Below are 144179 nucleotides of genomic sequence, written 5' to 3' on the forward strand. Positions count from 1 at the left end.
TCTCTGTCCAAGATGTTCCATATGGCAAAAATCACACAACATTGCACGGTTTTCACCAGCAGTCAGCAAAAGCCTCTCAGTTTCAAAGGCACAACTCACTTCCCTTAAGTTCAGCAGAATTATACAAGGAGTATATTGATTTCATATACTCTCTAAGTTATTTTCCCACTACTCAAATATGATAATGAAGGATAAGAATTAAAGCTGAGACAAAAATACACATTACTCCCTTCAGTGACTTCTTCCTCAATCATCTCACAATCACTGACAGTAACAAAGCAATTTGCTCCTTCCCTTTCCCTCATCCTCACATCCCTTCCTCCTCCCAGCCACTTCTGATTGCTTTCAGGAAGACAGTTTATGATCACCCCACTTCTAGAAAGCCTGACCACCACATCCATTATCTATATTATCTGGGAAGAGAGGGTGATTCAATAAGGCTTGTGTCTGGTGTCTAGTGAAGCCCTTGCACACTCTCTCCTGTGGCTATACAGATTAGCTCCTTAACTTAGCATAATATACAGTGGTATGAGTACTCTGCTAAGGTAATGCTCTTATCTCAGAACATCTACCATAATAATTGTTTTTAAAGATGCTCAGCAATACCGCAGGTACAAGTTACTTTACCCAGACACAGAAGGTGAAGGTAATTTCACTGGCTACAACATAATTGAAGAGTTTGGAAGCCACTCTTAAAAGCAATCTGTTAAGAAGTCTCCAGCAGGCAGCCCTGACTGATGAACCCTGCTGATCTCTGTATTATTCAAGCTGATTTATAAATTACTGTTAAATTACTGACCACATGCATCCAGAAGTACATGCCCCAGCAAGAAACTGGAAAACTATTTCATTAAACTCCTTCAGAATTATGGTAGCTGCAGTCCAAGTCTACCACAGTGTTGCATCATTGTGTTTATTGTATTAATTTCTTAAGCTAAGTACTGATAAGACACCAAGAATAATGGGAAAAAAATTAGATTAACATGTCAACCCAAAATTTCACTGATAGGTGTGCAAGTCTTTGATAGAAAAGTGATTTGCACTTGCTTACTTGTGCAAGATTTTCTCAGTGTAGCTTAAACTTCTAAATATATAGCACATATATTTGTGAGACCAGCTTAAAAAACCCCAGAGTCGGATTCTTTATCACTAAATTAAAAGAAGGCCTAACTTGTATTCTGGTGTTCCCTGCATGATGCTTGCCTTCACATAAATGCTTACATTCAAATTCACTTACCCAGTTGTTAGTCTTATCAATTTGCAACTTACGTGTAGCCAGTCCAGTCACTATGTACTTTTCAGCACTGAAACAACAAAGCAGACTCCTTGCTGCCACAGAAGGAGTTTGCTTTCATACAGACCAACTGAACAAATGTAAAAGTGAAATTTTTCTGGGGTTTATGTACTCAAAAGCCTTGCTGATGCCCACAATAGCTGCACACAAACATTTAAAATGTATTCTTTTTCACTGTGATAATTTAAAAGATACGCCTGTTTTTTTCTATATTAGTGTGTGATAAATGTATCTTTAGCATGGGATAAACACCTGTTTTTTGACTGACTGCCTAAACATAATGCTAGCCTAGAGAAAATGGTCAGTGAAGGAAAAAATAATTGTAGCAATAAAAGCCGCAGCAGCCCAGGTGACTAACGTGGGACAGCATCAGGTTTTTTGTGCAAACTGAAGATAGACATTTTGCATGCAACTCTGAATTACACAGATGCTATCTTCCAGAGAAGTCTTGTTGGAGAAGACTGGTACTGTTAATAACCTATGAGGGGTCCCATTCTTTGGTAAGGATGCAAAAAATCCTTCCTTATCAGGTAATCCAACATGCCTCTGAGCACACTCATGTTTCTACTGGGGAGAGTTCTTCCATACAGTGTTGTGCACAGAGCAATACACAACATTGTCTACACATCATGAAGGGTTTGGAGTGTCTGGGATATGGCCAAGGGTTAAACACAAACCTCTGTTTCTCACGCCCCAGTCCAGTGAGGTTTGGAGAGTCCCTAAATCTTACTGATGTGAACAGAAGGTAAGAACTCCCCCTAGGTCACAGGAAGGAGACCTCTGCTACAGAAAGTATAATCAAGCTACTTTAGCTCAAGAGCAGTTTAAAATGGGCCTCCATTAACTACTCTGTCAGAGCCCTTTGCCATAAACAGAGTTAAAAGTGAAGGGATTTTTCTACAATCCTAATATTTACAATTATTTGTACATATGTACATATTTATATATATTCATACCTGGACAATATGACTTTAAAGGGATAATTTATAATTTACAAATGAAACATTTAAAAATTTATAATTCTACCATGAAAAAAACCCTTTTTTTTATTGCTTGCCTTCCAGCCTTATGCTCATAATCACACTATTGCACTCATCTCCATGTTACATGGAAGATCTATATTTACATATAAATATATAGGAAAATAAGGATATTTTTATTTTAGTATTTTGAGTAAAGTGCTCATTTTTAACTACTGTTGATGAGAAAGGCTTAACCTGTCAGTTAATTGGGACTTCAAGGGAAACACACCTTGTCCATGCTTCTCCCTTTCATATATAACTTACGAAATGTCTTTATTTTACTGAAATCAACTCTGTCTTAACTATTAATTCTATTCATAATATGCATTTGTGACCTTGGCATCTATACTGTCACACAAAGTACAAAACAGAATCACATTAAGAGCAAAGAAAAAGCAAGAAAACAAAACAGCAAATGAAAGCAGTGTTTCTCTTGGTTGTTTTTAGCACATTTCCATGTCTTAAGATACTCTTTTATTTGATTTTAGAAATATTTGTACAACTTTGTTAAACTTTGAACATACCTATTTTATGCACTATACTCAAGTACTGTACAAAACTGCAATAAATGACACTATACGACTACATATGTCTCTACTAAAAGACATCATCATAAAGGTGTATCTTTTTTTTTAAAGGTCAACTAATAACTGCTAATGTATAGGTGAATCAAAGTATTTTTGATTGGCCAAGTATACTAAAATCTAAATACAGTACACAATTATTAATTATGTCATGATTTACCAGGCCTTTCGAGGGATAAAGAATCTTTGCAAAGGCTCAGATGAAAAACAGTTTTACGGATCAGTATTAAATGTTCATATAAAATTGCAAATGGCAGCTCCAATTTTGTTATATTAGTGGATATGAAATACAGTTGATACCTACTGATGATGCATGACCTTTTATTAAAAAAATAACATTCAAATCTTAGCAAAACCATTTCTAGTATACAAAGTTGTTGTAAAGGTATGTCGGCGAAATGTAAAGTTGCAATTTACAAAAGCAGCAGTCAGTTTATAATATGGACAATTTCCTGAACTTAAATCATAGTTCTTGTTTCCCTTGAAAACAATGCTTTCTGGGACAGATACAGGTAAATATCTCAATGGCAGTTTTTAGGATAACATTAAGCAAGGAAAAAGAGTGTATTATATCACTGGTATACTTAACCCTGAAAACTTTGAGTGCTTTTATGAACCTAAAAATAATGCAATTAAGAATAAAATCAAAAAGCAAAAAAGACAATCCAATTATGCTGAACCAGACAACCTGGCTTAGCAACACTGAATGGTGGAAAGAATCAGCTTCACCAGTGGAAGTTGGTTGATTCTGGAAATTTGATCAACAGTTGCTTTTCCCTGAAATCAATTAGAAGAGTTTAATAACAACTTCACACAGGACAGAAGTAAGAAACCTGTGGCTTTTGCCATATAGCAGTCTTTACTACCTCTTCAGCCTAACTAGTATCCAGAATGTTTGTGAACAGTAAAACTGTATGACCTCTGTACTCTGTTATGTACATGGGTACTGCTATTGTATGAAACAATTACACCTTTTTAAAAAAATCACTTTTTTAAATGACAGTTTCTTTCATTAAAGAAGAATTAGTAACTTTGTAGAAAAATATTTTAACTTTAAATTAAAAAAATACTGTTCCTAAATAATTATGTAGGATTATATCTTCACTTCATTGTATGGAGAGAATATAATTCTGTATATTTGAATCCTAGTTTAACAGAACTCCCCTGGGTTTAACTTTTAAAGAGCTGGCTGTATTTGCCATGGGTGCTATCTGTTTACAGATCCATGAATTAACACTGTGTCCCTCCTTCAGAGATACACAGATAAGACATTTATATACACTCTGTACATAATGGTTCACAGATTAGCAGTTATTAGTCGTACTGTACAACCTATCTGATTAGAATGATGCTTTAAGTAAGTCCTCAGTGCAATTCAGCTTTTAGGTTGATGGCGCAAAGCCAAGTAATACAGGCTCCCTGTTTAAATAGGTAGCCCAATACACTAAATTAAAAGTACCAAATAAGACTGGAAACACTATTCTAGACATTCTGTCAATTTTGCTAACACTGTTGAATGTCTTCTTTGCTTCCTGTGGCTTTGCTTCTGGTTTTGCCTTGTTGGGTTCTGCAGTTGTAGCACTCTTGGAGATGGTTGGTAGCACTGAGTCCTTGGTAATATTTGGAGCATAGTTGGCTACAGCCACTGCATAGGCATTGTTTTTCTTAATGACAGATGCTTTTTCTTTTTTCTATTGAAAGACATCACGAAGTTAAAAATTTAATGTGTATTTTACAGAAAAGACTTAATAAAACATCATTTTAAATGCAAAGGAAACAAATTAGTATCTGTGTATGTTAAAATAAATTCCAGGCCATAACGCTGAACTCAAATACAAAGACAGACATTTCTGGACTATCTAAAAAGAAGGTACAGGTAACAGAAGAATGCTCTAAAACTTGGATTTTTACACCATCAAATGGCCACAAGTTATGGGAGGAAAGGTCTGCTACAGCAATTGTAAGGATCAATGAAAAAGAGTTGGTCTTTCTCTAGCTGCTTTGTATCTGGCTCATTACAACAGAATTGCAAGCTCTTTAAAATGTTCTCTGTTAAAAAAACTAAGAGTGAATGGGTGCATTGGGTTAAAAAACCAAAATTACATGGCATTGTAATAAAATTAAAATTAAGCTATCTTTCCCAGATAAATAGAGCATCACTACTATTTGAACATCTCATGACACCAATAAGTAAAGGAATTCCAGTAACTGTCTACATTTTTAAGATATTCTGGAGAAATATATGTTTGCATGTATACATATGTAGACATACACATATAAAAGGTTGGAAAGAAATTTCAATTAAGAGAACTCCAGCCTGGTAGTTATAAAAGTGAGCTGAGAACTTGCCTAAGAAGTATTTCTGTTTTTAGAAAGTATTGTTTAAAAATGCATACGCATGATAAAAATGGGGATTGGAACATAAAAATAACAGAAGATAAGAAAAGTGGGATGGAAGGACAAGAATTTAATAAAGTTCAGCAAAAAGAAAATTAAGTCCTGCACCTGGGGAGGAATAACCCTATGCACCAGTATAGGCTGGGAAGAAGCTTTGCAGGAAAAGCCCAGGGGATCCTGGTGGACATCAGGTTGAGTATAGATGTGGTTTTTAGACACATTTATAGGTATACAGACCAGCTCTGTAGTAAGACTCTAATGCTATAAATTGATTCACTGTTTTGCAGTGATCTGAAACTAAGGAACTTCTAATAACATACAGGAAAGAACGGAAAGCTTTCAGTTTTTCAGGAAGCAAGGTTCTCCATAGAAGAGAAGCAAGCAAATAAATATTAGATTCAGTACAGAATTAAACAGGTGAAGAAATAGTAAACCTCTGATGATAAGAAATCATCTACTGCTGTATTGATTTTTTAATGGAAGGGGCACAAGTGAGAGAATTCTTGTGACATTTCACATACAGATGCATTCCAATTTTTACTTCCACTGGTATGCATCTACCCAGTTTCCAGTTCTGATCTTAAATTAGCTCTAATTTGATATTAATCAGGGCCATCTACAAATCTTGATAAGATCTCAATTGGTAGATGTTGTGTCCAAATACCTTGTTTTAGGAGATGGTGTCATATCAAAAGAAAATCTGGGATTATGAGGGAATTCAGCATTGTTTCTTAGTGATGGAAGTGTGAAAAAGGGTTGATCAAGTAGGCAGCTTATCCCTGCTCCTGCTTTCCTGTGAGACTAATTCCTTGTTTACAGCACTTACATAGAAATTTCAATATAACGTGAATACAAATAACTGTCACAGAGGAAACAACTTTATTTGGTGAAGACTAAGCTTGACTTAAGGTACACAGACACATTTGGCAAAAATAAGATCAAATTACTTAATCACCTTGCAAGAGGAATACTCTAATTGATCTATAATGCCCTCCCTTTCAGACACACTTAGTGTGTTTATTAATGGTGTAATGAGACCTGGATAATAAAGAATATATTTGTATGAAAAAAATTGTTTGAAGAAAATAACAAAGGGGACATGCAAGTGGTATATAAACCTCAAGAGGGAATTGGTGTAATGGTATAATGGTATAATTTTTCAGGAAGGAACACTAACTACCTAGATGTTAAACAGATGACACTCCTACGATTGTGATGTTTATATTAATTTCAAGGAACAGCCAACGGATGATTGGAGAGTTTTTTAAGGGCTCCTTACATTATTACAATGCCAGGGCAATGTGCAAGTCCTTAAAGCTTCACTCACAAGTTCACTGATGAACTTGTAGTGATGCTGCTTCTAGCATGAGGGAAAAGATCCTGGAGCTATGCCCTTCTGGAAGCCACACAGAATTATAAGCAATGTACTCATTTCCTCAAATATTTCTTTACCCTTAACCAAAGATTTTGCATCTTTATGCATTATGCTTTATGCATTTGAAGTGCTGAGAAATCATCAGTTAATTAAACTTTGCTTCCCATCTACTATTATAATTTAAGAAGCAAGTAATAGTCAATCCTTTTTTAAGGAGAATCACATAAGCCAGAGTATTCTTTGCTAGAATAAATCCCTTTGCATTGGTAGAATCAGAGACTGGGACAAAATTATGTAATATAGCAAACCAGTCAAAAAAACCCAAGTCAGCTTGTAAACATTTGTTCTTTGTTACTATAATTTTAAACTGTAAAGCTTGACACAAATTCATGTGTATGACCAGTTCATTTTGTTAATGAAATAAGAAATTCTAGCAGGTTACGTTTTCATGCTTTCACACCTACACTACTATTAATGCCACAAAATTAAGGCATGACTGTATTTCTGTACACTCAGAGCATCAATACACCCCAGGAGATGACATACTCAGAACTGAATAACTGCTATTTAAATTAAACATTAGTGTTTACATATCGTTAGGGATAAGTTTGCGAATACTGAAATGTTCAAAACTTCAACATACTGTGATTAAGTTTTTTTATATGTGACCATTCAGTTATTATTATGCGTTCTTTCTATAATACTTTTCTGATTTCCAACTCACCTGGATTGAACAACGAAAAAGTGTACTACTTAATTTATTGGGATTCAATTTTCTGAATAGATAAACAGTTTTATCTGAGGAGTCAAGAAACAAGCCAGGCAGTTCCCAAAATAGATACTAAACAAAACTAAATTTGGACTACTGAAACCCAGTGAGATTAGCTACATCAGGGCAGATATATTTTTGTTCAGGAGAGAAAATGCATCGACATTCTCCATGATTTAAAGCAGCATGTGTTATTTTTTTAATATAGCAAATTTCATCAAAGGTTTATATTACACCTGGCTTCCTGAAATTGACTGGAAATAGGACTTTTTCCTTATGACTTACCTTATCATTGACTACACTTTTTCCATCCCAGGCCCATCCTCGTTTTGTGAAATAATTTACAGTTGCAAATTCAATTAATGCAGAGAACACAAATGCATAACAAACTGCAATAAACCAATCCATAGCTGTTGCATATGCTACTTTGGGGAGCGAATTGCGAGCACTGATACTCAGTGTTGTCATTGTCAACACAGTTGTTACTCCTGCAAGGGGACAAAAAACAGATCAACAATTTTACTTGGATCTTGAATTTTAAGTAAAAAATACAAACCAAAAATTACTATGATTTGTTTGTGAAAAATCTGGTTATCTAAGTTAGTACACCTGGAGTTTCATTTGAAGTATTTTAGGTCAATTTTAGTGTCTGAAGATTTTACTCACAGGAGATAGATATGGTCTTAGTTTAATATTTAGCAGTCAGGACAGGTAAGGGACAAAGATGATTCCTTAATGGAATCATAATATTTTGCAGCACTACAGTAATGATGATTAATATGTTCATGCTTGGTGGCTGGCCTTACTTCAGTGGCTGCAGGTCTGACATATTTGCTGACAATATCACATACCTTGACCTTTCTTACTAGAAAAAGTGATTTTTTTTTCTTTTTTGGCAGTAGTTGTCTCACTAACTATCCAATGACAGAGTTCAAGACAGACAGGTTACATTTGCATTGAGGTAACATGGATTTTTTCAAGAATAACATATTGATTTGAAATCAAGAAAAGATTATTCTAACTTGTGTATTATGTGTCAGATTTGATAACCCATGAAGACTGTTCTTTCACTGTGGCTGTTACTGAAAGCACTTAAATATGCTTTGTACATCATGAAGTTCCAGTAGGGAGACAGCCATTATACTCCAAAAATCAGGAAAAAAAGATACATGTTAGGGGAGAAAGAAAAGCATGTTTATCTGAATCCGTTTTAGCAAGCAGAAACCTGCAGCCACAAAGAGAGTCTTCATTCATTAAGCAGACGAGTTCTCCCACCTCAGGCTGAACCACCCTTAGACAAACTAAGCTGTTCCCTTTGTGGCACACCATTAACTATGTCTCTAGAATGCAAAGCAACCCAAAGTGATAGACTGAGCACAGATCAGCAAACCTACACTCCATCGTCACAGGCAAAGGAGATGCCATGGCAGAAATATTAGAGACAGGACATCACAGCTTCAGTGACACACTCAAAACTGCTGTGAGAGGGCTCCCAAGAATAAGTCACCCTCCCTAAGCCAGACCTCCTCTGCCAGCAGCCTCTCACCAGGGTCCTGCAGCACTGACCTAGCTCAGATTTTCCTTCTGCTACAAGAGAAGCATTTTTAAGCACTGTGTGACAGGAAAAAGAGGCAGCAATTACACCTACTCAGACCTCTTCAGGCTTTGCAATTTCCACCCCTCCTGTAAAATATCTCCATCTCTGAGGGTGCTACAAAAGATTACAAAGCAAACCTAAGAGGACTCAGCCTCAGTGCTAATCTCCCTTGATGCTCTTCCAAAGGCCTTTCCCTGTGCAGCAGGGAAAACACGGCACAGAAACATCCTGCTGAGTCACACAGCAGCCAGACACCTTAGCAAACAGAATTCTCTAATAGCTATTTTCCAGCCTTTGTAAATTAAGGAAATGGATCTGGCCTGGAATGAGCCATGGCACTGTTGGGATCTACGAGCCTTTAGGATGAAGAGAAAGCAGCTACCATACTATGTTGTATGAATATGTGGAGACAATACATTTTGTAAAGAACTTGTTCTGTCCTATCACTTATACAACATATGACATAATTATTTTCAGCACCTCTGGGAAAAGGTAGTCTATCTTACACTTGAAATTATCACATGCAAATTTTTAAAGCGGTCCTGAGCTGCAGGTATATCATTTTAATTACACAGAAATATCAATAAAGTGATACTTTCTCAGAGATAAGGTGGCCTTATCCACAAGTAAATAGATATAGTTGCTAAGGTTCTCCTCTGTTTTAAGTCCTACCTTTCTGAACAGGCTAATCTTCTGGAAGCCCAACTGACTTCTTCAGGAATCTAACTCAAGATTAACTGCTGACTTTCTCTATTTTCAGTGAAAACATCATTAATTTACATCTTGTACCCTGCTACCAACTGACATTTTCTCTAAGAAGTTCAGCAAGCCACACCACTTTGTGACCCAAATGCTAATAAACAGGACATTGCCAGACAATTGCCAATGCACTTTTATTTATTCCCTCAGTCTATAAATTCAATGATGTTCAAGCTACTGAACATGTTTAACCTGAATTGAATAGCAAAACATAGGGTGGCAAATGCAATCTGTGATACCTGTCAATTTAGCAATCTCTTGTAGTTTGACACTTGCTATTCTTCTTCAGTCAAAAAGTAGATGACTTTGCACATACACTTAATGGGAGGAATCAATATCATCAAGTCTTCTTAATGAAAAAGGACTGAATGGAAAAAAAAAAACCAAACACCCTGCCTCCTTGTCACTGATAAATTACAAAAAGTTATAAACATGAAGGAATATGATCAACTTGTAAATAAAACCACATTTATTTCAAAAGACTTATTTAAACCCCCACAAAAACCTCTACAGTGACCAGATCAAAAACATTTCTCACTGAATTAACAGTAGATTGTTCCCCTGCAATGAGGTAGTCAACCTATTAGAGGAAAATAAGCTTCTCTAAGTCATCTACAACTCTGAACAGCCTAAATAATTTAACAGGCTATATAAAGACTTCATGACATCCCACTGTGATGTAGAAAGATCACAGTATATATGCAGGTCAAGAACTATCTTGTATAGCCTAGCACCCAGAAGATGTGGCACTGAACGAGTGCCAGGAAATGAATATGTGTCATCTTGAAAGAGACCACAAACAGGTCATTTGTTTGTCCTTAAAAAAAGATCAAGAATTAAACTGCTGACATTTTCCTTGTCTGAAAAGGTCCAAGAATTTCATACTTGACAGTAAATAGACCCCAACATCATTACAACTTTTATTCTCAGCAATGCATGCCTATGAATGCTAAATATCTCCTGGTATTACAGGTTTGTCCATCCAAGTCAAGACTGGAGCTATTTGATTGCCTGGACTTTTTTTTATGATGCTGCTTTTTGAAAGCCATACTGTTTCTTTTTCACTTGTACAATATATAGGTGTTACTTGAGAACACAATTCAAAAGGAGCATAAATTGGTTCTGCTTAGACACTGAGAGGTTAAGTCTGAGCAACCACAGATGGAGAGAATGCAGAAAGTAGCCCCAGTGGTCTGTCTACTCTTCTAACTACAAGAACAACACAAAAGGCCAGAAAACTTCAGAAGGGGAAGCCAAGGACCATGACATTACGTATTTTGAGAAAAGCTGCACTCAGTTAAGCTACATATACTTATCATGAAGTCAGTGCTCATGTTGCTTCACTCTACCAAAATCAAGTAATAGAGTTCCTCACTGATCAACAGCCAAAGAAACTCCCAGAGATGAACAGCAAGAGCTATTTGCTCCAACTCCAGTTAAACTGGCATCTTATTATGTCACTAGTAGAACACGAGCTGGGGTCTTGGCATCCCACTGAGCTGAGAGGACACAATTTGTTCACAGCCAGCTCAGTCTCTAACTGAGGGCTAGTTCTCCAACTATGTTTCCCATGTAAAAATATCCAAAGAAAATATCTGAATTTTAGTTAGGTTCCCCTTTCTGTAGTTGCGTAATTAAAAAGTCTGTCTATTTCAGGTCTAAATGGCTTTTTGGTTCATACATTAATTAATATTAAAAGATAAAAGATATAATAAGAAGAAGCAAAACAATAGGGTTAGGAATTCAGTGTAAGACTAAAATGACCACAGAGAACAAACAGAGTCCTCACAAAAAATTACAGCTATGTGAATTTACAGTTTTGCATCTTGGACAATGCACTAAAATAATGACTATTAGTTTTTGTTCTTGTCTGCTTTGTATATCCAAGAACATATATTTAGCTACATTCATTTTAACATCTTCACTCTTACTGAGTTAAAATGAGTTAAAGTTATCTATGAGTTAAAAAAACATAGCTAACTTTAACACTAAGAAACTATTTCTGATTTCTGTTGCCTGCTTCTAATGCTGCTCTTCAAACGTGGGATGTTTCTAAATGTTACGACCTATTAAAAATTTAACAGGAATTCAATAAGCTGCACTAGATTAGTTTTGTTAATATTGTTGACACTAAATGTGTAACAATAAACACATCACTAGATGAAACAGATTGTAATCTTTCTCTAAAGGAAGCCATTATGAACCAGGCTTATTCCCTTTTGTTAAAAATGCAGTAATATGTTTTTCAGATTTATCTGCTAGAGAAAACACATTCAAGATGTATTTAATTAACGATGATAAGATTTTCTTATTTCAATAATTTGAGGTAAAGTTGAAACATTATGCCATAATTCATTTGGGATAACTTAGGTCAATAATATTAAATAGATGCCATAAGAGAAAAGGATTAAAGAGCTCAAATATAAAGGCAGCTTTATTATATCAAGCCCTTAATGTCAATCTAGAACTTGAAACTATGTTGTGAGAGAACAGAAAGGGGAAAGAAGAGTAACTTCTTTCAAATATGAAATAATAAATGCTAAGTGGTGCTTTGAATAAGCGGGAGTTTCTTTGAAAGGAACAGTTCTCCTTCAGTCAGTCTTCTCCAGGATTTGGCAGTTCTCAAGAAAGTACTTGAAATAAATTTCTCATTGATTCTGAAAAACACTTTATCAAAACTAACGCTACTTAATCATGTTTCTGATATTTAAAGATTTATTATATATGTATGTAGCAAGTGACTACTCCATATAAGAACTAAAAATTAAGTGTGATTAATAAAAATGTAAAGTTTAATCTCCTATAGTGTTTATATTCCCTGCTGGAAGTTGCTTGCTTTATTATCTTAGCTGTAGTATGGGCTCTGTGTGTCACTGGATGGGGATTACCTGCAATTACCACCCCATTGAAACCCTGACTGTATCTGCCCAGCTCTTAATAGTCAATTCAGTAACAGATTAATTCAGGATGAGCCAAAAACCAGTAAGAAGCAATCAATGAACTTTGTATCAAACTGTGGCTAACTTCACATTTTTTGTGACACATTTAGGCCGGAGACCAGAGGGTATCAGAAATCCCAGTGACAACTGCTGCCAGCAGGTACAGAGCAAGACTGAGATTCACCTGGGGCTACATGCTTAGAGAGGCCACTGGCAGCTTAAGACGCAAATATCATCTAGAGTGTAAAAAAATAGTTAAAAAATGGTTCCTGAGGTGAAATCCAACTGGATGCAGAATACTAAGCCTGAGGTGCAAGTGCTGCACGAGGTGCATGAGGTGCACGTCTGTGGCAGAAATAAAATACTAGTATAAAAAGTGCTGTCTTCTTGAGATACACGTTGTGCTTTCTTTAGGAAAAAAAACAACCAAAACCCAAACCAAAATCATTAAAAAATTAACAAGAAACAACAAAAGGAATACAACATTCCAGAAGAATTATCCTAGTGCCTTGTTACTCATGATATAGTGACAGAAAATGCCTTTTAGGAAAAGGAGATGAGACTGGTTTTGGACAAATTAATTGCTGTATATGTGTATTGCCTAGATATATAGAGGGAGGCTACAGAAAAGGGCAGAGATACAGAAGCATTTGATGGTGTTCCTGTAAAGACGGGGAACAGGAAAGTGCATTTTCATAGGCAAAAATGGACAAATACACAGAAGATTTTGAAGAAAGGAAAAAAATCTGCCTGATAACTGCCTGGAAAAACATGGAAGAATTCTGGCCCCACTAAAACCACTGAATCATTTCACCTGGCTTCAGTAAGACTCATACTCAAACCTGCAATTTTCATGATGCTTTGTGTGGCATTTTCTCTACCAGGAGAGACAGTAAGTGTTTTGCTGTGCATCTAAGTTTGCCCTATTTTTTGAAGTGAGCATGGTGTTTACTGATGACTAATCACATGCCTTTATGATGGCTGATTCTATACAAACATTACTTTCCATTTTCTTGTGCTGGTTTCTTTTTCTTTAAAAGCAAACAAATTAAAAGAAATTTAAATTATGCAAATAAGACATTTGCTGCTTTGTTTTAATAAAGAGAGCAAAACCTTAATGTAAGAAAAACACCATTATTTTGTGCTGCTGAAGCTCTTCGTTGCCCTACAGTACATTCCAATTAGAATTAATGAGAAAGATTTGCCAAGATCCCCAAAATAGGGTTTCTTTTAAAGAACTGCAGCTTGCAAAGTTTAACACATTCAAATCATTCAACAAATTAAAATTGAATTTGCTTAATTTACAAGTATATGTAGAAGCTTATTAATCTAAAGTGTATCAGAACATTTGGATATAGGTAAGATATTTCGTAAAATAACCTAGATTTATTTTTTAATTAGAAACATTGTCATCTTTATCTATTCTGTAAAAACTTTTATTCTTGAAAGAACTGAGGATACATGGACTGTTCTCTTGTATGGGCTGATTTCCAAGAGCTTTGTGATTCATGGGAGATCTGCGAGCTGCAGTTGAAAGCTGTTTAGCATGGGACTAAAATCACATCCTACAAACACACTAAGAATGAAATGAATGAAAAAGGCATTTACCAAGTGGTAAATACCAGAAGTACCAGAAATGCTTCCTCACAGCTTCAGGTGTTGCAAACACAGCTGATGCTCCTCAGTGTACTCACCAAAGACTGTCCTAGCAGGTACAGATTCTCTGTTCAGCCAGAATGACACTTGAGAGAGAATGACAGTCATGATACAGGGGAGGTAAGTCTGAATGACAAAATAACCAATTTTTCTCTTCAAATGAAAATGAGCCGTCATTACTGTATATTCACCTAGGTGCCACAAACAAACAAAATACAATGAAAAAAAAGGTTATAACCTTAAAAAAAAAATCAGTTTCTTGGTAAAACAAAATTTGATACATTTATGAGAACCAAATCTGCTACGGTTAAATTGCACAGAATGCATTTTGTTGTAGAAAGCATCCTACATAGCATAAGAACATTTCTGAGTACAACTACATCTTATTCCCTCTGAGCTCCAGGAAAGGTTAGTGTTGAGGAACTTATAGGAGCTCTTGTTCACCCTGCCAGGAGCTTCAGTCCTGCAATCTTCTGCACACAAACATCTCTGCTTATGCAGAGACCTAAGGAACCCTAACAACTTAGTCTACACTCAGAATGCAATTGAGGGGGGTTCATCACATGTAGCAACACAGTCTAGAGTCAGGTAGAATAATCCAGTATTTATGGGGAGGTCAGTAACATAGTGGAAGGAAAAAATTTTTGAAACCAGCATACTTTATCATTTAGTAGGCAAAACCTGTCATTTATCATATGATTTTAACAATTATTGGGTTACAATCATTAGGATTCAAGACTAAGCTCCAGACAGCATTTAAAAAATGGGGACAAGTTCAAGTCTGCTACCACTGTTTACTTTTTACTATGAAGAAGCAGCAAAGTGCTGCGAAGTGTTATTTGTACAGTATATTAAGAAACTCTACCTAATATCTCACATTTTACAACAGTGTTTTTCTCTGTAGCCTTCAAACACCACCAGCAATACCTATGGTCTTTGTAGCTGTGTGAGTGGCTGTTTCTCCAGAACAACTTTTACTAACCTGTACTTGATTTAACTGTCTCTTTTCCAATAGTTTGGCCCAAGAGATCATACTGATTCAGTCTTGAACCATCTGGTGCCACCTGCACTGAATCTGAAGCATTGTAAGTCCAAATGTATGTCACTTCTGAAGTTGTGTATGCATCTGAGGGAAACAAGATAAAATATTTTGTCAGCAATTTCAATTCATCAAAACTCGTAGAATTAGAAGAACTAATTCTTATTTTTTCCAAAGAAAAACCACCCTGGAAACCTAAAATTATTTGTTAAAAATCATGATTGGTCATTTAAAAGAGCTTTACTGTAGGGCAAATGCATGTTGTAGTGTGGGAACAAGTACAAATTGTGATCTGATTAACCAAAATTTATTGCTACTGAACTGCAAACAGTATCTCTTCTGCACTGTAAAAAAACTTGTCAGAGATTACACATTATATGCATACTAGGATTCATGGTAAACCAGATGAAAAGAGCAACAATTTGCAAGATTTAGGGCATCCAACATTTTTGAAAGTTCATACCTATACTGTCTGACTTGCAATTGTCCTCACTCTACATTTTGGGAGTGTATCACAAGCATTTTATTATTAGCTGAAATTCATACCTAAATATGGGAAGCCAGGTTCAGTGACAATACCCTCATCAAACTGGAAGTGGCTCCGTGCCTTGCCCTGTGTATGCTCTTAAATTGCTTGCCTTACCATGGTGTCTTTTTGTGAAACACACTGACATTAAGAAGGCATTCATGGTTAAGCATACATTTAGCCTAGGGTCTGTCAAAATAAACTAGAATGGAGGCAAATCAACACTGCATTTTAGATAACATTAATAGCCTTACAGTAAGTAAGAAAAAAAAAAAATCAGTACTGCAATTTTTTCCAGTCTGATGCCCTACTAACCAAATGAAGTATGAACAGAAAAGGGTAAACCATGGAAGAAATTGTGTGTTCATTTTGATTGACTGGGTTGATTGACTGGTTACTTTTTAAATCTTACACGATAACTGTAGAGAAGTGAAAAAGAAAAGCAACATTTCTGTTAGGCTGCAAACATTTTCATTTGAGAAATCCCAGGAGATCCTAAATAAAGCTTCTTGATGTAACTAGCCATAAACTGAATAACTAAGAAAATCCAATGGTTGAGTAGAGTGTAGACATTTTTAACACTTCCCTTCTATATTTCCAGTTTCCCACAGGAAGACCTCTGCTGTAACACAAACCAGCAGTACTGCCAGTTGCTAATTTGTCCCTTCCCTCCCCACTGTTTGCTTGAATTTTTCATAATGATAAAAAGGCAATCTATTAATCTATAGCTTCTCCAATCCATTCAGTTTGGCTTTTCTATTGGGCATATCAAAAAACCTGAGACATTCCTACAGGCTGATGGTCCTCCTAGAAATGTAACATTAACAGACTATGAAGAGCTGTGACAGATCTATACTGCTTGCCTCAGGTAAACCAAAACTGTCAGGATTCCTCATTATTTTCAACACTATTCAAATTCCATCCCAGAATAAAAGCTGAGAAATGCAGTAGTCTAGAAATAAGCTCTAGGTAGAGAAATAAAATGAGTGTTTGGCTAACATCTCTGGTGTTAGTTAAACTGTATTATGTACTGTAAGCAGAATATAATATTTTGGGGGTAAAAAAGGCTCCCTGATAAAGATATTATTAAATCAAATGATCTTTCATCTTGATAGCTGATGCTTACAGTACTAGAAACACAGGTAATTAATTTACTCCAAACCCAAGGTAATGGGATGTGTCAGGGTTATGGACAGAGTGTGCACAATGCTCTGGCAATGTTCATCTGATTAATGATATCCTTGGTGGAAGTACATCACCTGCTTTGCAGCCTCTGGTGGCCCCAATTAATGTAAAATCAGCCACAGTTTAAAAGGTATTAAGCAGTTTCCTCAACAATACCCTTCCCTTTCCTGGGCCCAGCACAGAATGTAGGCTGCAGCCAAATCAAAAAATAAACCTTTTAGTGTACAAAATCCAGGAAATATTAATAATGTGATATTAATTGACAAAGAATAAGAGGAGAGGCTGTAATATAGACAAGAGGGCAGGGTCTCAAGTTGTGCTGGGGGAGGTTTAGGTTGGATATTAGAAAGAATTTCTTTACCGAGAGGGTGATCAGCCATTGGAATGGGCTGCCCAGGGAAGTAGTGGATTCTCCATCCCTGGAGACATTTAAAAAGAGACTGGGTGTGGCACTCAGTGCCATGGGCTGGTAACTGCAGCGGTAGTGGATCAAGGGTTGGACTTGATGATCTCTGAGGTCCCTTCCAACCCAGCCAATTCTATGATTCTATGACTCTATGATAGGTCAACAGAGTTATATTGCTGTTAAAATAATACTAGTGAAATAAAAGTCCACCTATTTAACATGCAGATGTGCTGGAGTTAAATTTTATATTACAGGAAGCTTTTGTTGTTGCCTTCATTGATGAAACATGTAAAACCAAATTATCACTAACAATAAAGAGAAAAAAAAGAGGAGAAAAATGTTTTAATAGATGAAAGCAAACATTATTTGAAGTCTTTAACCTGCTTTTCATTGATACAGCACATCCATTCTACACAGGCTATGTGGACCCCTGTCTGTATTTATTGGCACGGTTCGTATGCTGGCATAAAAGTAGATCAGTGCAGTGATGAATAAGGTGCACAGTGTTTATTGTTAAATGGAGGCAAGAAAGCTTTAGAACACATTAGAAGACACAAAACTGAACAGAGAAAAGAGATCTTCACATGTCAGGCTATGATGTTTTTAAAAGTACTGCCAGTACTGTAACATACCTCCCACCTAACAGCTCACTGAAACAAAGCAATGCTGAGCAGTGTTAGATGTTCACTAACCAAAGACTACTTGCTATTTACTTACAGCTGCCAAATTTCAGTGGGCATGAGTGAGCATCCATAGGGAAGTCCTCCAAGTGCATTGGACATTCAGCTTGCACTGTAAGCCTACAAGGAAAAGACCGCTTTGTTTTTCAGTCAGTTAGCAGGACAAGAAAATTAATTCCACAGAAATGAACAGGGTTCATGCTGATTTAGGAGATGAAATTGGAAAGTTATATTAAACTAATTAAAATTCAAATAAGCTCTTGCTTCCTCCCTTTTATGTGTTGCTTTGGAAAGCACTGGCTTATCAAGTCAAAAACCTGAAAGAGCTGACCTCAAAACTACAAGGAAAGACCATTTAAATGAAAATATAAATTATGTAACTGCAGGTTCTTAAGAACAGTCATTTTCTTCTCATACTATTCTGAGCTATATGTGTGATTACATGACTCTCAAAGGCTCATTACAAAAGCACACAATATACAGTTAATTTGTGAAAGGCCTGTGCTTCATAGGTTTTTGAATATTTTTTTAAGTTTGAGTGGAAGATTTAGAAAAAAAATTGGGTTCTTTCAAAAGATTGCTGCTAATTCTTCATGTTACTTGTGATTATTTTCTTTTCATATAAGCATGACTGTATGTTTACAATGATTCATTTTGCTTATTTTGTGAAATTCTCAGCATTACCTTGGTTTTAAATATGGGGATTAATACAATAAAAAATAATTTAAACCAGTCTGAACAAAGTTTTTGACACATTTTCCCATTATTTTTAACTGTGGGGGAAAAAACCAAAAAACAACCAAACAAAAAAACCACACACAAAACCCCCCTAACTCTACTTCTCCTTCACATCCTGGAAATCTCCTGTAGGTGGAAATTTTTTTTTGATGTCTTGGTCCCTCCTCATCCAGCCTCAAACATCAGCTGTGTCCCAGTGTACTCCCAGTGGCTCAATGTATTCCTCACTCTTCTCCTGCCCTTCCACCCCAAAATATTTAATTTTTTCCAATTTTTCTGCCCTCTAGGGAAGTTTTTCTGAAGTCAAGAGTCAGCAAACAGCTGGAGGAACAGGAAAGAACTGCTTCAGCCTCTGATATAAACCACAGTATCATTTTAAATAGACAGATGACTGTTTAAAATCCATACAATTATAACAGTTTAATCTTACACCCTCAGAAGCAACATTCTTAGAAGTCATGAACTTATGAAAAAGTCAAGAAATTTCTTAGTTAATTCTAGCTGACATAACCCTCCCTAAGGTTTCTTAAAGGATTCTTCGTAGTAGTAGTAGTTTCAAACAGCATTTCTTATTATTTTTTTAACACATAATACTTTTTGGAGGCAATTTATACAGATACAAATTCAGATATTAATTGGAGGGTCTCAATTTATTTCTACCAAACTTTCCTGAACCTTTCCAACAATCACATCATTAAACACCACTGGTAGTCTACCCATCAACACTCAGTACTATTAGACTTTGGGTGTTGTGTAGTAAATAAGGATTAAGAGATGCTGGTACAACTGCATGGAAAAGATGCACAGTCCATATTTGCTTTCCAGCTCAGACCTTGTATCTTAAGCTGGAGATTTTATGTCTGCTTTCACAGCAAACTCAGCTATTAAATATCCTCAAAGAAGAATAAAGAAACTAAGTCAGGCGTTTCTGGAAATTTGAATACAAAATTTTCCTACCTCATGTAGGCAACATTATTGCAAAAAGTAATTAAAGTAATCAAATAAGAAATCCGTGTTGTAAAAATGCTGCTTATGCTTTTGCAAATAAGATGTTTATATGTTTTCATAAATTATTTTCCAAGCAAATTTAATACATTTTATCAGCTAAATGTTTATCTTAGCTGCTAATGATGCACAGGATGCGAAAATTAAAACTCTAAGTAAAATACTGTAATTAGATATAAAGAAACAGTTATTAGGGAGAAAGACATTCTCCCTGTAGTTCTTCCTGGCAAGAATTTGAGGCCTTATTAATCCTCTCTTCTTACAACAGGTACAGTAAATGGCAAATATCATGTGCTATTTTAATTGTTCTAAGATGGAAATGGTAAACTTAAAAAAAAAAAAAAAAAAGAGTATGCTTAACAGTTCTTCTACAATGATTCTCATCTCATTTATGCAGTACTGCATAAAGTACTTTTAAATGCATTATAGAGGTATGAAAACTGAGGAACATGAAGGAAAATTGATCTAACTCAATCAGCTACCAAACTTGTAACAAAGCTGGAAACAAAACATGTTTTCCTAACATTCTTTCTGCTGGCACAGAAATTAAACAACGAAGAGTCCTCCTGGAACTTTCTTTGCCACCTGGAAAAATGACATTGAGAAACAGTTTGAGGGGAGAACAGAGGAAAAGACTGACCTCATGGTATACAAGAGAGTCCCATCATCTTGGATCCGTAGAAGCTTGTTTGGCATTGTCATGTTATGAGCAACTGACTTCTTTCCATTGTGAAAAAATGTATCTGGGGTCCAGATTTTGCTGGCCATTAAGTTGTTCAATCGCAGGATGTTCATTGGGCCCTTAAACTTTAATCTCTCATCTTTCCATTTCTGACGGAAGAAAACATCTATTGTGTATTCCTGTAATTGAACAGAGATATGCTTTTTTTTGACACAATGAAACATTACCCTGCCTTTGAAGGCCAAAACAGCCAATTTCTGATTGCCAAAATTCCCCTTGTAAAATTTTCAAGGGAGAACAACCATCACACAAAATTGTATTATACTGAGAATAATAGTAAGTCAGTTTATTAAGGTGTTAATATTTTCCTGCATGATTGCTAGCTGTTGATAGTATATCAAACCCTGCCAAAACTTAGATTTCTGTAACTGATACACACAGTACCTGTGACAAGGGTAGTTCCAATAAACACAGCTATTTTACATAAACAAGTAAGAAAAAATACAAAAAACTACATTGAATAGTTCCTACAGCAGATGTAACTGAAGGAGTGTAATTCAGAACAGAGATAATGATGGAGATTGGAAGTTCTACAAGGCAGCTTGGCAGAAGGAAGAGTTTTCCAATAGGGAAAAAAAGGAAGGCCCTGTAGTGGTACGGACTTAATTAACAAAAAGTAGATAGGTAGAGAACAATAGCTGATGATTAATAGGTGAGACACTGCCTGCTGAACTTCACTCTCATGCCTAATCTTGGGAAGGATTTGCAGTCCAGAGGAAACAGACTGAAGACCTGTGTCACCCAGCAATGGGCATCCAGTTGCTGTTCTGACAAACAAACAAAAAGTACCCTTTAAATATTGATAATGTAAATTCACAAACTAACATCACATTGGATCTGTACATTGATTTAATGGTTTGCTCCTGTCAGCACAGCATATAAATTAGACATGAAAAAGCTTAAAAACTGCATTGGAGGGAAACTGCATTCTGTGTATTGGCCACTGCTACCTTGATGTAATTGCAGTTTTGTTGGAAGTGTGTAAAATGGACTCAGAATTTATAAGTATTAGTATGTTACAACAGACTACTGCTACAATTACTCTGTAAATGCTACAGGCTACATAAACCATTTTCAAGTAAATTATCTTTGAAGGGACAAGTCTTGATGGAATTGAATTATATAAAATATTTGAGTGATTTCAATATAAAAGTGATTTCAAGGAACTTATCAGTGGCCATCACCTTCTGCTGGCTCATTTGTGTGCTGATTAACAAGGCTTAAGTTTTTTCTCAGTCGGTCATATGGTGATACAAAAAGAGTGCTGAGTAGGCACTGATCGTTTCCAGATCAGGGCCAAAGGCTAAGAAATAAATAAAGAAAACAAAGTAAAGTGTGAAATAAAGAAAGAGAATTCTGTTACCTGAAGGAGCTTGGCAGGGGCAGGTAAGAAAGCAGTTGTCATTGTGACAGGCTCTTGGGGAGATCTTTTTGGAATGGTGAAATGCAACACATAACCCAACCTGGCAAAACCCACAAGCCCAATTTTTAGCTCTACCAAGAGACTTAACATTACTATAACACAATCTTGTCATTTTTCTAATTAAAATTTTGGTTACTCAATAAAACTAATCACAGTACACTGAATATTAATTTGCTCGCATTTCTTTAAAGCCAGCTGCCATTATCTCCAACATTACTTTAGTAAACATATCTGGGAATTACAAATTCATGCACTTCTAAAACACCATGTATTTCTTTGATATTACATCTGATCTTTTACTGTCTCTGATCACAGCTGGAGACACTGCCTCATGACAACTAATTTGCCCATTTCTCTATGATAGCTCACATACAATTGTCCTGTTTTATTTTCTGATTTATATGCTGTTTTACTTGCTAAATATCATGTAACTTAAAATCCTATTTACAAATTCCAAGCTACCTATCAGATCAGTTATTGACCATAGAATGTCACAAAATGCACAGAATCGTGGAGGATCAGGAGCAGCAGGAACAATTTGCTTGAATTAGTTGTAAGATATGAAATCTAGCTAGAAATACTGGGCAATTCAATGAAAACAACTGCCCTAAAAACCTCCTTGTGGTTTCTGTCTGAGGGGCTTTGCCAATAGATCACTGATGTGTATGAGACAATTGATGTCTGAGCTATAAAGTGGAAAGAAGACACTGAGGGAGTAAGATTCTGAAACCCCATTGAAAATCAACAGAAGTCAGTGATAAGTCCTACAAGTTCCTTTGACAAATATCTTCTACACATAAATTATTAGACTATAAATCTGAAGGTTTTGTAATAAAGCATTTCAAAGTTTCTTCACTGTCTTCCAACAGATTGAAAAAGAATTACAGGAGCTATAATAGACAAAAAACCCCAGACATGACATGCCTCTAAATCACAGAATCACAGAATGGCTCAGGTTGGAGGGGACCTTAGAGATCATCTACTGGCATCTTAGCCAGGCAAGTTCATTCAAGGCCTCATCCAACCTGGCCTTGAACGTCTCCAGGGATGGGACATCCACAGCTTCTCTGGGCAATCTGTTACAGAGTCTCACCATCCTTGTACTGAAGAACTTTCTGCTAAGATCCCATCTAAACCTATTCTCCTTCAACTTAAAGCCATTTCCCCTTGTCCTATCACTGGATGCTTATGAAAAGTCCTTCTCCAGCCTTTCTGTAGGTTTCCTTCAAGTATTGGAAGGCAGCTATAAGGTCCCCCCAGAGTCTTCTCTTCTTCAGGCTGAACAATCCCAGCTCCTTTAGCCTCTTCTCGTAACAGAGGCGCTCAGCCCCTGAATCATCTTTGTGGCCCTCCTCTGGACTCATTCTAGCAGATCTATGTCCTTCTTATGGTGGGAACACCAAAACTGGATGCAGTATTTGAGGTGGGGTCTCACAAGTACAGTATAGAGGGGGAGAATCACCTGTCTTGATCTGCTGGCCACGCTCTTCTCATTCATCCTAGGATATAGTTGGCCTTCCAAGCTGCATGAGTACACTGCCAGGTCATGTTGAGCTTCTCATCAATCAGCACCCCCAAGTCCTTCTCTTCAGGGCTCCTCTCAATCAGCTCTGTACCCAGCTTGCAATTATGCCCGGGATTGGTCTGACCAAGATGAAGGACCTTGCACTTGGACTTGTTGAACCTCATGCAGTTGACACTAGCCCATTTCTCAAGGCTATTAAGGTCCTCTGGATGGAACCCTTCCCCCAAAAGAATCCACCACACCACACAGCTTGGGGTCATCAGCAAACTTACTGGTACACTCAGTGCTGTTCTCCATGTCACTGACAAAGATGTTAAGCAACACTAGACCCAGAGCAGACCCCTGAGGAACTCCACTTGTCACTAGTCTCCAGCTGGACACCAAGCTGTTGATCACAGCTCTTTGAGTGCGACCATCTAGCCAGCTCCTTATCCATCAAGAGGTCCATCCATCAAGAGGTCCATCCATCAAATCCATGTCTCTACATCTTAAGAGAAAAGGATGTCATGTGGGACAGTGTCATATGCCTTGAACACATCCAGACAGATGACGTCAGCAGCTCTTCTCATATCTATCAGAGCTGTAAGTCTGTCCCAGAAGGCCACCATATTCATCAGGCACAATTTGCCCTTAGTGAAGCCATTCTGGCTGGTACTGGTCACCTAGTTGCTTTTCATGTGCTTTAGTACAGATGCCAAAATGATCTGCTCCATTATTTCAGCTGGCACAGGGGTTAAGATGGACTGGCTTGTAGTTCCCTGGGTTTTCTTTATGCCTTTTTAAAAATGGGGGTTATGTTTCCCCTTTTCTGATCTGAGGGAACTCCTCCAGACTGCCACAACTTCTAAAATATGATGGCTGGTGGCCTAGCAACTTCAGCCACCAGTTCCTTCAGGACCCATGCATGTATCTCATCAGGTCCCATGAACTTGTGCACTTTCAGGTTCTCTAGGTGTTCCCGGACCTGATCTTCACTTACTCTGGGTTGTTCTTCACTCTCCCAGGCCCAGCCACTTCCTTGATTTGGCTGGTGTAGCTTAAGGGATTACCAGTGAAGACTGAAGCAAAGTCATTGAGTACTTCAGCCTTCTCTTTATCCTCAGTAACCAGGTAACCTGTATCCCTCCAGAGGGCCCCCATATTTTCTCTTGTTTTTCTTTTTTCTTAGACATATCTGTAGAAACCTTTTTTTGTGATCTTTCATGTTCCTGGCCAGATTTGTGTCCATCAGGACTTTAGCTTTTCTAACCTGGTTTCTCGTTTCACAAACAATTTCCTAGTAATCCTCCCAGGTTACCTGTCGTTTCCACTCTGTGGATTTGCCTTTTGTGTTTGATTTTGACCAGGAGTTCCTTGTTCATCCATACAGACCTCCTGGCCTTTTTTCCTGATTTCTTCTTTTTAGGGATGCAGTGCCATTGAGTTTGTAGAAGATGATCCTTGAAAGTCAACCAGCTTTCCTGGGCTCAAAACAAAACAGTGACATTTCAAAAACCTACATTGATGCATGGCAGCTGCGTAGGAAGCAAAACAAGCATGACAGAATCAGAGCTGCAGCCTTGATAGGTATCACTGCCAAATCTCTAACTGATCCACAGGTAATTCTATCTCCCTATTGCACTTATCCATCCAGACAGTGCTGGAAATATTTATTTGCAGAATATTCCAATTAGAAGATGGATGGAAAATAAACCAAGGTTTGGTGTGAATGATCATGAACACCTTCTCCTTCCATTCAGCACAATAGCAATAAAATATCATAGAGTTCTTAAATAACTTATCTTTCTGTAGACCTGTACTGGGTTTGCATGGCAAGGTTTTGGTAGTGGAGGAGGCCAAAGAGGTGGTTTCTGTGAGTAGCTGCTAGAAGCTTCCCCCATGTCCAAGAGAGTCAATGCCAGCTGGCTCCAAGAGACCTGTCGCTGGCCAAGCCCATCAGCATTGGTGGTAGCACTGCTGGGATAATACATTTAAGAAGGGAGGAAAAAAACCTGTGTAACTACAGCCTAAGAGAGGACTGAAAGTACTTGAGAGGAACAACTCTGCAGACACACAGATCACTGAAGAAAGAGAGGGAGGAGGTGCTCGAGGTGATGGAGCAGAGATTCTCCTGCAGCTTGTTATGAAGACCATGGTGAGGCAGGCTGTCCCCCTGCAGCCCATGGGGGTTAATGGTGGAGCAGATACCCACCTGCAGCTTGTGGAGGATGCCGTGATGGAGTAGGTGGATGCACCCAAAGGAGACTCTGGCACCATGGAGAGCCCACACTGGAGCAGGCTCCTTGCAGGACCTGTGGACCCATGGAGAGAGAAGCCCACCATGGAGCAGGTTTTCTGGCAGGACATGGGACCCCACAGGGAACCCACACTGGAGCAGTTGGTTCCTGAAGGACTGTACCCTGTGGAAGGGATCCATGCTGGGGCAGTTCATGCAGAACTGTTGCCCGTGGGAAGGACTCACATTGGAGAAGTTCATGGAACACTGACTCCCATTGGAGGGACCCCATGCCAGAGCGGGGAAACAATGTGGGGAGACTACCCCTGAGGGGGTGGGGCTGCAGAGACCGTTTGTAGTGAATTGACCACAACCCCTACTCCCCATCCCCCTGTGGCAATGGGGAGACAAGGTAAAGAAATACAAATAAAGTTAAGTTTGGAAAGAAGGGAGGAGTGGGGGAAGGCATTTTCCTTTCAATTTTATTTCTCACTACCCTTCTCTGATTTGCTTAGTAATAAATTAATTTTTTTCCCACGTTGAGCCTGGTTTGCCCATGACAGTAATTGTTGAGTGATCTCCCTGTAGTTGTCTCAACCCACAAGGCTTTCATTATATTTTCTGAAATATTTTCAGCTGAGGAGAGGAGTGGCTTTGGTGGGTACCTGGCATCCAGTCAGGGTTAACTCCCCACATGACCTCAATGCATTTTTCAAACGAAGTACTGGATTCTAAATTTTATATGAAGGGAAACCAAGGCACTGAGATGAAACTAACTTGTCTCAGTTCATTTACAGAATGATTATGAAAAGCAAAATACAAGGTATGCTTCTTGCATCCTATTACTATTTTTATTGACCTCATGTTCCCTCCTGAGCCAAATCTATTCTACTTATGAACATAAATATCCCTATCATAAGTAGCATATAAAAATAAAAAATGGAAAGCTAATAAAGTATTTTTAATATAATCAATATGATAAAAAGTCAGCATTTTTCAAAAGATGCTGCATAAATATTATGTAATGTTTCCAATTCCATATATTCCATGCCATACACCACTTTTTGGTAAATTCTCTGTAGTGTTCTTTCTGAAAAGGACTAATATTCTGTTAGAAATGCAAGCCTGGACTCTAGAAAAAAAGACTCAAATAAATACCCAACATTAATTTTATACAATGTGCAGATATTCTCCTGTATGAAAAAACCTGTGTTGTCCCTGGACATTACAAAGTGCCCCTCCAGTGTATCTCAACAAAATTACAGGAGTGTACTTCCCAGGACTACAAAGGATTTTGTGATCATTTCTGGACAAGCAAATGCTTCCTACTGATTTGTATCTGAAATGCTTTCACATCTGGACTCTAACACATGTATTATACCTGCTTATGTGAAATTTTAGGGACAGATGAGAGATTCTTACTGCACTGTTAAGAAACACTGAGCCTCTCCTAGTTCAATGGTCAGAAGAATAAAATGGAGAAATGGAGAAAATTCCATTCTTCTCTTAAAATGCAGTTGTTCTGCATGACACTACATACAGTTAAAGACCTTAATATCTCTGGGAGAAGTTTTAGCAGACCTGAGTATAGGTAATCCCTTCTCATTAAATGGCACTCTTCCTTTTTGCTAAGGCTAGGTTTGTTTGGGAAAAGTTCAAACAACAAAAAATGTACTCTCATCTTCTTAGCTAATGGTTGACAGATTTTGGCTGACTTTGGCACCTGAAGTAAAGATGGAAGTATTCCAAACACCTTGAAAATTGTGAGTGTCCATTAGCAATCAGTATTGTTGTGGAGCAGTCTGAACATTTTATTAATCACTCCCTGGAACACAACATTTGATTTAGTAAATCGTTCAGGCCAATGTTCCTATTCCCTACTTGTAAAAATTTTTCTCAGTCAGTGCTCTAAAAGTTTGACTTTTTCTTGGCTACTGTTAAAGCCATTACCTGACATATATATATAAACAAAAAAGAAAACTTTAAATACTGTAAACTGTAAAACTTTTCAGAGGCAAATACAAAAAATCAATAATAAGGAAAGACAGAAGTGGCAATGGCACAAGTTTTCTTATTGATTTGTTAAAAACAGTGAAAAATACTGTGCAAGTTTGTGATGCAACTTCTGCAGATTAGTTTGCCAAACTTCCATACTAAGGAAGCTTTTGAGTGAATACTGAAATTGGCTTTACAGTGGGAGAATCAAATCATCGGTTTCTTGTCTTGGTAATTTCTGTCTTTGTGGGAAAGTTTTATATGTGGGCAAATGGCACAGGCAAGGGTTAACACTAACAGTCTGCAAAAACCTCATAGTTCCTCAGGCTCAGTGTTGTTTACCTAGGTCTCTACCACAGTGTACAAAGAATGTTTCTATCATCTCCATCTCATTTTCTACATCCTTCTCTAAAAAAAAAAAAAAATGCCTACCAATATACAGACTGAAAGTGTTCAGGATGGAATTCTTCTCACTGCTCCAATCACAAACACTGACTACTCAGGCTTTGTGAAGTACTTCACTAGCTTTATATCTAACAGACCTTACTGCACAGATATATGAACTGAGTCCATTTGTTCTTTTCCAAAGTGTACCTTCTGATGTGTACAAAACCCATTAGCTCAAAGCAGAAAACAAACAGACAGCCAGATATTCCTTTCAGGTCTTTGGGAAATGCAGATCTTATTGGGGAATAGAATTCTTGAAAATATTCCAGAAAAATCCCTTATGGAGGAGTACTGCAGTTTGAAACCGCACTGTTGTTTATTTTTTATCAGAAACAGCCCCGATAAAACTATCCTATCACTGCATTTCAAAGGAACTTGTATTCATTTTTAAGTACCTAAGTAATGTCTGCCAGATATACGCAAACTTTAATACTATAAAGAAAAAGCTGGCATATTTCTAGGGAATTGTGGCATGATTTTCTTCTATGTGAAGAACTCATTTCAAGCCTTTTATTTCTGCTTTGTTTGCCAGCTTCAGTCATTTTTGTCTAAGCATTTAATCTAAACATGAAATATTGGGAAAAAAAACCTGGAAAAATGTTTAACCAATTTGAACGATAGCATCTAGGGAAGAAAATGTCTTACTGTTCATACCCATCTGTGAAAAGAACTTTCTTTAAATGGTTTTCTCTTTTTCTTTCCATAGACCTGATGCAGAATGAAATCTGAGTCTAAAATAAGCACTGATGAGGGATAAGAAAGGTATGTGAAAGACATGAATTGGCACTACTGAGAAATGACTACAGGATATTATTCACATTGCTGTCACTGCAAATACAAACATTTCTCATTACTTTTTTATTCAGGCATGGAGGAAGAGCCACGCCAAAACACAATGGATGTCTGGTGCCAGGGACAGGAATCAAAACAAACGGTACATTGAGAGCTAATGTCAGTGAAGGGCTTGGACACAGCTTCTGACAAATCAATCTCTAATATTGATGCACTCAGTGGGATGCTACACAGGGGAACAAGTCTTCCCAAGAGAATAAAAGGAAATAGATTCTACAAGAGATCATATGAGATATTCTCCTCAAAATTTCAGCCTATGGATTTAACTTGAAACTGGACCTGTAGTAAAAAGGAATAGAGAAACCAACTTGCTGGCTTTTCAGAAATATATCAGTGATAAAAAGGCAACATAAATGCTCCCCATACAGGAAAACCATGTGCATTTATTATTTCTGTTCACCTTTTAGTATTCAGTCTTCTGTTAGTGAGCTAAAATAAAAGCTACAGAAAACAGTTGCAGTACTTGTATTTTAATACTTGTTGTCCCCGTTTGGGCTCGGATAGAGCTAATCACATTTGTGAAAAAAATAATCTTGGCGCATTCCTTTATTCTGTCCTGTCTTACTTATCATATACTACTTGTAAAGCTTCCCTCCAGGATGGAATGAGGAAGTCTGCAAAATATACACAGAAAACATGGTCCCCAGTTCAGCCACTCTGCCTGAAGAACAATCCTCATTTATGAGGGGTGACAGATGGTGTAACAATCTTTGCAGACATTTCAGGATTTGATCTTGAGCCGTTATTGAAAAAATTTTTCTGGCTACATTTGAAAAATCAGAAACACTTATTGAAAGCTTGTTCAAAAACTGACAAGATGGAACTGTGTATAGAAAAGAATTAGTTGGGTATGAGAGTTTCTGCAGATAGGTATTTATCTTTCTTCACTGTAGAATGAAAAACTGGAAGTATACCTGATAGAAACTAGGAAAAATTGTTGTGTACAGAGAAAAACAAAGATGTAACTGCAGTAAATTAAACTTCCCAATGATAATGTAAGGCTAATGGTGAAAGCTCAAGCACAAAACTTTCAGAAAGCTTGTTAGTTGTAAAATACAAGAAAATAGATTCAGGTCCTGCCACCTACTAACCATATGCTGAAGGAAAGCAGGAAGGACTGGTCCTGGTGACAATTAGGAAAGCTGCTCTGATGCAAAGCCTGGCAAGAACTTTACAAAGCTTTCTTCACAGTAAATCTTATATAAAGATTCTCAGTGGCTACATGCTCTGCCTTATACACATTAACAATCAGTTGAAGAGTAAATGTTTCTCATTTATTGTAGAAATATATTTTTTTAGCTTGGAACAAAAGTAAGTCTGATATTAAGCTCAAAAAAATTTCCATTTTGCTATCCTGCAAACCATATTCCAACCAAAGTTATCTTTCACTTGGAATTTTCAAATGTTACAATTTTAATTATAAACATTTTAATTGGACAAATAATATATTTAGATCAAAATTTTCTAACTCTCTTGGAAAAGAAATCAAAGATGCTTTGATTTTAAATGGTTCTGCACAATTTGGGGTTTGTTTGTTTTTCTAAATAACGCAGCTTTTCTTCTCCCAGGCTAATGTCAAAATACATTTGTATCACAGATCTGGTTGGAAGCCTATAAGACATAGCATCATAATACTGAACCTAAACATTTCAGATAAATAGCAGCTCAAAAGGACAGAATAGTCAAAGTAAAATCTGTTTAATCCCTTGCTAGCTTGCTTTCCTTGATTCTCATCAGTTTGCAAACTGAAGCTGAAAATTCCTGTTGCATATTGGCATTTTCTTTTATATTAAATGCTGTGGTTGAAATAAAATAACATTTTTATATCACAGCTAATATGGGAGTACCCATCTTTTAGTCACAGCAGTTCATTTGAAGCACAGTTTGCTCAAAAGATTTGGTAGTTGATTGTTTTGGGAAGAAGAGATACTGTCATCTTTTTACCTTAGTCAGAATATTAATCCACAACAAGAATCAAAAGTTTTTGACTCTCAACACCTTTGCAGAAAAATCTCAGCTTTTACCTCTTAAATTTTTCAGTGACAACTTCAGCTAGCCTGGTAAAGGTGAAAGATCAAATTACTCTGGACTTTTTTTTTTTTTTTTTTTTTTTTGACAAAGTTATGATTCTGTAAAAATACAGGGAGTGTGAATGAATCTGATTCATTCTGATCAATAATACTGAGTCGCAGATTGCACACAATATCATAGCATCATTAATGGGAGCTACTAGAAAGGAGGAAAACAGAAACCTCACAAACTGCTATCAATTCAACAGTAAAGGATGACATTTTATCAGCTCTGTGAAACAACAGTGTCCCTGGAGCAATTCACCCATCATTCTCAGTGTCACCTCCCTGTTCCATACTATAACATGTTAGTTTTCTCCAATGGCAGTGAGCCCCCTTCTAATTTTCAACAAGATTTTCTCCTAAACACTGCTGCTCTTCTCAAGATGCTAACAAGGGGGTAAAAAACCCAAGCTGGCAAATATATAATGCACAGGGGTGCAGTCATACTTCAAACCTTCTTCACTATCAAAAATCCCAAAAGGAAACCTACTTGAAGCAATGCCTATGAGAATTTTGGGCAACAGCAGTGTCCAGCCTAAAAAATGATACGAATGAGGGCCTCACCAATCCTACTATGAAAGCAGAGCATCTCAGGGGCTGGGATCCAGCTTTCAAAAAAAGGTCTGAGATTCAGTTTGGGACCCTCTGGAGATTTAGGAGGACGTGGGCTAGAGTCAAATTTATTCTTCCAAGGGAGCTTTTTAAGGAACAAGCTTATAAAATGAGAATATTCCACCTCTTCCAGCATTTAAAAAAGAAACAGTAAACCCTCTGTATGGTATTATCAATTCAGTAGCACAATAACTGAATGAGAGAGCACTTATGATAAAAATTCTAATGTCACCTTCATGTTTGACAGAATATGTGATAGCTTGGAAGCTATTATTTATTAACTCACATTAAAATTTTCTAATTCACTGCTCACACACTTCAAAATTATTTTATAATTACAAACCGAATGAGCTACATCAACCCTGAAACTCGTGGTAGTACCTCTCTACATATCTGCCAACAGACCTACCCATGACAGCAACAGCAGCAGTCCTGATGCACTGCACCCTGCTGCCATCAGCACCCCCGTGCAGAGCCACCAGAGCTGCAGCATCACACACCCCCCCCAAGCTGTGTCACCATGTCTGCCTGTGCAAATGGACACCCAGAGTTCCACACACATTAACACATTGATGTCAAAAGTGTTTCAAAAGCCAGGGATTAGGCTCAGGGAGGTTTTCATTAAATTCCCATTTAAGCACAGATGACCTGCACAGCTCTGGGTAAGTCTCACAGCACCTCAGTACCACACATTGAAAACTGAGTTATCATCTCCCCATTACAGGTATACTGTAAAGGAAACCACTGTCAAGTCATAAGATGCTAGACTAAGCAGGTCAAGATGTTCATATCACTCTTGCATATATCTGTGGATATTTGTTTTTTACAATTAATAACAAAACAAGGATCCTTTCAGAAACTTGGTGTCATTAGCGAAAAAAAACCTCGAGAGTATCAGGAACATTTAAACAGTGCCAAAAGAAAATAAATGTCCATTTTTCCTATGACAAAACTTTCCATGGGAAGCCTCAGTAATGTATCAATAACAACTGAAACAAACCTTGAAAACTGAAACTATCACAAACACACTGAAGCAGAATACATGCTCCACAGCTATGACTGTCAGTAAGCAAATGACTTTTAAAATGAACACCACACCATGAAATAGTTTCACTGCAACCTAGTTTGTAAAATCAAGATGTTTCTGGCTTTGTATGATGCATAATCTGAATGTTTTCATAGAGAAAGTAAATATTGCCTGTTTTAAAAAATATTATTTTTAATACCTATAGACACATATGCAGTATTTTTTTTATCTCATGTATAATCATGAATGTTCAAAACACAGGAAATAATTTCTTGCAGGCATGGCAAATGCAGCTAAATAGTTTTCATATTGTTCTTCCCTTCCTTCCTAGAAGGAATGTTATATGCATGAACATCTTTCTCTCCAGTGCAATACATTCTCCCTAACCTGTGTGATTTGCAGTGAGCCTATAACGAACCCCTTGCCTCAGAGTTTTTTCCATTAAAAACTGCAATCCAAGGCAATTTTCTCAGTTTCTTTATTTTTAATTTAACTGACTTCCTTTAAATTCTTACTAATATTGCAAATTATGAAGGATAGATCTTCAGCATTATCATGCTGATGACCCAACTTCCAAGATATGTCTTTCAAGAAGTTTATTTGAGACTGAGTCCAGTCCCTCAGACTGCCAAGAATAAATATGTTCCTACAGTGCATCTTGCACTCTAATTTCATCCAAGAGAACTCCAGTTCCCCCACCACAAGATTGTTCCATGAGCCAAAGTATAGTCAATGAGGACAATCAGAACATTCTCTGGTCCAAACTAAGCAGCTACCATCAGAGTATTAATTATGTAAGGTCTATACAGGTATTTCCATCTACAGAATTACTGGGATTTGGCACTTCCTGACTTCAGTGGAATTATGCCAGATTTTTCCACAGTAAGTAAAAGCACAATACAAGTTTAAAGGCAGTTAATAGTATATCTTACATCGTTTACCACATTTGCAAAAGATTCAGAAACTCACCATATCAGTATCCGAAACAGGTCCAAAACTGGTCACATAGATGTTAGTGAAGACTTCGGTAATACTATCTGATATAAAAAAGAAAAAACAAGCAGTTTAAATCCATAATATTTCTTCAAACTCTATATGCAAAATTACGGGACATGTTGAACAAGTTTTTGTCCTTCTCCTTACTTACTTCTCCTAACCAGTACCCTGTTTTAAATACTGGGGATCTCTACCCCACTTAATGCAGAGGCTATTGGACAATACTCTATTTCCCTGAGTAGCTGGCTTCATGTAAAGGACTAAGCAACCTCCAGCAACTACACACATATTTCCCATTTCTTCACCAGCAAAAATAAGCACATGGTCTTGGACTTAACACAGTAGTACAGTTAAATGTACATTTAACATAAAATGCCTTAGTTGCAAAGGTGGTGTTTCTGTTGCTGCAAATCATTCCTCTTAAAAAGCCTTTCTAGTTCAAGGCTGTTTTCTTTATCCTGCATAGTTATTTCAAAGCCAAAGACAAGAAAAAGCTTACAAAGCAATTATTAACTACACCACATATAACATTCAACAGTATCCTACTTTTTAACTGGGAATGTTTTTAAGTGGAAAATATTTTAACATCATAGTTCCTTCCCTTGATACACAATGGTCCTGATATATTGTTGTGGTACTGTAAATACTGTAAGAAAATGTTCTTCCTAATCATTGTACTCAGACAGCCATGAAATCAGAATATTAAATATTGCACTGCAGGGAAAAATAATTGCTGAGTTTTCTATCTTCAGTTTTCAATTAGGCTCAAAATGTAATGATATTCACTAAGAGGGATAGCACACATTGCAGGACATTTCTTACAGCTGTTGCCAAATACTGTCTGCCTTCAAGACAGTCAATGTGAAGAACTCTCTGCCTCAAAGTCAGCTGCTGGCTGGAAAACAGATATTTGAATACAACTAGCTGCAATTTAACTCACCCCAGAAATTCCTATTCCTAAAAATAATACAGATGCGTGTTGTATGAGTGATCCTGCTGCCACATTATGATTTACGTATTTAATCATAATTTAATATGGATAGTTAATAGTCTGTGTATTCCTAAAAGCCATCTTTGGAAAAATGCCCATGTGGCATGGGCAGATTTTACTTTTAATTGCATTGAGGCCAACAGTATAACCACTTCTCCCTAACAGGAGAAATGAGCCGTGTTCACACATGATGGGAGATTGTCTACCAGTCATGAAGCCAAAGGCAAGACTGTTGTCTTGTGGTCATGAGCAGCTGCATGGGGAACATGGGCCATGGAAAATATATGAGATGTATTTCAAAGGGATGTAGCTGCACCCAAACCAAAGATGAAGTAATACAGTAATCCCAGAAAACTTCTGTAGCATGGGAGAGACACATTCTTGCACTCTCATGTGTAAGGAACTTTAAATTTCCTTCTCCAGCTGAACATCAGTCATGCTTACTAGAATACAGGATTTTGTAAAGCCTTTCCTACCCAAAAGAATCTTACTCCCAGGGTCATTTCTGCTTTCCAAGCAAAGAAATAAAGGCTGACTCTAAGTACGTGTCACTCTGAAAGTTCAAAAAGCACTTTTTCCCTGCATGTCCTTGAGAGATGTTTGTTTGTTGGATAGCAACTCCTGTAACACCACGTGAAGCATCAGTACACAAGCTCAGTTGATATCTACTCCAAACATCTTACAAACTAATTTTAAGTCAGTGGATAACCAGAGGTGCTGAGTCTGCACTGTTCTTAGTGCTCAACAGGGACAAAGTATGGGTCTGACTGAAATATCATACAGAAACCATAGGTACAGTTCAGGAGACTAGTGACTGCATGCTGCCAGTGGGAGACTCTCCAGAAAAAAAATGATTCTTTCCAGATGGTTACCTGGCACAAACTGAGATGAAATGGAAAAGTGACAAGAGAGCTACTCTTCAGGGGGTAAAGTAGTGCTGCAGGGAATAATTTGGCCTGCAGTGTGAAATTTGGCCTGTACTATAATGACAAGACAAAATCTTAATTAAAGTTCCATGAAATACAGTGCTATGAAAAAAATATAACTGACAATCATGTATACCAACAGCAGAGAACCAAGGCTAATTTTAATTACACCAGTATAAACTGAAGGAATGCTACTATAGGCTAGAGTCACTTGGCAAATCTCAATCTCTAGGCATACTTCCCCAGAATAGTTGGAATCATGGTCCGTTTGTAGCCCCAGCCAATCCCTATCAGTTCTTTGCATCTGGTGTATTATTAGACACACAGGAATGACTTTACAATTTGAACACAGTAAGCTACAGCACACAGAATCTTCAGGCTTGCCTTGCATTTTAAGTTTTAATTAAAATAAAAAATCCTGTATTCTGTAGTATTATTTCTACGTACTTCTGGAGCCGTCCACCCACCAGAAAAGAGCAGAGAAGACAGAGAGGAACTGCTGGCAACACACCTTTGAATGCCACTACAGAACTCCCTGGATTGCCCTTGTTGATGTGCATTCCTCACAAATTAATCATGTACATTTATTTCCTTTTGCCAAAAACTGCCTTAAACCAGCACAGCTCCCAACACAAGTTGCTCTCTCCTGAAGAGAGGGTTCACCCTGACAGCAGGAACTCCACCAAGTTGCTTGTCTGGAGGCGAGAGGCATGTGGCAGCAGAGTGAAGGGAGACAGGGGATAAAAGAAACAAGGGAAACTGAAAAGTTACAAGAGATGAGAACACTAAGGAAAAAGGAAAGATGAGACAGCCAAACAAAAAAAAAGAAAGTACACCAAAGAGGAATTTGCAGGTTTTTTATTTCTGTCTCCTGTCTTATCTCAAAATTGTGCACATTTTTTTATGTTCCTACTCATATCCTACAAACAAGAAAACCTTAAAGGTGAAAGAAGCTGAAATGTAATAAACCTTGAATTATTTCTGTTGCCACCTGTTAATGTTAGCAGCCAGTGTCTTGTGTTTGTTTCTTTACATGGTGATATAATAAAGATTTTTTCGAAGTACAAATCTGAACTCAGGGTTTCATAATCAGTGTGCATGAACAGAAAAAAAAATTGTCTTTTTCTTTGAAAGAATACACGTTCATCAAATGAAGCCTGTATTAAAACATATCACTTTGTCTCACTACTAACTTAATGAAAACAATTCAGAGGCACAAAGCATGGTTTCAGAGGGACTCTAATCAGAATTCATCCAGCAGGCACCACAGTTACAGGCTTTTTATAACTCACATTCTGTCAAGAACAGGACAAGTCATCACATTTATCCCACTGGAGATTCAAACAGTTCTGGATCATCAGTGATAGTGCAAAAGCCAGAGAAATGTACTCAGCTAAAAAATGTTCAATGCAGCATTTGTCTGTGTCCAAATCTTGTCTTACTTTTTCTCAAAAAAATTTTTTTTCCACTAGAATTCTAAAAACTTTTTCTTAAATTGACATGTGAACATAACTATAAGGTCTGATTTTCAAAAGTATTTAAATCAATGGAGGCCTAGGGCTTTTGAAAAACAGTCCAGTTTTTAAAGAATCCTATGCTGGGAGGAGGGGTAACTGACTCATTATACTTGTGAGTTCTTAAGCTACTCTGAATCACTGCCTTTGAATGTTAAACAAAGAAACAGAACAAGAAAGAGTAAGGATATATTTTCTTTTTTGGATGTTTCTTTCAGGAGGAAAAAAAAAAGTAGGACACAAAGTGATCTGAAATTCAGCAAATTGTAGCATAATCTCTAAGTTGTTTTGGTCTTAAATGTTAAAAGAGAGGCCTTATATGACTTTGTGCAAGCCAGTTTCTCAGAAGATGGGAGCCAATAGTAAGCTGATGAAAAAAACAAAACAAAAACAAACAAAAAACCCCAAACCAAACCCAAGTATAGAAAGAGAAGGAAAAACACATCCTATAGAAGTAGTAAATGCAATAATTAGGATCACATTTCATGCAGTTCTCAAGCACTGTTTTCTTTTCTTACTTGAACAGTCATATCAATACTGGAAGAAAAAAAAATTAAAAAGTAAGAAAAAGCAATACATATACCAAACTGAAGAAGATTTATAGATCCTTATCTATCCTTAGCTGGAAGGCTTAATGTGTGCTTTAACTATAATTAGGATTTTACAAACATTATTTATAATAATGTCTCTCTGAAGATAATAATTTTAATATCTTCATTTTTCTGTACTTGCTGAGCTGAGGCAGAAGGGTTAAATGAAGTGTAAGTAATGTGAAGTACGAGTGTTTACCCAGTCTGGCTTCAGCTGTTCAACAGTTAGTCTCCATATTGGAAAATGTCAGTATCATTAACTTGTCAAAAATTTGGAGTTCAGAGCTTAGCTACAGTTGGTATCCATCCCTTTGTCCATTCCATTATGCCAGTTTTCCTGATGCTGGGATATCCCTTCTGCTGACTCGTTCCTCAGCAGAAGAGCTGGCTCAGCTGAAGTTGGATGCTTGGCACAGAATTTGCAGTGGCTGAAGTCTAAATCAATCACAGGTTGACTAATGGAGATGGTCAGAAAAGTCTGATGAAAAGGTTCCTCGTCAGCATTTACCCATTTGTCAAAACTGGAAATTTCCACCGAGGCAATTCAATTTTGAACAAGGTCCTTTGGACTGCTGCCTGCCGGGCAGATTTCAAAACTTCTCTGCTTTCTTTCAAATGTTCCTTCTCTCAATGCACCTCTGAAGGGGTACACAGGGTTCCAGTGCTTGTGACATGGGGCAGCTAGACATGTAGGGTTGGGCACACCTCAGAGCTCTTCCTGTCCTGGAGAACTCTGAGGCAGGATTCTTTCTTGAAATAAATTTTCTGCTTATTTCTCAAATTTGAGCATGATCTACATTTTCCTCATTCTTCCTCTCCTCTCACCAAAATAATCCACAATTCTTTCTTTGCAGAGAGTAGTGCCCAAACATGCATGGCTCCCTCTAGGTAGCTTTAAAAGAAGAGAAGTGTGATCATTCTGAAGCTTCAAGAGTGGACTATCAGCAAGGCTCCAGATGTTCATTTGCATGAAGCTGTCTATATTATCCATTAAGATCTCAATACAATCTTCACAGGGTAACAAGCTAATGTTGGATTGAAATTTATTTTTTTTTTTTTTTTTTTTTAGATGAATTTCCAGTCAATAGAACTGTAAATTCAGGGTTTGGCAACTAAAATAAAATCCAATCTTTTTGAGGTATTCCAAAATCATCCAAAATATTCTTGGTATGACAGAGCTTTTAAAATATATATACTCAGTTCTAATGCACAGCATGAAACAATTTCTTACAAGCATTATTTTAAATGTAAATAGTACCCAGGAGAACACTGCAAGGTTGTAAGTGAAGGGCTGCTACAGGGGACCAAAAAAACTGGAAATAAAAAACCTGGCCTTTAATTATGTCAACAAAAATAAAAAAGAGGTCAAGTTGCAGTGCCGAGGGAGCCTTGACTGAGGATTTCTGAGTTTTTTGTGGAAATGCTGTCAAAAACTTGATGTTACTTTAATTATTTTGCTCTAAAAATTATTTAACTGGAATTGACATTGTTCTGACATTGTAATATGGTCTCCAGGGGCATGCTTGGCAATTTTGCCCAAAGACTTTGAAACTGTCATTCATAATACAAGTCAGGAATTGCACAGGTGAAACAGCCAGGGTCTTAATCCATCAAACACTGCTCCAACTCACCATGCTGCCCTTATCTGACAAGCTCCTTAGTGTTTCTGTTGACAGCTCAAGACTCTCTCTGGCTGGCAGGGAATGGGGGTCAGAGAAGGTCATGCAACCTAGAGCTGTAAGTGCAGCAAAATCCATGGGATTGCAGGTATTTGAAAACAGTGTTCTGCCAGTTCTTTATGTTTGGTTTTGGTGCTTTATGTGAGTGTCTTATCTACCCAACTACCCAGCATCTTCATTCATTAGCCACTGCTAAATTACAAGAGTTTCAAAGCCACATGTGTCGTACATAAATACACTTCCAGTTTGTAAACTGAAGCCAACTGTGAGAAAAAACAAATTACCTTCTCTTTTCAACATCAGTGCTTCACTTCCAGTAGCCTCAACTCTAAACTTGACCTATTGGCAAGATGATTTCTTAATACAACCTGTACATAAATGCCTCTTTCAAATCTCCATCTTTAATAAAGTGTATGTAGAGTAACCTTATGGGTGAGCTCTAGTAATACCTGCAAGTATTACTGTTACCAGCTGCTCTCTTGATTCCCTTTGGTGTAAATACCCCCTGAATCAGATGCTGCACTTGATTCCTCAGTGTTGACTGAAACAAGAATATATTCTGGAGAAAGATACAGGAATTGACAACCAGTAAGCTAACAGACCCCAGCACACTTCCCTCTGAAGAGCTTATGTCTATTAGCAGATATTATATCACATACTAAATAGGCAGCTCCATGTAAAGACTATCAGAGACCCCCCTCCAAAGACCCCACAGAGCTCACAAAGCTGGGCAACACTGTAAAACAATACCATACTCTTGAGATAAATACCCCTAGGTCACTTAAACTAACTGAATACCTGGTTCTGTGTATGAGCCCATGCTTGAACTGGAGTTTTTATTTCAGAAAAAGTAGCAATTATTATTCTGAAACTGAATATAACAGGTCCAAACCACCATTAAAATATAAACTTGAGGGACCATTTACAGTAATTCAAAACTTCAGTTAAACGTAGGTGTATCTTTAGAGGTGAGTGATACTTTTTTAATGTTAAAAGCCCACACGTTAACCTGGAACAAAATGTTTAGCTTACCTGTCAACATTCTTTTCTTCTGTAGCAAAAATATGACTTGAAAAAGCATTTTCAGGTACTGTTTTAGCTGAGCTAAGGCCTTTTTTAGGTGTAGATTACCCACAAAATGTGCACAGAATTAAATGCAATTCAAATAATGTGATATACCTCTGTAGTTGTATAACTACCCAGATTTATTCTGTATGCAAAGAGCAGTCATGCAAAGTGTAAGAGCACAGTTTCTAGCTAGCAAATGAAAAAATTAAAAATTCTCTCTCTACTAAATGATATATTTACAGATTATTAAGATGATTTTCACTTGTATAATACAGATTTGGGATTTAACTCTTACCCAAAAAGAAGAAAGCAGATCACTTACAAAAAAATTATCTTCAAGTACTTCTTCTTTCCTTTTATATGAAGAGACCTTTAATTTACAAACTTTATTACCTCAGATAACAAAATTAAACACATTTCTAAAGGGTCCTATGAAAAAAAACTCTTGGATACAAGTGACATTTGAGGTGCTGTTTTAACTTCATTTTAGGGTTCCTATGAAAGTTTGAGAAAGTTACTTAAGGGTAGGCTAAAGCCTGATTTTGGTGCCCAATTATCTCTTTAAGTATATTGGGTTAGCGTCACAAAGTTATTTAAGCTCCATATTTCCACTAAAATCAATAAAAGTTAATCTGAATGCCTCTGTGGTCCAGATCATAATGACTAAATTTTGCACTTATAGCCTGAATCCCCTTTAGTCCCCAATTGCTCTGTAACGTTGTCAGTACCTACAATTCCCTGGCTGCTTGTATTTCCATCTTAAGGCAAAAATATCCTGATGCTGCCAAGCAGCTTAAAGCACTGGCTCTCAGCCAAGGCCCAATGAGTTCCTCAAACTATAAATAATTACAAATTTACTGGGCCAGAAAGAATTTGAGAGAGAAAGCAAGAAAACAAGCAAGGGACTGATTCCACAGCCGAGTCAGTACTCATGGGATGTAGCAGATATAAATTGAACTCTCTGCTCAATATCTAATTATTTACACAAAACACAGCAATTCCTTACAAAGATTGAGGAACCAAGCCTTATCTTAGAGCATTCACCTTTGTGGTCAAGACAGACCCTGACACCCAGGAACTTGAGTTCATGTCTCAGTTTTAAATTAGAGCATGCACTTGACAAGAGTTGCTCTCTTTCTCTCTTTCCATCATTCCAGGCTGCCAGCTATTCTCATAGTTCTTTTCAGGAAAGGGGGCCTGGCATAGCTCTGGAGAGGGTACAGCACAGTGAACAGAGGAAGTGGAGACTGCTACAGTCTCCCACCCAAACCTGGACATTTCACCCGTGTTGGTAAGAAAAGGATTCAGCTGCATGACTCTCCATCAGTTTTCAACTGGTTAGCTTAAGAGGTCCCTGCTCAGTTTATTGGTTTTACAGATGATCTTAGAGGTCTTTTCCAACCATAATGGTTCTGTGAACCAGTTCTGCAAATGGTTGAAGCTATGCCCACAGCATTTCTGAGGTGAGCCAGCACGCCTTCCCCACGTTCCACAAAGACCTGGCTGTTTGAAGCAATGACTGCCACTGCCCACGAAGTCCTGAGGAGGAGGCACTGCCAAACCTGTATGGGACTGCTTGGCTGAAGCCTGTGAATGGCTCTACAGTCCAGCAGTACAAAACATTGGTCTCAGTCAATGCTCTGCTATGTAGGTAGATATTTTACACACAAGGAAACACCTCCAGGGCAAGAGACCACTCTCCCAGAATGACCAAAAGCCTTGTGTCAAGTTATCAGAGTTGTAAGAGGAAAAATGGCTTCAGACCCCTTTTCCAAATCAGGTACAGAATAGGTAAGTTGTTTAAGACAAAATACACTTCATCATTGGTATTATCCTTATATTTTGGCACCTCAAGCAACATTTTGACAATCTCAGAGGTATCTACTGCCAAGTGATTAAAACAGTAATTAACCATCTACATACCTTTCTGGATTTTTTTCCTTATCTTTTACACAGAGCATTTCTCCAATATACAGGTCCTTTATAAAGACATTAACCTGGGTGTATTGACTGCATAAACATTAGAGATAATTGCTATATATCATGATACGTATGCTATGTATTTTATATATATATATATATAGTTATATAACATATATACATGCTATATATATATGTTTAGCTATGTTAATAATATAAACAATAGCCTTGACTACATCAAAATAAACAAATGGAGAAAAAAATATGGAAAATAGGAAAAAGGAATGAATGAAATAATTGGGAAGGGCAACATAAACACAGGAATAATATAAAATTTGTTCCCATAAAGATAGACTATCATGGAACACATCAAATCAAAATTAATCCCCCTATACTGCATCCTCACACATCAAAAAAACCAACCAACCAAAAAAAAAGAATCTAGCTCTAAAATAATGAGACTCATTTTTAGTTGGAGATGCACAGAATGTTCAATAGATAGAAGAAAGTGAAAACAGAACTGAGTTAGCTAGAAAAAATGTGATCTTTCTGAGAAGGATTACTTCAAAGACTGAAGTAAAATGAATTCAGCTAACACTGTTATGCATGTTTTGGTCCACAGAAAACCAAAACTATACGGTGAAAAATAAAGCACCAATGCTAAACCTTTGGACACTACAGCTTCCATCAGGATGTATGTAATAACCAGGATGAGTAATGAATGGGACTGCTGCGTTGTTTAGATCAACTGGATTAGCCTGATAAACCTAAAATGAACCAGACTACCCCAAGACTTTCTAAAGAATGAGACTGAGGAAGACAAAGAGAACAAGAACACTCAGACAATTCTAGAAATAGAAAAGTGCAGACTTTGATAAAGTGGAGAAGTAGTTACTTGGACCAATCTGGACGGGTATCTTCACAAACGTAGGGATGGCAAAGTTGTTATTCCAATGAAACCATATTTCCATCTAATCTGCTCAGAAGGTTGTGCTATTAGAAAGAAAACTGTAACATGCAGGTAAAGCAGAACAAGTTCCAAAATTGTTTCAGTTTTTAGAAGCTTAGAAATTGTTCTTTTAGAACAGAAACACTCTATTTTTTTCCATGTCTGAATTTTATGACCTTGGTACTTAATGTCATGAAACAACCTGTCAAATTCTGCTGCATTACCCTTCTAGGATAATTTCAGATTTGATCTCTGTGCTTCATTCCAAGCCACAGCATTTATAAATTATCCCATTTGATACACTCCCTCTTCCAGCCCTTCCTATACTCCAAAATATATCTCCCCATAAATACCATTATAATTTTTTTAAAAAGCAGCAGCTTCAAGTTTCTATTTACAGTCATGAAGTGGACAAGTTTGTACTTCTTAAGATCTGCCTTTATTGAAAAATAGCTCCTGACTCTCTTCGTTTTAGTTGATAGTAATTTGCTTTTACATCTCCTCTTACACAGGCCCAGGTGCTTTACTGACCAAGACCACTCAGCCTAGATTTTCTCCAGTTTAGATTTCAGGAGCTACTTTGGCTTCTACTGGAAAAACATGTCAATTTGCAACTGAAAGTACAAGTTATGAGAGGCGGTTCTTCTTCAATACCTTCTCACATTCCATATATTAAAAAAAAGCAAATTTGTATAATTCCCTAGAAGAGCATCGGAAGTCAAAGTCCTTCTCCACCAAGTGTATGTGAAATGGCCACAGAAATCACACAGGAGTGACAAAGGAACTATGAGAATGCATACATAATACACACAGGATTTTACCCTTTGGCTACACACTACTTTTTTTTAAGCTGAAACAGACATTGTCACAGTGCTTATTACCCTTGACAAATATTTAATGAAGATCTCAGTAGCATGCCAGAGTGCACTGAAGTCACTGCCAAAGGATTCTCTGGTGATGGCCAACATCAGAGCAAGTCTTTGGAAAATGCCTCTCTCTGTCCTTAGCCATGGCAAAAAGTGCTGGCACTTTTTGGAATTGACAGAAACCAAGATGAAGCTGAGGGAGGAACAGTTTTGCTTGCTCTGTGGCAAACAGTGTCACAAGAAGTCAGCATCTTCCCAAGGCTTGCTGCTAAGAGAGCAAAGTATGACTTTCACATGTTCTCAAGTTCCAAAGGCTGATGAAGCTCCTCTAGAGATCAATAGACTTAAGAAAGCATTGAAAATTCTGATGCTTTCTGACAGATTAATTTTACTGTTCGTGTAAAATGCCCAGTTACTATGATCCTGGATTGTACCGACATTAAAATTGGAGCTTGAGTTCTTTACTCTTTTGATGGCCTTGTATTTTGCATTCAAGCATGTCAGGAACCAGGGGTAGAAAAAGGCAGTGCCATTATTTAATAGAGCAGTGTATTAGTGGGTACTCTAAATGCATTTTTTTTGCAGCAGCAGGAGCCTCAAATATATTTTAAATAGGTAATACTGTATGAAATTCTGTAATTTCAGAAGATTGTGACACGGTCAAAAAACTAGACAGCATTCTAATTCTTCTATCAAACCAGCCAGCACTTAGTATTTTAAGCCAGGCGAAATAACTATGAAGTACAGGCAATTCATGTTTATCCAGACTACTCTAATATTCTCCAAAAAGCTTACTAAATCAGCTGGAGATTGTGTGTATTTTAACACCCTAAATACCCAGGGTACATAAGAAAAAGGTAGGCACACTTTTTCTTTACACTTCCCTGATTCCCACACAGCTGCTGAAATGCAAGGAGAGGTGGAATAGAGTTATGGGCTTTGAAATATAGCACAAATCAGACTGGCTGCCAAGCTGCCTTTATTTTATTCTTAACATTTGTTTTTACTTGGCAAGACAAGCCACGGAATGGTCATGGGTAATAAGCTGCTTGCTTAACAGGAGTCCTGACAAACAAGCTCATGGTTTGACCCAACAGAGAATCATGGCAATAGATAAATCAAGAAGTACACCCTAAATGAGGGAAAAAAAAAAAAAACAACCAAAAACCAACATGGGTAGTAATGGGGGCATTCTTTTTTAAAATTCCATTTTAACACATTACAGAGCTGTCAGTTACTCTTGTGTTATCTAGTTAATAATAAAATGGTCTTAGATTAAGAGAGAGTGTACCATTTGCCTACAAGAAGTGTACTATAGCACTCAGAAGTCCCATGGATGAGTCACTTGAGTGTCTCCAAGCTACTTTACAGATTGCTGTGTTTCCCAGAATCTCCTCTAAAGCATACTCCCAGGATATTCCCAGAGCTTAGATTAAATGGAGTAAAATTTGTCTTCCATGGCTGCTTGTGACAAGAGAATTCCCCTCTGTCCATGGGATTTTCAGAGTCTGTCAAGCTTCTATATATGGAAAGGCTTTATATTTGGGACAAGTATCTGCTTTTTAATATTAAATAAATGGTTTTGGTTTTTTTAAAGGCAGGAAAACTAAAACAGCATTTTTTTAATTTGAAAAGATGCCTATCTAATATGAGTTTAACAAAAATCCAGTTTTAAAGTGCATATTCTTTCAAGCCAGTACTCCAGTCTTCTGAAAACACAGACAGCATCTATCACAGAATATTATTTTAAAAGAACTGGTTATTTTTATAATAGCATATTAGGCAGTAGCGATCAAGATTATCTGTTCTTTTTTTTTTCCTTTTCTTTTTTTTTTAATGGACAATGAAAAACATTATGTCTGGTGAAAAAAGAATTTTCTGACAGATTTTAGCACTCAGCAGATAGAAAGGGATTATTAAGGGTGTGACTGTTGCCTTATCTCAAACAACAGGCATATTTATATTTCTCCTTTCTCCTACTTTCATTTATTTCTCCAGGAGGAAACATTTTCTCTTTTGACCAGAAACTGCAAGAGGCAATGCAGTACCAAGTTCATATTTAAAGATCCAGTGAACAGAAAGTCACAGTTTGGTACTCAGTTAATACTATGGGCACAGATAAGGACAGTCTGTGAAATGCCATGGTATGCCCTTAGGACAGCAGAGGGGTTTTATCAATACAGTACTGAATCTAAGGCTCAAATTTCTATTTTTCCTCATTTATACTCTCCACATAGTAATGGAGGCTCCTCAGCCTCTTCCCATCCAGAAGGGCTTCATTCCTCATTCAGTAAGCCTATAAATTGTGAAAAATATAAATTACTTCAAGCAATGAGAACAAAAAGCATCCACAATAGCCTTCAGACTGTCAGTCAGAAGGATGAATCTAGAACCTTAGGCTGGTGCATTCAGGGTAGGAATGGGCCCTCCAACCACCTCTGAATTCTTACAGATAAATGCAGACTCTCCCTCCTCCATCCTTTCTCTGCTCTCTGGTGTCATGCTGAGAGGCTCACACACTTGGGAAATTGAAAAGGATGGCTCTAATAACTCCCAGTCTCACACAAAAAGTGGTCAGAAGAACCTGTTATGCTGGGAAAACTGAGAATGAATGGATACAAGAAAGAAAGAGCAGGGAATGTGCTGGAAGACAGTTACCTCTCTTGGATAAGAGAATCAGCACCAAGCAATGAAGAGCAACAAAGAGATTAAGAACTCCCAAGAAGAGGCAAGTTTTCAGTCAGAAGGCATTACTATTCTGACACTCTAAATTCAGGTATTTGAGGGATCAAGAGGATGCAGTCTTTAAAATTAAAATAGAAAGTGTTAAACTCAGATAGGTAACTCCATGAAATTAGATACACCTGGAAGATCACAAAACACTTCAGGAAAAAAAAAAAAAAAAAAAGAGATTTTCACAACCCAGTTTACTTAGATGCCATCTTTCCAGATGGAATGCATCTTCTGCATAAAACCTGGCACTCAGGTCAAATCTGTGTTAGAAATGATGTGACCTGTAAGACAGAGCACTGTACTGGGGCTTGGTGATTTCACCACTGCTAGATCATTTCTCCCCTTTACTTCACCCTCACATACCTTTAGCATTCACACATATACAAAGCTGCTAATTTTGCAAAGTAGTCTGAGTTCCCCAATACGTTTTCACTGTCACTGATGTAAGAAAAACCATGATGCACATATAAGGTTTTACAGCATACATCAGGTTTTAGCTGATCCTTATTGAACTATATGTGTCAGAACATAATGAAGCTCAGTGGTCCATGGCATTGAATTTGGACTGCAATCAACTCTATTAGTCATAACATTACAAGATTACAAGATACTTAATTTACAGGCTGTAAAAAACCCAGATAAAGCAGATGGAACATTCATGCTTTTTGTTTCATTTCTGCAGACAAATTACAGAATAGGATGCATGATCTCTAATGGCTCAACAAAAAAAAAAGGCATGTGCAGAACCAAATATGTATGTATGGACAAAAAATAAACGTAATTTTGTCAACCAAAACTAAATCCAATTGCTGACTGCAGCTACACAACTTTTACTAAAATGTTTCATGTCCTCTGATGTGCACAGTGATCCCAGGTAAGAGGGAAATTAATTTACACTGCTTTCAGAGACTTAACTGCTGTTATCATTAAATAGCCCCCAACATATTGCAAGGAATTATGGAAAGTAAATCAGAAGCCATGCACTAAAAAGTAATCAGAGAAATGGTTCCCAAATAACATCACTTCCAGAAAGGTAACAGAATCATACCTTCCTGATGTTCAGATAATTTAAAAAAACTAGTGCTGTCATACTCTGCAGTATAAAGAAAATTATTGTTAGGATGATAGTGGTAAACAAAACTTCCTCTAGCTTGTGATTAATTTAATTTGAGCATTAACCTGGAAAAAGACACAAAAATATGTTTAAAGATTAATCTTGGCATGTTAAAGTGCTTTGATTCTTATCATCAAAATTTATTAGACTTTTGTCAGCACTAATTCAAAACCTTCAGCTGATGCTTTAAATTACCAGGCTGGTGAATTGTACAGCAACACAAAACATTGCCTGATATATCCTCTATAACTGCTTTTTAAGACAGACAATTCATTGTTCAAAACAAGTAATATCAAAAATGTAAACACATGCATATACCATAGTGATGAAACTGATGACATTATCCTACTTTTGAGTTTCCAAAGGGTGCTTGAAAATACTGTCATTCAGCTGCCTTTATCTGTCAGTTGTATTAAAGGGGCCAGTGTTTGGTATCACCATTTGATTTCCCTCTTTCACTCTTCATCTGTTTTGTCCTCCCCTTTCCAATATTCCTTGTTCATAGTTGCCTGTTTCTTTGGGTTTTTTTCATCTTGGCTTGTATAATCCTAGTACCAGGTTATTGAAAGACAGTCTTATGTTATATTTCCTACCTATTTCTTAGTCTTCAAAAACTACTGTTAGATACTGATGGTAGCCACTAACAAGAACTACTAATAACAGCAAGTAATAGGGGCCAAAATACTGTAAAAAAACAAAGCCCGTATAGTTTTAATGTACAGGTAATGGCAATGTCCTTCTGCATAATCCTTGCTGCTGAACTACCTCTCTCTACACACTACTGATTCTAAAAATCGAATGCACTCGATAGAGCACTGAAAAGATTGCTGATAAAAAGGTCATGAAATGGTGGCACTCCAGGAAAACAGAAGTAGGAATATGTAGTCAGGAATACTGCCAGAAACAAAACCTGTGCTGATGGTGCAAAAGGAAGACCATAAGATCTGTGGGCAGAGAAGGATCTCTGCTATCTACCCACAGGAAGCTGCTTCTGCATCGTATTCAGCCTCCCCAGTCTACTTTCATTACACATGAACTCTTTCAGGCAACTGGACATGACCGTACCTGGGGTAAGGCAAACCTAGGCTTCATACCACACACACACATAAAAAAAAAAATAAAAAAAAAAATTAGACTGCTGGATCTTCATGGCATATCTGACCTGGATTTGAGAAAACCTATATTTAGGTGGAGGGAAATAAATTAATGGAATTTTGGTCAAAGAAAAGAGTTGGGCATTTTCTAGAAGAATGTATGAAATAAGTAAGTATTAGAAAGGGAACAGACAACTGTGAAAACAGAGGAAAAGAAAAGGAAGACCTCCATCAGGACACTTCAGAAGGGAAGGTCTGAGATGCTCCCAAGTGCCTCCTCAGGGGGTGTTGGGCTGTACAGTGTTGCACAGCTTTGTACTTCCCTATATGCTGCCCATCTAATGATGACACAGTGAAACGGGAATGATTCCTCTCCTTTAAAATACTGGGGTTTTCCATATTTAATACTTTTCAGGACTACAGGTTTGGATGATAGTTAGAAAAATGAGGCTACAGTCACTTTTAATCTATTAATTAAGACCCAGCTTCTATTGAATGTTGAAAAATCCAAGGCAAAGACCATAAAAAAGGGTATGTTCCCTGTTGTTTTCCAGACCTCTCCCACTTACTTGAAACCTTCTGTTTATCACAGGGGATTTTTTATGAATAATAAGGCCAACCACAATACTGTGCATTCTAAAACTTTTATTTGCACAGGTATTTTTATTCAGCTATATCTTTCAGAACTGATATTCTAAAATAAATTTTTTCACTGTTGCCAATTGAGATGGAAAACATCAGCTATTATTTCACTGTCTTGCTGTTTGTAAATCACAGAATCTTAGAATAATTAAGTTTAAAAATTATCTTTGGAAATTTCAAAGCAGATCCCACTCTGAAGACAGATCAGGTTGCTCAAATCCTGTGAAATTTTGAGTGCCTCCACAAAGATGGAGACTCCACAGCTTCTCTGAGCAGCCATTACCTCCGTAACTGTGCTGAAAATCCATCATCAGGGGCTTAATAGTTATAAGCTTGCCTAGTAAAGCAAAGGAGGGAGGGGGAAATTGATATTTCATTGGTTTTATCATTTCAGATTATGTCTCACAGTATCGTTACAATTGTTTTCAGGACAATCAAGCCTTGAATTGACCAGAATCCTGTTGTGCTACGCAGAATATAAACACACAGTAACAGGTTGTGTCTCATGGCAGTTTTCATTTATGGGGTGCCAAAATATGGGAAACATGCTTAAATGTGTATTTGTCATTAGAGGCTGCAAGAACTAAAGTTAAAAAAAAACACCAAAAAACGGTCTCTTCTCCACAAAGAAGCTAAAGGAGGTCTGCATGTCCATTTAACCTCAAGTTTTTTTGTTTCCATCAAAAATAAAACGTAAAAATTTACCAATGAACTGTCTTGAAAGAAAGTTATGCATGACTATGCTTAAATATTGGTTTTTGTCACATGGGCATGGGGCTAAAACAGTGATGCTTACTCATATCACAGTGTGATGGAACTACCAGTTTTTCTTAAATCAAATATACTCCTAAGGCCCATTTTGCCAGCTCTGTTAAGCACAGTGTTCTCCACAGATTGTCAGTGTCCAGAAAAGGGCCACAAAGATGATCAGAGGGCTGGAGCATCCCTGCTCTGAAGGCAAGATGAGAGAATTGGGCTTGTTCACGCTGGAGAAGAGAAGACTCTGGGGAGAACTTAGAGCAGCCTGAAGGGGCTACAGGAAAGCTGGGAAGGGCATGTAGAGATAAGACAAGGTATAATGGTTTTAAACTGGAAGAGGGTAGATTTAGGTTAGACATTAGGAAGAAATTCCTTAGCATGAGGGTGATGAGACACTGGAACATGTTGTCCAGGGAAGTTGTGGATGTCCCATCCTTGTAAGTGTTCAAAGCCAGGTTAGGTAAAGGCTTTGAGCAACCTGGTCTAGTGGAAGGTGTTCCCATCCCTGGTGTTGCAGGGGAGGATCTAGATGATCTTTAAGGTCCCTTCCAACCCAAACTATCTAGGATTCTATGATTTTATGTATCTAAAAAAAATAAATTCAAAGAGTGTCAAGCTTCTATTAACTCCTGGTTTAACAGTTCTTCACCATAATTTTCTCAATAGCTTCAGATGATTATGCAACTGAATAAGACATCTCTATAGTTTTCTTCTTACATTCTAAAGTTAGTCCTCTTTTTGGTATACCTTATTGAAGAAAATATTTGAAAAATAAGTTTCTGCGTGTCCCTTATACAACAAATACTTGAAACTGGGTAATCCATGGCTACATCATAGCAGTAAGATTTAAAAGATTTCCCTGATACTGTTTATAAGTAAAACTTTTATTGTAACTCAGAACACTATTCATTTTGCATGACGAAATGTGTCTTTGTTGCTAAAGAATGACTAATGTTTTTTTCATTGTCAGCAATATATACATTGATTTCTACATTTTAAATTCATTTTTTTCTTCATTAAAATCCACTACTAAAAATCCATGAAATCCATTAAAATCCCCTCAAGATATCCTGGATGAATTTCTAATGCTCTTAAATATTTCTGAAAACGTTTCAGAGTTAGACTATTTAAATAATAACTGTATTTCCAGTTCAGGTGGCATTACACAAACTGTACAATTTCACCGGGGTAATAAAAATTTTGGAACTATAATATTGCAATCCTCTGTTAGTAGACTATTAAAACTAGTCAGCACAAGTGAGAAGCAGCTCTGTATTTCAGAGAGCAAACTTGCTGCAAAATTTATGTAACATGATTAAACGTCTTAGTAGGAAGCAGTCAACTGTGGAATACCTTGGATATCAGCAAGGCCACTGAATTTCAACCAGTTCCTAAATAACCCAGAATAAATGTATCATTAAAAAAAAGGTGATGTTTGTCTTAGCTCATAAAACGTGGCTGAAAAATTAAACCCTCCTTTCAGTCTGATTTACAATGAGCTTCAATGCGCCCCACAGAAATCTGCAGTATTTGCTTTCATGTCTTCCTTGTAGCTGAGATAAAAGTAAGTGAAGTCTTAATTCAGCCTTGGTGTCATAAACACTGTTTCTAGCATTAGAAGCAGATGCTGATGCTTTGCCAGGAAAAAAAAAAGGGGGAAAAGGGGGAAAAAAAAAGTTACTGATTATACATGTTCAGTGAACTGGGAGATTCTCTCAAATAAGTTCCTTTATAGGCTTATAACTGTTAAAGTACCTGGATTTTTGCTACTTGGTAAGACGCAGAGCACCTTACCACTTTGCACAGTGTAACACTTTCTGCAATGGCAATACTCTGCACAACTGAAACAATTTTATTTTGATGCTTTCACTGTTGATTTGTCCTCAGACTTTCAATAAATATATAAATAAATAACAAGCTTTCTTTAGCCTCTCAGCCACTATCCTATCCTACAACATTTTTCTTGTTTGTGCTTCAGAATCACAGCAATTTCTGAGGGTTTCTTATCCTTCTGCTTTTCTAATGATTCACTCCCTAGAATGCTTATCACCACTGAGTTAATTCTGTTCATATATTTTAGCACCATCTGCATGCCCTGGATAACTAATTAAATAATTCTGGATAAACTAATTAAATATATTCTTTCCTCTCCATTGCTTTTCCATTTTTCACAAGGAATGCTTTTTGTAACAATACATTATCCACAACTCTAATATAAATTAATCTGAGTTTCTCACTCATTCCTCTGAAAGCACTCTTATGGACAGATTCTAAGCAACCCTTCCAGGTGTGCCCAAGAATGACCATAAAGAAGTTTACTCCTTGGCATCCCAGCATAGCTACATCAATACTGGGCTTTCAGAAAATGCAAGTGCTGCTCTGAATAGCTCTGCACTGGCACTAGCAGACAGACATTAACATTTCCAAAAGATAAAACTGAAGCAAAGGGCTAAGGAAGCAACTAGAACTGAGAAGGGGAACTGGAAAGATTACTGAAAGCTTTTCTGTAGTGTTCTATCTTAAAAACAGTCGAAGAAACTTCTTTTAGGATACTCTGAATGTGTATTAAGCATGATGAGGCTGACAAACAGCACTACATTTTAATTGCCCAGCTAAATGACTGCTATAGCTACAAACTCTTCTAAAGCTGATTAGAAACTGAATCCCAGTGATACACAAATATACTATCCTAAATTTAACATATTCCAGATTATTAGCATATGATCATGGCCTGTTTCCTGGCGACTAGAGACAAACAGCTCTGATAATCACACACACATACATACATACATCCACATGCAGCTCTCCTGATTGGGGAAGGTGGGGAGAAGGAAGAGGTTTCTGTGAAAAAATGTTTTTTTTCCCTTTTATCTTATATTGGTGAGCACAACATACAGCTTTCAATCACAGATTTTGGTACTCTACACTACTACACAGATTCTGTGCGATGATATATCCAGAGATGCAAAGATGAATGATCATATCCACAAATGCTCACAGCTCACCATCTCTTTAATACCAATAACCATCAGTATTCCTTCTCAGTTCTCTCTGGGTTTTTGTACTCAATTTATTTACAAACTGTTGTGGGAAAAGAAGTTTTGGAATGTCTATAGGTGAAAATAATTGGAGATTCTTGTTTAAAGCAATCAGAACATCAGAAATTCACCCTGCAGCAGAGATGAATCCTTCAAATGGAACCACAATGGCATTTAATTTTCACCTACCTCCTTCTATGATAATCAACATTGACCTCTTCAGTTAAAATGAGAATGCCATTCCTAAAGCTGAGGAGACTGACCAGAGATTGTGAAAAGATCCTCAAACCATGCAAAAATCACATAGCTCTTTTTGATATCAACATGGCAACTGAAAATCTGGCTTTCAGGCTATGAGTACAGTCTCCTGTCTCTGTAACTTCCCTTTCTGGGTTTTTTCAAGATATAAATTCTATGTTTTCTAAGTCTTAGATTCAATTGTCTTTTATATATTTGAGAGAGCAGAACAGAGAGAAGGTCAATAGCTGCTGGAAATCACCAGTTTCAAATGTGAGAAAGCAAAGCAAGCTGAAAAGTATATGGAGATGATAACACCACTTAATTATCCAACCTGGTATCAAAACCCTAGCACACCATCTCCACTTCTCCCTTCCTTCCTCTTTTTCACCTAAAGAGAAGCTACCATTTAAAAAAACAGACATGCTTTTGCTCATACACCTGCTACACAGGTAGCAGAACATCAGCACAGTAAAAGAGAGGACTGCCTCAATCTTTGTCCCTCTTTTCTTTAATCATGACTGTCCATGGGGCAGAGGTAAGCACACAGATAATTCATTCACTTCCATAATTTGAATTCAGCTGTATCTCAGATTTAACATTCTCTTGCCTCATTATTTGGAGATGTAAATTCTCTTTTGGTCCCTTGCTTAGATATAGTGCCCCTGGTGTTGTGGATGGCTTTTTGCCCATGGTTTTATGGATTTCTTTTTGTACATGCTAATAAAAAAAAAATAATCAAAGGATTCATGGAGAAGTGCTACCTTAAGTGTCTTACAAGTATAAGAGCAAATAAATACAAGTAAATATCTCCCCAATTTTGAAGAAAATCATTTTTAAAAATCAAACTTTTGCTAACTTGTCATTTTCATGGCTGTATTTCATACAAATTAGAGCTAATGACATAGGGAATTTGTTTTGAAACCGATTTTGTAATTTATCTTGATATCTACACAGAACTGGCATAGAATGTTTGGGTAAAATAGTTCATGTCAGAACTGAAAGTGCAGTCAAGAGTGTTCCAGCTGCAACCCTGTGCTTAGCATAAAACGAACACAGAGAAATTTATTTCCCTTTGAATACCCTCATGCCTATCCATATCAGCATAGTAGGTAGGGTATTATCTATATGAGAAGCCATATGAGAAGTCTCTGGCTTCAAGGGACAGTACAGTTCCTTCTCACACCCATTTTTCAGGTTATTTCATTGCTGCAATATTCATACATCATTCAAGGATCCCAGCTGGTAGGATAGCCAATAGCCAGCAGCCCAAACCTGTTTATATGAGAGAACTGCAAGGCCAGTAAAAGTTAAAGCTGCTTAACAGTCTATAGAAAATAGTACTTAGTTCTTAAGTATCAGTAAAGCATCAAGTTACATATTTAAGTACTCACACCAAGTCTCCCAATAAATTAGTTATAAATCTATCCCTAAATTCAAGAACAAATTCTCAAACAGACAATTAATTATTTGAATTTATACACAGTCCCTGAAGGAGCCAACATGTTTCCATTTTCCTGGTCACTAACTGGCTAAGATGACAGCATTAAGGTAACACTTTTCATTATTGAAAACATTTTTAATAATTCTTCACAATGAGCTGAATTTTTGCTGTAAGACATCTCTGAAAATGTCTTTCACAACAGGTGAAAGTGGGGTGGTGAAAAACTCTTCCTTTCAGAAGTCTGTAAAGGAATCTCAGCCCCTGCAGTTTCTGGTGTGGCACATGTTAGGCCAGACTGGGATCTCTGTCATGGCTGTGTAGCAGGATAGGAGAAGCTGCAATGCCAAAGTGAAGGCTCTACTGGTTTCAACTGAATTATTTCAGATTCATATACTTAATCTCAGTTCTGTTACACTTGAATTTATATTAAATTATTGACATGTGGCTTGTCTGTGCAAAAATACTTCTAGAAACTATCAGGACTCACTAGGCATAATGTTTACAAAAAAGATGACCGATTTCCATTTTTCTTTTCAGAGTATAGATCAACTGAGACAAAAGTGCTACAGAATTCCTGAAACCTGAAACTCCATGATCACTAGGCATTATGTACAAAAGATTTGTATGACTGGTAAATTTCATATCATGGATTATCACAACTGGCTTTTGCAAGCATTCTTTTGAACTAGAAACATCCATCCACAAGTGACGTATTCTTGCAGATTAATGTATCCTGAATCATAATGGTTTAATATACATTAAACAGTTTCATTTTACACCTTCTCCATGGGCTGATTGCCATGTATGCCAATATCAAACAGATGTTAACTCTTTAATTTTTATGCTCTCAAGTATGTTTTAATTATTTAGGAGGTTTGGCAAAGAAAAAGAGGGAGGTATTTTGAAACAGAATTAATGGAAAATCTAAAAAAATACATTTGAAAAATGATTTTTTAATTAACATTTTCAACATTATACATTTTAAAATTAAAAAGCATGCATGACAAGCAAAGGAACTGCAGACTGCTCTCATTAAGTGGCACGTTCCTTTTTGTGAACAAGAAAAGAATTTTTCATTATTTTTCTAATAACAAAACAGCATTTTAAAAGTCCTGTCAATTAAACATGAGCTCTGTGCTGTGATATGTTTCTGCAAGTCACCTGCAAGGCACTGTACATTTATAGTATGTCTAAACTCTTAAATTCAGGTACTTTGTAAAGAAATCAAATCTCCATGTAAACATCACTATATAAATCTTCACATCAGCAGTGTTGTGTGCTTCATTTTATGGATCAGCTAAATTAAAAAATCCTTTAATATAAAAAAATTTCACAAGTCTCCACTGTACAGAAGCCAGAAATGGAAATGACAAAATAACCTAGGTTAAGATTTATGTAAAATGAGAAAGCTATTTTCAGCCATCACCAGCTCAAATCAACTTTATGCTTTGTCAGATACAAGCCAAGATTCTCCAGAACCAGAACAGCAGCTGAGCCACAGGTCAGAATGAAAGAGTGTTGGCTAAAAACTGTGAGCTTTAACTAATTCCTAAGGTGATAAAAAAAAGGAGTTGCTAGACTAATTTCCATGGAAGTTAGAGCAGGTCTCTAGCTTTGGGCCCGATCTTACTGAAATCAACAGGAACAGCGATGGCTCACAGGGATTTTGCACTAGAATTACTTTCAGCAAGCTTGAAGAGTTTCAAGGTTGAAAATTACAATTACTAAAACTGTTACGAATAAGAATAGCAACAGTGTTTTATTCTGTAGGTATTTATGTTAGCATAAATAGCACATAAACTGTAATAGTGGATAAAATATTATCAAAACCAAAATATTCTGCCCCTCCCCATACCACAGATCTTTTTGCACAGTAATACTTCAACACAAAACAAATTGTTTTATAATTTTTTGTGTCTGTGCTTACACGAGCTGGTATGCAGATTTCAAATGAAAATGTGAAGTAACGCTTTGAAAAATAACTGAGAGTCATGGCACAAGAGTGCAGTGACCTCTGTCCTCCAGTATTCCCTTTTGTCTATTTTTTTGTCCAAATGCCCAAATACATTCGAGGTGCTCAGAAGCAAAATGCTAATTACCACAGAAACCCTAATTCCTAGGAAGTAAAATATACAACATTCCCATTGAATTTACTGAGACAAGGAATGAAACTAGAATGTGGATTTTACACACACCATACAAAACACTTGTGCAGATTTCTGAAAAGCATCTGAAAAGCATCACATTGCAGGGAATCAAGCCTGCACTCCTTGCTCAACCAGAATTCCTTAACTGGAATAACAGTTAGGTGTTATTCTTGTTCCCATTCTGTTTTACTATGCTAAATCACCAGATATTCTTTTTTCCTTTTCACTAAAGATAAATGTGTGAAAGTGCCTCCTTTCCATTCATATATGTTATCTTCCTCAAACTTCAAATTATTCAGCTGGGTGAATATAGACTTATAAATAATTTATCAAGCTATATACCAGCTGTTAGGGGGGAGGGAGGAACCAAACCAGGAGAAAGAATATGACTGCAGAAAATCTAAACATTAAAAATTATTTTTAAAAATCCATCTTTAGTTGTTTTTATTACCTCCTAATCCAGGTCTGAGACGATTATCATAACCATCCAGAAGTCTGTCTAGAATTCTTGTAAAGATGGTGATGTTATTCTTAGCTTCATCTTCCAGGGAGTCAGCCAGCACTGATCTAAATGGACATTTTACATTTTAGAAAGTGCTAGATATGATTTAATATACACTCAACATGCTTTCAGGCTGGCCTTCTAATATTTACATTGCTGATCTCTAGTGGCATAGGTGTAGTTAAGAGCATATGAACACACAATTTATACATAACATGTTCAGAAACATAAGATTAGACAATACACTATTTAAAATTTCTGGGAACTCATTTTCCTCTAGTTCTAGTCAACACTGAATCACTGTGACTGCTACTTCAAGATCCACATTTAGATATGCAGGTGTAAAAGTCTAAAATGAGCTCCCAAGGCCTCGGTGGCACGTCAATCCCAGACTGATAACCTGGCTTCCCACATATAAAACTGTCTCCTTCCAGTTCTATCCTATCCATCTTCACTCAAGTACACTCTATCTCTGGATAAATCCTGTGGATATGCTTCCACCCAATGGTCATGTAACGTACATGACCAAAAGAACTAACATGAGGGAAAACTCCAGCAATCATGCTCAGGGAGTCCTCTGATGTCAGTATTCGGTGGGTGGGAACAACAGTGCTGACTAGCAAGCTGCAGGATAGCTGTGGATAGCTTTCCCATCTCTCAAAATGCTATTTTCTTATAAAAAGCACCATCTGATGTTCCCCTAGATGCAGACAAAGCTGATAAAAGTTGAATAGAAAAAAAAATTACTAATCAAGTGTCAAGAAGAATCTATAGATCACTGATTCTTTTCACACTTTCCCAGTATAGAAAGAGATGTTACAGCCTTCATAGGACAGACCTCTGTGGAAAACACCAGGGGCTGGAACACCTATCTGCTGCCCAGCCGGCTGCGGCGCTGAACGGACCTCCCTGACCTGACCACCCAGAGCAAGGGGTTTGGGTACTGAACACGCACTCCCATGCAGAAAGCCTTACATATGCAAATAATACTGTGTCAACAATTTTAAGAACCATGCATGTGAAAGACTGCTCAGGAGTCTTACCTACTAAATGCCAGAATATTGGTATCAAGGAAGCGAAGCATCATCGGCTTCATATTTTATCATTTACATCTTTCTCACCCATCTAAATTTTTAACATTCGAGTATTTATCATCTCCAAACAAACTACTGGCCAAGGCATTCTTGAATGCCTTGTTTTCTTCAAGCATGTTTTCTTCCTCCTCCACACCAAAAGAAGGCTTGGGTGACATTTTTTCTAAAGCAAGCTATAAAATTATTAAAAACAGGGCTTTGTGTTGGTCCCCAATTCAACAGCATGGAGGAAGTATTTAAATGTAAATCATTGCAGTCTGTGCTTTCCATCACATAAACCACAGAATCGACCAAAATCAGATAATTCACAAAGAACACAGCAAAATGTCATGTATGATTTTACTGATGTGGGAGTTTTTTCTTAATTTTAACTACTGGGTGGCTCATTTTTAATTTTTTAAAATCTATTTCTGAAGTGTAAATCTCTACTGTTTTTTAATCTTCTTTTCGAGATACAAGTTTTTTAAACTCAAGACATCACTAAGAAAATAGATGATACAATTGTTTGAAATTAAGGTCAAATCCTGAAAACTTTACTCAAGCATAAACTCCTTAATTACGCATGTAACCTCTTTGACGTCAGTGAGATTACTCACTTGAGTAAGGGTTGCAGGATCTGGCCCACTGTGACTCAACTAATACTGCACTGTTGTTAGGAAAAACCTGAAATAGGAAACTATTTTCAGGAAATACTTTGTTCAATAGGAAATAGACAAAAATAAATGTAGACTTTCTGAATCAAATAAAGCTTGCATTATTTAGCTCACAACCCTTCCCATATTAGGACAAGACTTACTGCAGTCAGAGCCAAAGCAAGTAAATCGAAGTTACAAACTAGAATTAATTGCATGCTTAGGGAGATGGGAAACATGAAACTATTACATTATTAAAATTACTTTTTCTTCTGTTGTCACTTTAGAAATTGAGAAGTTTAAACAACATAAGAAAAGTTGATTAATAAATGAGGCTATTGTTTTAGTATAGGTGATTGTGAAGTTGTATGCTATCTCCACCTAGAGGTCTAAAGCTTAAATATCATTTTGAATTGTTATGCTGACCAAAAAAAAAAAAAAAGAGGAAAAAAAAAAGGCAGGCCAGTATTAAAAAATATGCAAGCATTATTGTAGAGGCTGTGGTCTGCTGTTCGACTTCACAGTAATCTATTTCTTCGTCTTAACTGCTCTGTATAGTTCAGATCACAATGATACAGTAACCTCAGTAAATCTTTAAGATCCAATAAGACATATAAAGCAGTAATTTTTTAATGTCGAAATAAGGCATCGATTCACAAACTGTTTAAGGACAAGAGATTAGGCTTCTACTGCATTTGCTCTGGAAACTGCAATACTGCATTCAAACAGCTAAGAAAGATTTATTATTTTTTTAAATTACCTTACTACACAGTATACTTCCATAACCTCTCACACATGCTTACTTTTAGTAACATACATGTTTGTACTGACTATCAAAATTAAGCATCCTCTCACCTTGTTGGTAGCCACACCAATAAAACGAGAAGAACCAACTGCATCTCGGAGAGTGCCAGCTTCCTCTTCATCGCTGCTCTTTGCAAAACCTAACCGTGCAAGAAAAACACAAACCCACTCTCAGCTACAGTCAGTCTCCGCCAAACAGTGCCTTCAACTTAACCCGAGGAAAAAAATATGTCACTTCAGAGGAGAAAGGCAACCACTGGATTTCTGCTGCACTTTTCACTACTAGCAACTTATTGTATCTCCATCTTTCCCAACGATCCTGCTCTGTGCAAGGAGGCAACGTATGATCAAAAGTGGCATGTGAGCCGACGCATCAGATGCTTCCCTTTTTCCGTAAGCTGAAAGCCCCAAGACGAAAAGGCACCAAAAAAAAAAAAAAAAAAAAGGAAAAAAAATTTCAAAAACGTACGCACAAAAAGACCGGGGTTTAACCATTCCTCGCCTCACCACGGCACACCGCAGCCGGGGGTGCTGCGGGGGGGAGTCATGCCATTCGCGGGGGTCGGTGCGGGGACCGCGGGCGAGCCGCCCCCGGCCGCCGCCGAGCGCCCAACACGTTTGACAGCTGCTCGGCAAGACACCGGCGACAGCCGCCGCCGCGGGGGGCGCGGGGCGGGGGTGGCCCCCGCAGGGCGACAAGTTGCGGAGCCCCGGACACGGCCCGGCGCTGCCCGAGGCGGCGGGGAGCCACGCCGGGAGGCGGAGGAGCGGGGTGGAGGGCGGGGGAGAAAGGGGGTGATCTGTGGGGGAAACGCCGCCGGCCCGCGGCGGCCGGGGACCCCCGGGGACCCTACCTGGGAGCGGCGGCCGGGGCGGGGAGGGAGGGGGCAGGGGAAGAGGGAGGGAGGGAGGGAAGGAGAGCGCCGACGGCGAGCGGGGCAGAGGGCGGCGGGCAGCGCGGGGCGGCCGGGACGGAGCCGAGCGGCTGCCGAGCGGGCGCGCGCGCGTGCCGGGGCGCGGAGGGGGCGGCGGGCGGCGCGCGTGCCGTTGCGCGGAGGCGGTGGCGGCGGAGGGAGGGGATGGGGCGGGGGGGGGTTCGGGGGAGAGGCGGTGGCTCCGCGGGTGCGGTGGTGCGAGGTGGCTGGGGTGGGTGCGGTTCCGTGCCCACGGCCCCGGGGCGGCGCGGGGGCAGGGAAGATGCAAGTCACCCTGCGTGAGCGGCGACTGCTGGCAGAGGGGCTCCCGCTGCCTGCGCGGAGCGGGCGGGAGCGGCAACTTCGCCTGCGCGCCAAAGGTAAACAGGCACAAAAGCCGTCCCCGAAACCCTATAGCACGTTTTCCGTGGCCTTCCTCAACCTTTTTATCGCCCCTCGTTAAGTAGGTGTTTGATAGGGCACACCCCAAACACCTGCCCGACACCCTTTTGGGTCTGCGGTGGGGATAATCGGCGGTACCGACCCCCGCCCTCTCTACCAGGCTCTCTCATTAATATGCCTTCCCCACTTGCCCATTGGCACAGTCTAATTGAAATGCAGAGAGAAGAAAAGTCTGTCATTTGAAGTGAGGTCAGGATGCAGGCAGCCAAGAAAGCAAACCTTGCTTTTTTTTTGCTCAGATTGATTTACTTTTTGTTGAATTGTCTTTTACGGCACGTTGCCCTCCTTCCTTGGACCCACTCCTTATTTGCTAGTAACTGGACTGATGCTAAGGTTCATTACCACTGATTTCATCTGTCCCACTGCAAGTGGAACAAGCCTGTCTGGGATTGACAAAGATAAGGGTTTATATTTAGTGTTCCCACCCTTCGTGTTGTTAACTCAGAAATAATTAAGTAACACCAACAATAGCATTGCAGCTTTGTTTCTTTTAAACCAAACTCCAGCCATCTCCTTTCCTTTCCACCTATTAATTGCGGAAAAGACAACTCTTAATCGTCCTCTTTACATCACTCACCTACCTATTTATTGAGTTTTGACTGAAGTTGTTTTGCTGCAATTTGCTTCTGAACCATTACTGGTTCCAAAACAAACGTGAAGTTGCAAGCACAGGCATAGAGGGAAAATAATTATTTAATAAAAATTATTTAATTCAATTAACTGTAGAATCATCTACAAAAATTTGGGGATTCTTTTTCCGACTTTCCTTACTGCTGTTTTTCTTTTTTTTCCTTTTTCCTAATGGTTGGTGCTTGCAAATGGGTATCCCCTTCTTTTCCTTTTTTTCAGTGGCTTAATGACTCCAGAAGCAGAGGAGGAAGAAAAGTTCTATGGCTGTCAAGAAAATTTGTTACTTCCAACTGGAAAGTATCTGGGAAGAGCTAGGGAACAAGCTGGATTTCCTTGTTTTTAAATAAATGGTAAAATCACAGCCCAAATTGCAGAGAATGACAAAGACCCAAGAGCAGAAACTGAAATCCAAAGGACAGTCATTTGGCAGCTGACTTGCCCTAGCCTTGGCCAAAGCATAAAGCCCCCATCTTTCACTGTCCAAATGTAAAAATGTGCTCTGCTTACAGTTTTTCATTGCCTGATCCATTAATGATCCATGGGAAACTTAAATCTTTTTGGATCTGCTTGTAAGTCCCCACTTATTAAAAATTAACAACTAATATTCAATTCAGTACCAACACTCACAGTGAAGAAAACTAGTTTTAACTACTTGTCCTATGAAAATGTAACTTCACAAATATCAATATGCAGGAAAAAATGTTGTCAGTGAAAAAGCCTTTGTGATTTATTGTTATGTGAAATTCACTACATAATAGAGGCAGAATAATTTTTTTCCACAAGTATTCACAGCATTCCTTCTCAAAAGACACCTAAAGTAACCCTAATACTGAAACTAGAATCTAAGTTTTGTGAGCTGCATCAAAAAGTAGAAAAACACATTTGTTAAGGAAAGCAGTCCCAGTGGTTCCTTGTTGCTGTGATAGCATCTTGTCATTCTTCAAAAGCCACATGTGGTTTGTATGTATTTATAGAGAGCTTATGCTCAAAGTCTTCCCCAGAAAAAGGCTCTGGGTTTTAGGTTCTAATCACAATTTCTACCTATGATGTGCTCTGAAATTTACTATGGCTTCAAGTATTGAAATCACACTTAAGATAGATCACAGACCTTAAAAGTATCAGAAACTTGACAATTACTTTTCATTTCCATTCTCAGACAAGTTGGACAGCCTTAGGGGGCATCCCAAATCAGGGTGAAGATGAGTACAGGGACAGATTACTTAGCCACTTCTGGGAGACCAGAAACACTGTAATTACTGCAAAAGAAGATTCTTTGTGATAGTCCCATACCCATAAAGTCTACTGTCTTGATGAGACTGGAAGGAAATTGAGGATAAAAGTGGGCTGTTGCTGGGGCTTTACTGTTCTGTTGGCTTGGATGCATGCATGGCCCACAAGTGCTGGCTGGAGGTGTTAGATCTCACTGGTTAGAAACTGCACTTGAGCCCCCTCAGCTGCATAGTACACAGGGAACCCTCTCTTCCTTTATGCATTATTATTTGCAGAGTGGTATTGAAAGCTGTCATTTCAGTTACCTCTGCGTCACATGTGGCACCTAATGTATCACCTGGGTTTGTGAAACACTCCTGAGTCTTGATGCAAGTGCCCTAGAACGTCAGGAGTCAGGCCATGGGTTTAAATAGGACTTTAAAGAATCTACTGGAAAGCAACAGATTTACAAATTGTTATTTTCAAAGTATAAACAAATTATTTTACCTAAAATATTTTAATTCTTTTCTGCTATGTTTGCAGAAATGTGTAAATAGAATTCAGTCATTCTTTTTCATGTTTAGAAATATCTTTTTAGAAAGGACCTTACAATTCTATTATTCCCCCTTGCCAAGGACCTCTGCACACGCTGGTAAAAGTTGTTTCATAATACCCTGTGAGACCAGAAAGACTTCCTCTGAGAGGACAGGCTGAATAGCAGGACACATATGTGACATTTCATAAGCACTCCTTCCAGTTTAAAGGTATAGGAATCACAGGAGAGGTTAAAACCAGGGAATTCTTTCTGACGAGTACTGGGAAGTTCAACAGAATGGGAAATTGAAATGAGCTTTCCCATGTATCAGTGACTTTTTTCTTCCCTAAGATTAAACTTCCCCAAAATTTGAACTTTAAAACCCACATCAAGATTTCTAGTCTTCTCTAGATACACCAAGATCTACAGACAGAATGAGTGGAGTGCCTTTCCTGTCTCTCCTGAGAAGCAAGACTGGCGTCCTCTTTTTAGAGCAGGGCTTCCTTGCCAGGACAAATGGAAGGAAAGCAGCAGGGGACAATGCAGCACTCATGCCCACGAGGATGGGAAAGCTCAAATAAATAGAATTGGTTCATAACTCCCAGTTCCAGCAAGAAGAAGGGAAGATCTGCTTTTATAAAAGCAACTGTTTTCTTAGCTGCAAATTCCTATTTTCTTTGTACATCTGTTAGGCACTTACATATCACAGCTGGCTGAAAGTGAAAGACAGCAAAACAAGAATCCTGCTCAGGGTAGACAAGACAGAATGCAGAAAATGCAAATATATATTAAGTAATTTCATAAACATCTCTACATTTCTGTTACCTGTACAAATGCAGTCTATTTTATCTTTCAGCTGTTAAGTCAAGCGTTCATTGAACTCTGAAGATGTCCCCACCGTAATGCAGTCTGTAGGCAGATGATGCAACTGAGCAGTGATATTTCTGTATCTAAAATATTTAATTAATGAGTTAAATTCTGCTTCTGGAGACTCAGTAGCATGAAAGATTGGTAAAAACAAGCAGGAAGTTAAATAGAATATAGCATGACAAACAAAGGTCTTACAGAGGAATGGGTTTTCCAGACAGACTGGTTGAAAGGATACTGTATTTTGTGGGCAAGCACAAGTCACTCTAGAACAAAAAGCATGGTAGAGATCTTAGATTGCCTGAAAAGTGCTGAAATTGGCAGTTCCAGCAGTAAATATTTTTGAGCAGAAAAAATTGTGGGTTTGGTTTTTGGGGGGGTTTTGGTTTGGTTTTTTGTTGTTGTTGTGGTTGCTTGGTTGGTTTGGTTTTTTTATTCCTATTAAGAGGGCATTGAAAATTTGAATTTAAAAAAATGGATCCTTTTTTGAAGTCCTAATAAAAAAAATCAGCCTTTTCCCTAATTTTAGTGCTGCTTGAAAGAATGGCCAGAATTCACTTAACAATCTGTTCAATAATTGCTCCTAGTCAAGAAAGCTTTTGTTGCTGATCCAAGTTTATCCTATCTTGGGTGGCAAAAAAATCGGCATTTTAAAAACTATTCTGCATCCCAGAACTTCAAAGAGTTTCCTCCTGTCTGTGACTAATGTTAGCTAAAACACACGAAAAGGTGTTCTGCTATCACAAACAACAAGCAGTCCAAAGACAGTTCTAACATGAAATGCTGTGCCTAGGTTCAACAAAAACAACAAAAAAATCATGATGCTCTGTACTGAGTCGACACAAATGTAGCTTCTTTGCCTAGGGAGTCTGGATAGTGAAATTGAAGAGGAAGAATGTTATGCTATGTCCCACATTTGTTGGGAAATATGTCCCACATTTGTTGGGAAAAGACATAAACCACCTAACTACCTCTGCATGTAGCTGTAGGCTGTGGCAGTTTGCTCACATTTTGTAAAAATATTGAGCTATTTATAAACCTTTCTCAGTTAAGTAATTGCCATTATAGTATTTTTATATATTGAAAAGAAGAATTTAACCTTTCTGCACTCTGCAGATGACATATGCATGTTGAAAATCAAATTATAGTAAAGACCTTTGCCTAAAAAACTGCTGGATTTCAATACGTGCTCCATGTATTGCTGCTTCCAAAATTGGCCCTTGCTGTGCCAAGAAAAAGAAAGATCAGGAAGCTCCCTAGATGGGCGGATGAGAACCACCCTAGTTCCCAAGGAGCTGCTTAGATGGATTCTCAGACAGCTCTGGAGAATGAAGTACCTAAAGATGCAGAAACCCAAAAGCTCTTAGCACACACCTCGTCTGGCAGTAATAATCCTTCCCTCATTTTTCCATGCTTCAGTGCAAGAGATCTTTACATTAATGAAGGTTCTTCATTTCATCTCTGCTCAGTTCTGTTCATGCAGGTGCCACGCACAGCCTAGAGCCCAAGGAAAAAAAAAACAACAAAACCACATCAGACCTTGGCAGAAGTCAGTCCAGCCACATTCCACTGCTTTGAGAATGCCCAGGGCTAAAATAAATAAATACCCAGATGAATGGATGCCACTCAATGTAAACAGGCCTGATTTGCCTTCTCCTTTCAAGCAATGAATCACCAGTGCAGCAGAGGTGAATCACTAAGGGAACCCAAAGCAAGCTTTCTCTTTCAGTTGTGAGTCTGCAGTAGCCATCTGTGGTTAAAAGAGGGAGAAAACTAGGCTGCATTTTAATATTAATTTCCATGACACTGAATCAAAACTGCCTGTAAGTGCTAAGGAATTTTTAAGGAAAAACAGAGCTATCCTTGTGTCTCACCAACATACTGAGAATGCATAAATAGTTGCACACAGCAGATAGTTTGTGCCAGCCCAGTATTATACTTGAGAGCATCTGGGTAGCAACTGCTTGACCTGAGGGAGCAACTGATGTGCTGCTGGCAAATTGCTGTGCTGCTGTCTGCAAAGTAAGGACTGTGTTACCCAAAAGCTCTGGACAGTGCTACTCAAATCTAACACACAAAATGGAGTGCCCGGGGCAAGGGTTTATTAAACATCACCAAAATTATTTGAGGAGAGAGAGCCTGTTATGCCCATTTAATGCTGTGGTACCTGGCATTGTGCTCTACATTCTTGTTGATGGTCTCTACTGTCTAACTAAGAACTGACACAGGTCCTCTCCTTGGCCTGGTGAATGCCTGGCATGGGTGGGCAAAGCTGCATTTTGGGAACATGGTGACTGACTCTCCTCTCTTGCCTGGTGGCCTTCAGAGGCTTGACCTGGTGCATTGCAAGACTCTTTTTATCCTGGGAAGCTCTGAGGGATGCTGTAGGGCACAGGAGCAGCTCCTCCCCCCTGCCCTCACTTCCTGAGGGATGCAGCACCACATCTGGTGAAGGAATGTTTTAGCTAACCCCAAATCACCACTGTATCAAAGCACAGGTATGAGCACAGTCAGAAGTCAGAAACAGGTCTACTGGGGCAAGATCCTCCCCAGTGCTGCCTCTCCCTAAAAGCCTGGATCTGTTCTCACAAACACCAGAGGCAGAGGGGCTGGAGAGACACAGAGAAAAAGGAAGACTTTTCTAATCTAATTTGCCAAGTTATATATCTCTATCTCCAACCTCTTCAAAGAATTCCCACTCCTCTCCTTTGCTTCCAATTTGTTACAGGCAACTGTTTAACAGAAACCTCATATCATTACATCCTTGACTATTTGTGGGTTTTTTGAATTATGTATTTCCCTATCAGGATTACTTCCACAGAGCAGTGTAGATGGCTGTTACAATTCCCAGTCACAGTTCCTCTTCAAGGTAAAATTGTAGCTGAATGGAGTCCTATTTAATTTTTGAAATTTTAAAGGACTAGCAGAGGACTCTGTTTGCATAAGGACCTTTCTATTGCTCTGAGCCTAAAAACTACATTATAATAAGTATTAAACTAAGACATCAGTCTGCAAAAAAACACCAACAGCCTACATGCAAAAAACTGAAGATGCAAATAGTCTTTGTGAACTGTCTATAATACCCTGTTAATACGCTGTAGCTGAAGTCCAATTTGGCACGCTTGTAGCTTTTAAACATTTTCACTGGTGTAGTTTGGGCTCTAGAGAACAGCTTGTTTCCCTGTTTTTTTGTCACTTAATCCAGGCCCTTGACAGCACATTCAGGAAATCTGGGATATGCAATTCAGTTTTTCTGCACAGCAGCAGATCTGTCTTTACTTTGGGGAAAAACAGTGTTTCCTCAAATTCATCCTTATCCTATAGAAATAACAAACAAACAAAAGTAAACAAAAAAATGGATCAAGATATCCAAGGAAACCATAAAGATTTTTTTCTTGAAATACATCTCTCTTACCCAACTCCCTTCCTTCTTCATGGTGATCTTCTTAGCTTCCTGCATTATCTAACAGCCTCTTCCATCTTAAGAAAGAAAGCACAGGTTGTAAGTTGCTCCTCTGTTATATCATAAATACTTTGTAAAAATTAATATTTCAAAGTAAATGTTGCTCAGTAATTTAAATTTAATTTTGTATACATTATTTTAAATGGAAAACAAGTCTTCGGTGTTCCAGCATTTAAAAGAAACTGAAATATATTCTTGCACTGAAGAATTGAGTGCTTCACTAATCCACCAACTGTGAAGGATACACATCTCAGAAGGTATGAACAGTTCTTGTAGAGCCATGTAACTCACCTCAAATGGCACAACGTGGTTTTATTTGGCTGTAAATGAAAAAGTAAATGTAAATCCATTCTGGTTATTATCCTAAAACATGATTTAGAAAACTCTGCTTGTTTGCAGTTTTCATGACATTATGTTTTGTGCTTCAACTCTCCCATAACTGAGCTATGTAAAATGTTAATCTGAATTACATGTATTCTTGCACATTGTTACTATGCCTCCTCAAGTTCTAATAAATCTTTGTGTTCCAGTCATCCAGCAAACCAAGCTGTAGTTTTAAAATCACAATCACATTGAAATCAATGTTCTTGACTTCCCAAGAGCCCATAATATTTTCCAAGACTTTTCCCTTCAGAGGCTGATTTGAAGGTGAGTCCTTTGGACACGAATGGCAAGGACTAGCACAGTATTCCACGCAAATGCCTGTGCCATATTTGAATGAAGTTATGCTTGAGTGAGAACATCCCTCTACTGCAGTTATTTGGGAGGCACAGATAAATGTGAAGAAGCTCTGAAATAGCTCACATTCGGTTAAAAGTGTAGAATTTGGCAGAATGAGAAATAAAGATGCTCAATAAAAATAGCACTTTTGACATGTCAAGGGGAACACATGGTGGGAAGTAACTTCAGCTAACCATGGCTTTGGTGCTATTAATTCAGGTTTGTCTGCAGATTGTTCTGTACCAGCTGTATCAAGATGAATCACCCTAAAAAAATTATGATGCTCATGCAGTTGTTTTTTTTTTTTAAAAAAAAAAGTATTGATTATTCAGAGTTTCATTATTCAAAGAGTTATTCAAAGTTTTATTAAAAGCTTGATTATTCAAAATCTGTTCGAAGATTTCCCTCCTATCCCTGCAATCTGATGGACTATGTAGGGGCAAATTGATACATTATCAATTCAAAACAATGGTATTTTCTCCATGTATTGGTTTTGGAATAATCCTGAATATTATAAGATCATGGAAGGACTATTAGCACAATATATTTATACAAGGACAATTTTGATTTAATTAGTACTTAATGGTGGTATAATAATAGGTTTCTCCATAGAGAATGACAATATGGTTTTCAACTTCCTGAATTAATAATCTTGCAGAATACTGAAGACCATTATTTTACTTCACTCACATGCAGACAGAAGAAAGCTTTTTCTGTGCAAGTAAGGAAACCTCTAAAATCAAAGATGTGGGCAGACAGTACAGAGAACTAATTATCTCAAGGCGAGTAACCCAGGGAAATTAATGTTGAATTGGAGGTAGTTCAAAGGCTTAAAGGGTAACAGTTTAAAATCCAGCATTTATGGCCTTGAGTAGTTAAGACCTTGCAAGCGACTATATTCTTTTCAGAAGGCATGAAACATCAAAGGCAAGAGGAATAAGAATAAAACTGTGTGTACAAACTGATAGGAAAGAGAAAGGAAGAGTTCTTATTGTATTCACAGAAGGGCAGAATTCCTTAAGATCTCTACTCAGGAGAGAGCGACCACTACTACTGCAGGATGAACAGGGGCCATGGATGCAGTGTGAATGCTGAGAGGATGTGCAGGGGTATGAGCATGCTGAGTTCCCCTTAGGGGCTGTGCCTGGTGGCTGCTCCTCTGTGACAGGGGCTGCAGTGTACACTGTATCCCATGGCTGTAAGTAGCTCCTTTTATAGTGCTGCTAAATTCAGTGTTCATTAATCAGAAACAGAGAAGAAAGATGGTTCTGAGTCACTGATGCAAAGTGGCACAAAAAAAAAAACGTGATCCTAGGACACACCAGGAAGTTTTTGCAGGAGAAACAAAGCTTTAGGACCTCTGTAAAAGATGCTTGTGTGAGCCTGTCAGGAGTAATAAGGATCAGCCTTTAAATCAGTGTTTTCAGAAGGAGGAATTGAAACTTGGAATATGTGACTGAAGGGCCACTGAAATGACAAAGCTACTTGTACTGCAGAAGAAAGTTGGGATTTGTCTTCTTCTGCTTACTATAGTGAAGGCTGAAGAAGAAGGGACAAAGAGAGAAAGAAAACTCTGGTAAGGTTTCTGGGTTTCTGTAGAAAATGGGAAGGTAAAAAAAGGAGTGGGTATCCACAGTTCCTGAAAAAATGTTCACAAGAAATTAGAGGGTTTCTTGCAAAATGAAACAGCTGCAACAGGAGAATGTGAGAGGGAAAACACAACAGTTGGTAGGCAAAAGGAAGCAGTTTGAACAGATATCTCCCTTTCCTGGACATTTCCTATTTCAGGACATCTTTCTCATTCTTTGTTTAATCATTGAAAAAAATGACTGAAAATCCCTCATTCATCATCTTCCTTAATATGGTCTACAGAAAGAGAGCATTGATTGGGAAAGCATTAGGAAGGATCGGAGTGTTTATAGAAGTGTTTGCTTCTATACATCTTGAATGTTTCAGCATTAGTTCTTGGTGGTAGTAGAAAAATTAAAAATAAGTAATAATAGTAATAACATTACAATAGACATGAAAAAAAACTGAGGACCCCACTTTATCACAGGAGACTAATGGCACTTTTGATGTATGCCAGTCTGCCAACAACAGTAAGTTCTGTTGCACAGGTATTCAAATGCCAATTCTGTCCAGTTTTTGGACAGAGCTGTCTTGGCAGCAAATTGAATTTTAGTGTTAAAAATAATGGCTATTGATTTCATCTCAAACATCTACACAAAACTTTCCCTTTTCCAAGAAACCTCACGGTCTGACAGTTTTGGTTAAGGAAAAGATATAATATCAGAATATGTTGGGTAAGCATTTTTATTATGCTGAATAGTTACCATGCCTACACTAGAGTTTTTAAAGGTAGAGTGACTTTTTTTTTTTTTAGATTTTAAAGATTTCTTAGTTGGTTGAGACTGTGTTCCAAAAGACAAGGGGAACAGATTACAGCTCACTCCCTTGTTCATCATGATCAGGATTTTCTTCTTAATGCTCGGTATGGAATCAGTGACATTATGGCTGATTCTTTTCTAAAAATATATATTCTGAATGCCTCAGAAAGGTAAAATCAGTGCTTATGTACATCAAATGTGAGGTTTCTCAGGTTTTATGAAACCTGAACCATGAGTGAGGATAAAGTGTGGAGATTTTCTGCCAGAGCTGTCAAAACATTTTAAAAAAAAACTTTACTAATATAGCAACTTAGTATACTTTTACTGTGCAGTTAGAATTACCCCCTCAAATGTATTTCTGCATTAGAGTGAGCCATGATTTATATATATGCATAGATCTATATATACACACACACTCTACAAAACTGTGATTGATCAGGGCAGATTTTGATTAAGCAGATATGCATTGTTCATTTCCATCCCAAAAGGGATCAAGAAAGTAAAAAAAAAGAACAAAAAAGGTTAGCAAAGTCATCTATGAATTAATGTAATTAAAATCCATATCCCTCTTACTATACTGAGACTTTCAAGAGGAAATTGCAAATATATTCCAGCCAGTGGCAAGCAAAGAATAGATGATAAATCTCAGAGAAATTAGAAAGGTTAATGGAAGACCATAATAAGAGAAGAAAATTATCTCATGAATTCAATTAGAAACTTTGATATTTAAGGCTAAAAGTAGAAACCAGAGATTCAGAGATACCTGGACATAGAATTGTATTTAATTGAAACAAAAAAATGTAGAACAAAAATGCTTTTTAGCAGAGACACATCAGTTTTACAACGGTGGAAGAGAGACAAAAGTATTTACTCAAATACTTTTACTCAAATAGAAGAAAAATCTTCTTTACTAGCTGGTCTGCATCCTGTTGTTTTGCTACATTAAAGCTGGATTTGGCATTTACAGATTTCATACAGTGTAATCATCTGACAAAGCCATTCTCAATGGCCAGGAATCCCCCACGCCTTCCTTCCTTACAGGGGGATTCCCTAAAGAAGTCCACAGCATTCTTTTCAACCTTGATTAGTTAAAATGAAATAAATAGGTAAGACTAAACACGAAGAACAAAACATTTTGCAATGACTTTGTTGTCATTGTATGGGATGCAGTTAACAGAGTAGCTTGCAACCACTGTCATCTCACTTCTAGCTCCTTATCCAGAATAAGTAAATGAAATACAGAAAAGGTTGAGGAACATGTTATTCTCTGATTTTTTTCAACACAGTACTCTTATTTTAAAGCAGAAAATATGGTGATAAGTGTAGTAGGGCGTTCATAAAGCTTGGAGTTAAATGCCTTCTTGCAGCAAAAAGCAATTAAATGTCAGGATAGAATAGAGCAAGTTGTCTCCTGGAGCTGAAGGAATAGTTGTTCACCCACTCGGCCAGGAGAGGGACTGCTGAAGGCTGAGTCATGGGCTGCCCAGCAGAAGCTGCCTGAGTTACGCAGAAAAGGCACCTCCTGGGCAGCGCTGCTGCCACTTAAAAGTGTTTTGCTTTAGCTACTAAATGAAGCCTGACAGCTGTCCACCTGGAGATTCAGTTAAGTGCCCGAGCTTTCAAAAAATGCACAAATGGATGAAGGGGATTTTTTTCAGATTTAAAACCTAAATTTTAGATTTAAAAGGCACTTCTCCAAGGCTTAGTGAATTAATTATACAGCAATTACACTGCAATTAAATCTCAGCAGTATTCAGGTTGTTTGTAGGTATGCTGACACCAATATTCATCCAGTGGCCAGCCTTCCTCCCCCTTCCTCTGCCTCCCTTGCCCACCAGAAAAACCTTTGGCCTTCTCTAGACACTGTTTGTTTCATTTAACAAGTGCAGACTGGATCTCTAATTCTTCTGAGACCTCTGAAAACACAGTGATCATCTTTCTAACTTCAACACTTTTATGTTTCCAACAGAGAAAGCCCAAATTTCCAAATAAAGCTTTGAAGTACATATTTTTACACATACATTTTTCTGTCCCTCCTTTTATGTTCTGACCTAATACAGTTTGGTTTCAACCTTTTTCGATTTGCAGACCTCTAAAAACCTCCCAGTGGAGATATGATGTGAATTTAAGCCTACTCAAAAATACTTTTCATGGTTCCATTTCTCATACCCTTAGGGGAAGAATCCATAGACTTTCCAAATTAAAAAGCACCCCAGTGCCCAAGCTGTACCTCTATTGCAACCAACCAGCAAATGTATCTCAGAGCTCCAATTGTACCATTTGATTTTACAGGTTTGCCTGGAGGCAGAAGGATATGGTTCCCACTTATACAGTGTTAAATTGGTGAAAATTACCTTACATATATCGAACAGAACTGTTTATTCCATCATTAGAACTTCACCAATGGTGATTAATTTTAAAGGGATATACCTATTATCAGTTGGTTAGAGTCTCTTTATTTCTAACAGGAGAGGGAAAACATTGGCAAACTCAAGAAATCAATTTAACCCAATGCCTGTTCTTTAGGTTCTTTTGGGAATATCATCCTGGAGGGCAAACTCCCCCTTTGCAGGTGCAGTTGCTGTCTCAGATATGGTACCTGGGAGGAAAACAGACCTGTCATGGCCCACCCTGCCCCTCATTCCTCTTGCTGGTGTGCCATCACAGGTAGCTGAGGCTCTGTCCAAACTAGGACCTAAGCAGAATCTAGAGCCCATATTAGGTACCCCAGTACATAGGACCTGAAAGAGGAGAGAGAGCTCAAAGAAGTTCTGGAACAGCCACTCTGTAGTTATGCACATCTTCTCCTGAGCTTACAACCACTTTAAAAATCAGCCCCAGATCTGTTTTCTTGTTTGGTTCTTACACTGTAGGCAATATTTATCTGCCAAAGACATTCTGATCTACCTCTCCCATGATGGCACCCCAGTCACTGTCCTGACATCAGACATTAGGGAAACTTCTGTATCACCATACAACAGAACAAACCTATCTCAGCTATAGGACCCTGTACTGTTGTGGAAAAATAGAAGGAATTACCAAACAGGGGTGGAGATCATGAGAAACTTCCTGAGTATTGCAGTCAATATGTGTCCAGAAATCAGCCTGCAGAACAGGCTTTGTACAGCTTATTTCCAGAAAATATGTGTTCTGGAGAGGGAAAGAAAACAAAAAAGTTTTATTCTCTATAATTCTCACCCACATTCCTGAAGAAATCAGCTTAAAAAAAAGCACTATGAGAAAAGTTTAGTTACTTTCCCCCATATGCTTCAGAATTGCCTAATTTGGTTGAATAGTGGTGGGTGTTTTATGTGGATTTTCAAGGACAGTTGCTCCAATTGCTCATAAAAACTCAGCATCTCTTCCCTTTTTGGAAGGGCAGGGAGTGTGTAAATAGCTAGCAAAGTTGAAACACCAAAATCTGTAAATGCTTATTTGAACTCAACCTCCAAGCTCCTGCCTATAAGTGACAGCCTCCCTTCCCCATTGATGCAAATCCTTTTAAATCAATGCATTGCCTTGAACTGACATACTGTAGAAAGTAAAGCCACTTGTGTTTGAATTTTTTGTGCTATAGGGAAATATTATCCTCCTCCTATTGCCAAAAAAAGTCTAATACCCAAATCAGACAAAACATTTTTGTAGGGAAAAAGAGCAAAATTCAATGGCTTATGCAACGTGACACAAGCAAACTGTGCTGTGCAGAGGTGATTGCTAAGCACTGGTTTTTAAAACTAGTTCACCACAGTACTTAAAAGAGCCATTAAGCCAACTTCACATTCCCTGGTAGGAGTATTCTGAAACCCATTTTAGAGTATAAAGAAAATGTCTCCCTAGCCATTTCAAAAAGATTTTCTCCCTTGCTATTTTCATATATTAAGATATGATTTTATGTAAAGTTTTAATATGCCTAATAAGAATGCACTAGAGCATTAAATAATCACTCTTTGAAACAAGTGTGGGCAGATACAAACTAAACAACTGCTTTGTTCCTCTTGCTGTAACTTTATATATATAGTTCTGCTATTAACCTCTTTTATGGTAATTAAAGATTGTAATACAGAATTCTTAGGGCAGGGAAAAAGAAATAAAAACTTTTTAATAAGTATTCCAGTCCAAATAAAGGCTTAAAGAGGTGTTTAGTTGTTAAACAACTCATATTTCATCAAGCTAGGAACACAAATATTTCAGATTTTATTTGAAACCAGCTACATTACTAAAGGCCTCTCATTTAGGTCCTTTCTCGATATTTAAAGGTCACTTTAGTATTAATTTGTCTAAGTAGATTGAAAACTCATTTAGTAAATCCAGTCATCATGCCCCAGCAGGAATCTTTTCTCTCTCTACTTTCAAGAGAAATGACAGCTACTTCATCTCATGGACATCTTTGCCAGTGAGCTCTTGTGATATGGACTTCACATTTCAGCCCCAGTGTGCAATATTCACTTCTTTCCCACAGGCACCACTGAACAAATAGCTGTTTTGGGGGGTTTTTTTGTGCAGAGATCACACTAGTAACACAGGTTAGAGAAATCTGATTTACATGTAAACAAATTTTAACACTATGCTATGTTATAAAAGCACAGCCTGTGTTATTTTGCCCACTGTTATTCAAGAGCTTTAAAAGAACATTTTCAATAATTTTATTTTAACATTTTTGATTGATACTTCAAAATAGCTACAGCTGAGTGAATTAAATGTTTGAGTAGCAGTACAGGGAGGAACTCATTGGAATGAGCAGGACGATGTCTTTTTCAGCAATGTTGTCTGCTCTATGAAATACATCACCAGCTTTCTCACTGTCCTTGTCCTTCTCAAAAAGCATTACTTTTTATGAAAAATACTGGTGTAGTTTCAACACCAGAAAACAGATGGGAACAAAAGTGTGTAGAATTGCTGACATTAGCCACCATTTTTTTGTCTTGAGACTGCTTTATCTCAAAAAAGAGAGAAAAGTAAAACATTTCATTTCAGTCTATCCCAGTGTCTAGAGCCAACGAGATACTGTAGCTGTTAAAAAACTTTTTAAAAATATAGGCTCTTAACATAACATGATTTCTTCAAATATGTTTTATGTGTCTCTGACAAAGGCAATGCTATGCAGAAGAGTAAGTGTATGGCTGACATAGTTTCCCCTATATGGTTTGCAAGGATACTCTTAAGGAAAGCAAAGCTCTTTTTTTTCCTCAAGCAAGATTATTTCTTATTTTTTGTAGAGCTTAAAAAAAGAAAATTCCTTCAATGCTTTAAAATTTTAATTTCAGCTCTTTAAAGAACCAGAAGAGCCACCTAAGTTAGTTTGAGCCTGGGTCTTTTTTGCAGGTTAATATCTGTAGCAACCTGGAACATGCCCTCATTATTTAATGCTCAGCCCTGGTGACCAGTGCAAACCCCTTTTCATCAAGGATATGGACTTTAGCAAATTTAAGAACATGAATTTAAAGTTTACTTTTAAAGAAATACTATTCTTTCATCTATCTATCCATAAGCTACAATTATCATCCTTTCTAAACAAAGATGGTTTTAATGGTACAATCAATAAGCTATTCTGACCACTAGATTCAACTCAAGTTTCTTGTTCCCCCAGGAATTAGCATGGTAGCATTATGGTAGCAGTTGAACATCACTGCACTGTATAGGACAGGGAGATATTGCTCCCTGAAAATAAGGTGTCTCTGGTGGCACCAGGATGACTTAGGAAGCACATTTCTCACATTATCCACTGGAAAGAGCCATTTTTAAATGAACAGATAGAGAGTACATCAGAAAATTGCTGGTGTCCCAAATTCATGCTATTGAAATATCACTTAGGGACTGGTTTGTGATAAACTGGTGATTCACTGCAAAGGGCTGAAGGAAAAATTTGCCCCCTGTTGACAATGATAAGCAAGAATTAGATTTCTTATTACTACTGATGCACCTGCTGAAATTACTACTCAAGTACTTTCTGCTATTGCTATTTTCCTTCTGCTGTAATTAAACTAACATCAGAGGAACATTGCCTTCTGCTATGTCTCAATTAAACCAGTCAGCTTCTTCACACAATTGTATCCAGCAGGTTTACAAAAAGAACAAGAGACAATATACTACCTTTAATAGTGTTTCATATAGTAGCACTTTCTTGAGTTAGTGGTGCCTTTATCTCCGAGAGCTGCAATTCCAAAGATTCACAAGGACCCAGATGGTTTTAGTTTTCCTGAGTTCATGCCCTCATTAGTAATCTAACTGCAGGAGATTGCTGGACCAGCACAGAGGTACCCAGTATGCAGGGATGTCAGAACATCACCTGAGGGGTTATTCAGCAATGACTAAGGGAAACTTCCCTTCTCTTTCAGTATCTGGTTTGAGTGAAGAAAAATAAACTTCTGCAAGATTCAGAGACTGGATAGTAAATGTAATCTGAATGCCAAGATCAGGAGTGTTAACTAGCTGCAGAGCAACATTCTCTTTCTCTGTATACATAGACTGGGCTTAACTGTGGCTTGAGTCCCCAGCCCAAGAACCCAGGCTCTTCTTGGACTGAAAAATGAGACTTCACGTCTGCAGGGGCAGAACCTACTTCACTGTGTGCTGCTGACAGAAATAAGTAATTGAGTCATTAGACACATGCTTAAAAGGTCTGGTATTAAACTACTGCTATGGCATATGTAGAGAAAACTTTCCTGGAGATTTTTCTCTAAATCACATAAGTTCTGTCCATATTGATAAATAAAAGCCAGACAGTCATGTGTCCATGTGACTGGGGATGCTTTGATGTAGCCTTAGAAAGTGAGATGGGATGGTAGAAACCAGAGCCATGTAGCAGTTAAAGTAACGCAAGCTGTCAGGAGGCCAATATTTGATCTCTGTCTTTGATTGGACTGATCTGTCTGAGGACCATGGCTAAAGTCAGAGTCCCCTTTTAGCGACAGCCACCTCTACAATGGATGGGATAAACTTCCCTCTTTTTCCCCAGAGTGTGCAGAGATCACTTGGCTTTGGGCATTGAGCTAATGTTTGGGTTTTAGTGCTGGGAAGATATCCATTTCGACTGACACAGCTGTTTCCTTACAGTCTGTTCATGGTTTTGTATACAGATTTATATATGTTATATGTTTACATGCAATTAAGATGCAGTCTCATACTGCAGCTAGGGCAAACTAACCCCTAGCTTCAGCTAAATGCTCCCACCATTTTCCTGGTGTTATTTCTTCACCTTCCATCTGCATTGCAGTGAACCAGTCCCAAACATTAGCACAATTGCACCCTAACTTTTGTTGGCTCAGCTTCCTGAACACCATGATGAGCCTGTGCTGCAACCCATAAAGGAAGGTGCTTACCTGAGAGAGAGAACTGCCCTTTTCGTCAGGAGCTATTTGACAGGCTCAGCTGTACTTCCAGCCATATTTCCAGCAAAGAATATTTTTATTTAACAGAATTTTGTTGAACCTAATAATGTCTACTGTTACATATATCATGATACAAGCAGGAATAGATACTTACTTTTTCCCTGTGGGAAGGATTAGTTTAATTAGATTAATTCCTTAAGACCTGAAAATATGTTTAATAAATATACTCAGACACATGGGTCAATTTGAAGCTGGAGCATTTTCTAGGATCTGATGTATACCTAGGCTTACCTTGGCTCTCATGCATAAGATCCCAGCATATACTTGCTCCCTCCCTCCAGTGACAGATGCATAAATACATAAACATACATATGTACCTCCAGTACATAAATAGCAAAAAGTCCAGTGGTCTGAAACTTTTGCTCACCCATTTAGAGAAACACTTTCCGGTCACAATGAAAGTAAATCATACCTATGGGATGAATCTCTCAGAAGATCACTGCATTGTTAATGGCTGATTCAATTTATCTAGTTAGAAGAAGAACACTTTCTAAAGTAAGGCTGGATTCCAACAGCCTTTCTTAGATTTACATTATTTTTATCTTTTAGCACTGATTTCTTGCTCTGTGTGGTTTGCCACACAGCTATAATTCCTGTATTATATAATACCAAAATAAATAGCTACTAGGCAATGATAATCCTTACTACTGTCATGGTGGAGATTTTATTGTCACCCTTGTTTGGAGCTTTCCCTAAAAAGGCTTCTAAGTTCATCTGGAAATTGGGTTGTTGCACTTCCCTAGTCGTGGTTTCTCACTTCCATCACCTCCCACTACAGCTGCTGCTGCTGCTGCTGCTAATTTTCCATTGAGCACTGGCATGGATTGCAGGTTACCCTTACCAACAAGATTTTACCAACACTCAGCCATTCCGGTTTGAGAAAGCTGCCAACAGGAGGGTGTCCTCTATCACCATGTGGTTTTTAGCAATGAAATATATTTTAAGGAGCAAGTTTTCAAGACAACAATAATACCTCAGCACCAAATCACTTTCAAGGGGCAGCCACAGTGGCAAATGTATTTCTCTGTACATTTCTCTAGAAGCAAGAATAAGTAGAACATACCCTTCAGCTGTTCCTCTCTAGATACAATATTTATATTTTATATTCCTTCTCTATAACTGAGCAATATACACCAACATTTTGGAAAAAAAAAAAAAAAAAAAAAAAAAAAAGTCATAATTATATTGTGCTATGTTCACTTAAAAAAACCCACAATGAGTTTTGCATCACCAGGGGATATATGGTTTCTGCTCTGAGGCTTCTTTTAGCTGAATGTCTTCCACATTAGTCATATCCTTACATAAACAAATAATAAAATGCTTGCACAAAGGATTTAATTTAACATTTACAAATATCTTAAGAAACAAAGAACAGTAATAATTTTTCTCCTTGCTACTTTTTCCATTAAAAAAATGTTATGGATGGTGATATAGAAATCAGTGGATATTAGGATTCCAAGGAACAGCAATAGAAATAAATTCACAGAGATAGAGCAGGGAGGTGTATGAACAACCATGTATTTTCTGGGGAACTGGAGAAAACGATAGGAATCTTGGGGAAAAAGAACAAAACAGTAAAGCAGTTTGAGATCAGACCTGAAAGTGTTAAGCCTTTATGCTGAGAAAGAGAGAAAAATGAGGCCTTTAGATGTGCTATGGGAAAAAAAACCCCAAACAAACAAAAACAAAAAAACCTAAACTAAACTATAACCACGATTAAAAACCAAGCATAAAAGACAGATTGGACCCAGCACACATTGAGGGTTGTCTTGCATATTTTATGATCAGTCTCCCAAGATAAATACCAACACTCTGAAAACCTTAGATGCTTTCAGTTTTATTAAATTACAGCAAGTTACTTTCCCATTGATCAATTACATTGGCAAGGCTGGAACTTGATTATATATCCCTGGGTTGGTCTGTCATAAATCAAGCCCACAGTCGAACAAGTGTTTAATTATGTGTTCTCAACTGTTGTGTAAAAAAGGAACATACCTACCAAGCCATATTTTTTATCTTTTATCTGGTTATCTGGAGAATTTGCTTCTCATTAGCTGATTACCAGCCACTGTGAGCTTTCTTTTGAGAATGATAAATAAGAGCATGGAACCAGGACAGAACCTCACCTAGGCAGATCTTAAGGTTCCACTGCCTCATTTACTTCTGGCATCCTGAGGAAGGGACTCCATGCCTTGCAGAAAACAGGATTCATTCACAATCTTAATGTGTGCATTGCTGGCTTTGTTTATCCTATGTTTCATTTATTGGGCCCCGGGAATTCATTTGTGAATGGAGTCCAAGACTGAGGAAAGCTGTATATCAAGATACAGGCAGCAAACCCATTCTCACACAACAGCCAGGATAAAACAGATGAATATAAGAGCTTATTTTATTTATGACCACAAGAAGAGCCACAGGCTTGCTGCTAGGAAATTTTAATGGGCAAACACATGGAAGATGTCTGCACTTCCTTGGTGCAGACTGAGTTCATTTGGTTGCTAAGGCTATCAGGCTGTTGATGGAAGTATCTGAGACTCCTAATGCAAGTCATTACTGGCCCAGAGGGAGCTGTTTGGAGACTGAGTTAATACTTTGTAAAGACAAAGTTATTTAGGATGCTAACCCCAAGTTTCAGGATCATAGTTTCTTCCTATTGATATGCTAAGAAATACACTGTTAAGAGCTGTTACACCATCTTTTCCACTTGGCCTTTTCAATATATTGTTCTTCTCTTGAGAAAAAAACAAGAAATCCACATTTCCAGAGAGGCTCAGTGCCTGAAGGGTGACACACAATCATTGTCCTCAGTTAGTGAGGCCCTGTGATGAGAAAGTCAGAAAGACTGAGAGGAAAAGAAGTTTCTAATACCAAAACTTACATTATTCAGAACAGAATCTGGGTAATTAATCCCTTCTGCTGTAAAAACATACCTGTTCATGACCAGATAACAGCACCATTAAGAAATGTGTATTCCCTTTCTTCTATCATTCCAGTCTATACTGGTGATCCTTCCCAACACGAATTTTCTTACACATGGCAAGTCTTGAACAAGTTTGGCTGGTCCCAGATGTCAGTAGATGTACAGAAAACAGTTCATTTTATTACAGTACTCAATAATATAAATGAAACACTCTTTAATAAATTTGTATAAGGGCACAAGCTTAAACTGTAAGCTCAAAAATATTGTAGTAGTTCTAATTCATTATGTTTTTTATCTGACGTCTTTCACTTCTGCTCATATATGTGAACACATTAGGAATCCACTGCAGTTCCTACTGGAAAATCTAACTTAGCCAAAGATCCCAGAGCTACCACTAAATGTGTAGCTTAGGTTTTTTTTTTTAAGAACTGTGAAATGCATGCTCTTCTGATCAACATCCAGCTTGACTGCCACAAGAGAACCCTGTTCACACTCAAACTGTAAATCAGTAGTAAAATTGTCCATATCAGGCATATTCATGGAAGAATTACAGATGCATTTGAAACATAAATTTCAGGGTCTTGTGTAAAGCATTAAGGATGTGAGTCTGGGAGGACAATGCACAGATCAAGGCAAAGTATAAGTTTTCCAAAAGGCACAAAGGACATAGATTTTTCCATCATGCACATCTGTAATTAGTGCTTTCTTGGCACAATCACCTTAGCATGTAGTACATGACACAACAGACCTATTTTCACCCAGGCCAATGCTTGCTGGCCTTGGCAACTTGCTGGCTTCCATCTGCTTTGCATTCTATACTGCTGTGAGCCAGCTGATGACTGTCCTTGCTACAATACAAGATACTATTGAATGGAAAAAAGGGAGGTAATGCAGCAGAACTGCAGCAGATGGAGTGTGAGGAAAACTGAAACCACCTGATTATTTGTGTGAATTTGGGGGCTGAGGGTGTTCTACTTCCACTTTATAATACTGAACCTTGGGCTGCATAGTTACATATTTCTGCTTGTACAGAAAATGTGGGTTGTGGTCCCCAGTGTACCAAAACCCTGTAATTTCACTTAGCTTCTGAGCAGCTTCATATACTCAGCATTTTGTCAGATTTGGCACATATATGGGCTGATACATGAGTATAAGCTAGTTTAAATTCCTAGACAAGATTCTTATTTAGAAAATCTCAGGATAAGGGTTCTCCTATATAAAGCCGAAGATTTTAATTTCCCTGGTATGTGTGTCCTTGCCAAGGACATATCAGAAGCCAGATAAGAGCATTCAACAATTCATTACAGCTCCAAGGCTATGATCTAGATAAATCAAAAGTAGATTTTAAATTTGAAAATAATAAGTCCTTAATATAACTTTGGTATTTAGCAAGTATAATATGTTGGGTTTCTTTCAGTGGGGTGGGAAAAGACTGCATATTTTTTCTCAAATAAATATGTGTGTTGTATATCCTTTCATTTAGAGCAAATCAAATCTTTTTTTTTCCCATTTACCATCTTAATAACTTTTTCTGATTAAGCAAGGTACTCAAATTTAAGTCTATGAACAAAAACTTGGAGCTAGTAAAATTTGTGTCCCCCACCTAAGGAGACGTGCTTGGGTACAATTTTTAATTCAGCCTTAAATAGTTTCTAGCACTGCTAAGCACTTTTTAAGGCAAGGAAAATATTAAGTGGACTGGGGTTTAAAATTTCAAACTTAGCAGAAACCAGACCTATCTTGGCCTGGCCATCAGTGTCCTCAGTAGCTAAACAGCTTCAGGAGAACATTATTATTTTAAACGAGAGAGTCAGGTCCCCTAAATTTGGAATTACCCTGACAGTGGTAATGCTACAAAATAAACTGTTAAAGAAAATGAAACTAAGAAACCTCCTAAAATAGGAATGCAAGGACATCAGCAGAAGGAATGAACCAATTTCCTTATTGGTGACGAATTCATTGGAAAGATGGTGGAGAGAAGAGGATGCGTTGACTTGTTTTTCCACCATATTAGTTGAAAATAAATTAGTTTTTCCAACTCTATTAGTTATGTTTAGACACCTTTGTAAATACACTGGGTATGCTAAAAGGAAATCAGTAAAATGCAGGAAATAGAGGCCTCTGCCTACAGGACTCCAGGACAGAGAAGATCTGTGTCTACATCAGTAAGTCTGCACATGGAGACAAGAGGCAGCTTCAGTGAATGGAAGGTGCAGAAAAAATGGCAGATAAGGAATATGAGTTTTATGAGCAACCTTCTGAGCATTTTTTTAACTGAATGTCAGACTAAATAGAAGTAATGGAACCGCTTTTAAAAGCCTATTTTTGCATGCCAGCTCAAGCCATAGCTTTCTGAAGGACATTGCCATGTCCTCCTTTCTCATTCTTCAGACTCTTGCTGAAACCATGAGACCCCAGCAAGTTGCAAGGATGTATGATGCTTTTTGATTCTCTCTACTTTACCTGTCTGCTATTGGGTTGTGCATTTTTTTACTTCCAATATTCTTAAGTCCTTCCCCTCAAAAGAAAACTAAGAGTCAGAAGACCACTGGAGTTAAAAACCCATTGACAAGGTTTCAAAAAAGAATAAAGTAATGGAAAAAGACCATTCTAAATATATTTTAAATAAAGAAGAAAGCATCTGTCTGATGAAATTGCTTTCCCACAAAGCCATTTACCTTGTGTTTCCATGTGTGCCATGAGAGTGGCAAATAGTAAAAATAATTAATAGAAACAGATGTCACTTGGGCTACTTAAGCAAGAAAAACTAATGGGAATAAGTACTTGAGGGAATACAACATTTAAAAGTGGTACTTATAGGGAACTTCTTGTGTTTCAGAAACTGCACTTAAAGCAATTAATCCTTAGGGCACCTGGGGGAGACAACTTGGTAAGAAATAGTATCCTGTTCAGTTTACAGAAGGGTTTACAAATGTCGAAACAAACTCATTGTAATATGCCCAAAACTAAATAACACTTTGATAGGAACAGCAGGGCAAGAACTCCTGAGGTTCTAGATTTATTCTGCATTCACATCAGCAGAAGTGGCAGAGCCAGAGTGGTGTGGGAGATCAGCACACACTTATTTTGTGGGGGTTTCTGGGCATTCTGTTGCCTAAGAGGGGAACTCATACACTGAAATCTCATGGAAAGATCTCAAAAAAATACTGACATAATTGTCATGCTGGAAATCCAGTTTTCCTTCATGATTTTCAGTGCTATGGTAAATGGTAATTCATGTTGATTTCCCAACATAAAACCAAAAAGTAACAAAATGTTTTATTTTCAGAAACAGTGGAAGGGTATTTTTTTGCTTCTGGCTTGAGGATGAGACAAGATCTGGCATGAGTTGAAAATGTCTCATATTTTCCCTTGAGATTTTAAGCATCAGTGTTTCATTTGGGCAACAGAGGGTAGAATACAAAATAGAATGTAAAAAAGAATAAAACAGAATGTAAACAAAAAGGTGAGAAAAGGAATTTAGCTTGTAATTTGAAATTCCTTTATCACATATATTCAATATTCATATATTCACTTTCATTTTTATTCCCAACAGACTCATATAAACAAGTGTTCATCTACCTTACCAAGCTTATTGCCTTCACAGAATAATGTTATATGCTCCCATTTAAAAGCATTTTATTGGACATCCCAATTACAGACTATTATTTTTATTACTAGCAGGGTAGGAGCAATAGACCAACATGCCATCATAAAACAACAAAATAACAAAACAACAAAATCATTCCTCCTTCAAACAACTTACATGTTCTTTTTAATGGGATGTGTAAAATTCTATAATGAGGACCATTCTGAATTGCAGTGATTTTCCTGACTGAATTGTGGAACATACAGAACCTTTAAAGACATTTATTTCCTTCTGATTCTTACATCTAAAATAACCAGAATTTTAAAGCAAGATTAGTGAGAATTTATATTAACATACTTATTTTTATTCAGTGACAATTAATAACATTTTTGTAAACATGGAAATTTTAGGATAAGGTCAAAAATGAAGAATTTGATTTTGATATAGCTCAGTATCCTAAATATTAAAATTAAATTATCCTGCCATAGGTCATAAACCTATGGACTTCAGTTTGCACTCTCAGGACACTTCCTGCACAGGAATTATGGATAACAATTTTTCATTGTTAATATTTTCTATCAGATATGCTCAGACATTCCTTTTTGTGTCCTGCCATTCCAGCTGATAATCCATTCCTGCAAGAAGGGCAGAACAAAGGCCAACCATCCTGAGAAGGCAAAAATTGACCCTAGAAATCAAATCATGCTTTCAAATATGGCCATTTAGTCACCAAAATTTTTCCTCTAAAGAAGTACCAAAGAAAAAAAACAGGTGAAAAAGAAGATTATTATGGTTTCTGTGAGGCTATGGTCTCTATGTACTTTCAATCTATGCTGTAGTTCTATGGACTGCAGTTTCCCTGGTTTGCACTATTTTATTCTACAGTGTTTCTTGTATGGAGAAAACAGTCATGATTTATCCATAATAACTGACAATTTACAATGCTACATATTGGGATGATAAGAGCTTTCCTAGATGGGCAGAAATCAAGAAAAAGTATCTTTGGGAAAACTACTCGACGTCAGGTTTTTAATTTTTACTGTTGTGTCACCTATGAGAAAGAATCTAATGGTAAGCTGGAAGTCATGAGCTCTATATTGTGCATGAACAATGAATCTCTCTACTGGTCTAGGAAGATGAAGTTCTCTTATAGCCTTAAAAATATATGCAGAAAGAGCTAGAAGCCAGAAAGACTCATTGAGAACACAGTGGAAATATCTGTGTGAGGTTGCTTCACTCCCAATTAATTACAGGCAAATTTAGAGGGAAGAGGAATAGAAATCTAACTCTTGTTAGCAAGAGATGAGAAACCATCCTGCTTACTACAACTGTCCAAGTAGCTTCACCAGGGAGGAAGCAACAGCCATATTTTAGAAAACCAAGGAAAGTGACCTGAGAGTGAGGGAAACTCATTCTATGGACACTATAGTTTTAGCAAAGACTGGAAAAGGTCTTATAGAAAGACCTGCTGAAAAACAAACAAACAACAAACAAACAAAACCCAAACCAAATACAAACAAATAAAAAAACAGCTTTATGGGGAAGATCATCCTTGCTGAGATGCTGAGACAGTGAAAGAAAGAGCTTCAACAGAATCCATTCTTAACAAAGGATCAGACTATCTGTAAGAGGGGAAAAACAGAGCAAATGATATTCACAACTGAGCTAATTGCTCTGTCCCTGTGCTGAGTAATTTTGAGCAACTAGGAAATCTTTGCAGTGTCAAGACTGATGCAGAACTTCATTTTGGAGGTTTGTTTTTGTTTGGTTAGTTGGTTTGGTTTTTGACTGTTATGTTTTAAAATTTGTGTTTCAGGAAACTTACCTAGTTTTCAGCCTGCACTGAGTGTGGTACTGAGCACACAGATCGCTCATGAGTAGTGCCCAGGGCTCATCAGTGAGAAAATGCCCCAGGTGCTTTCTTCCTGGTGATATTGCCAGGAACCACTGGCATTTGTGGTTCACATCAAAAATATCCCAAAGAATCATGCAAGATCTAAGAGCTGCCTCCTTCAAACAGAAACTAAAGAAATCTTTAATATCTTTGCTTTTTCTTGTGCTTTTATTTTTTTTCTCCATTTTTCCTATTTTTTAATTCTTTTTTTTTCCCCCAGCACTAATTTCTCCCGAAGAGGGGTCCAGATCTTGCTGTTTAGTGCCACAGCTATGACTCTGTTTGCAAATCTCACTTGTGGAGTGACGGATGACAGCCATATGAGCAGCCATCTCTTTCCTCCAGACCCCTTTGTACCTCCAAGACGAATGAAATTCTCAAATAACATCCTTAGGGCTGGTGTTAGCTGTAAAAGTTTCAATCCTTCACTCACATAAAAGATGAGTTAAAATAAGCTCAGCAGGAGCAGGCTTGGGGGAGGGCTTCTGGTGCTACCGCATAACATCAAGGCCCAGAGCTTCACCTTTGCTGCCATTTGTTCCTGCAGCAGTTTAGCAATTTAGTAATTCCTTATCCTGCAGGTGAGAGATATCTCTGGTGTTACTGCTACTCTGTGGGCAATGAATCTCCACTCAAATATAAGCCTGGGTCATGCCAGATGACAGCTTCCTTGCTTATTCACATCACTGTAAGGCAGCCTGGCAATTATACAGAAAATATGTTACCATGGCAACACAGGGAAACCACAGCATCTCAAAAAAATTAAGACCACAGAATTACTTAAAATTTTATTCTCCAAAGACTTTGGAACTCTGAGTTTAAACTTTGAATGAAAAATCATAACAAGCGGTGTCTATTTCATAAATAGTGCTTCCTACGCATTCTAGAAGTAATTACTTCTTTTCATCAAAGCATTTTATATTCTTGTCTTTGTGGAATTATTGAGTACAGAGTTTAATGAGTAAAACACTCTTTTATCCCTGGCCGAAATATTTTTTGTTTCTTTTGGAAAAAAATAACACCTGATTATTAGTCAAGTAAAACACAGTAATTATTTCAGCACAGTTAATGCATAAGTCCCTTCACATCCCTCCCACACAAGTGACAACAGACAGCTCTGACAGCTCCTGTGTCCTGATGAAGCTCTGGAACACCACAAATGAGTAGCTGAGGTTTTACCTTTCATAGGATGGGAAGAACCAAGTAGTCTGAGGCATAAGAAGCAACACACAATGGTGAGAGGGACACAACCATCCAATGCCCAAGTGGTGGTCTGGTATCCACCAGCTCAAGATAAAAAGTACACCAAAATAAGTTGGAAGGTTCCTTCTGGCTTAGTGGTGAATTCAAAATTGAGACTCAGCTGTTCAAAGATGGTTTTGTCACCCAGGTCCCACCAGAGGGAGTGATTGTGGGTGTTGTGTGTCATATGATTTACGTTCTTAAACCTTTTAGTCACATACATGGTGACTAGAAAAGCAGTATGTAAGGGAAACTTTACTGTCTTCCATACCTGCTGCTGCAGCTCACCCTGTAAACCTGGGGATGGTAAGCATTTAGTATCAGCCATTGCTGGCATAGCATTACTATAAATAGTGGCAATACAATGAAGTACCTCTACAGTATTAATGCAATCCAGATAAGTAAATAGATAAATCACTATATCCCAAAGCATTTTCTCTGGTGCTACTGTTTGTAAGTTATTTTGCCTCACAAACTTGGTCAAAGCATGTAAAGGCATGTTCAGTGGCCTAAGAGCATTCATTATGTGCTTCCCTGAACAGAAATAATTACAAATAAATAGGAAGCAGTCATAGTTTTGTGATGCCTTTCACATAAGCATACCCTCCCCTTTGGGAGGGCAGGCAGAGTTCTCAGTCTGAGCCATTTTGAGTAAAAAGGGAACTGTGTGACACAGATACAAATTTTTAGAGAAGTCATTAAAACATAACTAATGCTATACACCTAGGTAAATGCTTTGGGTTTTCTAAATGGTTCAACACTGCTAGAAGGCTATTTAAAAGTCTTATTTTTTACAAAACCTCATTAACTCAAAGTCAATAGAAAAGCACAAGTTTATTTCTGAAGATCAGAGTTTGAAAAACAAAAATCTTGCTGTTCAATGTCTCTGATCCATATTCCATGCTAATTAACCTAAATCTTTGAATTAAAACAGATCTTGATTCCTTAACAAGAAGCTTAATTATGCTACCTATATTGTATTTCTGAAATAGTCCGGTCTCATATGTAATTCCAATAAGATTCACAAAGAGCTGGTTAGGAACAGAAACTCTTAAAATTTACAAAGCCTTTGCACAAATAAAACATGCAGAACTTAACCACCATGGCCTATCCAGATTTATCCATTGCCTTAGAATGCACAATAAATATGCAATACAAGAATTCAAAATAGCCCAGCTGCCTTGAGTAAAATTCTAGTGCTTGAGGCTAACAGTACAACAGGAAGTAAAGGAATAGATCAGTAAAAACTCAGACATAAAATCAGCAAGGAAATGCTGATTTTTATTCCAAACAATAGTCTTAATGAACAAAAACCAGAATGTCAGGCATAGCTAAAAGCAGAAGTAGCAGGAGGAAGAGAGGTACCAGGAGATACTTGGTGTTGTCAAGGAGCCTACTGACATGTCAAGGGAAGCAACAAGCTGAGAGGGTGGTGAAAAGGAAATGGTCAACAAGAGGCAGCAGCTCTATCATTAAGAAGCAACAGCCAACTAATGGAAAAGACATCTAGCTTTTAGGAAGCCAACTACTTGGAATAAAACTGATGACCTCCATAAAAAGATGACCACCTGGAACCACTTAAAAGAAAACAATATCCGCTTGCACATACTGACAAAATTACTAGAATTATTGAGTGGAAAAAGCAGCAAGAGAGGAAGCCTGAAGGTAAAGCTGCAGAAAGGTCTTGGCCATGCTGCAGACATTGTTTGGAACTAATTAAATTTTTACTACAGCCTCACATAGCTGCAGTGCTGCATGCACAATGACATAGACTGATTGCCAAGTGCTGAAAAACCTTCATTCCTACTTGAGAAAATGAGGTAGTATCATAGGAGTGGGAATACACCACCTTTGACTAATTGTTCACCCATATGTATTGTAAAAATGCTTAACTGAGTGATATTTCTTTCATAGGACAGGACTTCTTTCACACCACCAGCATTTCCCATCAAGCCAAACCCCTAATACAACCACATCTGACTAAAAAGGAGGAGGAAGAAGAATGACCTAATATCACTGGCATGGCACATGTACCAAGTAGGTTCAGTTCCCTGCCCTTCCATACACTTCTGGGTTTAACTTTTACAACCCTTTTTAGGCAAGTTTATGCCTTCCAGTAGACTTTGGTTCAGATAACCTGGGCCTGGCTTTCCCCTGGGCTCTGCAGGTGATGCACAAGCCTGCACTGGGGTACATACATGCTTCTGCAGCCACACTGGAAGCCTTCCTACCTGTGAAATGAAGATAAACACCTTCCCTGTCCTATAATGGTGTGATCTGGACAAAGATACGGGTGGCAAAGAGCTGGAGAAATGTTAGGTCTGTATATCCTCTTTATTCACAGAGCACAAACTCCCTGGTTAAAAATCTAGTGGATGTAGGCTGAAAGGGATGTACAGCCACCTCTACAGCAAACATATGACTGAAGTCAATCTTGCTGTAAACAAAAATAATCTAAATATGGCACAATTTCTTTTCCTTCTTTTTAGTTCACACTTTTTCAATAGCTGCAAACTATCGTCAGAGCCCATCACAGCCTAAAGCATTTCTGAAGCCAAGCTATGCATTTTTGGATGATATTTTATCTTTTTCCATATGTCACTCCTGCTATTTCTGTTGCTCATCTTCACCTATAAGCCAATTATGTGTCTGATAAATCATTCTCCAGTAAAGTCTGATTCATCTGTAACCATGTAAGGACAAGATTCCATGATTAAATCCTCAGGTGAGAGGGTTCAGAGGGGGAAAACTTCACAGTTTCCCCTAAAGATATTTTTCCAAAGCATTCTGATTTGAGGAAAAAGCTCTCTATATCCTGTGCAATCAACATAATAAATAATCCCTAAGGACAAAATTTCATGTAGAGAAGCCTGTCTCTGGACAGGTGTTTTTTACATGCAATCTTCCCCTATGCAATTTATTTCCTTTAAAAGACAATCTTCAGAGTTACCAGATCTACAGCAACAACAGAATTATTTCACCACTTTAGCAGACATCTTTCCACATTGGCGCTCTCATATTTTCTTGGCTGTATATCCCACCTTTTGGCTCTAAATCAATATTTTCTCTACTACCTACTCACTGTCTCCATAAGAAATGGAGAAATGCTAAAGTAGTCCCTAAGACAGCTCATTAAATATCTCCTACCTTGTTTGACAGATTATTGTTATTTTTAATACATCTTGTAGTTTTTCTGCCCTTTTTTTGGAACAAGCAGTACTACTTTTGTTCAAGTACATGTGAATTCAGATTTGTCAACTGATTTCATAGGATGAGATAAAAGTCTGAAGTGAAAATCAAAGACATTTCGTTTGGTGCATTCTGTGCAGCCACTGATTTTCTGGTGTACTTTCAATAAAAAATTCTTGTTCAGTTCACATCTTAGGCTGCCCCTGGGGGTCATGAAAAATAGCTCATGATACATATATTTGGTTAAGTGTTCCCCCCCAAATCTGCATGGCATAAAGTCTCCAGAGCAGCAACTCCCCCAGGCTCTGCACTTCTAGTGTCTCCTCACTTGCTCCCTCATCCTGCCCTGAAATGATTTCTGTATGACCTTGCCTTCTTTCTCATTTGTGTGTGCATATGACAAAGAAATTTTGCAGGGAATCTCAATCTTTGCCATTTTCAATTCATAATTAATTCACTCCTCCTCTTCACTTATTAATGAACTAATTTCTTCCTAAGGTTAAAGTTACTCAAAAAGGAAAAAGGCAGAACTTTTTCAGTGCATGAATATCTCCCACAAGTCAGTACAGGAGCCTGTTTTGGTGGCCTGCTGCAGAGAAGAGCTCACAAACCATAGCAGTGAATTACAGATGCTGCACGTTTAAGCAAGCTGGGGCTGGCATTCATTTGGGGGTTTGTGCTTACCTCTTTTTTCTAAGCACTGTAAGTCTGATTAGACTCTTTATAGGAGGAAAACAAAAACAAACCTCTCAACCATTCCTTTATAATAATCCTCAGAGAAAATTTTTTTCACATCATCTAAAGATGTGCCTCCCACTTTTACATCTGGGGATAGTATTTATTTTCTGAGGATCAGGAAAGAAAGCATTTGCTTTTGAATTCAAAATACCTTTTATGACCTCTAGCATCCTGGAAGATTGAGATTTCAGGGGTCTAATTCAGGAATTATAAAAAGGCAGAGCAGACTGGATATCCCAGTGCAACTTTTCCCACATTGGAGCAGCACAACTGTGCAGGTTTGGCTCACACTTTACATATGTGAATTATCCCCTCTACAGACTCATCCTTACGCTGACCTACACATTGCTTCCTACAGGCAATATATTGCAAGGTGATGGGAAACATGGGTAAGTAACCACAGTTTAACCATCCCAATTAAAGAGAAAATCTTGAATATTGCATGTCTCCAGGCACAACTGCTGGATTGCAGCTGCCTCCTCCCTGCCCTCTTCTGGAACTGCATGTTACACACTGATTTCACATCACACTCGCTCTCCTTTCCCTACCAGTATGTTCTCATTTCTATGTTCTCTCAGAAAATAGGTCTTGAACTCACCCAACTATGTGGCATGCACATTTCTGAAACAAAAAATAAGGTCAACCAAGGTCATCGTTACTAATGGAGCCAATTCTAAAATTATGTAGCCCAGATGTTTCTCTTTTTTTTCTTTTCTTTTTTTAATCAAATGTAGGACAAGAGTAAAGAGTACTTGAATTGACACATTAATATACAAGGGAGACTATGAGAAGATGGAAACAGAGTTATAATCAAAGCCTGCCGCATAAGAGCAGATGGCTGCAACTTTGTACAGTGGAGTATTGGTAAGGAAACAAGTTACTGGACCCTGAAATCCACATTTTACATTAGAATTATATTAATATCTGAGGCAATTTATGCTTATCATTTTCAGTGAATCTTTATTTGTATCAACCTAGAGCAGGAAATCATTAATTGTGCTAGTATATTTGAAGAAAACTTGATTATTTCATCAGTATCAGAGTAAAAAGATATAAGAAATAAAATGCAGATGAAAGTGAGCTCTTTCCTATAGAAAATAAAGCACAGAAAATTGCAGTACCTTCTTTTCCACAGCTTTCAGTAACTTTTTGAGAAACAGACACCAAATCTAGCATTTCTTGTTGATTTATCTGAAATTACCACTACAGATTCCACTTGAATTAGCTCATGAGCAGGCTGTCTTTCCACATTTGCTGCCCATGAAAGAAAACAACCAAAATTCCCTTTTTCTCCTATTCCTGTTCACGTGATAACTCGTGCACAGCCTTCCTTGTAACCTCCTTTTGAGGTCCCTCAGGTTTTGTGCAGTCATTGCAATCAATTCAGTCCTTCTGCTTCATCTCATATTTTAGGATAAGCCAAGCAAAGGACATGGAAATACCCACTGGCCCAGGGCTGTACAAACCTATCAGCAAAACCAAAAGGAAAAGTTATTACTTATTGCTCTTCTGAGAGCTTCCAAAAGCAGCCAGGAAGGGACAGCTTTTTTGTACCACACATTGGGAGGATAATGGCAGCGTTTCCTGCCAAGTACTGTTTGTTACCAGAACAAAGTCTAATTACATGGTCATTAAACAAACTTCATTTTTCTTAGATGGAAAATTTCAAACTCAAAATAGACAGTAGTGCTTTGTCAGTTCTTTCTGATGTAACATTTTTATTTTTCTTTTATATAGAAAATTAAAGGAATCCAGTAGGGATTACTGAATAAAGTTACTAGTTGAGGTGAAAATGAGAAAATATGAGTGCTGGCAATTCAAGCAATAAATGGAACAAATTGGGATTTTAAATTTTTCACATATAAATCCGTTCATCTATTAAGACATTATAGCTGAAGAAACTATAATTCATATCCTACCCTTTTCTCGTGGTAAGGTGGGTATAGGCTGAGAATGTATCATTTCTGCTTGAACCACTTCTTCTGGGGCTTACATGCATGCTGTATAACAAGAACAAAACTTCATGTCAGATTTTGAAAATGGCATTTCTGGTCTATTTATGGCTTCACTATTCAAGGTCATTTACAGGCATCATTACCTTCACTTATTCTGCCAATTCTTTCAATAGTTTGACACAGTCAACAAGTTTTCAGAAACTATTAAAGCAGAAGTTGCTGTAGTTTAAAATTAATGCCCACTCAGATCCACTGATGAATTGCAAGCTAGAAAAAAACAATCTTTTTTAATTGGGCTTATGTTATAAAACTCCAGCACATATAATTAGCTAAATATCTTATACATTTTTTTGGCAAGGAGATTCTTACATTCCTGGAAAAAATATTAAATTTTTTTGAGAAAAATGATTCTTCAAACATTAAGTCTTTACACAAAACAGCTAGGCACTAGAATTTTAAGGCCAAATAACTTTTTCTTTTTTTTTTATAAAGGTCTTTTTATGAACTAGCAAACCAGAAAAAAGATACATAGAAACAAGATATTAAATCCTACTACATGAAGGGAGATAGGTCTGAATCTGTTGGACATTTTTTAGCCAGCAACATGTCAAGTGCTTATTTTCTTATGAACCTCATTTCATCTCAAAAGCAGGAATATTGTTACTGATTTAACTCAATTTACCCTGCATGGTGATTGGCAAATTTAAAGAATGGCTTTACTGGGGATTTTCCATCTCTAGGAACAAATTTTCTCTCTTTTTCTAATGAGATATGTTGAACTGCACTACAAGTATTAATCTTAGCATCTACAGTAATGATATGTTTTCCTATCCCTCACCTAATAAAATTAATTCCATTACTGAGTACTTTAATTATAATTTCTTAGTACTAATGATTCTTTATGTAAGTAAAGCTAGTAGTAATGAAATATCAGTATGAATATACCTATATATCTCCAACAGTGAAACTATCTGGCATCAGGTATTGTTCAATGCTGTAAATTTTATTATTTAACCTGCATAATTCTACAGAAAGACTTATTTACCTACTGATGATCAACAGAAAAAACATATGGACCAGGTTCATTAAATACATATACATCTTTTTTTAATGAGTGCTAGTGACTAACACATACAAAGAGAAAATATTTTTATTGGAATGTACCTAGAGGCACTGCCAACACTTCAGTTGCCATCTCTCCTATAAAGCCAGGCAGACAGGTTCTGTACTGTTAATATTATCCCATCTTATGATATGTGAGTTTAGAAAACCTTAGTTATGTTTGGGGTGGTTCCTTTCCACATGTGTTAAAGGTATTTCACACCCTAGTGATGCCAATATTCATTCCATTCACATTCTCAAAGCACTTCAAAGCACTGAATTTCAACTATTTCAAACTGAAATACTTCACTCTTTTAAAAATACCTTAAATAGTTATCTTACTACATCCATCCAAGGATCCCAGTTCTTTATAAACTCTACTGAACATAGCACAGTATTTTTTTACAGAATGGCAGTATGGATAACTGAACCAAATGTATCAATATCTCACAACATCTCTCATGAAAAAACAAGGAGAGCTTTCCTCTGGTCTAGCCAGAAGACCATAGTTTTTGGTCTCCTGTCTGTTGGCTGAATTTCATTTTGAGAAGGCCTTGACAGCAGGATCCAGAGCCACAGGTTTGGCATCCCCCTGGGGATATGAGCATTTCCAACGCTGCTCCATTAGGGAGCTATATGCAGAAGTGGGTCTGAACAGACTGAGGAAAAGAAGCCCTTGCTGAGTCTCCAGTCTTCAAGAGGAACATGGGATTTTGTGCTATTGCTGTGAAATCAAGCAGCAGGAAGCCAAATGTTGAACTGAATAGCTAAAATCTATTCCAGCCCTAGAGGTTTCCTCCTTGCTGTGAACACTTTCCTGATCCACCCGAAATTTGTCTTTCTCTTCTGCTCTCTGGCTCACTCTGCTCTCTCCACTCCTCCCACAGTAAACAGTTGCTCTACTTATGAAAGACAATTTCATTTTCTATTGGTACAGTAAGGAGACACAATGTCCCAGACAGAAATGCTTTCTACAGAAGCATTTTCTGGGCACTATTTTGTGGAGATTTACATGCACCCCAGATTTTTATGCACACAGTGTTTTCCTCTTTCTTCTCAACAAATCTCAAATGAGAAGTGAGTATTTCTGAAAAAAGAATAAAATTGTGAAATTCTAATTTTAAGTCAAAGCCTTGTGTCCCAAAAGTACAGACAACAACACTGGCAACTATATTGATTGGGTCTGCAGTGAGTACTCATGATTGACAGCTCTCTGGGCTGACAACCAGAGAAGCTGAGCCATTCTTTCTACATCTGAAGTACTCCTACAGAAACTTAAAAGCAAAAAACAAACTTTTGCTTTACCTCCACTTTAAAAATATTTTATCACCTCTTTAGAGCCCTCTGGGGCACTTTCCAGCTTTCTAACCAGATTTCAGTGGCCTGGCATCCTCAGCACAATGAGGCATATGTCATTCTTGTAATAGATAGCCTTGCATTTCTATTCCTTTTAGGTCATCTACAATACAATTAAAATTTAAAAATCCAAGTATTATATGAGACTGCAAAATACCAGAAAGACTGTTTAGACTCAAGTAAAGTATCCTGTATCTGAAGGGTGTTTCTGAAATTACAGTGGGAGCTTCTTTCTGTTCCAAAATCTGGGTCTATTTTCACACATTCCCTGACTGATTCATAGGATAGTCACTAAGTTGATTGAAAAGCCCTGAGGAACTTAAAAAGATTATACCAATTTAGTTAGCTAAAGTGCTGGAAACACATTAAAATCATCAAAACTATTACGTACTTTGGAAAACAAAGTTATTTAAGCCTAAGGCAGATTGTATATTCTGTTACAAAATAGTACATTAAGAAATGTTGGAGCTGACTCCTTTTTTTTTTTTTTTTCACATACAATAAGCCAGGGGCTAGAAATCTGTTCTTTCTTCATCCAAACACTCCCCAGTATTCCCTTACAACAAAAATGATCCTTTTCTCAGCAGTGTGTGTTAACCTTAGTGGAAAGCATCTCACCAGACAGCCGTGCACTGGTGGCTTTGGTGGAATATGGTGCTCATCCTATGCAGTACTCAGATGTGTTATGGACAGCATATACACAAGACACCTCTCAATTTGCTTGTTTCAGTAGTGTAAAATCAACAATATTCAGAACAGATTGTTTGAAAACATTCATCATAGAAATTTATTGATCTTCCATGATCTTAACACTGGTTTACTATTGCAGAAATATAAACCTCAGTCTTCCTGAATTTATGGGAACATGTTCTTCATTCTATCACAAACCAGACTAGCCTTAAAAGTCAGCATTTTTGCATAATTTACTTCAACACAGATGTGATCCAACTACATCAGTGCTCAAAGTACAGCCAGCCAGCCAGCTGTGCAATTGCTCTGTCAGCAACACAGAGTCTTTAAACCCAACATGCTAAAATGGCAGTTTTAAGATGTGTGAGTGGCTGTTTGCTGGGTAATGATGGTTGAGAGATAATTTCCTACTTATGAAAATAGATTATTTTTTTAAGGCTTGCATTGTTGTATTATTGCATCCTATTTTACGGCACATAGTACTGCATGAGGAAAAATACATAACTGGGCTGAATTCCAAAGGCCTTTTTCAGGCAAAAGCAAAAGCCATTGCTCAATTAAGGAGCACAGAATTTGGCTCACAGGCCTTGAGCATTTGACTCATAGGATGACTTACAGTTTTCTAAAAAAAGATTTGAATCTAAACATTTTTATTTTGTCTTCCCATCTTGCAAACAAGTGGAAGTTCGAATGTTTATATCCCTTCCACAATTCCCACTTGAATTGCAACTGAAAATATTGCTGTCCTGCTTTGGGCCTGGAGAGAGCTAATTTTCTGACTTGTACTTTTGCTTTTAGCTAAGTCTCTTGTAAGTAGCTGCACTTTCTGAAATTAACAGCAAGTTTCTCAGTCAGTGTCTGCTTCTAGGACTGGTAATGCCTGATGTTTATAATTACTGCTAGAGAAGGGTGTGCAGAGCCAAGGCCACTGCTCACCTCTGAGGAACATCTTATTCTTTGGAAAGAGAAAGGAAGTAAAGGGCTCACACCTGCAACTCTACTTTAGGGAGAAGTGGACAAGACAAGTAACCAAAATTGACCAGAGCATTCCATCCCATACACCTCATACTCTGTATAAATTTGAGGGATCACGAGGGTCAAGTCCCTTTGGCCTTCACCCTTCTTTTCCTGTCCCTGTTTGCTTCAGCATCCTGGGAGGATTCCATCCGTTCCTCTGCCTGTGGTCTTGATCTCTACCAGCCCATATCTGTGTGTTCCTGCCTCCAGTTCCCGACTGCTGCTGACCCCAGGAGTCCAACCCGGACTTTCCCAAGGCTGCCCTGCAGCCTCGGTGGTGACAGGAGAGTTATGAGGGGGAAGGAATGTGATACTTTTCTATATATTTGTGTATATTTCATAGTTTTTCCTTTTTTATCATTACTGTTTCATTAAAGCTGTTTAGTTTTGTTTCCAATCTGTAAGTCTCTCTCTCTTATTTTCTCTCCTTTCTTTATTAGGGGGATTAATAGAGAGCATCTGGCACTTGGTTAATTGCCTGCCCAGCCTTAAACCATGACAATCGTGGAGAGACATATAAAAGTTTAAGACTTTTTGGACTCCTGTTTACCATCTGTCTGCAATGATATCTTGGGGCAACACATGATAGAGGTTAATTATCCATTGCAAAGTAAAGTTTTTGGGTTTTTTTTCCTCAGCTTCATGTTCAACTGATTGAAAGCTCTCTTGATTTCAGCATCTAGGAACTGTGATCATGGAGTTAGAGACTTCATAAAATCACCTGGGTCCCTGGCAGCATACCTACCACTTCACCCCCAGCTAGAACAGTTTGTTAATTTTCAGTTTTAAGATACATAGTGAATAAACACCAGTTGCTGAAAAAATTCTTTTCTGCAAATATTTAAATCTTTAATTAGTTACACACTAAATATTGTATATTAAGCTTATTGTTGCAAAAGTGGACTATTATAGCAAACAGCCAATATCACTTTCAATCATTACAAGTGCTGCTCCATGATGCCTGACTGTCATTAAGCATAATGTCAGCTCCCAAATTGGACCTCTCTAAGGTCTGTCCCATTTAAATGTTCATGTGGACTTTGGATCCAAGCTGATTTGCTGTGTCAAACCCATTCAACACCTGGAAGGTGCTAACTTTTCTTACTCACTTAGAAGATCAACAAGCCCAGAGTTATCAGGAAAGGGTGAGCTGATTTCCCCATATACTTGCACTCAAGTGAAATGAAGTCTACAACAAATCACAACTCCTGCAGGAGCAATCTTCATAGTTTGGTGCCATTTATTAAATCAGACTGATACACATTCCCAGGAATTTAGTTTCATGATAGATAGATTCAACACTTGGAGCATTTCCAGCCCTTTGCTACCATATCTGATCTGGCCTTCAACAGCCTCTCTGAGCAATGCTTGAAGGTTTGTGCACAACAGTCATGACAAAATTCATTGCTACCCACTTTCTGATTAAGTATATGCATTCTTATCTTTTGTTTTTTAGTTTTCCCATGAATTCTGGTATAAGGTTTTGGTAGGTTTTGGTATAAATTTTGGTATAAATTCAGTTGGTAGGTGATGACCATAAGCAAAATATTGGATTATATACGTGGATGAAGAGAACTTAAAAATCAAAATGTATTGGTCAAAGTTTGGAAGCATGCTGTAGCTTTTCTATGAAAATTGGTGTAACATTTTTTAGCTGTCCTTTATAGAATAGTCTCACCTCCTGGGGAAAGCACCTATTTTCACAATAAAAAAATCTGTTTTGTCAAAAAACACTTTTACAGTGAGAGTGCTCAAGCATCATTTTCCTGTTCATATGTGCATTTTATAATTTGTTCTTTTTTCATTCTACACTCTAAACCTGTTTTATATAAAAGGATACATCTCAAGGATATAGCTGATGCAAGGCAGCATAAAGAATCATTTACATTCAAGGCTAAAACAGTCCTTGCCTCATTAAAGGTTTGTTATTGCAGCTGTTATGGTCTAGCAGGGAAGGAAATCTTGCACCCCAAATGAGGTGCAATACTTCAGCACAAAAACGAAAATGGTTTGATTGAGTCTTACCCCCTCATTTTCCAAGTTTATTTAGGCCCTTAATGTCAGTAGTTATTTGTGTATGCTTTAAAGTAGGGAAGATAAACATTTCCAGCAGACATTTTCTTCAAAATTAAACCCAGTGGTGAAGAGTACAAGGCAAACTTCTGAAGGAGCTCAGCAAAGCAAAGCTCCAAGTTTCTTGTCAGTTCAGCAGAGTCTTACAGAAGCAACCATTTTGCTAAAGAAGCTGTCTCCTCAAAAAGAGGACCACCTTGCAGAACAGACTCTATTCACCTATGAGCTCCAAAACCAAGTTCATACCCTGAACATCATTGTGCGAGGACCATAGCCATACAGACTGAACATTACCAGAACAGTTCTGCTGTGACACCCCAATGTTATCTTTCCCATCAGCCTCACAAAGGCGATAGAATTAGTGCCATAAAACATGTCATTATCTACTCTTTAAAAACAAACAATCCAGAAAAAAAACCCCAAAAAAATAAAAAACAACCCACCTCCCCAAAAAAATCCCAATACCAAACATAAACTATTTAATACCCAAGCCACTGAATCACCAAGTAGTATTTTACAGACAGCTGTGTATTTTACAGACCAAAATTTATGTCTGACAAATTCTAGCTTCCCTCTCAAATTAAATTTCTTCTAAAAATTGTTTTCCTTCATGTGTTACAGCATACATCTACACTGAGGGTCTCCAGTCCCCTGAGCAGCAGCTGTAAACCTGACAGCTCCAGCCACAGATGGAGGTACAGCAAAGGGCAGGACTTGTTGTCACAACACATTTTTGACTCTCAGACTCAAATTGGAAAGGGCTTTGGCTTTCTTGATCAGTGATCCAAAAATATAAATACATGTATCAGTCAATCGAAGTTTATATAGTCAAGCAGTTAACCTCAGTTGTACCTAAATTAAAATATATCCGAATCAAGCATACAAGGTAAAGTAGCTGGCTGGCAGACTTACAGAGCTGGCATACTTATTTTTAAAAAACAATCGCAGCACCTAAGGATCAGTTCCATGCTCTAGTATCTCAAATACCACCTTCAATAACAAAACAAAACAAAACAGTCATAACTTTAACACACTCCAGTGAACAGTGAAAGTAATTGGTAAGGACACTGTTTTTATAACAAACCCATATTCTGTACATAAACTGCAACACTGTCTTAATGAACAATAATTGATGCTTATTCTGGGGTCGTTTTCCATCCTGTGTGAAGTTAGATACAGAAGTACTAATGGAGGATTTCCACGCATTCTTCAAGGCATAGATATTTTTGCAGAACTACTCAGAAGCCTGATGCTTAGAATTTTATCCAAAGACCCTGGCAATAAGACAATCTGCTTTCTCTTATTTCCTACTAGATTGGGAGAAACAAAAAAACAAAGCAACAAATCAAAACATCATGAGTCATGTTCTCTGCTGTAATGCTGGACCACAGCTTTCCCACATTTTTTGGACTCTCGGGTAATTACTATTTCTCAGTGCCTTCCCATACACACACTGCAGCTCAGTTAAAAACTAAGCCCTTAGGATCAAAGAAGTTTCAGTACTCTTTTTTTCTACAAGCTGTCAAGATTAAATAAAATAATTTCAGGAATTCACTTTTCTTTGCTTCACTTTTTCTTGCTAAAAATATTTACAGGAGTATCTGAAACAATGTTCTTGAGCAGCAAATTTTCTTGCCAATAGCAATTTTGGTCTAGTTATCTATGTAGAAATCTCTTGTAATGGAGAGGGGGGGAAATAAAGAAGACTGAAATAGGAGTAGAAAGTAGCCAACTAATAAAAATGCAACCGCCTAAGCAACAGACCAAAAGAAGACTCCAATTTCATACCATGTTCACAGAGCTCAAACAGAAATGTTAAACAGAGTTATATACATCTAGAGCCTGGCCTTCAGATCACTGCTGATCTACAGCTTACTACAATCACGTGTATAAATGTTACTTTTTTTTTTTTTTAATTATTCTCATGGTACAGTAAGTAAATATAAAGCTTCACAGTGATGCATGTCTGTTAAGAACTCAAGAAACCACTGGAATGCATCATTATTCCCAGCTTCCCAGATGCTTTGTGAATTCTCGGTATTACTTAACAGCAGGAATTCAACCTACCTTACCTGTCATCTGGACAAATTTTGATGGTTCAGAGGAAGAAATAAATAAAATATGTAAAACCCTCCAGAGCCTCCTAAGCACCTTTTATTTGTGGATCTTCAGTACCAAGAAAGAGTATTCCTACAATGACTGATTTTAAAGCCCCAAACATGCTATAGTGATCTAGGCCAGTAAAAACAAAATGTTTTTCAATAAATATTTTGCCTCCTTTTTAAGGTTTCAGAAAGTAGAATAATTCCAGTAATACTCTTTTGAAACACTGCATGATCTTCATATGAAGCAGCTTGACTCTTTGAAACCAGAGGTTTCTAACTTCAGCTTATATCTCTTGGATTTTGGTAGAGAAATGCTCTCTGGCTTGGAGGCTCACTGGTGGAGATAAGAATAATATTCTCAGTAATTTTATGCTTTTCTTCTTGATCAGATTACAGGCATTACTGAATGTTGAATTTGGGAGGTTTTTTAATTACATAATGCCTCAAAGCTCCTTTTGCTATAATTGGTAACCTACCTACCACCCAATAAACAATGAAGCTATCTCTCTGCTTCAGAATATGGTTACCTACTGAACTGTTTGCACATCTGCATTACTAATTATAATTTATAATTATAATTACTGATTATAATCAAAGTTTAAGAATGGCTGTCTCTGACTGAAGTTCTTTTATTTCTCAGATACATAGGAGAGTTTGAATGGTTTTTATCCGAAGTAACCATTGATACTGAATTATCCTTTCAAACGATTTCATCAACCATCTATCTTAGCCATATTTACAATATACTGTACATATTTATGATTTTCTTTCCATTATTTATGCAGTATAAATAACTAGATCTCCTTTCAGTACAATGGGTTGTTGCTCAGTGTAACTTCCCATTCCCCAACTCTTTTTAATTTTAGGAGAATCTCAGGGTGTGTTTCACCAGAGATGTTCTCACACCTCATTGGACTAATCACTGCAAGGAAGCTGCATACAGTTTCAAAACTTGGGTCTTCCCCATTTTCCCACAGGCAGACAAAAAAAAAAAAAAAAAAAAAAAAATAATTAAAAATTCCCCAAAGCAGAGGTATCACCTGGCACAAAGCAGGAGTGTTCTCTTCCAGCTTCCTTTCACCTTAGTAAAAATTAGAGGAAGTATATAAGCAGAAAAGACCACAGCTCATGTGTCCCCTAAAGGGTACCAGCAAAGCACAGTTCCTCTGAGACTTTGATGTTTTGCTAATCCATACAACACACATCAAGGCAGTCTGACTGTAGGAGATAAAGTAAAGAATGCATGCAGTTAATCCTTATAATCAGAGGGGATATAAAGAACATTTCTTTTAGTTTGCTCTCAGACTTCTGATGTACTTAATGGCTCCTGTCTGGCAGACATACTAACTTTAAAATTACTCTAGCAGACCTGATATTCATGTATAAAAGGATGACATTCTACCAAGGCAACTCCTATCAGCATAAATAGCTGTAGTGAAAGAAGAAAAAAAAAAAAAAAAAAACAAAAAACCCACACCTTTGTATTAAGTTCAGGAGTGGATAATGTGGCTAAAATTGCTGTATTCGATCTTTGTACATCACCTGACTTCTATTTTCTTGGGTAATGAAGCAATGAAAGGAAGCATTACCACCTAAAAAAACCCTCTGTTTAAGACATGCAAGGAAATACTTCATTTTGTGGCATAAGTGTGTTGCAAAGACACAGAGTGTGAAAGGCAGAAAAGTTGTTTTGCAGTACTACCTGGCTAAAATCACATCAGGCAATAGCGAGGGCACATGCCTGAAGCTCATGGCTTTAATGCCCTTAGAGCACCTGTAATCTCTATCTTCCTGGCATTGCCTTTCCATAACAGGCATCTGGTTTTGAAGGAATACTTATACGGCATGTATAGCCATCAGTCTTAATACTAAGTGTTGGTATTTGGAGAAAGCAAAAACATTCAAATTCCACACTAAACAGAAAACAGAAACAGAAAAAATCTCAGAGAAGACTTAAAAAGAAAATTAAAAAAATAAAAAGGAAGTAAAAAGGATTAATTTTGTGCAGGTGTCTTTCACTTGTTCTAACACATACATTTATATAAGTAGCTTATACCTATATGTCAATTAACTTTTTTACACACAGAAGAAACACACTTTTTTGTTATTGGCTGGAATTAAATGCAACGAGTGAGTCACTGAATACATAAGTCACCTTTATTAGCTCTGGTAAATTATGTTGAAGAGACAAAATAATAATTCAGGATGTATTTCAGACCCTTTACATAAATTTTGAGACAGCCAGAAGCACTTAAACCAGAAAACCAAACTGCATCATTTTTTATTATGATGAGCATAATTTTACAGCCATGCCCATGGATAGCTTCACCAATGCTTATGGACTGTGACCAGATGCTTAATAATCTTAAAACAATTAAAATAGCCACTCTGAGACATATCACCCTCTTAATCTCATGCAGTTTGGTTTGCCCCAGGAGTCATGCACACATTCACACAGAAAAACACAGAGTAAGCACAAACTTAGAGGAAAAAATAAATGAAGTGTAATTTCCTGTTTAAATAAATTGTGTTTTCCTGAGCTAAATTTTCATATAGATTTGTCAAAAGAGGTAATATTTAGTCTGTCTTTCATACTCTGTATAGGTGATAAACAGCAATTAAGAAGTCGATAATAAATACAAAATGTTTTGTTTTCTGGAAGTACACAATCAGACTTCAGTAGTGATACCAAAAGTGGTTTTTTGTTTGTATAATTCCTATTATTTTGATCCTGATTTTGTCTTTACATTCTTTTGTGACAAAATTTCCAATTAAGTTATGGCCAGAACACCTGCAGAGCAGGTTGTTCATGTGGTTTTAATTAGATTGCTGTCTCAGTCACTTGAAATATTTAAATTAATTAAGGAAATTAATATGCAATCCATTTTCTACTAACAGAAACAAAATGTAACTCTTCATTTTAGCTTTGTACACAAGTGTACCCTGTCTTAAGGCAACTCTAGAAATATACCTGTGATACATTTTAAAACCAGCATGATTCATGTTTCAAATGAAACAGGAAAAACTCTGTTGCTGAAACAAGAATTTATTTCATTTATTCTACAAATTTACTTGCAGGTCCTTTGACTCAAAGCAGCAAGCCTTCAAATAATTGCAGGAAACCATGACTCTAGCACTTTGACTTCTGACTGTTCTGTATTGCAGACAAGCATAAAAAAGATTTTCATGCTGCACTGCAGAATGGGGAGGAATGGGCTTTGGTACTTTTGCAGACATTCCCTGTTATGGAGGATCTTGAGCATGATAATCTGGGCAGGTATTTCATTCACGTAAAGCTATACCTTTAAAGACATTGAAAGATCTAAAACAGGCTGCAGCTACGTATGGTTCAGCTGCATCTTAAGTCCTTACTATAATTAAATTCATAGCTGCTAAAGCTATGTGCCCTCATGATGGGAATATACTGGTTCATAGTGCCCTAACCAGAAGTTAGCTAATGTACAGCTGAGTCAGCTGTACAAGCTTGGGAAAAGTTGCTTGCAAAAGGAAAGGACAATGCAAGTTTCACAAAAAATCTACAGTGTTCAAAGCAGAACAAGCTGTTCTAAGACGGGGTTCCAGCTGTCGGGAAAACAGCAACAGGGCCCACCCTGATCCCCACAAAAGGTAGGGGCGGAGATGTCACTGAAACCTCCACAAAGGATCTCAGCAAATCACAACTTCAAAGCCCCAGCAGGGCAAGCCCAGCAGCGCAGCATTGAAGCTCCACACCACCTTCCAATCTGTACTGACTCCTGAGATGGAGCATTAAAGGGTGTTCAAGAAGTCTATTGCAGACCAGTCTTCTAATTTTGAGTATTTTCATGATTGTCTTCAAGATAGTGCCATGTTTATTCTCCTGTTTGCAAAGGGCCTTGCAATGGACTGTAAATGTGGCTTTTATTGTAGAAAAACAAAAAGGGGGAGATGCAGCAGACAGTGTTTTAGGTTATGGAAGCTTTAGCCTAGATGAGCTAGTGCTTTGCCCTTGAAGCAAAAGAAGTTAACAACTTTAAGTAAGAAGAATGTAGATAACAGACATAACAAGACCTTGGCAAGAGTAGAGCAGCACATATTCTGCTGGTTAGGAAAATTACATTAACCAATTAGAGGAGGCTTTGCTTCGTGAGAACAATTTGTAGTAACCTGTCCTCTTTAAGCTATGAGCGCATGTAATGAGAGCTTGTAATGACTAATTATGAAATAACACAGAATATGCCTGCATGCATAATGACAGTATACAAATAGAGATGTCCCATAAAATAAGCACTGATGCTCAAAGACCCCATGGTTTCAGTCATTATGTTTCATCACAAAACCTTGGCTACAGAAATGGAAAAATGTTGCAGATAGTTGTATAATAAATCATAACTTATTGACGGGTTGTTCTTAGTTGTAGTTAAAGACTGCTCAAGAATAATCCATATTTCTAAAAATAGTCTGACAAATAAACAACTTTTTGAAAGTAGAACAGAAGTAGAACTGGACTTCACAGTTGCAGTGAATGAAGGTCATCTGTAAATTTGGGATAAATTCACACCTGAAAACATTTTTTTCTGAAGTTCATATAGCTGAGAAAGAAAAAGACTAAATAAAAAACGCTGAATAAGAAAATGGAATATTTCTGTATAGATTTCAAGAGTTTCTCTTAAAGTGCATGTTTTTGCTCTCACTTTGTGTGAAGTTCTGCTGCAAGCAAAGCTGTACTATATTTGCATGTTCAATGCTGACACCAGTGCAGAAAGAAAAAAAAAATATAAAAGAAACCTAAGTCAGATAAATTAATAAAATAGATCCCTAAGGAAAAGTGGTAAAAGAATTGAGATAAAATTTGAAAAGAAGTTCCCAGAGCCTTCCTAGTCCAGAGGTGAAAGCAATTACACTGTCACTGCATTAACAGCACTGAATATGCATTTTTATGACCTGTTCTCTACTCTGCATTGACTTCAGATACAATTCACAAACCATAAAGTTGTTTTCATCTGGAATAATCTGTTACACAACACTGATCACCCCCTTCATATCTCACAGACTTATGGAAGATTAAATCATCAGTGTGTATGTGTGGGCTACTGAGAAACTGTAACAATAAATGTGGATCAGATGAAAAACCTGACCATACACAGCGTGGAATGGTAGTGCTTTGATCTAAAACATCTCCAGTTAGTTTAAAGGTAAAATTTCTAGTACTGCAGTTCTCATATTCCAGATTGTCATGAATCCATGATGGTCAGGCAATATGGTGCCTAGTCTAAAAAAAATGTAAATTAAGACAATGAAAAATCATCACAAGTTTCTGCAAATCTACAGCAATCATGCAGCAGAAGGGCAGCACTACCTTGCTCTGTGATCCTGTGTGCGGAAAAAGAAAGACTTTGTTCTCTAGCACTGGCATCGTGAGACAGCAATTACCCATCAGATACTGAAAAATCTCTTTATCAACATTTGTTCACACTGTTATAAATAGATTTTTCATCCCTTAAATTTATCTTTTTTAATTTAAATATCCTGAGATTCTTCAGGAACTCTTAGTCATTCTCTCATTCTTTGTGTCGTCTCTGAACCTTCTCTAATACTTTTTTTTTTTTTTTTTTTAAAGTATGGACTTCAGAACTGAACGTAGCATTCGTTCAGTAATCTCATCAGCACCAAATGCAACAATAATGTTAGCTAGAACATGTAGTGCCAGCATCAAACATAATTTCTCAAGCTCATGTACAGATTGTCAATGGAAGAAGTACTATAAAAAACCAATTTGATATTATTCCTGTTATTTACTTTGCGAAACCTCTGATGAGATCTTCATTCTCTCAACACAATATTCCCACTCTGCTGTACTCCCCAATGTGTCTTCCAGCATTTCAAGTTTTCACTGACAACCCCTAGAGTACATTTTTAAGATACACACTCTCTTTCCCTCTTTCATTCTTTTTCCCTGCTTCCTAGGAACAGTTAATCTTCAGGAAGGAGTTTAGCAGACTTGAAGTGAAAAGACTGATGAAAAAGCAATTGTAAAATTTTTCTCTCTTAATTATTGTATAGCAGCTGCTTGCTCTCTCTGATCTGAATCTGGTGGCCCCAAGTGAAATGCTCCATGGATTGACTCACTTGAGTGAGGAGCTGTGCAGACTGGTGAGGCAGACGGTAGAATGGCTCTGTGAATGGACACTGAGAGGCCAACTATGAAGAGCAATTTACTGGTGCTAGGCTCAGAATGCCAGCAAGGAGATGCTTCATCTTGTTCATTTTACCTGGTCAGATGCAGCCCAGCTGTTCCTTGGTGAGGACACATAGTGCCCACATGTGTTTGGTGCAGGACCATGGGCAAAAATGACCATCTGAGGCATCCACAAGTCCAGGGCATCCTGGCCTGGACAAAACTGTGTTGCTCCAAATTCTCCAAAAAACACTCACATGTTTTGATGAGAGCAGCACAGCCAGTTCAGAGGCTGTGCTTGCCCTGGTGGCCAGCATTTCTGATGCTGAGGCTCTGTGAGATCAGACACAGACTGATACCCTATTCCAGCAGCTAGCTTGGTACAACGGAGCAGTTACGGGTCTCCTGAGGGAAAGATTAGAGCTTTGAGGAATAATGTGATCTGAATAAGCAGATACTAGTACTCTCATTCTTCTCTTATTAACTATATCTTTTGATTCAGTTTTCCTATCTATTGATGTGAAGATTCAATACTAAAGACCTTTGGTTCTATGGTTTCCTCCTGCTTTCCAGAGACTCCCTGCACACTATCCATAGCCAGTTAAGCTACAAACCCCAGCATGAACCTACAGATGCCCCCTTAGCTCCCAGGGAGATTTGCTGCCACAAAGAGGTGCCTGTTACATTGCCTCACACCTGGCAGTATCACTTGCTACGCACTGTCCACTTACTCTAGATGAGCCTTTGTGGTCCTCTCCCTTTAAAACAGCACTGGAAAGGGGTTTTCATGCTCTCAAATCGTATACCAATCATTGCTTTACAAGCATTAGGAGCTCTGTGTCAGTTCCTTTAAATTTTATTTATTGCCATTTACTCTGAGTTTCATTCTGGCAAAAGCCCCAGAGCCCTTTCTCCCTTCTCTTGGCATTTCTGAGGTGTCTGAACTCCCATCCCCAGAGCCCTGTGGCTAAGAATTGGTTATATGGAAGCCTTGCTCATCCTGCATTAAATTCAAGTCATTTGTTGCTGATTCAGTCAGTAAGGACAACACCACCTCATTACTTCTATAAACAGAGATTAAAAAATACAGCTGGTGTTTGCTCAGGCATAGCTGCTGAGATTCACTCTGACGTGTTCTGAGCCCGGGTGGCCTTTCCGACACTTTATCAATAGATGGCAGCAAGAAGCTCCTTCTTTCCTGAGCATCAGAAAAAAGCTACAGCCCGATAGGAAGGAAAGACAGGAGTTCCAAGAGAGTTTAATACTCGAGGTTAACAGACATGTGCTGTGACTCAAGTGTACTCTGCAGCATGGCAGGAGTATGGAGATGACCCTTCACATTTTAGTAAATGTCCCACCCTGTTTGCAGTACATTGCACATTTGCAGTACATTGCAGTACATCAACAACAGGAATTAAAGTATATTTTCCACTTGTGTTTACTTGTGGCTTTATTGGTGGGGTTTAAAATCTTAAAACGAAGCATAGCAACCAGTGAAAGCAGTAGCCAAACCAGGCCAGGTTATCAGCTGCACCAAACATAGGGCTGAAGAGGATGTAACTCATGGACAGTGAGACTGGTAACAGCCCACTACACTATTTGATCAGTTTATGTGTTTAGAAGCAAGGTGTAATTCACTTTACATAAAAATTCAGATGTGTATTAAAACCAACCTTTTCTTCTTAACAAAGATGAAGCCTCCAGTAGCCTCTCAAGATGACTGCATCCTTCCTTCCTCCATTCAGTTTGACTTTTTTTTTCTGGACCAAACATCCCACTCCCTGTTTTGCCACTTCCTCAGCTCAGAATAGTATCTTTTTTCTGTTCACAGAATATCTCTACTACCAAATAACCTTTCCTCACCCACACATTCCTTGAGCACCACTGTTTTTTCCTTCCTAATTTTCCCTTTCTTCATTTCTCATGCCCCCAGAGTGAAAAATCTTCACATCATAAGAACCTCTTTGCAGTCCCAGGTGTTGCAAAGCCAGTGAGTTGGACAGGTTATCAAAACTGGGTGAGTGGACCAAGAGCCACTGAAGAACGTGTGAAATGGAAATGAATATGCCCAAGCCCTGCTGCTACCACACAAAAAGAGGCACTGTGGTAGGATTACTTGGGACACAGTTTTACTGTGATATTTAGATATATCTGTTTATCCATATGAATATTTAAGCTACAAAACTATTCCAAAATAAGATTAATAATTTTGTCAAAGAAAGGATATTTCAATATAATTTCCTGAGCAGATACATCCAATAAAAGAGGAAACTATACCTTCTTTGAAACATTCAGGCTAAGCCTCTAAGAATCTTGAATTTCAATGTTCAGTTTTAATATTAAAAGGATGCAGAACATCGATCTCAAAACCTTTTATTTTCTGTGCCACCCTATACACTTTGAAAGAGTAATTTTGAAAAAAAAGTTAATATTTTGCTGTCTCTCCTGTAGCAGACCTATTGTTTCTGCTTAAGGTCTGCCAAGTACTGGAAAAATTAGTAGTTTCTTACACAGATATTGACTAAAGGTTCAAATGCAAAGTCTAAAGCATCGCTTCTGGAATCACTTCTGGATGCCCAAAATCAACCCTAAGGTTAACAACTCTAGGGACAGTTCCATCAACCTGGTAGCATCAGTTTATCCAATGAATTCTCAGCCTGCTGCATGTGTAAGCAGAAAGGGCAGTGAGCACCAGCAGCAGTTAAAACTACATTAAATTCTGGCTTCTTCTCAACAGTGTCATGCTATTCATGTTAAATGGTATGGGAAGTGGAGCTGGAGAGAGGGCTGGATTTGTGGAGCGATCTCATGGTGGGGTTGGAATGAAGGTTGGGGAATACACTCAGTGGACAGGCCAGGAGTGGCTCAACACATTACCCAGGTCTCCTGGCATATATAAGAACTGTTTTCTTCCCTCTCTTCCCACCCCACCTTTACCCACCCGGGAAGTTCTGTTGCTGGGATGACAGAAGGACAAACCATCCTTGGGACAAAATCTATCTTCACAATGGACTGGGTGTTCCTTAGGAGCTCTTCTGACTTTGCTGACCACAATATCTCTCTCAGAATTCCTGTAGGGATTCTAAGCAAAATCATGTAGTTACATTATTTCATCTTTAAATTTAAGCTAAACAATGTCGAGCTTGATTTATTTGTATCCTTTTTTTTGTCCATCTTTTACCTAAAAGCCAAGTATTCAGACTTACCACAGAAGTCACTCCTTGTTTTTGCTATTGACAGAACCACACTCAACAACTATTTTTGCAGGCAACTCAAAGCATATTTAACAAAGCTTTGGGTTGGGGAGCACTTTCTGCCAAGTTAAAAAGAGGCAAAGCCTGTCAAAAAGATTTTCCTGGAAGGGTGAAAAGGAACATTTTTCCTGTTAAGTTCTGATAACAGAGAGTTAGCCCAGGGCTCCAAGCAGAGGTAAAAACCTCATGCTTCTTAATTTATTCTCCTTTTCTAAGCAACAAAGATCACTGAAGAAAGGTATGGCTGAGGAGATATGGATTTTTAAGTTAATTTACAGTATGCAATTTTATTTCAACTTATCGAAATGTGCAGAGGAGGAAAGTGACACCTACACTTTCAGCCAGAGGGTGGCCATAGATCTATTTCTGCTGCACTGGAAGCTGCATCCCCCTCTCCTGTCATGATTATTTGCACATCCACTACAGAGCCAAAGTACAGTCACATTCTAGCTCTGTGGCAGCATCAGTCATGGGACTGCAGCATGGAGGAGCAGGCAGAACAGCTTACTGCTGCATTCCTCCTTGCAGGTCTCAGGTGCCACACCTGGCGCTTGTTAAAAAGGGGCATTTCTTTTTACATGATGGTTATGTGACTGGGCATAGCACTGGAAAGCTGCCTTGGTGGAAAAGGACCTGGAGGCAACTGGTCAAAAGCCAGGTGAATATGAGCCAGCAGTGTGCACAGGTGGCCAAGAAGGCCAACAGCATCCTGGCTTGTATCAGAAATAGTGTGGCCAGCAGGAAAAGGGAAGTGATCATCCTGTACTCAGTACTGGTGAGATCACACCCCAAGTGCTGTGGTCAGCTGTGGGCTCCTCACTACAAGAAAGACATTGAGCTACTGGAGTGTGCCCAAGGAGCAACATGAAGCTGATGAAGGGTCTGGAGACCAAGTCCAATGAGGAAAGGCTGAGGATTGTTTAGTCTGGAGAAAAGGAGGATGAGGGGAGACTATCACTCTGTACAACTACCTAAAAAGAGGTTTTAGAGAGGTAAGTGCTGGCATGTCCTCTCAAGTAACAAGCGATAGGAAAAAAGCAAATGTCCTCAAGTTGAGTCAGGGAAGGTTTAGATTGGATATTAGACAAAATTTCTTTGCTGAAAGGGTCATTAAGTATTGAAATAGGGTGTCCAGGGAAGTGATGGAGTCACCATTCCAGGAGGTATTCAGAAGACGTGTTGATGTGGTGCTTAGGGACACTGTTTAGTGGTGGATTTGGCAGTGTGCTAGGTAAACAGTTTGACCTGATAATCTTAAAGGAGTTTTACAACCAAAATGTTTCTAAAAAATTAGATCAGCTTCTGACTAACACTGCAGCATTTTGGCTCTGTGATCCCTCTCCAGATGCAAGGGTGGCTGACAGTCCCGAGGTGCAATCAAAAAATGGCAACAGGAATATGCCAGAAGAGGGGAGAAATTCCACTATGTATTGCATCTGAGACATGAGCCATAACTCAGCCAATGCTGGTTTCATGAACAAAAACTAGGAAAATGGTCTCTCAGTCTTAACAGATAATATCAGTACAGAAAAGGAGAGTAATGGCAATGATGAACATAATATACAAACTCTTCTCTGGAAGATAATCCATTGAACAGCATTGAGTCTACAGACCCACAGGAAAGTATTTTCCATCATGGAAAATCTTTTCAACATGAGTTAAGGCACCCCTCTGCAACTGACTAACAAGTTCTGTTCTAGGGTACTACACACAATAAAAAAATCATTACATATGTGAAAACTGTCATAATTTACAAGTGGGCATCAGTGAAATATTTTCATTATTACTTAATCTAGGTAAATATTAAATTCGGTTACTTAGAAGTTTCCATTCATACTATGATCTTGAAGGACAGGATAAATTAATATTTTAAATCCTTGTATTAATCATATCTCAAATCTAAAGAGACCAATTTCAATATGATTCCCCTAGTAATGCCTCTGCAAACTTCATTTCATCTAAGGGTATCTGAAAGCAGTGTTACAACAGCTTCCCACTACATCGTTTATCTTTTTGCACTCTGGTACTCATACACAGGACAATTTAGGGAGAGACTGTCACAGGTAGAAGGGATTGCCCTTCCCTATGCAGTCCATAGAAGCCTGATTGCCACCTCTCCATCTCATTTTACCAGCAGAAGAGTAGGCATTGAGCCCAGGCATCAGATGCCAGGCTCTTACCTTCCATTGCCTCACACATTTCAAGTGTTTTGGCCTCCCCCTCAACAAGTTGCTGGGGGTCAGGCTGGTGAAGGTGAAGCCTCCTGCAGCCTGTTATTCTTTTTTTTATTATTTAGAAGCAAGAAGTTTGATCATTGCTAATTGCTTTAACTCTTTAACCATAAATTTGATGTGAAATGCGTAGCTTGGGTTATTAAACTAGGTATTACTTTTTCTTTTTAGAAAGTATTTGAGCATCACAGCACGTTGTGTGATATACATAGGTTCCTTTTTTATTATTTTCTTGCCTGGAGGCAGTGTGAGTAACTAACTTTGCAGAGTCACACATACAGGGCAGATACAGCTAGGTCATCAAACTCCATTTCATCTGCAGCCAGTTTCACATAGCAGCACCATCATATCTTGTTTAGTCTATTCTGAGTTATGACTCTTTCTACAATATCATAAATTTGTCTCTGCAAGGAAGCCAGACAAGGATGCCATCAGTGGACAAAGAGAGAAGTTGGCTTCTCAGAGACATGATGGAGAATAAAGGAGAATGGAACTGGCCCTGAAAAAAAGCAGAGGAGAAGTGGAAATAAGTTTGTATCTGATATATTCATGAAAATAAAAATAAAGAATTAAAACTCCACTGTTCCTGGTGAAGGAAGAAGCAGTGAAACAGGGTGGAGAGAAAAGCAGTAACATTTGGAATCTGTGAAGCAGGAATGTGGTCTGTGCAACATTCAGTGAAGCAGCACTAACAGGATATAGTTACCAGTTCCAAACAACCATGTGGCACTTTTTTTAGAAAAACAACTTTAAGGTATTGAGTGAGAGGAAAGATGAGGATTTAGATGTCAAGATGACAGTTTTATTTTGCATTATAGATTTTTATTGACCTTGCAAAGAAATCCAACAGCTGCCCTCCTCACTAATCTAATATCTAAAATTTTCTATCCGGTTTCAGATTATTAGCAAGACCTGCAGCAGCCCTGCTTTCTCTAAAGGCCTTTAGGATTCTCCAATATTTGTTCATTCGGTGTTTCTTGTTACCTTTGTATCCTTTAAAAAGGATACTGTCAATCTTATTGCCATTTTCTCATGGTGAAGTAGCATATTCAAGATAAGCCTTGTTATTATAAATATATTTTGCCTTTACAGAACTTTACTCATAATGCTAAGAAAATCTTACCTTTTTGTGAGGTTTTCTTTTCCCTAGAATGAGGGCATCTGTAACCCTGCACAGTAGGACCCACACAAGATTACTCAAGGACCAAGATAGCAACGAGTACTTCTGCTTGTTTTGGGCCTACACCGATTTAAACACCATCACTTGGTTTACAGAAAGTTTTTACATGTAGAAAAACAAGGAAAGAATAGAATGAAAGAGAACCTCAGCAACTTCACTTTCCCCTCCTCCTTGTCTGGAAACCATAGAAACCACACTGAACGTACAGCCAAGAAGTTCGTCATTTGGCTATCTCTGGCTGATCTCCATGGAAACATTTCACTTTTTGTTGAAAGGAAAGATTTTCAAATCTGACAAATGGCCACAGTCTGATGGGTTATGACATCTTTGGGAAGAATTTAAAGAACAAAAACAATGTCAAGTATTTCTGCTTTACTTACTCCTGTTACATTTCTATTTTATGCCATTCATGACTATTTTATTACATTATAATTACAAATTTTCTTTCAGAATTTTGTTATTCTACAAGATTAAATTTGCAAAAAACAGTTATACCCTGCCCACAAACTGGGGTCTATTCACTCTGCTATCCAATTTACGTATCATTTGCTGTAAATTATATAGGTCATTCAATATCTTATTTTGCATGCTTTGCCTGGAAGATTGAATAGATGCACTTAATGCCTCATAACAACTAAAACCGAGTGCTAAGAAAGCATTCAACACTGACAAGTCACACCTCTCAGGCTTATTCTTTCAGGAACCCTGCAGAGCCAGGAAGGTACTTCTGCCTGCTTCTTACCCCCTTACCTTTTAGTGTTAGTTACACTTCAAATAAGCACTGAATGACTGGGAAGATGAAAAAAAAAATAAATCTACAGACAAGACCACTGATATGAAAGACATTTCCATGGGACTCACAGATTATAATGAACCCATGCGAGTGCTTGGGTACTTAGAGTACATGCCCATGTGGGCACTGCTAAGAGAGGGTGGAGTGACCTGAGGGATCCTACCGAGGCTTCAGAGTAGAGCTGGTGCAATGCTGCTGAGCCACACCAGCAGGGAGGCCTGCTCAGGACACCAGGAGAAAGGGAAGACTTCACAAAACTCCCCTTTCATGGCTACATTTAGTAGTATGTAGGCACCATCTACACCATATATATCACTGGTGGTGATATGGTGGTGTTAAGCAGTGCAGATACCCAGCTGACCTACAGATTCAGCAGTGAAAATTAAAAATTCTTGTTACAAATTAGCCTGAGGTACTAAACCAAATCTAAATTAATTTGTCCTTAGTCAGTTCCAAGTTGCTACTCTAGCCATTCTACTCCCATAAAGTTATATTTGCATCTTTTGCAGGTAATATACATCACGTAGGTGAGAAGAGGACAATTTTTTCTGCTAACTGAAATGAACACGGAACCTCTGCTCCCAGAAATCTCTTAGGTGACAAAGGAAGGAAAAATATTGATGCAATCTTTGCTTACACAGAAAAAGAAAAAACACAGCCACCTTCACATTATTAAAGAACTGTTTCATTTATCCTTACTTACAGCAAAACAAAGTACAATACCTATGGGATATGACTTAGGCTCAGAAAAGCCTCTAGATTTCTCTAACTCATCGATCAGTTAGTATTTTCCAACATCAATATTATTGTATTAAGAGCCATTAGGTAACATCTAGTGGTGGCATTTTATAACACAGCTCCAACCAGTGGCCTACCTGCCAAGGAATAGTGACAACAGAAATTAATGTTGTGGAAAAACTGGCAGTGATGAAGAGACATCATCTGAATTCAGCTGCAGACAAACTGTCACTAAGCAAAAGAGTGAAAATGTGCTGACACTGCCAGAAATTTGAATGTCAGAAAGATCATAATGAATTATAGAGACAGAAGTAAACTAGGCAGGAAGCTCAAGGAAGTCAGGAAAGAAGATTAATAAAAAGAAAGTGACAGGATATGACTCTGTTGGAGGTTTTATCAAACATTAAAATATTGGTCCGGGGAAAAGAGGAAGAAAAAGGTCTCATCTCCCTCAATTAGAAGTTACTTTACAAACACACAAATGAAGATTTGCATGAAAATTATGACAGAGTTCGGTCCAGATTTTTCAAACCTGCTTAAGAACTATTCTAAATGCTTTGATCTGACCTGGTTTCCCTGTACTTGTGCATTTCAGCATTTACTCTCTGGGAATTTAATGGTAAGATGCCCTTTGTACTAAAACTCCTCTAATACCAGAACATAATCAAGTACAATTGAGTAGAAACAGTTGTAGAGGATAAAGATGATTAATGGCAGTATAGGGTTTTTTTCTTCACTCCAAGTAAGTGTAGTATGCAGACACCAGTCCTTTAGACCACTCTATAACCATATTGGAAGGCAATATTCATATTTATGTTATTTCAGCCTAACAGATATGAAAGACTGACATTTTCCAGCTTGGTTCTATCAAAGTTTGGTGGAGTTTTATTAATTAATGTTTGAGAATTCAAAATAATCTCAAAAAGTTTGTGAAATGATTGGGGAGAAAAGCATTTGGTATTTGTGCTTAGAAGGGATCAGCTGTCCAAATGCAAAAAAGATCAACTTAATAGTACCCAACAATGTCAATCACAAAAAGCTATCTTTATGCATTTATGGATGTGTGTGTGGTTGTTGGCTTGTTTTTTTTTAAAGGAGTTGTATGCAAGGCATCCAACATGTTCTGCTCAGTACTGCCCATGCATTAATAGAGCTGCATCCCACAGAGTACCAGCTGCAAGGTATCCATGGATCACCTAGAGATGACCCAGAGAAAAATAAGAGTAATAATAAGACCAATGCAAAATATCTATTAGAGAAGGTTTGAATTACAATTGCTTAGTTTGGAGAAGAGAAAACTACTGGGCAATCAAGTAGTCTCCTAATATGCAAAGGCTCATTGCAAGGAGTTAAATATGTTTTCCATGTCCATTTCAGGAAGGCCAAGGAATAATGGACTTAAATTGCATCTAGGGAGATTTCTGCTACAGACCAACAGAAAGAAGTGTTTCCATCCATAAAGTCTGACACGTTTCCCAATAGAAGAAATCTCAGTCAGTAGCAATTTTTGGGAGCATATCATACAAACATCTGTTAGGAAATATTTATACATATTAGTTCTGCTCGAGACAAAGGAATAGGCTAGATCAGAGTTTCACTGCCAAGGCCAGAGCCATGGCCCCTGCTATGGTAACCAAGGCAACAAGGCAAACACTCTTCCCATCTTTGACCTGGAAAGCCAGAGGGGAATTCAGCAATCAGGTGTAAAGCACTGGCCAAATTATTTCAACTGTGCTGGATTAGATACCCTCCCCAGGTTCTTCTACATTGTTTCCTTTCAGATAAGAGGAAGTTGAAGTAGCTGAAGTAGAGCATCTCAACTTTTTACTGTATGAGAAAGCTTAAATTCTAATCTAAGAAATTACCCTGAGGAATCAGGTGAAAATTTATTTTGATTAAGCCTTTAAACATCCTCCCTGGAACAGCCTTTGAAAGATCAAAAAAACTCATCTGGATGATTCCTTTCTTGATATTTTTTTTTTTTTTTTTGTAGGAATAGTAAAGCATATTGTAGCATTTCCCCACCCTCCCTCTGCCAGTCCTTTCCATGTTCCCACCAGCAGGACAGAGCCTACATAAGCTCCCAGGGCAGTACCAGCCCCTGAAGGCAATAAACCTTCCTTCAGCAATAAAGAGCCAGGCAACAGCAAGATGGGGTGACCATTAATTAGGGCAACCATTAATCAATGTTCTGTCTGAATAATGTACCTTTTAAATGCTAATTTAAAAAAAAAATTTCTTAGGCTTCAAAAGTATGAGTGTGCCTCACTACCAGATAGATTTAGATAAGTAATTCCTGGATTTCTGTATTTAATAATCGGACATCTACTGTTCTTGCCTCTATCTAAATTGCATTGTGGTTACTGAGACCATCCTCACATTAACAGCTTCTTCTTTTACACAAAAATATGAAAATTTCCCCTTGACTTCTCTTGGTGCAGCTTGTAATAGAACTGCATCTGGAAACACTATACCATATTCTTATACTACTTTTATAGCAGGAACTGCTAAGTGCTTTGGCTCACATACAAATTCCTCAATTCACTAAGATATAATTGTGCTGTGATTCATGCTTTTGCTAAATCTATGCAAGTTGTGGGCATGATTATTAACATCACATTAAACTCTAGAACTAAAAAGATTAGCAAACAGATTTATTTTTTTTCCTGGACATTGACACTTAGCAGATAAATTACACTGTCAGAATGTTTAAATAAAACAAAGCACAATTATGACAGAAATGGTTTTATTTTACTGACTGCTCTACTTTTAAGACTTTAACAATTGTTATATGCAAAATGTAGCATAATTTCAACATTTCTTTATCCATGGAACAGCACAAGCCCAGCATAAAATAAAAGTAAGCATTCAATTTACGAAACTTCATGTGTTATTCTTAATTTCAATAGAATTTTACAGTCCAGATGCCATAAGCCTTTGTAGTGACATATAGTGGCATAAATAGGTCACTGTATACCACCTAGTAATTCCTAGGGAGCCTATCATACATATATCTCTTTGAACTAGAACTATTGGGCCACATTTCTGTATTGACTTAATTTCAAATTTAAATTTTACTTAGCTTCAGATTAAGACTACTACCTTTCCATCCACATTTTCTTTACTGACTGAAATCTCTTCCCAGAATAGGTATGCATTAGCTAGGATCAAATCACCATTCAACTACACTAAAAAATGATGACCTCTTACTTCTCATTGCTAGGCAGAATTTTTTTCACATCCTTAAACAGGTCTGCTGTTTCTTCTAGGACACTGTAGATAATGGCACATACTATTGACTTCAGCAAAACTCTTAAAGTGTATTAGAGAGCAAAAGGACATATTCTGCAGCTGCAGGGTAGTGTCACTGCAGCTTCTCAGAAGTCTCTCTTGAAAATTTCTAGAGGACTTCTAGAGGACCAGGGAAATTTGGCAAGAAATAACAGGTTTAATTTTATCAATGGGCAATGTGGTGATGAAGTTTTCTTTACAGGCCATGCAACAGTGCCAGTGATTGTCTTCCTTAAAATAAATTATTTTTAAAAATATAAAAGTTATTTTCTTATTTTTACATCCTTTCTCAAGAAGATCAGTGCAGAGAACTATGCCAAAGAAGTCGTGATTAGCAAAAGCACTGTACTGGAAGCATCATCCTATACTAGAAATCTATGTTGATAAGATACAAGCAATCTTAGCTATACATGAAGAATCACAGAAACACAGAATACTTGGTTGGAAGGACTTCAAGGGTCATTTAGTTCAACCTTTCTTGTCAAAAGCCCAGCCTACACATGATGGCCTAGCACCCACATCTTTTGTGTATAGCAGGGCCTAAAATTTCAGGCATGGCTTGAAAAGCACTGAGTGGGATGATGACTTATTTATCTGTTACATAACAAGGATAATAATCTGTTTCCAATAAGGAAATCTGCCTTATTAATAGCCTCTATTATAAATCTTACAGTGCTATGCCACTCTTGACCCTTTTACAATTAAACCCTTTTACTTGCAAAATATAATATAAAACACCAGTGCTTCCAGATATTAGTCACTCATATCTAAACAGCTTTCTTGTGGCAACTGATTCTCTTGATAGTTATTCACTAAATTGTGCTTAAATTATTTTTTCAAAGAACAAAAGAGCTGCGAATACTTATTTGCTGTTGTTACAGATTTTTGGTGCCTAGTAGTAGCTGGCAAGGCTCACTCCTAAGAAGGCTGATTTGTGGTGGATGTGGATTTTCAGTATATCCAACTTACATACATGTATGTACAAGAGAGACTTGCAGAGATTTTGGAGGTACCTTGTGCAGGAAAACAACTCACCCTAAAGCAGCTCTGGGATGAGGGCTAGCTCAGCATACCAAACCAAAAATACCATGAGGACCATACTTTCTGAATGAATGCCTGGCCTGAGCAGCCAGATACCAGTGCTCAGCACAGGCAGATGCAAGGGAAAGGCCATGGTCTGCAGGCTCAGGAACAGGCAGGGCAGAGCAGGAGGCACAGGGACTCCCCTTAAGGCTTCGCTGCTCTTAGTTCAGGATGAGGTACACAGCACCACAAATCAGCTGCTGAAACAGCAAGTCTAAGCCCTTTCCCTCAGTGGTATTTTAGCAAAACTCACTGCTGAGACATCCTTGCTTTCTCAGAGTCTGAACACATTTGCTCTTCTCAATAACTCAGCACTGGTAATATCAACATGCCTAATGCTCAGAGCTGTATCAGTCACTGTATTACTGGGATGAATTTCCCCACAGTAGCCTTGGAATAATCTAAGTATTTTGTACAACAAACTCAGGAGCACTAGGAATATAGCACCTTGATTAACTTTCATAAGACTTAGAAAAGACAACCTCAAATGTAAGTTCCAACCTGGGCAGCCTGCAGTTATAGAACAGCCTGCTGCACCAAGAGGGGACCAGCACTTCTCCCTAATGATTCACCTGGTTAAATCTGGTTTTAAGCCAAAACATACTTAGAAAAGATTGAAAGCAATGCAAAATACTAACCTGCATAACCTCTTGGAGAAGGAAGTCAAAAGCTGCTGGACAGCAGATAAATGTAGAAGTCATTAACAGATGAGCACTGAAAGAGAATTTTCTTTTAATCAAAGGTAGATAAGGATAATTACCAACTATCCTCTTTTAATTTGCCCATCCCAAACCTCAGCTGTATGGTATCATAATTACAGCCATTAAGATAATGGCTGCAATGATTTGCAATTGTGAACATGACTGGATATTTTCATAGCTGTTTTCTTTTACTAATATTAATGTCAAAAAAGAACAGAACACAACAGACAATGAAAAATTTCTTGCTTCATTTATCACAATTTTCTTGCTAGCCACAGGACTCGGTTCAATCACAGCTGCCAGCACTAAGTCAGCTGATTTCTCCCCTCTGATAAGTTTGTAATTGCTGGTGTCCTCCTTGAACCAATGTTACCATTAGCAAAAGTGCACAGCACTGAACCTGACCATCATCTAGTATCTAGCTAAAGAATCCCCAAGAAAGAGATTTATCAGTTGGTTTTGTTTGTTCCTTTGTTTTAAAGATAATGGCTGTAACCCAGATTCTAAGCTCATCAGTTTTCTGAGGGAGCAGCTCATTAAGCTGTTAATTAACAAATGCACATCTCAGTGCCTCTGACTGTTGCAGTAGCCAATATCTATGAGCACAAGAGATGCTTTCTAGTTTATCTTTTTAAGGCAATCTAAATATTGCTGCTTGTGGAAGGCAGTGTGATACAGAGCATGTCAAGACAAGAACTGTAAGCACCATTTAATTGCTGGTTTTTCCACTTGCAGTTATATACAGTTGAGGTGGGGTTTTTACTGTCCACAAGCAAATAAAAGCAAAACTCTGACCTACTGATATATTCATTCTTCTTCTACTAGAAATAATCTTCCTCCCTGCCGTGGCTCAATGTATATGTCATGCTTTAAATCAGCCTGGAACAGACAATAAGGGGTTTGCTGTGATGGTGAATGCAAATGAAACACACTGAAACACATGGATGGGTTTGTGACAAACACTATTGCCCTCTATTATTACTTTAAATGAGTTTTACTTAAAATTTAAGGGATTTAAAAGAGCTAAACTTGATATTATGATGCAATTATAGAAAGTGAAATTATAACCATTTTAGCACAGGTCCAGAAGCAGAAAATAGGATTGGCATATCTCTATTTCTGACTATAGATATTCTTGACATAGATGTTCTTTATTTTTAAACAAGGGAATATATCTAGGAAATAAGCATAGTTTGTATGTAAGTACGTCATCCTGCTTAATGCATTATGATATTTAACATGAATACAGGGGACTATAGCTTCTTCAGGTGTCTGGTTTTCTTTAAGACAAACATTTTAACAGTATTGCAACAAGTAATTCAAAGTAGCTATTTATTTCAACAAGCTTAATATGCAGCTGAACAAGTTCACTGATCCCTCAATATAAATCCTTAAACAAGCTGGGTTTACTTTTATTAAATAATTTGCATACACAAATTATTTCAGTAAACAATATTTATTGTACTACTCATTGGAGTTAAGGAAGTTCATATTTGACTTGCCTTAAAGCTTATACAGTTTTCATATCACAGAGAGTACCAAGAACACCAGCTGAAAAACAGGTACTTGGAAGTATCTTTTAAAGCAGGTCTTCAGTAATGCCCTAAAATATTTGATGCTCAAAGTCTTTATTGCCTACTTTATAAACATTTCAAATAGAGTATATTAATGCTAATGTTAATGCATAATACAGACTGTTAATGTGCACTGTTACTAATCCATTACTATAAGAAAGGCTAAATAATGTTGAACTGTTACATAGTTTGTTCATCCTTATTTCTAAAATCTTAATATGCTTACATTTTCTTATAAATAAAAAAGCTTTTAAGTTGTCATCATCACATCATTGTTGGTAAATGTTGTACAGTATGGAAGTTTCAGTGTTAGTAAAGTTAACTCTGGACTTACTAGGACTACTACTATTCACCCTTAAACATTTTTCTATTTTACCTGCTGATTGTTCATTTAGTCTTTTAACTTTTTATGCTGCTGTGTGATATTTTATTAATTCCTCAGAGTTGTCTGTGTCCTTGTATTTTAGCGTAGCTCAACCTGGTATCCTTTCTAGATAGGTGATGATTTACATGTTCTCTACAAACCTTTTTTCATTTCCTTTCTGTAAAAGAGAAGACTTTGGAAAGCTTTTGCTTCTTATTTCAAATCTCATTAGATAGCTCCAGAACTAACAAAAGATTTTATATTATGAAGTGAAACAGTGCACACTTTAGATCATATTGTACCAAGTAAACTCTAAAAATAAACTGTAAGTAAAGCTAGAGAAGGACACATGGCCTAAAATTATGTTCTGATTTTTTAATGTGTGAAGTGAGACAAGCCTTTTAATACAGAAAGTATCACAGAAACATGTGCCCAAAACCAAGTCAGATTCCAGACAAATGAGACAATAAGGTAAAACCAAAATGATTAAATCTTCATGCACATGGGGAATGATGATTCTGTCTCTTACCACATAATGACATTATGTTTCTATTTACTCATTTAATTCCCAGTCACACCCTTTAGTGAAGCTAGACAGGTAACCTTCATGTTCAGCTGGGATTTGTGAGTACAGTCCCAGCATGGAGCCCTCTAAATGGGAAATCTACACAGCATGGTTCAAATGGGCTGGGACAAGGAATGAAATGAAAGATCCTGGTTTACCTTTTTGCATTTCCCTATCTTGGATTTAAACTCCATTTTTTTTCCTTAGCTCACTGCTTGGGCACCTTCAGCACCTGTGCAATTTAGTGGTTTAGCCAAAAATGCATATTTTTTACAAAAATATATATAAGACATGTATAAAATATATTTTTAAAAAAAATAAAAGCATATGTAGGTAAACAGTGCTTCTGCTTCTACTTTGGACAGGATAGAGTTTACTGTTACCTAGTTAGGAACAGGGAGCTTGTGAATCTCGCCATATATTTTGAAGTATCCCATCAAATGTTGTAGGCACAGGACCTGCAGCTTCAATACTTACCCTACTAAAATCCAAGAGCATTCTTCTTTAAAACTGTTCATTAATAAACATCTGCCACCCTTACAGTGTTTCACATGAAACATCTTCATTTTCTATTCTCCTCCAAAATAGGCACCTCCCAGGTCTCAATCATCAAAATTTCCATTTAAATTCAAAGTTGCCCCATTATAGCCTCTTTGCAGTTGTGAAAGCCTCTTTTCAGTTTTCTTTCCCTAGCATATTCAGATATCATATTGTGAAATCTGTGTTTACCAAGGCTTTCCCTCATATTTCCTTCATTAATGCTAAAACTTGTTCACTGTTACACTGAGTTGAACTGAGTATTTCCATTATTTCACAAAACAATTATAAGCAAATTCACTCTGCATTACTCTTTACCAAGAAGCTACTCTTTAAGCATAGGTTTGGCGAATAAGATAATGGCATCTAATATGAAAAGCCTCAAGTGGAGAAGTCCTTACTAAGCAGGAAATCTCATGAAATCTCATCTCCTGTATATGGAGAAAGCAGCAGCCCACGCTTATGTGATTTCTGACCAAACAGAAGGTCAAAGTCTTGAGCTCAGAAGCTACAGACTTTCTGTTGGAGCATTAAATCTCTCCCTTTTCCCCAGCCACCTACAAAACTAGGAGCAATTTCCTATCCTCCAGATCTCCAGATCTCTAGCCTTGTTGGTGGTGTTGTTTGTTGTTGTTGTTGCTGTTGTTGAAAACACTCACTGGGCTCAATTTTGGGGGACAGAAAAAGAAAGAGTTAATACTAAAAACATTGTGGAAGTGCATATGTCAGATTCTGGGCTTCTGGGTTGTGAATGCATGCTACCTCCCACTTGGTGAAGAAAGGGTCAGGGAGTGCAGCTGAACCACAGCAATGGCAAACAGAGCAGCACCCCAGAGGGAGGAAGGGACCACATATAACAACCCAGGCTCAAAATAGCTCCCAGTATTCTGCCCCAAGCTGTGTATTTATTTCATGGCTGCCCAAGATCCCTGACTGCAGTGAAGCTTAAGAAAAGAAAAGCAAAGATAAGATGTTCTGATTTGAGGAATAGTTAGCAAGAGTCCCATCCTAGCATTAAATGTGCTTCAGAACATGTCAGGAACAATGTTCTACCTCTGGAAAAGAGTTACTGCTAATATTCACCTCAATATCTACCAAGTTATGTATCTACAATGTAAAAATGAGACTCCTGGACAGTATTTTAAATGCTTGACTCCATGAGGCTCTTCTTCCCATCTGAATGTGATATTTAAGAGTAAGGGTTGACTGATTGCTTTTCAAAAGAGTATTGAAAGAAAATGTTGGAGGTGAGAAAAGATAAAGGTCTAGAGACTGAATTTTGCTTGGGTCAAGGAAAACCAAGGACAAGACTTCTTATTTATAAATCCTGCTGAAGCTAGAGAAACCAGGTTAAAGGATTTAAGATACTGCAGTGTAAAGTATGTTTCCTCTCTTCTCTGTTATTGCTCCGCATCCCCTTTGAAGACTCATACAACCTGTTTGTTTTACATAGGCTACCAAGGCTGGTTACTTTTAGTCATTATTAACCTGCACCAAATACAATACACTGTCTAAAAGGTGAAATTGTCCCTGCACATTATTAATCCTCTACAAAAAAGGCAGTCAACAGTCTTTTTTCTTAGATTGTTCAAAAATGTTGCACCTGTCAGCAGTATAGTGACACACTATGTACATGGTTTTAAATAATCTTAAGATACAGAGTTTGGAATGCCTTATAAAAAAAATTTTCCTTGGAAAAGACCAGAAGTGGAACCTCTAGCATTTATGTTCGAACTGTGGAGCAATGATACGAAAAGCACCACTTCCCTCCAATGCTCAGGTGCCAGGCAGAACTGGGCCAGTCAGCACCACATTAGCTCCTCTTCACTCACCTTACTCTATGTGGCAGTCTTCTCCCCAGTCTGTCTGTCTGTCCATCCATTCATCTGTCTGTCCATCCGTCCATCTGTCTGTCCATCCGTTCATCCATTCTGAAAAATCCCTAGGCATGAGGTTCACAGGTCTCAAAGTGCAAAAACCTGTGTGAATGTATAGTGAGGTGAATCATATCACTGCAGTTTTTCACTGGGTAAAACTTGGAATTAAGCTTATATTGAGTGTTTTCAGATTGAGAATATAACTTTACCAGGCTCAAGGGTAAACCTCACAGCTCTTATCTGTCCAATGTACACATCTGTGCCATTTGATTTGGTAATGAATAGAGTGCAACATGCAAGTACATAGCTAGGTTTGGTGGCTACAAAAAAAAAAACAAAAACAACCAAACAAAAAAACCCAAAAAAACCCACAAAAAACCACAAAAAATCCCCATGAAAAACAAAACAAAAAAGAAGTGACAATACAAAAGCAATTAAGACAAATGAAAGTGTGAAAAAAAACTTACAGACTTTATTTCTGAAGATTATTTGGTGATGTAAATAGCAGTTTATATTACAGTCCTTACATCTAATAAAATAGTGGAATATAAACAGTAAAACTAGTCTTGAAATTGAGCAGAATTTAATTTTAAATCAAAAAAAGAGTGGTATGATTCACCCCTAGACATATAACTATAAATGCCAGGCTTGACTATCTGATTCTACAATAACATTGCTCCAACTGTTCATTTTGCACACGCACATAATCACAACAAACACCACTGTGATTCCGTTTCGAGAGACTGAAGTTGCACAAATATAAAAATAGGTTTTGGTGGCAGGTGGGGTATGCAAAACGTAAAGCTCTGCCAGAATATTGTGCAGGAAGGGATTTTTATCCTGGCACTTCACATGCACAGAGGAAATGACACTAGGCATAGACTTCAGCTTAAGGACAAGGTGTTCACTTGTGCATTGACGGGTCTGAAAACAGAAGAAGTAAATCAGTAAATTCATATTGTTTTAAAAAAGAAAACATGGTGAAGTTCTCTATAAAAAGTAGTGCAGAAAATATGACATGTCTGTTGTATATCCTGAAGAACAACAGAAAGTATTGTTCCATTTCAAAGGCAAAAGAGGAAACAAGTATAGCTGTTAGTACTTCATGTGACACTTGAAAATACTGCTACAACTATATACATGACAAAGAAACAAAGCTCTCCCCCGATGCTTATGTTGACATTCTGTGCTGCAGATGTAATAGAAACACAAGGTGTTTTTATAATTTTGACAACTTACAAATCAACAGTATTCTGAGAAACAAATTAAAACCATATGTCACAGATTCCTGATTTCTGTTTCTTTAGGCAGCAAGAGCCTAAAGCAATAGATGTTTTGAGGGTTTCTTTGGTTGATTCTGACATACTCTGATGGGAAGTAATTGCAGGTCCCATAGATTCTTTCACAGCATTTTGTAACATGGCTTTCAAGGGGAGGCATTACCAGGCAACTCGTTTGTCTCAGCCCCCTCCTTTCAGAGCTGCTGCCATTCCTTGCACATCCAGGCAAGCAGACTCTGTTTGGAGGACAGGTAACAGCCCAGCTCACCTGTAGCATCCAAGGAAGCCTCAGAGGCCCCAAGACAGCCACAGCAGTTAAATATCCTTTAGCTCTGAACTGAAAGTTCTAGCAGAAAGCATCACAGGAAAACCCATGGAGTAAGACTGGGATTTTCGCCCATGCTAGGGAGGCCAGTTAAGCCCACAGAGACAAACAAGGGAGGAGAAGAAGCTACTGAAACAGGAGAAAGATCCTGAAATGGCCTCAGAGGCTGACCAGTAAACCAAGGGCACCTTGACACAAGCCTAAGAAAGCCCTAGCATGATTTAACTAAAAATTAAAGGCATGCAGCTTATCTGAGCACAAAAGAATCTCCATGCTTTCCACTGCTCTGGCCTAAAAATCAGGAAAAGGTATCTGAATAGGTTCCATGACCTATAAACCCCATACATTGCAGTCACTGAAAGTATGGGTACAACTATCAGCCTAGGCAGGTGGGCTTTTACCAGTCCACCGTAAAAGAAAAAATGTAAAAATATATTTAAACCTTGCTGGCATTTCAGTTGCTGTATTGCCACGTCGCTGACATGAGCAAAGAAGTATTTCTTGGTGGACTTCATTTGAAATTTGACCTTCTTAAAGCTGGTGGAAATATTACAGCTAAATGGCTTCATTATCACCAATAAACATGAGGACTTGTTATTTGCCAGTAACAGTGTTATGAACCAAAAAAAGTTCAGTTCTGCTGACTAGGAGCTCTCAGGATTTCTTACTAAAAGGCCATAAAATATACAACTTGGGAAAAGCTGCTAAAGCATTAGGTTTAATTCATGTTTGCCCTCTGATTTCAATTCAGACTAGAAGATATTGGGCAGTTTGAGGGCAATGAATATTGTAAGCCTAAATACGACCTCCTTAGAAGGGAGCAAGATTTATGCTTGATCATATCAGTAGGTTAAATGTTAGTAATTTCATTGCAAGTAGGTGAGAAGTGCTGCGCATTAATGCTGTTAGCTGGGTGTGAAGTGAGGACAGTGGAACAGGTTAATGGCACTGCTGACCTGAGAGAGATTGGAAACTGGTTCTGGTACAGGTGACAGGATTTTTGGCATACTCAATTCACTCAAATTTTAAGCATTAATGGTATTTTGTTAGAAAGAAGCATCTGTAATGAACCACACAATGCATCAGAGAATGGAAATACTAGCACAGATGAAAGTATTCTTCTATGTTAACATGATTCCTGAGTCATGATGGCATTTCCATCAGTAATCAAGGAAAAAGAAAATAAGAATACTACTGAAGGATATTCATATTTGTAGCCTAGCCATAAGGAAATGCAGTTGCTCTGTGTATGTGTGTAAATGTACAAAGACATATATATGTAAATATAACTGTGTGTATATTTGACAAGGATTTGTGATGTGAGTTTCCAGTACAAACACTTTTCCTGTACAAACACTTAACAATGGCTTGAAATTTTTCTTTTAACCAAGTGGGTTACAGTGGTAGTGGGGTAGAGGTTCATGTATGCAGTGGTTACTATAGTTACAGTAGCTCTCTCTGTCCCTTTAATGAAGAACTAATCACTTCTCTGTGCAAGAATTCAGAACTTTGCAAGTTCTCCTCTTCACCCAGCACAGACAGCGTTTCTTCCACAAGGGTAATCAGAAATGCAGCAATATTAACAAGAGCAAAAGACTCTTTGACTGGCTAATCCCAAGCCCTTAGAGAAAAATAATAGGATTTTCACAGAAGTGTTGAGTTTAATGGTCAGGAATGTGCCGTGAGATAGCAGAACACTTCCCACTACACCACAGATACCAGAAACTCTTAAAGGCTGCCAAGAAGGTACATACCCTGCATTTCTGTTGCCACCTGTCATTGAATTAAATATCAGAAATATGTAAAAAAGGAATTAAAACTTGCTGGTTTTTGATGAACAGCTTGCCACAAGGCCCCAGAGATTAGTTATTCCCAATATTGAAGACACCCACAGGCTCTATATGCACACTTGGTAGCTTTTTTAACTCCTCTGAAAATATGCCTTACAATATTTGAGTTTCAGATACCAGGTCTCATCCTGTCAAAATCTCACCTGCCAGGCACAAATACCTCAGCACCCTGAGCAAGTGTTCTTTTACATAAGGACCAACAAGGGAAATTTAAGGCTATCAAGTCTCACAGTAAATTGTTATCAAGACTCAGTTGGACACTGCCCCAGGAGGTGAACAAGTTTGTTACCAAGTACTCTGATTTATGGCTAAGAATGACCTAAAAAATAAGTAAATTTGACTAATCAGCTATAGACCACTTAATATCACTAAGTAAATGCAGTAAGGTATTGTTACAGTTTCTGTCCTTCTGATTTACAAATGATACACATCAGTGTCACTAGTAAATTTTGACAGTGTTTTTACAGAGCACAAGCCCAAACTAAAAGTAACCAAGAAGCACAAATGTAATTTAATATGTCTATACACCATGTGCATCTATTACTTCTGTGTATTACAGCTTGCAGCCTTTTCAAATTAACTTATAACCAGGCTTAACGTTGAAAAGAAAAGGGCTATATTAAGCTTTAACATGAAAATTTCTCAATTTAACTGACAAACTGAAATTCCTGCTAATTGGTCTTTGCCTCCAGAAAACGAGATTTAAATTCACCAAGGATTCAGACAAGTCTGTCTGTCAGTATCTACATATTTATCTCTATCTCTGTGTGCTCTTCCTCTTTTGAAGTCACTGCCATATATCAGACAGATTTGACATAGTGGAACATATTGTCTTAACTACCATGAAGATGGTAAGGTAAATCTTGTGTGTAACACCTTAAAAATACACTTGATACCTTCATATTCACAATTACACTGTAGGATGTTAAGGTTTTCAAGAGGATATTAGAGATCTGCAAATATAGGTGACCAGAAAGAAAAGAAAAATGGTGCCACCGCTGAGGCAAAGATTGAGATGTGACTTCACAAAAGAATCCAGATCAAGACACAAGAAAATGAGTTTCATTGCTGTTGGGGAAAAAAGCAAGATTTTATGGAAATTCTAAAAACATAAAATATAAATAAAACAAAATATTTTTATTATTTTAGATGAAACAGGGAAAGCATGGATATCAGCACACAACAGAGTTTCAGGACAGGGCACAAAGAAACTTGCCTTTTGCTTTACTTTCAATCTCCTTATTCTCTGTTTAAAATAAAATCTTTGTAGTACCATGCTTAACTAATATATATATATATATATTAACACTGTTGAGGGTAATTAAAGTTAGACAGTTCAGTTTGGAGGCCTGCAGTCTAGGTGCTGAGTTGTCTACCTTGGACTGACAAGTAAGATGTATATAGTAAAGATACCATAAATGCAGATAGGAGCTGAGACAGGGAGACACTACTGCTTTTGTGGGTTTTCCTAGTTTTTTTTTCATTTGTAAATGAAAAATTACAACAGTACTTATAAAACAATATGAGGGAAAAAAGTAGCTGATGAGAAAAAAATACTGTGCAAACAGAAGACAGCTAAGGAGACACTTTGCTCTTTGTAGAAAGGTTCTCTTAAAAGATCCTTTATTAACTAAGATCTTTCTTTTTTGGAAAATCAAGAAAAGAGGAAAAAAAGAGTTTTCCAGATCAGTGTGTAATGTATAAGTATCAGCCAAAGAGTGATAGACAGTTGCATGAGCACAAAAAGAAAAGATATTTTAAGAAAATTACAGCACCATTAATTTCTGAAAAGGTTATTGTCTTTGAATATGCTCTGCCTTGTTCAAAGGCCTTCACTGATAGCTGCAATTACTTAAAACAATAGTAATTATGTGCCATACAAATTGACACAGACAGTGAGCATGTTGATAAAGTAGGTGGCATCATCTTATCCTAGCAATAGTCTTTCTCTACCTAGCAAATTAGAGATACAATTGTTCCTACAGCAAGATCTAAATTGTACCTGATATTATACCCATTTCTCTGAATTTCAATTATGTAAGAATATAAAGTCTAAACTGCAATAACAGCGTTATCTCTGCTAGACTCTGCCTGTACAAATTGCCCACACTGAGATGACTGTTGAATGCTACTAACAACGCAGCGAATAAGTTTCCATTTCTTCCCAACACATCCTTTTGCAAGGCAAATGAACAAATTGTATATTTTGCAAACTTCTGCTCTGTTTAAAATGGAAAATGGATCACTGCGTTTACAGATAATTTAACTTAATTCTGAAGTATCTTGTACTTCTTATTATCAGGATGAATAGTACGTGGTACTAAATCAAATGGTGCTGTTTAATCACAGGGGCAAGAAAATAGGCAACTCCATTGCCCTGACAGCTGCTGGGGACAGCAGACACTGCTCACACCTCAACTGTCCCACTGAGAGGCTGGCAGATTAGCACAAATCACATGCAGACCCTTTTCCTTCATTCCTGCCTTGGTGGAAGGACTGCTAGCACAGCGAATCACTACAGCTGAGGCCATCCATGTCCAACACCAGCATTCCCACTCCTCTGCCAGCAGGTCAAGGGACTCAGCCACTGAGAGACTGACCTCATATCTGCCTCTCCTACCCACAGGGGTGATGCATTCCACAATGGAGCAGTTAACAAAGGCTGGTAGTACCACAGTTAACTCACAACATGATGAATAACTTCTGAAAAATCAGGAGAGACTTCCACATCTGCAAATTCTCATCCTGGCCATGAGTAGGGTACACAGTAATGGAGAATCGAGTCACAGGCTCCCTTTCTCCTCAAGTACATCTTCAGTAGCAAATGTCTGCTTCTTGTGAAGGAAAGCAGGAGTAGATTCTTCCCTAAAATGTCCTACACAGCAGAAATAAACAGAAACAGTCTTCATTCTTGGTCATCCCCTGGTGATTCTTCTCACCTTGTTCCCACACTCATTAGCCAGGAGGAGGAGATATCCTGCCTCAAGGCAGGATGTTTTTATCCAGAAATCATATGGCACTGATAAACCTGATCTGTTTGCAAATCTACTAAGTCAGCAATATCAGAAAGAGGAGATAATTACCTCAGCAAATTCAGTCACCTTCTTGAAATGAAACCCTTTGGATTCAATCTGAAATAAAAAGCCAGTTAAACATGTAAAGAGGAAAATGCAACTAGCAAAAAACCAAAGTGGATTTTGGCAAGAATGTACCCCCAGGTATCTTCCCTCTTCCTTGCAAACAGTGAGGACTGGTGGCTCAGCAGCTCTGAGGTCAGGAGGTGCAGCCAGCACCCACTGCAGGGTAAATAGGCCCCAGCATAAAAACAAGCTTCTAATATTGCTTCTCGATTTATCATTTACTTGCTAGAGGTTTCAGACATGGAAGGTAACTAAAAATTGAGACCCTTATAAAGCGACTTTCTCCAAGATCATACATCCATTAAGGAAGAGAAATATGAGCCCCAGTATCTGAGATTTCTGCACACTCAAACACAAAGTTGAAAGTGAATTTTCTGGTGGTTTGCATATGCATTTGCACCTACACATCTTAGGAGACTTGGCTAAAGGACTGAGAGGTGACCATCACTGTCTTGAGAATGTTTGAGATAGAAATTCCAATTTTGCATCTTTATTATAATGGGGAGGCTCTAGACAAGAAATTACTTTAGGTAAGATCATCATTGTCTCCTCTGTAGGAAGGTTTAAATTAATGCCAGAGACTGGCAGAGGTTTGACTCTGCTCTTCCTCATCTGTATATCCCACTGAAGCTTAAATCAATGGGGTAGCTCTTGTTTAAATAAGTAATCCTCTGAATTCCTCTATACAGGCAAACTAAGTTATAAATTGTGGCCTGGTTACAGATTCCGCATGGGGTTTGGAGATGTCCTGTGGCTCTCAAAGCAGGGATATTCTACATGACTATTTTTAATGACTAGATTTCATCTCAGTACTCCTGACAAAATCCTGCTTCTGAATTACATCCAGATTCTCAGGAAGTCATGAATGGTACTATCTCAGGGAGAAAGCCAAGACTTCAGAATGGCAGTGCATCAGCAAAACTTAGAAAAGAAACACATCTTGCTAGGAAGGAATGTAGATCCACATCTATCCATCAAAATTATTCCTGTACCATTCTGAGCTATATAACATGACTAAATAATCACATGAATTTTAATTATATGCCACTGTCAAGTTTTATGAAAAGAGTTTTGAGAACAGCATACACTTGAAAAATGCAGTTTCAGAAGGAACCCTAAGGCTGATCGTTACAGCTTCTTTGACTAACTTTAATTAGCTGGAAGTCACAGGAACAAGAAATGACCAATTTCCTGATAGTCCCACCATTTCAGTCTGAAAAACATTTATTAAGTACAGAAAATAATATATTTTTATTCATAGTCTGATGTTTAGAGCATTGTTGCTTTTTCCCTAAGTGTACACTAGCGAAAAGGAGATTAGGGTACTGATTTTCTGGAGTAAGAAAAGTATGGATATCTGCCTATTCCCAGATAGTCTGCTGTACCATTTACATCTGCTCAAATTGGTGACCCTACTTTAAGCAACAATCAAAAGGTAATGTAATAGTGTTTGAAAACTGAAGCAAGCTCTAAATATTTCAAGAAGTAAATAAATTGTACTTTTACTGGCTACTAGTCTGCTTTGGTTGAATTCAGCTATGTTTAAAGAAAGCCACTCTCTACCTTTTAGCTTCCAAGTACAGTCACCTTAAGAACAATAATTGAATTGGAATTATGAAAAAAATAGTAAAAAATAAAAAATAATGAAAATTTATCATATTTGGGATAAAATGAACAGAAAGAATTATCAGACACTTACCTTCTCCTTAATCTAGTACTGAATCTGCAATGTATTAGATACTAATTAAATCATCAGATAGATTATCAGATAACTGTCATCTTTCAACTTCAATCTGGCGGGACTAATCCAACAGAGCTTCTGTCACAGAAAAGAATCCTATTCCCCCAGCAATGCTAGTAGTCTGCATTGGATGTGCTTCAAAATCAGCTTTCCTCAATGTAGGTGATGAAAACCAGATGATTGCTCCCCCAGATGAACTCTGACCACTGTCTCATAGCGTGGTGGTGCCACTTAAAATGCATTTAAGAACCTAATAGAACTAGGAGAGCCAAACATTTGATTCAATCTGATTATTTAAACTCTGAAAAGTTACTCTAACAGCTGGACTACCCAAAAAATGTCTCTTTATCCAGTTAATACAGCTTGAACAGAAAGAAGTTCAGTGTTTGTATAGCCTGGCACCACATGGTCCCACTGCAGGGTAGGTTCCACTGGTACAAAGACTTATAATTCCTACTCCTATTTGTAACCATCTATGGCATGCCTAGAATATCAGCTGGTAGGGACTCCACTCTTATCCACTATCACATTTTCAAGTTCAAGGTTCAGTTCCGTAAGTGCCTTTCTTGGACCTGCAGAAAGAAGTCTCTGAATCTTGGAGTTTGTTATGCTAGTCAAGCATCAGAATTAAAAAAGCAGTACTAACAAATGAACTGAAGATCAGAAGAGGGTTTCAATGGTTGTATAGATCCTGAGTCTTCAGTCCATAAAACTAACATAAGGGAGATATAGCCATGTGTATGTCTGGAAGTACATACGATTTTTGAGATAGCACATGGTGACTTTGCAGCTGCTGAACACAGAAATTATCACAGTGAGGTTAAATGTTCATTTTTAGATTTCTTATGGTTAGTCTGAGCAAATAAAAAGTACTCTAAAGTTCCTGAGACCAGAGGCCAGAATCTCTTCTTGGTTCTTGGTGGATGATAAGCATAAATTAGCATAACACAGCAACATACAGGCCTATGAGCCTTGCAGGAGTCTTTTGTCTTGATGGTTGCTCAAGCAATTACTTAGTAGCAATGAAGATGAGATTAACCAAACTAAATCAGAAAAACACTTGTATATTTAATTTCCATTCACCACCAATAATTGCCAGTTAAATTTAAATTTGTTCGTATTTTGGACTATAAAGTAAAAATGTCTTTAGTGGAAGTATTTGCCTACTTATCAACTCAGAGAAAATTGGGCTATTTATGGAAAGTTAATGCTCAGATCATCTGAAAAGGAAAGTACATATTAATCTTTTACATATTCAGATTTCCATTATTTTGCAAAAATATGTAATTCTGAAAAGATAAAAATCTGCAAATGAAAATGTCTACTAAATATGTAACAGCTTTATGTTCTAAACTGATCATAAAAGAGAAAAAGTGTATGAACTACCTCTGAGTGCAGAGGCAAGACTTTTGAATATAATTCTGGAATAGGTTTATTTTAAAAAGTTAGGCTTAAACAATGAGCAAAATTCAGTTTGCAGTCAATGTGAAGAATGTGATGTGACCTGGAGAAAAGTGACTAAGTTAAAAAGCTATAAAAACTCAAAAGCTCAGTAGTGGTCTCACCATGAACAGCAAAAAATGGAAGCTCAAATTGTTTTTTTTCCACAGTATGGCTTTGATCATCCTGTCATCAGTCAGAACTCAGTATGATTTGTGTGACACAGATGAAGGAGATCAACTAGAAACCCAGATGTAAGGGGGGGGGGGGCTGCTGACTGGAACCTGAGGTCTTCTACAGACACCTCAAAGTAGCCCTTACTCTTCAAGCAATGGGCCTGCCTGTTCTGCTGGCAGGCTGGATGTTGCCTTGTTGCACTAGAGTAGTAGTGGTCCCAGCCCAATAAACCCTGCCTTTCAGAACCCCAATAAGCCTGGAGTGAGCAATGAGCTATCTGGAGCTATGTGGCTTCTGCTTAGAGCTGGCTCATGTTCAGCCAGCTTGAAGCCTGGAAAGAGCCAGCTTGCTTCTGCTCACAAAACACCAAGTGGATTTACCAAAAGCCAAACTATCTCTTTTTCTCTGGAATCCACAAATCTTTCACTTGTGCCTTCACAATGGCACAGATCTAACAGAGGTGACATCTTACCTAACACCCTGTGGCACTGGAGGGCATTCCCCTGGGACAGGACAGGACTGCTGAAAGTATTTAACCTGGGCTTCCCTCATCCCAGTGGCATGCCTGAACCTTACATGCAAACCAACCTTTTCACAGAAATGTTTTATATCTAGAGACCCCATTCTATCCACTAAGTACATCCTAAAAATGCCCACATTTTTGGTTTTATACATAAACTTGTGTCTATGTGGCACTTTGCAGGATGCTGCATGGGAAATTGCCCTTCAAATGGATTGGAAGCTGATCCATTAAGCCAAGATTAAGGAGGGATAAACCATGTAGAGCCACAGGTGTGATAATCTAGATTCAGCATCTCACTGATCTGTGCTATCTAGAGTGGGCTCACAGTCCTGAGGTTGTGGGGGAAGCTCTTACTGAATTGCTTTCCAACATTTAGATATCGCCTGTGTCCACCTTTGGTTGTTGTGTGCTTTTTTACCACCCAGCTTCCTCTGTTGTTTGGAAGAGTTAAGTATATCCCTTTCTGAAGCCAAGTAAATAAAGGCTTAGCTAAACAGGAGAAATGAGACCTTCCATGCCCAGTGCTGAATGGAACAGTTTGTTGACTGTTGATCTCTCCAGGATCTTAGGTACCACATAAGCTCATCTAATCAAACAAAAAGGGATTTGGGGGCTGTCCTGAAATTAAAATGCTATGGTGAGACTTTAGGATGCTCTTGAATCACTGTGTTTACATCACAGCCATTGCACATGTCCCCCCAGAAGCTACCCAAAAGAGCCAGGAATATCATGCAGCACAAGCCGGAGACTCCAGACAGGGAAACAAGCAGGCAGTAACTGCAATGGCACAGGCACACTGCCTCTCGCTGACATTCCCATGGTGACTGGGTACCTCTGCCTGGGGCTGCACTGCCATGGGCCACCTTAGGGTCTCCGTGGTGCATTCAGTCCACAAAGGTGGAGATTGCCTTCAGACAACTGGGAGCTTTCAGTTTTGGCAAGTTTTGAATTTATATCCACACTACTTTTCACCAAGTAGGACACAGCCAAAGTATTTTTCCTCTCTGTTCCCACTATATTAATACTGGGGTTTTTTTTTCAGTCTTGGTGAAGTCCATTGCCAATTTTCCATGGTAGGACAGCTTTGCACTGAAAAAAAAATGAAAGCAGAGCATGTGGAGTCTCCAAATTTAGCTTTTTAAATTAAGGCAATAGGCCATGACAAGCAGTGAATTTCTTGAACGGTTATTGCAGACTGCAGGGGGCATTAAAAGGTACAAGACAGAAAGCCAAATGGCTCTTTAAGCACTCAAGCAGAGTGAAGCTCAACTGGAAATAAATTACCTGGAATGTGTTATTGCTACTGTAACATGCAATTCAAGCACCTAAATAAAATAAGACAAGATAAGTTTCAAATATCAGATGATCTTAAAGAAACATAAACTAGGATTTGATAGAGGAAAGCATTCCGCAGAAGGTTTATGTATAATTTCAGATAGCTCATCCATAGTTTTAAGGCTCTGAACCTTGAAGGAAAAAACTTGCTAATAGACTCCTCAAAGCCATATTGTGTACCTTGGTCACAGCTCCACTAAGTACTAAAGGACGAAAAATATTTCTAAGTAAAAATATCTGAAGATACCTAATTCAAAAAAAAAAACCAACAAAACAAAACCCCAGAAAGTATTTATTTAGAATTTCACCCAGCCATGTATTTAGAAAATCTATAGGGGGTGACAATAATTACACTCAGACTTTGACAAAAATATCCTGCATTGAAATCTGACTACCATTATAATAAAATAAAAATCAAGGTAGTGATATTTCTAAGGTTTGCTTCTATACCCAGACTATTTTATCCAAGTGGGTTGATCTTTTAGGAGTTATTTCTGATTTCTAGGGTCAAGCTAGTTGCTGCAAAGTCTAATATCTAATCAAGTAAGTCCCTATTGTATCTAGACCCGAGCAAGTACTGGTGTCTCATGAGGGGAATTCTGAAAACTGGAATGGAAACCATGTGGGGTAGCTTAAGGTTTCACTGTACCAGACTCTTCCAGACATGCTCTGGATAACAAGATCTTGTGAGAACACAGAATTCTCCACTAAGTCTTCTAAACTCTAGACTGAATAGTAGGAGAGGCATATTTTCATTTTATTTTAACAGCAGAAAATCTGCATTAAGGTCAACAGGCATTAACAGACTGGCATAAAAGTAGCCTGTAAGCCTTCAAAAATAAGAAAGCACATTCTCATGGACAGAGGTGGGAAGTGGTCTCACCAGGAGAGTACCAGCATGGGGTGTATTCATGGGGTGTATTGATTAATGACCTGCCTCTGCATGCCCAGATGCAAATCCAACAGTCAGAAAGGTACAGTTAAAATTTTTGTTGTCTTCCTCAGATGCTTATGAAATGGGGGTCAGATCAGGGATTTTAGTGAGCAGGAGTTACCATGGCATATTTTAATATCCTTCTATTACTCAGTAATTGCATTGATTCCATCCTCACTGCAAAATCTAGGTATAGTTTTAGCTCTTTTTGTTGAAAATTAATACAAAAAGCTGCAGAAAATAAAATACCATTTTAGTTTTACTTTATATTATATGAAAAAAATGTCCAAATCAAAAAGGAAGTATGGTTGGTATCTGGTCAAAGGCTAGTGCCCATCTATAAATTCATTGATTGCACAAAAGAGGCCTGAATAAATCCTGAAATACCTATGACATTAAAATAACACTCACACATGTGCACATGAACAAAAATGCAACAGACAAAGAGAAGGTTCAGAAACCCAAGGGCATCTGAAAAAAAGCGTAATCTAGTTTTGCTGTAATTCGTGCATTTTATCAAATTTGAATTTATGTCATTTCCAGGTTAAGAGGAGATATTTAAATATCTCATCAAATTATTTAAATTCTTACCACCCTCAGACGGGTGTTGAGATTTCTATGTAATCATGACATTAAAACCCCCAACAAGATCAGACTAGAACAGAAGAAATTATACCTACATTTCCTTCTGTGTAGGCCTTCTATAAAGTCTTTTTATAGTGCTCTGATTACAAAAAGCATCAGTTTAGGTAGAAAAAAAAATTAAAATCAGAAAGCCTTGATTGGAAAAAGGAGAATACAGTTGTCTGACCATGTGCTCCAGAAGTATTAAGAAATCAATTGGCTTTCCAGCTGACTGGGGTGTGCAGCCATTATTTGTAGCATCAATATTATATTAGCTGAAGAGAGATCAGCAGCAATCTGACACTAAATTTCAGGGACAATTCTATTTCCTCTTCAGCCAGTCTCTCTGCAATAATTAGCAACTGCTACAGCAGTAAATTCCTTTGGAGTGCAAAATGTGTGTCTTCTAAAAAAAGCTGCCAGACCTTTGGATTCTGAATAGTCCTGGCTTCTTGGTGCTCTAGGTTTCATTTTCTCATCTTGTTACTCCTACAGAAACAGACAAGGTCTCAGTATAGATATGAGAAATGGGAGATGCAGTCTGTGGGAGAACAAAACTGTCTTCTCAAGACAGCTCAGCAAGTTCATCCCCTGCAATCACAATTTCTTTGTGCATTAGTCATGAGTTTGAAGACTGCAAACTGTTGAATCTAAATATTCCCTGAACAGTTCTGGCATCTCCTTCATCATACAAATCAATAGTAAGTGAGGCACTGACTCTTTTAATAATCTTCATTCATGTTGTGAAGAATTTCCCACATCAGGAAAAGAAAGACCAATAGCATCAGGAAAAGACAAGTAGACACAGATGAAAATGAGAAGCTTGGAAGAATTTTTTCCTGCTTGTAGACGATGTATTCCAACATTCATCTGCTATGAAGCTATCTGAAGAAAGGCAGACTGATGAAGTACAGCTGTAATGGGCCAAGCTTAAGAAAATACCCATGATCAGTGAGAACCATTCATGTGTGGGAATTCAACTCATTTCCAGTGCTTTTGGTAAAGATAATTTAGTAGGTATAAAAGATAATTTTGTAGGTATAAGCTAAAACTAAAGAGGGTCTTAAGCACTTATTGTCCTCATCACTTTAATCAGGTCTTCACTTGCGCCCATGCTTCAAGCTCGACTTAGGTCTCCCAGGAGGCTGCTCTGATGTGGGAAGTGTTCAGTGCCAAGTTGGATGGGGCTATAAGCAACCTCCTGGTCTGGTGGGAGGTGTCTCTGCACATGCAGCAGGGTCAGAACTGGATGATCTTTATGGCCCCTTCCAACCCAAAATATTCTGATTTATCATTCTGTGATTAAAAAATGCTGGATCAGGGCAGCAGGAATTGGGCATTTATTTCATACCTTTAAAAATATTATTAAAAAAAAAAAACAAACATCTTTGAAGTCTTTTCATGTCTTTTCTCTCAGCATTTGCAGTATCTCACTGCTCTGCAGCTAATTAGTGTCATGCTGAAAAACAGTGCTGTGAGTCAGTGCCAAGTGACAGGGGAGGGGAGAGGGCTGGAGACTGGTTCCAACACACAAACACAGACACAGACACACTGACACACACACACACACACACACACACAGACACAGACACACACACCATTGTCTGCAGCCTAACCACCTGGCATGGGAAAGAGAAGAGCATCATGATTTCTGATCTATTGGCAGGCCACCATCACGACAATTTCAGTGTTTCTCTCCCATCTTTTGCAATACTTTGCAAGTATGAATTTGAAACCAAAATAATTAAACAACGTAATTAGACTTTTATTTTAACTCTGTGGCCAACGTGTTGGCTGAGGCAAATGATGAAAAGTGCAGCTGCCGTGTTCAGCTTAGGGAGCAGCTCAGCTGCACTGTGTGTCATCAGTTCCCATCCTGCTCTCTCATTTTAATTAGGCTCTCTTGCAGGCAACAAATCAGACTGATATTCTTCCTAAACACTGCAAGTGCCCAGAGCAAACTGTGAATACTGAGAGAAAAACAAAGAGACAAACTAGATGTTTGTGCTCTTTAAGATATGAGAGCTTTGCAAACACAGTCAGAACTATCAAAATAGCTTTGTTCAAGAGAGAGGTGACAGGCTACTATCACAATAGTGTTACTTCAAAGTTGTCAGGCAGAGACCTTTCTGGCAGAGACACTGTTAACAGCCAGGAAAGAAAGAGCATGGCAGTAAGGACGTGTTGTCCATGCCTCCTTCCAGGCAGATCAGCAAGTACCACAGCCACTTGAATTTTAAAATCCCAACTGTCTCACTTTTAACCAAAACCAAAGGATCACATCAACTCCACTTAGTTAAAATCAATACCTAAAAATAATTTGCCCATCTTTAGGTAGGCACACAGGACAGTGTAGACTCTTGAAGAGAAACATTCTCCTTTGCTTTTATGCATCCCTCAAAAAATAATCCCCCCTAAAATGAAAAATCTAAATTGCTTTTCCTTCTCCAGCCTCTTCCTCTTTTTGAAGGGGAAGCCTTCCAAACTCCTGAGCTGTTTCCTATCACCTGTGCTTTTCCATACTGGCCAGCAGGATGTTCTGCCTGCACTGTACATCAAAGGACCACTGCCCTTTATGAGTTGCTCACATTTTGCCTTCTCATGATCTGCACCTTCCTGCACTCTTCCTAGCAAAATGCAGAAGGTAGCAGAGTGCCCTGTGTGTGACAGATCCCAGATGGGACTGGGTGGAAGAAACAGCTGCAATAAGTAGGAAAAATATAGATTATGGTGAAGGGAAGTCCCAGCTTAAACCATTCTATAATTCTGTGAAATGATGAATGCACCAGGGCCTTGCACTCCATCTTGAGATTAATTCTTAGCCCCACAGTTTCTGATTATCTGCAGATGAGACATTATGGTAGTATAGAGAGGAGACCCACAGCCTCCTAAAAACAGTCAGAAGTCAAAAAAGGAATGCCAGTATGATGTATGCCAGTATGACCACTTGGTCATACTACAATATTTATTTTAGTACCAATACTGTCAAAGATTCAAATGATAGCCCCCATCACAAGTAGATACCTGACTGAAAGCAGTTCAGATATCAAACATAATAAATCCCTAGCAGATTGCAGCATATATTTATAATCACACTATTCAAATAATTTAAGCACTCAAGCACCTGCTTTGATTCAGATAAGGACTTGAGACGTGACGTGAAAAGATCCATGGTAGCAGGTCTCATTCTTTGAAAGAGGTGGAGAACTTTAATTTTCCAGTATTTATAACTGTATGATAACTTGGGTAAGACATGAAAAGCACATTACACATCTCTCACTAATGTAGCAATAAAATTCAAAGTATTCCCAGAGAAAAATATCTTAAACCTTTCACAAATCATCAGACTATTTTACATGAAGAACTGAACTGCTTGTACCATGCATGAGCCATATAGTTTC

At 37.8% G+C, this 144179-nt stretch overlaps 1 protein-coding gene across 2 annotated transcripts; it reads right to left on the reverse strand.

The window, feature by feature from the left end:
* Positions 1-4282: 4282 nt before the first annotated feature.
* Positions 4283-61161, reverse strand: GABRA2 (gamma-aminobutyric acid type A receptor alpha2 subunit). 2 transcript variants are annotated; one of them, XM_030449618.1, is made up of 10 exons: positions 61094-61161; positions 60672-60760; positions 58040-58155; positions 33851-33918; positions 20612-20832; positions 18266-18348; positions 15375-15518; positions 14431-14583; positions 7727-7929; positions 4283-4591 (listed from the first exon to the last, which is right to left on the reverse strand). In XM_030449618.1, exons 2-10 carry the CDS (start codon positions 60740-60742, stop codon positions 4283-4285), a joined length of 1368 nt encoding a protein of 455 aa, XP_030305478.1. In that variant the 5' UTR covers positions 60743-60760; positions 61094-61161. The 2 variants fall into 2 exon arrangements, with proteins under 2 accessions (XP_030305478.1, XP_008490038.1); XM_008491816.2 differs by lacking the exon at positions 61094-61161 and having other exon boundaries at positions 60672-60901.
* Between the last annotated feature and the right edge of the window lie 83018 nt (positions 61162-144179).

Source organism: Calypte anna, chromosome 4A (genome assembly GCF_003957555.1).
Source record: "Calypte anna isolate BGI_N300 chromosome 4A, bCalAnn1_v1.p, whole genome shotgun sequence".
Classification (NCBI taxonomy): domain Eukaryota; kingdom Metazoa; phylum Chordata; class Aves; order Apodiformes; family Trochilidae; genus Calypte; species Calypte anna.

What these genes read in the sequence shown, in the direction of transcription:
- GABRA2 (XM_030449618.1), bottom strand. Translation starts at nt 60,742, where the DNA reads ATGAAGAGGAAGCTGGCACTCTCCGAGATGCAGTTGGTTCTTCTCGTT. An exon ending in TTGGTGTGGCTACCAACAAG is followed by an intron (nt 58,156 to 60,671) that starts GTGAGAGGATGC and finishes ATGTCCATTTAG; the next exon opens with ATCAGTGCTGGCTGACTCCC. An exon ending in ACTCTCTTGTATACCATGAG is followed by an intron (nt 18,349 to 20,611) that starts GTCAGTCTTTTC and finishes TTTTCCTTGTAG; the next exon opens with GCTTACAGTGCAAGCTGAAT.